General features: G+C 40.1%; 2 protein-coding genes across 2 annotated transcripts; one reads left to right on the forward strand and one right to left on the reverse strand.

Moving 5' to 3' along the window:
* Nucleotides 1–513: 513 nt before the first annotated feature.
* On the forward strand, nucleotides 514–49,547 carry LOC139443436 (uncharacterized). Its single transcript, XM_071224426.1, has 4 exons — nucleotides 514–923; nucleotides 37,397–38,037; nucleotides 44,568–44,610; nucleotides 45,040–49,547. Exons 1-4 carry the CDS (start codon nucleotides 813–815, stop codon nucleotides 45,250–45,252), a joined length of 1,008 nt encoding a protein of 335 aa, XP_071080527.1. The 5' UTR covers nucleotides 514–812; the 3' UTR covers nucleotides 45,253–49,547.
* Nucleotides 49,548–56,446: 6,899 nt separating this feature from the next.
* LOC139442055 (solute carrier organic anion transporter family member 3A1-like) lies at nucleotides 56,447–65,375 on the reverse strand. The gene is made up of 9 exons (XM_071222840.1): nucleotides 64,649–65,375; nucleotides 64,047–64,133; nucleotides 63,239–63,415; nucleotides 62,305–62,469; nucleotides 61,562–61,748; nucleotides 61,047–61,173; nucleotides 60,028–60,182; nucleotides 57,146–57,210; nucleotides 56,447–56,781 (listed from the first exon to the last, which is right to left on the reverse strand). The coding sequence occupies exons 1-9, from the start codon at nucleotides 65,373–65,375 to the stop codon at nucleotides 56,447–56,449; spliced, it is 2,025 nt and encodes a 674-aa protein (XP_071078941.1).
* Nucleotides 65,376–144,179: the final 78,804 nt, after the last annotated feature.

Genomic DNA, 144,179 nt, shown 5'->3' on the forward strand with positions numbered 1-144,179 from the left:
ATGCACCATATTAGCAACGAAAGTAGCCGCTCCGAGAGAGCTAAGGACTAAATGGACTATCGTGACAGTCGGATGCGGTACTCCTCTCTACTGATTAGGAGTAGAACTCCAACGTCGGGTCGCAGGAACTTTGTCTTGCCTCTTAAATCTCCTTCAATCGTTCTATTTTGGCGACACATAAAAACTTCTTTATCACACCCATGCCGAGGAAGATCTAACCTCAAGTCACGTGCTCTAAAAAGCCAATTAATTACAGCATACAGACAGACCTAAGCTCACCTTTAATTTCAATCGTTCTCCACTCTGGGTGGAAGCGGCTTCAAATAGCGCCAGTGATTTTCCGAACATTTAAACATTCTCAATAATCGCTCGCGCGCCTAACGGAAACTTGACACTGGGTTCAGTGAAATAATTAGGTCTGTGCACCAAGAACATCCTCTGATCATATTTAAAGGGATATGTAATTACGTTAACATCCGCGTAGGTCGCGTGGACAGGCCGTCGCGAGGCAATATTGAGCTTCTTATTTCTGAAACACTAACTGTTCCAGTTGGGCAGAGACAGCATCGAAGTAGCAAGGGATTGTGCGAGTGCATTAGTATTTCATGATGCACTAAAGCATACAAACGTCTTGAATAATTTCCAGAGACACACAAAGAGAGGAGGAGATTCTAAAAATAGTTCCTGCTTTTTTTCTCACCCAAGCGCAATGCCGGGATGAAGTGAAGTTCATAGCCTGGAACAGATGTTGGCTGTTCGCCTTGCTGCATGAAGCAAGGATGTGAGACTGGATAAACTATACTAGCCCCATCATGGTCAGTTTGCTCTATGACCAGTCGGCTTTACCATTAATACTGTCACTCCTGGTTGTGGGCCAGGCATATGAACACTTCGTATGTAACGACGAGTGCTACAACATACAGGTGAGTGGTGTCAATTGGATTTTTACCTGTGACAATGTTGATGTGTAGTGATTGATAACAGTATTAACTAAAAAAAGACATGTGAAGGTACGTGCTTGTTATGTTGATGTAACCTATAGTACCAAATACGACAGACTCGCTCTATTATTCGAAGCTATTATTTCCCCATAATGACCATAATCACTTAATTGACATGATGTGGAACGGTAATCGCTTTGTCAATGTCAATCTATCAAACACAACACACGCACATTAACGGCGTGATGGTGTGATGGTAATTGTTTATAGAGTGTTGCTCTTGGTTATGAATGAGGGGAATACACGGTTGATACGTGCAAATATACCGCCAATACTGGCTATCGCCGAGTATATAAGTGACATTACCATTTAGAAATGAAACCCATCCCTTTATCTGTGAATCAGTTTGTTCTGCGATAGGCATACCGAGACATACATACCTATATACGTTTGACATGGTCCGATGCAATACCGGACTAATTTTCTACTTATCATTTAACTGTAAATCTAGCCCTATTTCCGTTAGCGCCACTGACAAGTTATCAGAGAGAATATCACATTTCGATACCATGTGGTTCTTGCTGTGAAACTCAACTCTAACCTTTGACCCCGGTAGGTCACAGAAACGAGGTGTACCCTATATCACATCCAGCTAATAAATTATGTGGATATCGCTTATCAGTGACATGCATAGGTACAGATATTACAGAAAGAAAACCATATTAAAATTGTGAATTGAATACTTCATATTAATATCCTTGATATGATTCTGTTTAAAGAAGACATCATTTATAGTGAGTGTCTATTGCTATTTATGTGTAGTATGCTAATATTCGAGTCTGGGCAGACAATTAATTGATTGATATTTTTTGTGATATATATATATAAGAAACCAATCCCATTAAAATCAGCTTTGTTTAGCGGTAGCGAGAACTAAGATCTGATTGATATGAAACAAAAATATGACCAAGGGACATAATGTTAGGTTAGTGTTTATTATTTAGCACTGCAGTCAGCAATATTCCAGCCACATCACAGCAGCGGGCTAATATTCGAGTCTGGACCAGACAGTCCATTGAAGACAGGTAATCAACCAAGTCACAGAGCCTGTCCACTCGATCCATCTTACGTGCCTCTTACAACAAGCACAGGTCACTGGGGACCATTTCTATCTCTCAATCCAAAAGGGGCCCAAAGACATAAAATAACTATTTATTATAACCATAATAGCTACAACCGTCATATCAATATTGTTTATTGTCATGATTTATTCATAGATTATATGAAAACTTCCATCCACCTTCATTACCATTTAGAATACGGAAACTTGGACAGCCCCTAACCCTTGGTGAACGTAACATGCTCTGACACTAGACATAACACTTCTCGGTGAAGAAGCAACACGCCTCAACACCTAGTGAACATGTCGAGCACTCGGGATCCCAAGTTGTTCAATGATTACCCAAGAGTCACGGCGTGCAGTAGCGGGTTATAAATATAAGCATCACAGCATGTTTATTGGTTTGTGTTTGTATATATTGGAGTTATGCTCGAAACGCCTGTATGTTTTCCAGGCGATAATTACCAAACGAGTGAAAGCATAGTTTACATACATACACTGTATTGTTAAAGTGATCAAATTCTTATAATTGTGAGTTTAGCATATGTAGAATGCGTTGTTGAAACTATTTAGACTGCATCCTTAATGTATCAATTGTTTCCAGAAATTGTTTTAACATTTTCAAACAGGGATGTGAGTTTTAGCCAAAAGGTGTATGAGCCTAGTGGAATGTCTTATACTATTCATACATGTGTGAACATGTTAAAAAACACCATGTTATGTTAAAGAAGCCATAAATCAATTTAATTAATATCAACATTCAACAATATAAATATTTTCTGATTGAACATGTACAATTCCAGAAAAAGGTTTGCCAGAATGTCGATTTGAACAGAGTATGATACCAATCTGAAAGTACTTCATTATGTCTGTTACTAACAGCCACAAGCTCGTTCTATTTTGTGGCAGCACGTCATATGATGCTGAAGCAGATTCATAAACACTAATTCATCAGCAACACCAACCATCCCACACCAGGCAGCATGTCTACAGGCGTGATGCACGTCTTTTATAGTAAACACACGGATCCACTGATTACTTGCATAATGTTAGACGTGCGCTTATTTACTGAAGGATATGAGATTTTATGCGTAACTATAGAAATGCGATATTGCTTATCTTGAACAGACAGGACTGTTTCAAATTACATCGGCCCCTTCACTCAGAGTTATGAGGGTTTGTTTATCAGAGATAATCCGTCGAGGTGTATTCCTGGTACCAGCATATGGTGGCAGATCATGATCCAGGCGTGCTGCAAGGTGCACGCTCTGACCCCTTCTCTTGGGACAACTGTTCACACAAGCCTGTAAATTATGTAGTTTGGCTCGACTGTTTTGTAGTAAGTATTGCCATGCGATATCCGATGATGCATGGTCAATGTAAACACCCGCACCAGTGTATACATATAGCTGATGTTGCTGTAAGGGTATGTGAGATCCCGGTATTCATTTCCTTCAACAAATAAAGGTCGATGTACTTAAAGAGAATAGCTTTAACTATCAGATTCTCCACCGTCTGTACATTTGAATGTCGGACGTTTTAATCAGTTGTTCTGCTGGTATTTGGAATCAATATCTTCTATATAATCTAATCTGATCGGTCGTGATATGTGTCAAATTAGTTTTATGAATAACTAAAATGTTAACCTGTAGATTTGCAGTTAACCCGCCATAATAATACTGTGTGAACCCCATGGGGATTCAGGGTAAGAATAATGGTCCCTAGGAACTTACGCTGGTCGTAAAGGCTAACTCAGTGGTCCGAGTGGTTAGACTTGGTGACTTGCTTGATTGTATGTCATAGTACCCCGACAGCATGGATCGTTGTTCATAATATCAATCACTGGATTGTCGGATCCTGACGCAAATTGTTACAGGCCGCCGTATAACAGCTGGAATATTGGTTAAGTGCTGCGTTAAACCAGAAATTAAACACACAAATGATACTGTGTATATAATATTAGTTTTATTAAAGCGCTAATCATTCAGCTAGGCCTGTACAACGTTACGTTTGTATCTGTATATGCCCAATGGTATTTTTGATATGCGTACTCATTAAATATATATTAACAGTGAAATAAATGTCAGCTGTTTCGAAACATTAAATGTATAACATATACATAAAAATAAATACATGATCATGAAACTTGCAATAACCATTACTATTTTATTGTCTTAAAATTATGATTCCGTCTGTGTATATTACAAAACGACCTTTTAGATCAATTACCACAGTAGCAGTCATACATCAGAAGCAGGGTATTGCCTTGTCCAAATATTGACAAGTGTGACATATAACTGAAATATAATATTTTCTCATAAGTTAAATGTAACATCAAACTGACGTTAATTGAAAACGGGAACTCTTTTTATGGCTATGACAGGCAGTAATTTGTACGAATGATACTGAGCATAACACAGTTGACATCCATTTCCAACACCTGTGATGTGAACGTCACATGTCATTATATTATTGCAACGATCAATAACATCAAACGAATCATGCTGTCAGCGAAGTATGGTATTTGTATCGTCACCACGAGGTTATGAACATGTCATGTTTGTGTAAAGCATAACCCAAACACAATAAAACGTCTTGATTACTTTATGCATGAAATTTAGAAAGGGTCAATATGTGGCTGATGCAAGATTTTATAACTATAATGAAAAACATAAATTGATTTCAATTTAAGATCTTTTCCATATATATCAATTTGCTGTCGCTTGTCAGAAAACGTTTAATGAAAATACAAGGTGTTCAATATGATTGAATGGGCATGTGTCATCTGCATGCCCACACAGAAAGGTCCCTGTGACACAGATATGTTGTGGGCGGTCGGGTAGCCTAGTGGTTAAAGCGTTCGCTCGTCACGCCGAAGACCCGGGTTCGATTCCCGACATGGGTACAATGTGTGAAGCCCATTTCTGGCGTCTGGCGTCCCCCGCCGTGATATTGCTGGAATATTGCTAAAAGCGGCGTAAAACCATACTCACTCACTCACTCACAGATATGTTGTAATACATTAAAATGAGTATTGAATGGACACAATGGCTGTTGATTACAGAATGTATATGTGACATCATACTCGACGTCGAGTATCCACACTATCAGCCACTGGTTTACCGAATCAAACCTGACAGTCGTTGTGGTACAGCTGTATCAACGATGAAGTAATGTCGCTCACCTTGTCGCATACCGAATACCAACCACTTCTAACAATGCTACAAAACACGAATGCACCAGTAAATAAACTAGTACGAATCACAACAAAATAGTAATTTAACGTGCACAATAGATATATCGTATCACATTCTCAAGATGGTAGATCCTAGAAACATATGTCAACCCCTGAAGATCCGGGGTAGAATAGGTCTCCAACAACCCATGTTTGTCGTAATAGGCGACTATGCTTGTGGCAAGAGGTGAATAACGGGATCGGGGGGTCAGGCGCGCTAACTTGGTTGATGCGTGTCGTCGTATTACCAATTGCGTGGATCGATGCTCATGATACCAATCACTGGTCTATACTGGATTATTTATAGACCGCCGTCATATAGCTGGAATATTGCTGAGTGCGGCGTTAAAATACGAAGAAACGAACAAACTTTCATGTGTCGTGGCTGAACTTGTAACAACATCATCAACCAGTACATGTATCTCAGGGATATAGCATAATCTTATAATGTCATTCGAGCATTAACTCTACAGGTATTTTGGGCATTCGATGAATGTGAAACATTTTGATGAACGCTACCATTTCAAATTAACCGTTTATGCTTTCAACTCTGAGCTTAAACGATGTATATTTACAACTTTTACTTTCACATCCAATTAAGACCTAGAGTGAGTGAGTGAGTTGGGTTTAAATCTGCATTGAACAATATTGCAGTTATATCACGGCTTGATGCGGGACGAAAGCTCGAAGTGATGCAGGTCTCCGGCGCGTATCACTTTGGTGAAACCAACAGGAACGGGTATAGTGCCTTACAAACCAAGAAACATAACCGGTATTTGAATGCACAACCACAGCTTTCTGTCGTGAACAATGGAGGCAGCGAATTGCGGCGCCTTAGACGACTAGGCCACCTAGACGTTTTATGAGCTTGGTTAACTCTTTATGGTTCGTATGGTACGGCATACACTTAGCGCAGAATATTCAACGAGTCCCGAGAAACATTCAGCTACAGACATCTACAAGGCAAATGTATATCGATATATTCAGCTGAACAAGCATTTCGAATAAACGAGGATAGTGAATTAAAATGAGACCAAAAGATGACAATTAGGATGACATTTATCATTTGGAAATTATTTTGGTATTGATTAGCTATCTTGTCATTGAAAACCTTCTCGTGCCTTGTAAGGCAGCTTGGACTGTATTATCTCCATGAATCAAAGGATGAAATTCTAATGCACTGATTCTTTGACCATTAGCATTCGCTTGATGAATTGATTGGCCCATCATCATCATCATCATCATCATCATCATCATCATCATCATTCCTCCTCAGTATCCTCATTATCATCATCATTTAATCTATTTTTTACCCTTTCTCATTATCACAATGAGTTTTAAGTAGACATAGTGAAATGCTTAAACTCGATATTGGAGTTAAAGGGTTAACTCTATGTATCTTGAACACACATTAGTCATTAGGAAACTGTAATGTGTATCCGTATGATTTTTTTTTATCTTGATCAATGAAAATGAGGTTTTCAGTTTATAATAAGGGAAGACAGATTTCTCTGTGGAATATATGGATCGAAATGAGATCTCGCGATGTATAGTCTCCCGTTGTGGTAGGATTTCATATTTGGTATTTAGAAGCAATGATAATCAGTAGGATGCCAGCTTGTCGTCACATCTTATTAAAATAATTAATAGTAAATGAATTACATTTCAAACTTCTCCTTTAACGTGTTTCTGTGGGAACAATTTAGAGTCAGTCAAACGAAAAGCGTCATGAAGGCTGCCCCAACTAATAATTTGTAAAGCTTAAATGTTTATCTTAGAGTAAATCAATGTTCCACATTCATGTTTGGCTCAACAAACTCAATGTTCGTAAATTTCGTTCATCATTTATACTGTTCTTGATGGAGCACATCAGAACAAGCGTTCTCAAGCTTCAACTGTAAAGAGGGAACTACTGTATAGTTTGCTTTGAAAGAATATCACCTCTTAATTCATAGCTTCAATATGTGTAAGAAGCTTGAAGGATGCGATGGTTAGTTAGGTTTAACGTCTTCGCCGCGCCTCAAACCATTATTTTAGTGTCTGTTTATGTGAGAAATGTTCCATCAACCATGTACTATGACATTTAACTAATCTGTGCTATCACTATACAATTGTCTACATTACATGTTACGTCTTCCAACAAATAAAACATGAACAATTTGTGACGAAATTATTTGTTTTCAAGAGTAATGGTCTTGAAAAGAATTCTTTCAAAACGACCGAAATAACTACTGCGAAGAAAGTCAATGGGTTTCTGTTATGTGTAAATGCAACGTATGATAGTTGTAAGATTAAGAAAGTGATCCTTGATTTCAAGATCTTCCGCGTCTCAATGCAATGTGTGACAGTTGTAAGATTAATTACGTAACCCTCGATTACAAGCTTTCATGCTTCGATGGGTTCATATTGGTTCGTTTTGAAGGGGGCATGGGTGAGATTGTTGTCATAGAGCTCCATAGATCGTCGTGCAGAATTGCATCCCTCAGATTCAGGATCCCATCAGGATGCAATGATGCTAGAGTCACCCCATCCATTACCACCGGTCAGTCATGGAATATCCATGCTGGTTTGTTTATAAAAAAAGATGTAAACGTCTTTGCGATATAATCTCTACTACATAAAACTCTACTACATTATTTTGTCGAGTCTTTATTTCTGTGTTCCTCATTTAAAGACAAATAAACAAGCGTTGTAAATTCATATTTTCATTTCAGAGACTCAATATTTGTCTAGTTAAGATCAAAACTTGATTTAGTTTGTCGTTTAGTGGTCTGAGGCTTGTTACCTTGAATCAGTGCCTTTGCATGTGTTTGTGACAGGTGCCACCGGTGGGGCAGTATACACGCACCTTTTCGCGAACACCTGTATCACATCACTATTTGATGATGATTCATAAACAAATGCTCATGAAACAGGAATAGTACAATCAACTCTGCTTTTAGCACAGATTTCTTGTGGCTATGGGAAAAAGGGGTTTGTCGCTTTTATTTTCTTCACAAGCTGTTGTGTGGAATCGCGTCTCTTAAATGTCAGGATCCAATGATCCTGGAATCTCCCTTTGTTCGTTAGCGTTTTTGTCGACAAAATCATAAACGTCGTCAATCTGTGTCAATACGGGTTATTGATATGGTAATACGTGTTGTGTTTGACATATTGCTTTTATATAAACCTTTGATGCAGTAATAACATGATTATTAATCCACAACTTGTCATGGTTATGGCCGAAACAATGTCGAAACGACGTTAAAGTTTAACTCACTCATTCAAAATGGTATTTCCTCCAAAATCTTATGACATAACATGCATAATTAACGGAAATTTGGCCTAACTCACAAACTCAACATTTTACGTGACAGGTTACGAGTCTTATATTGCAAATGGAAACGTTTCAAGAACTCTCTAAATATATTACTGTATAAACAACCCAAGAAAGCGTTTGGCAAAATCTGCAGTTTCTGCTCATCAGAGCATGGGGAATTATTATGCCATGCGCTTTAACAATACAGCTAAATGGAGAACCACATTTCGGAGATGAAAGAAAACATATTCCTGGAACATTTGAAGATGAAGCATTCAACCACAGGAACGTATAATCGTTTTTACATTACGTAATTGTTGTAATGGCATTAACGCCCGGGGATTCGTCCTCAGACGCTAGTTTACCTTTGTTTCCGTTACAGTGTGTTTATCTCAAGAGAATGTCTCAGTTTGGTACGTGCCCTCAGCTATACCGCCATGTCACATACAAGGCCTCACAGCATGAAAAGACAGGTTTCCGTTTTCGGGAAATTTTCCGGACGCCTTCCTTTGGCAACCAGAAGGTTTCACTAGTAGCGGGATACCAACTTACAGTTTTCGGGAAACTTTCCAGACGCCTTCCTTTGGCAACCAGAAGGTTTCACTGGTAGCGGGATACCAACTTACAGTTTTCGGGAAACTTTCCGGACGCCTTTCCTTTGGCAACGAGAAGATTTCACTGGTAGCGGGATACCAACTTACAGTTTTCGGGAAACTTTCCGGACGCCTTTCCTTTGGCAACCAGAAGGTTTCACTGGTAGCGGGATACCAACTTACATCTCTTGCAACTTCTTACACTTTTTTACATTGGTCCAATGATGTCATGGCATGAGGTACATGGACGGCTAATTTTTTGTCTCCACCATGTCATCTGAAGAAGGGGGAACCATTCTGCCCCATAACATACATATCATACATCAGTATTCTAAATACGGTCATATCATAATGAACATACATGTATGCATGCATCCATTCATACCAGTACGTACATGAACACGCATACACATACACACACACGTTCACGCACATACACGCACGTTCGCACACACGCTCAGTAATCATCATGAAATTTCTGGACTAACGGTCTCCCAGTTAACGAGGGTTTACTATTTACAGATTGAAACTCGTATTAGCCATACGCTTCCAATTTAGATTTATCTAAGAAATATTAAATTCAGTTAAAACATAACGATGTTGATATCATGCCAGACGTTCAAATATTTTGAACATTGATTTACTCTATTTCTCTTCAGGAAATCTTTTACAAATAACACATGGCTTCTTCTCTCGGAACAAAAACATTTTACTCTTTCTGACAGCAGTCACAATTGTTTACCTCAAAATCATTTGTTCCTTAAGAATTCAAACTCTTTAGCCACAACTATCTCCATAATTTGATTAAAATGCCCTGCCTTTCAATCATGTTGCTCCAATTGTGTTTACTTTACTTTGTCCGTATATTCTAGGAATGCTCGGGTTGTAAATAACATTACATATTGACACGACGTCTCCATGGACACGATGTGTGCACTGTCAGAGTGTGATTAATTTGTGCTTTTTAGAAGTCAATACTTAACGGAATCGCAATTGTATACTTTTCCTTGCAATGTGTTCACTCTTTCAAGCATCCAATACAGTGACGCTGTTCATGAAATACATATCTGTGTTACACTTCACAGGTTCAAGATAGCGACCACAACATAATGTAACCAAATTAGGCTTTTAATGTAGAAAACCTGCTTAATGTCTTGTGGTAGCCGTGTTTACGACTGGCTGAGCTTCGGGTTAGTAGCTTCGGAGCGCCAGACTTTCGATTTCTTGTGCGTTAAATGTCCAATCCAATTTCACTAGTTTGACAAGTTTGTTTCAAGTTAAAATATATATTCTATCCACGCTGGCGTTCTGGACATAATTCTTCAACTATCTCCTTTTCCGTACTTCCAAACGATGTAATTTCATTAGAGATAATAACTTAATTATCACTTCAGCTGGAGCGGAAAAGTAAGTCAGTATTAGATTGGATATTAAGAAACTCTAGAGATTTCCTGAAGACGTTTTCGACCAGATTTCATCTTCCACAAACCCCCCAAAGTAACATGTTTCGCCTACACTCAATAAAAACACACACGTTCGGCAGCGAAAATGTAATTGCCACAATATCTGACTTCTGGTATTAAGAATTTTTCATTCCATGTTTCTCGATTGTCATTTTTTTAAATCCCCAATCACGTTATGTTGTAAAAACGTGTTTCAGTTTAACAAATAACAGACTAAAGAAATCCATTGGAGTCACATTCAGCAAAAAATGATAATCATAAAAAGATAAGTTTTACTGGGAAATATATTTGATTATTTCTACAACCCACACACGTGTCATACGATACTGAAATGACAATAATAAACTAGATTTCTCAAAACATGTTTAGAAAGGCGCTGGAGTATCAAGTAGTACACGTACAGCTAATTATATATGCTGTAATCACTACCAGGATGACAACTAATCATCTACATTTGCAATAATAATTGTATTAATTACAGGATAATCAATGTTCTATTCGACGTTTGTAATAAAAAATGATGTTCGCGAAGTACTTGCAATTATTGGGAATTATCATTCTCTTCAGTTAAAATGCCACCACAGAACATCAGCCATGACATGACATGACATGACATGACATGACATGACAGTGTAATACTCGGAGGTGTTCCTCTAGCGAATTATGGAACTATTATTGAAGGTGTTATTCGAGATAATAGGTCCCCAGAACTCCTACTTGAAAGGGCTGACTGAAATGACCAAGTGGTTATGATGTGTGAGCCTCATGATATCAACCACTGGTTTGTTTGATGCAAACACAATGTTTGTGTTACAACCTTGATATAACTGTAGTATTGGTGACTACAGCATGCAAATGAGATGATGAGTTTTTTAGGATTTAGAAGTGAGTATGGGTTTATGTAACATTTAGCAATATTACTTAAAACAATACATCACGTCGGAGGATATCACAAACGGGCTTTACAGGTTGCATCCATTTGGGGAATCGAACCCGGGTCTTCGGCGTGACGAGCCAACGCTTTAACCACTAAGCTACCCCAAGGCCCCTCCGGGTTAGAATAGGTCCCCAACAACATTTGCTGGTCGTAAGTGACGAGTGGGCGCTTTGGTCAGAACGCTTTGATCAGAACAAGCGACCCAGTTGGGATTTACATCACTGTTAACATTAATCTAGCTATATTATCGTCAGTTATCTGGGTCTTCTGCGTGACAAACCAACCACTAGTCATCTAATATATTCCGCACGTCTGACAACACATATTTTGTTAGCCTGTTGATTTACGCCTTAGTCAACAATATCAAGGGCGGACCTATTCAAGGAAAACAAAATCCTCTCTCAGTCAATTTTACTGCCTACAACATTCTACATTTGGTTTTCAAAAAGAAAAGGGAAACCCCCTCCCTCTGACCCGCCTGTGAATATACGAGGCACATATGGCCAAGCTATGTCATGGCAGTCTGTAAATAAGGTGTCTGTACCAGTGATTGATATTGTGAACAACGTCCCTTCCATTTAGGGTCCGATGGCATCTGCCATCCAAGCCTAGCCATCCGATCCAATTTAGTCGCCTTTTACTACCAGCATATATGGTTCGCTTGAGAACTATTTTGACTCAGAAACCTATGGAACACATACTCCAGGGTTTACAATAATTGCCATTTTATGGAATCCAAAGCAATAATAGGCTTTTCAAGTCAATCCAGATAAGGAAATAGTACATTTAAAGTAGTTCCATTATCGTAATGTTGGTATTTGTGGTTTCTCAACACGTGGAATTGGTTCCTCTGAGCATGACAGACCAGGGAGCAAAATGGCAAATGGCAGCAAAAGAATGATAAAGATTTCTGTACATGCAGGACAGAAGCTGGGTACCCCTTGTCTTCCTTCCGGATACTTGCTTCCAATTCCACGCTTATTATGATACGTGAGAGCGCATAAACAGTTTCTTCAGCAATGTGCGATAAGAAATACATTTATGCACGATCACGTAAATCAATATGACGCTTTGTTAATTTTAACTTATTTTATTGCTTTGATTGCACATATTGAATATACAAAAAAGAAAGTTATATCCTTGATGTTGTTTATTCGGGCGCCATGGTGAATATTACTTTATAAAAAACATATTAAAGTTTGATTGATAAATGGGTAAAATACCATCAAACCTTAAAACAGAAAACAAGAACACATTGATCTTGTCGTTCAAGCTCGCCAATTTGGATGTTTTTGCATTCCTTATGTAAATATGATCACATTGGAGTGGTATAGACATTGTTATAAGGGAATCTTCTGTGATAATATTCCCAATTGTTTCCGATTGCATACATACACATAATCCCCATCTGTGTGATAATTACCAAGTGAATTATTCATACATTTTATTCACGGAATTACAGTCAGATAATTAAGGCAAATCATCAGCTTAAGATGGACGCATATCATCATCTCCATCATGTCTGTATAATGTACACCTAACTATACCTAAATGGCAGACTACTTGTCTTGAATATGCAGTGACCACTCCTTGTTACCGTCAACGTACAGATGGATGCAGCCTATAGAATGATGGCATGAATCTCGTATAGGGCATTCATCATATTTACTCGTTGTTCTCGTAAACAAATTAATGCACATATATTGTGCGTCATCTGTCTCAGGCGTTTCGCAGCCTTATCACGATGGATGTCACCAAGAGTATAAATTGTACTCGTTGGGGAATCGAACCTAGGCCTTATACGAGATGAGCGAGTGCGCTGCAGCTGCTCCAAAGGTCATCTAATTACTCTTCTGTTAAGATCTTACTAAGACGACAGTAGAGTACTCTCTGAACATATATAGTTTTTATAGAAACAAATAACTCCATTTAAATTCAAAAGGAGCCCCAGTGAGATGGATGATTCAGGCATGGGAAGTATCTAGACTTGCTTTCTTTAGGGCTATGTCATTGCAGTAAGGGCTGGGCGAAATGGAAATAATAGGGTTCAAGGAATCTGAGACAGACCAAGACGATAGATACACGTATGTGAATTGATCCATGTAGATCCATTGATTTGTATACTATCGACACTTGTATCAGCCACATGATTGCTAATTCCCACCTAGTGTAGCTCATCTAGTGTCTTATTCACATTAAATATGTATACAGCAATCGTCTCGGGAATGGACACAGGAATAGGTTATAATGAACCCCATACGCTTGAATCAGCTGCTGATAGCCACTGCAGGATTAATATCCTGATTGAAACAAATGGGTGATTAATTTAGTTAATTTAAAATCAAAGAAGAGCAATATTCCCAAAGCGTTTCACAACAGGTTCAGATCCATAGATGACCTCCTCATGTGTTTTCAACAATGCCGAGGTATATAAGTATATCCACATCATCACATCCACCACAGTTGTAAATCAAAGAACCAGCTGAGAAACCGCATTCAGTGTCCTATCTGGATGTACACATGTATGCATAAAAGTCAAAATGATGGCAGCCTTTGTTCCAAGCTGTATGACAAACTGTAAAATTTCGATTTTCCCATCGTGAATTTTCCTTTTATGTCGAGCAATATGCCATCCGTTTCATGGCATCTACATTTCCCATTTGCTTCGGCACTTAAGAACATGTACATAGTATTCAAATTTCATGGAAAGATACATTTTACTTACAGCTAAGCTATTAAACCAAGGTTTTACCATAAAAAAACCCTGGGCACGTCATTCCTGGCATGCTATTGAATACATTCAGTGGAATGTTCTAAATATGACACATTGCGTGGCAACATGATGTGCGATGCTAGCCAATATTTATGACCCTTACAGTGAGTTTTCACACCGCTATGCTGTCTGTCACTTACTTTATGCTTCGTGACTTGGTTGGAAGCATAGCGTTGTAGTTGCTTTGTTCGTTTGTTGTTTTACGCCGCACTCAGTAATATTCCAGCTATATGACGGTGGTCTGTAAATAATCAAGTCTGGACCGGACAATCCAGTGATGAACATCAATCCACGCAATTGGGATCGATGTCATGCTTCAACCAAGTCAGCGAGCCTGACCACCCGATCCCGTTATTCGCCTCTTTCGACAAGCATTCTCGCCTTTTACGGCAAGCATGGGTTGCTAAAGACCTATTCTACCCCGTCTCTTCACGGGTCGCATGACGTTGTACCACAACGACTTTGATCATTATTCGTTGTACTTATCACTGGATTGCCTGGTCCAGATTCGATTGGTTTTTTTTTGCCGCCGTCTTATAATTGCTGGATGTGTCGTTTGGCAACAATTTCTTACAAACCCACACACTCTTTTTAAGGAAAATGATGGGTGCTACCGGTAGAGCAAGACTCGCTTGCCTTGGTGTCATCACTGACTATTTTGCCTTTAACACACAGTGTTTATTTGTTTGTTTGTTGTACATGTAGAGTTAATGCTCGAATGACATTGTAAGATTATGCTTTATCCCAGAGATACAGTCTGAACCAGCCTGGACCAAGCAATCGATTGATTTACATCATAAGCATCGATCTACGCAATTGGTATATAATGACATGCATCTAGCAAATCAGTGAGCCTGAAAACCCGAACCAATTAGTCGCCTCTTACGACAAGCAAGGGTTGCAGAAGACCAAATCTAACCCGGATCTTGGGGTGGTGGGGGTGGTGGGGGTGGTGGTCTGTTTTAGGCAGTTAATCGAGGTTACGTTGACGTTATCAATTAAACGCAGCCTTCTGGTGATATTGCGCGAACACCGGGTGTCATCACTTATTTTCAGTGGCCCTTTCCTATAATTTCCACAGCTGTCTGCCCTTAACGCAAAGTGGAATCTGTTTCGGCAGAAAATCTTGGCTGGTTATTCTTTTCCATTGACAAATGAATTATTATTTACCAATTACAAATTAAACCACTTGACGTTATGAGTACAAGCAGTGTCGGGCTAGGTCACAGAATCAATTAAATGCAGAAGTTCCTGGACGCAGAATATCGGGACTGGGAAGCAGAATTTCTTCTGTCAAGTCAACCATTGTATCGTTTTTGACTCATATAAGATATAGCGAAAAGGCAATTTAAGGCAGAGACATAATAAAACAAGTTGTCAAATGATGCATACACATACAACTTTGTAGTTATATAAAAAAGTTCATGAGATAAATCAGATTGAAAATAACAAACAATTAACAGATGAAAGCATTAAAAGTGCATATTGTACATACATGTACACGTATACTGGACCACTGAAGATCCGAGGTAGAATAGGTCTTCAGTGAGTGAGTGAGTGAGTATGGTTTTACGCCGCTTTTAGCAATATTCCAGCAATATCACGGCGGGAGACCAGAAATGGGCTCCACACATTGTACCCATGTTGGGAATCAAACCCGGGTCTTCGGCCTGACGAGCGATCGCTTTAACCACTAGGCTACGCGACCGCCCCAAATAGGTTTTCAGCAACTCATGCTTGTCGTAAGAGGCGACTAACGGGATCGGTTGCTCATGATGTCAAACACTGGAATGTCTGGTCCAGACTTGATTATTTACAGACCGCCGTCCATATAGCTAGAATATTGCCGAGTGCGGCGTTAAAGAAACAAACAAACAAACAAACACGTAATCTGTCTTTTTGGGGCTATGCATGATCGTGTTTCAGGGCCACGTTCATCACGAGATGACGCGTACCGCAATGACGTTTAGCATAGACCTTACCATGTTACCTTGGTGCAATGGCGGTTAACATGTGTTTCTAGAATCATTTTATTTTCGAATGATCTATAGGTTCGTATTCTATTTAAGTTAGGTTTTCCATTGTCATTCTATAGACATTCGTACCACGTGGAAGTGTCAGTTTACGTGCAAATAAAATGATGTCGGAAACAGTTGAACACAGAAGTCATTCTGAGTTGAAAACGGACGCAGCATTCAACACGAGTACTATAACTTGACGTGATTTGTTGCTTGAACGAAGGAGCAGTCCTGACAAGTTGCTGTTTTGTTACTCACACCCGATGATGTTTATAATATACATTGAATATTCATACCGGTCATTTATTAAATATGTACCGATGATGTTGTTGGATGTATGCACCTGTGATAAAATGTGCACCGGTATTATATAAAAATACACGGGTGACGTCATGTAATTTGATGTTATATAAAATGTGCACAGATGAGATTATGCATCGGTGATGTTAGACAAACAGCGTCTCGTATTTGCACGATATGCCCGACTTTCATTTGAAAAAACCCTTTGTTGATGAATAACGATATTATCGGATATTCCAAGTCGGAATTGAAATCTTCTGATGCCAAAGGGGCGCTGAGTACGTACCGAGTAACGCTTTGTGCATCAATCCTTGGTCACGCAAATCATCCGTACAGGTTGCAGGTTGGCGGTCATTAAATGAGAATAAAGGCTTGAAAGACTATAAATGAAAACCAAATTCCGGTCCTTCTCAATACAGACATAATAGCTGCTTGAGCGTCTAGATATAGTCATCAAAAGCTGTCCATGAAAGGCGTGCCCTCTTCTTGACAATACCATAATCGCACACTGTGCCTGGTCGGTATATTACATTACTGAACGACACGGCACAGCTGTTGGCTCTCCTCGGGAATGTAATATTGTTATCGGTCTGGTTCATCTTTATCTCACCTGAGCTCAAGCTTTTCCTCTTTGATTTATGCTGCTTTTAAGTTCTCCGACTTGCGTTTATAGTCAGACGCCAGCTGCACTTTATGACGTTTGGCCTGCCCCATCGAGAAATAATGTGAAAATTGTTTTTCAGGGAACAGTTGGCTAGAGATATGGTCAGATTGTATTTGCAGGGTTCTTAGGATGGTATTTTAGCTGTTGAGAGTGACAGTATTGCTTGTTGCATGTCTCGGATAGGTTATTGAGTGGGTTTAGGAATGTGATGCTTCTGTTTGGTTCCTTGTATCACTTAACGTGGTTACGGGGATGAATACGACATTAATACATTGACGTTTGACATATGCAACTATACATCTGTAGCTTAAAGAATGGAACGTGTGATTCTTGCAACTATGAAGGCTTCTATAATGTAAATTGTGAGAGACTGAAGATGACAATATGGAATATAGAAAACCGTTTCGGTTAAGTCAACATTTCCTTGTGCATTGGTTTACTGACTGTTTAATGATTTAAGACACTTTCAAGTTATCCCTTTCCTGTGGGTTGCCAGTCAGTCTTCCATGAGTTAATCTGGTTTCCATTCAATTTCCTGTGGTTCAGTATTTCCAAACCTGAAACGTAATAAAAACCTTCAACCAGAAACGGGAAACCATCACCGAATTTTTCCGGTTTTAATGGGAGCTGGAAACCAGTCTATTTCGCTGTGACAAATGCCAATGCATACCTGCACCGTATGGCCAAATCAAGCGAGGGAGACAAAAAGCTCTTGCCCAAGTTTTAACAAACCGAACCACTTCGTCAGGGTAATATATTACACAAGTCAGCCAGACTTCGGCCAGAAACCTTCCAATTTCAAACACTAGCGCTTCAGCCGTTTCGATAATTCCATCTTTTCTTCAAACACGCGATTTGGTAAATCTCATAATCTGTGGAACTTCACATGAATAAAAGCGTCAAAACGATTCCAATTATCATGAAAAATGAATCCATGAAGCAGAATCCAATGTAGGATTCCGATTATATAGAATAGGCTATAACAGCGAATTGATGTTATCACAGTCAGTGTATTACGGCTTCTCCGCTATATATGCCATACGTGCAAATTTGATTAAGGCAACATGCAGATGTCGATAGCCTCCTCCAAACGGAATTATTCATGAATAAAACAAAATAAAACCATAAATTAACACCTGAAAGATACCAGAAGATACGGATAGGGTGTTAGTTTTGTTTCTTTTAAAAACACTCACATTGAATTCAGCTCGTATTAGAAACCTCGATTCCTTTGGGGCTAGATTAGTATGATTCATTTCACGTTTGTTCTGTGTAATTCATTGATGTTTTTGTAGAAACAGAAAGCTACATATTTTTTACCACGGAATCAATAGTAGCAGGTCACATGGGGTGCGAAAGACGTTGCCAAATGGGTTTTAATCAGCACACACCGAAGACACACTTAAACCTCGGAGGAAACGGATACGCGAGTTTCACGGGTCGGAAGTTAAAAATCTCACAAGTAATGGGGAGGCTACAAAAGTCGATCTTAAGCATACTAGAGATGAAAAGATTTACAAATTGTGTTACAGACTTATTGCTTAGGCCCCGCTGACAACCCAAATCCCTTAAAGATCCCAACGACAAAAAAATCAATGAAATTCGACTCGTGCGTGAGAACAGTTTATCGTCGTACATGGATGTGAGGTTGTGTGTTTTGAACAGCAAATGAGATAATAATATTTTTTTCTTTTTATAATGATGCAAATACGTACGATTATATTGATGATAACAATTTGAAAATGCAATTATGTAAAAGAAGAGAAGACCTCACAGCAAATGCGACGCGTTTGTTTCGACATCAAGGACCGTTTTGTAAGTGGAAAAGGAATAGGGAAGGCAAAGATGATTGGAAGAAATAAATGAAAAAATCATATGAACCTCTTGGTGTTAAAGTTCGGACAGTCGGTGAGTCAGGACACCTTGCGTGTGTATATTATATGTTGGTAGGAACACAGTAGGACCCCGTTGAACGTATAATTGGTCGGGGATGATTAACTGTGTTGCCCCAACAAGATAATGAATTGTAATCACAGATTTAATATCTGCAAACACACCTGTCGGAGAGAATAAACAAAATAGAAATATGTTCGTCATATGATTTGAAACGCCTAGAGATTAAAATGGGAAATGCACGTAATGATTAGTGTCTGACGTGCATGCAAGTATATCGTTATCGACCGACCACGGTCTAACTTTCCAGCATCTGTATCAAGCTGATGCTATCAGTTGTATCAAGAGGCAGGAGGCCCTTTGTTTATATGTTTCTGTCAGCCCTGACAACTTACTGTGGACATACAGTCATAATTCAACTCAAGATACGAGTCCACGGACATTCCGTTCAGTTCCTTATTAGCAACTATCGCTGTTCATCTGAACAGTTATTAAATGCATTAACACAATGGATTTAGTGATTATTATTATTGACTTTGCTATTACTGTTTCTTTATCATTCCTGTCGGATAGTTTATTCATGCAATTCTTTAAATGTCCAACATTCTCCATATTGATTAAAGGATTAAAGTATATATATCTAAAGTATATATATAGTATATATATATATATATATGATCCAATCGCAGAGGAGAGATCAATACAAAGTAGAGCATTAACACTCACAGACACACACACAGACACACACACACACACACAACAATATTCTGACACGTCACCTTAAAATGTCTCAAGGTGGGAGCATATGTACAATGATTTGTGTATATCTAAAAACACTTAAATGTCAGAAGCAGAAACATAACATTTTTGCTTCATACCATCTTACCATATTATTTGTACATGATATCAAGTAAAAGAAATTGTTTAATGCTTTTTCAAAGTGTGTATGAGTAAGTTAGGTTTTACGCACGTTTTGCAGTAATATTCCAGCCCTATCTTAGCGGTGGATCAAGTTTTGGCTTCACATATGGTGTCAATCAGTTTTGTATTGGGTCAATCATTGTGCCCGTCACTTCGCGCCAATCGCGTGAAGGCTTTATCCACCAGCCTGTGTTTTCAAAGCGTTAGGAAGTCAACATCAAATTATGTTTAACATTCGAACATTTCTAGTGGAAGCATGGGAATGTATCTTATGATGTCATTTAACCCCACGGAACTCTGGGGTATAGGTACATGTAACCAATGACAGCGGACTTAGTGGTCTGGCTCCGGGACTTGGTTGATCGCGTTTCATCGTACCCCATGGGATGTTGCTGGCTTGACTCGATTATTTCACTCACTGATATCAATTTAGTGTCGGCATAAGATATGGAGACTACAGATCTAAACTGCTGATCTGATGCTGTATTATATACATATATGACTGTTACCAATTTCGTAAGTATAGACACGAATTCACTGTTTTGTGTGTGGTATACAGGCATTAACTATGCTCTGTAGAAAAAAAGAACTCTTTTAAACAAAATACACATTAATAACGGTAAATAACTGCACAAATTCACCAAAGTGAAAAAGCAATCATACGATCGTTTTTTCACATCAATTTTATATAAATTTAGTTTAAACCTGACACATGCTTGTCAGAAGAAAAAGAATTTTTTTATGGTACAAAACATGATTGATGTTGTGACTCACTACATGTCTCTACGCCACAGTGCATATTTGATATAGTTGTCTCTTCCTTCTTGTCGATGTGATATACCTGCAATGGATAACACTGAAAAGGGTATTATCTGACTGCCAAACTCAATATTCTTTATTATGGCTGTCTAACCCTGCTTCTCATGCAATGCACGTGATCTGTACAGCAAGGAACAGCATTACTGTACTGTATAATGGTGTAACATCCTCTTAGGGGCCTTCATTTCAATGTGGGGCGGTCGGGTAGCCTTGTGGTTAAAGCGTTCGCTCGTCACGCCGCAGACCCGCGTTCGATTCCCGACATGGGTACAATGTGTGAAGCCCATTTCTGGTGTCCCCCGCCGTGATATTGCTTGAATATTGCTAAAAGCGGCGTTAAACCATACTCACTCACTCATCTCAATGTAATAACGCACGTGCAATGTATACCGTGATAAAGGAGTATATTCTAACTGCCTGACTGATATACTTACGCAATAATACATTATTGTGAATAGTCGCTACCAGTGCTTCATCTCGATGTCGTGTACATGCCAATAAAAAACTCAAAGAAAAAAGCGGTAAAAAGTATTTGAATGGATCACTGAAAATTAGTGATGACACAAGGTGTACCCCGTGAGACAAGCACTCGCCGACTCCAGACTAACTAAATGCTTTGAAGATTGACTTGGCTGTATACGCCTTCATTTCAGAATAATGTAGGTGCAATATACAACGTGAAAGAAGGTATTCTCGTATATTCTGCCTGCTAGAATCACCATCTGTGTCACGTCGCTGTCTGTGCAGTTTATCTCTCGTGTAATGTGCATGCAAGGTACAAGATGAGACATGGTACACGCATATACCAACAACATACCACAGTGTCCTCTTCAGTGTCAGACACTCTTCGCCTCAATGTAATGTACATGCAAGTAACATGGGGAGACAATTGTACACACACTGCCGACTGACTATAGGGTTTTAGCATTATTAACATGGCTGTCTGTACCTTCAGCTCAGTGTAATGTACATGCAAGTAACATGGGGAGACACACACTGCCGACTGACTATAGGGTTTTAGCATTATTAACATGGCTGTCTGTACCTTCAGCTCAGTGTAATGTACATGCAAGTAAGATGGGGAGACACACACTGCCGACTGACTATAGGGTTTTAGCATTATTAACATGGCTGTCTGTACCTTCAGCTCAGTGTAATGTACATGCAAGTAACATGGGGAGGCAATTGTACACAAACTGCCGACTGACTATAGGGTTTAAGCATTATTAACATGGCTGTCTGTACCTTCAGCTCAGTGTAAAGTACACGCAAGTAACATGGGGAGACAATTGTACACAAACTGCCGACTGACTATAGGGTTTTAGCATTATAAACATGGCTGTCTGTACCTTCAGCTCAGTGTAATGTACATGCAAGTAACATGGGGAGACACACACTGCCGACTGACTATAGGGTTTAGCATTATTAACATGGCTGTCTGCACCTTCAGCTCAGTGTAATGTACATGCAAGTAACATGGGGAGACACACACTGCCGACTGACTATAGGGTTTTAGCATTATTAACATGGCTGTCTGTACCTTCAGCTCAGTGTAATGTACATGCAAGTAACATGGAGAGACAATTGTACACAAACTGCCGACTGACTATAGGGTTTTAGCATTATAAACATGGCTGTCTGTACCTTCAGCTCAGTGTAATGTACATGCAAGTAACATGGGGAGACACACACTGCCGACTGACTATAGGGTTTAGCATTATTAACATGGCTGTCTGCACCTTCAGCTCAGTGTAATGTACATGCAAGTAAGATGGGGAGACACACACTGCCGACTGACTATAGGGTTTTAGCATTATTAACATGGCTGTCTGTACCTTCAGCTCAGTGTAATGCACATGCAAGTAACGTGGAGAGATAATTGTACACAAACTGCCGACTGACTATAGGGTTTTAGCATTATTAACATGGCTGTCTGTACCTTCAGCTCAGTGTAATGTACATGAAATGTACAAGATGAGACAAGGTGTTGACACAATCCAATATGGCAGCGGGGGGCGTGATTTCACATCTTATGGTCTGAAATACCTGCCCAGCAGACTAGACGCTACAGATCATGACAGACAGCTGGTCCGCCGAAGCAGCATGATACTTACACATCAGAAGCTATAACATCTCCAATATCAGTTCTGAATCTGAGAGAAATTCCTACATTAAGCTGGAAATGGCATTGTGATCTTAATGATATCGAACGTAATCGAGTGCGTCATTCATCATTAGGCTATCATCACACAGCTACATTAATAGTGATACATTGACACATACCTTATGCAGACAGTCAGACAGGTTTATTTGCATTAAAGGCCACGTGTCCTAAAGTACAAAACCTTTTATATCATAATTTGAGTCACCCCATGAAGATATACAGACTCAAATAAACAAAAGTACTTATTTGGAGGAACCGTCCTTCAAAGATGTATTAAGAACTTGGTAAATGTCAACAATACATTAATATCTGACGAAGTACATAGGTTTTTAAGTGAATAATACTGCATACCTTATGCATTGCTTTGCCAATTTGCCATGGCGAGCCAATCATAAGGAAGAATGGCTTTGTGGGGAAGTCAATTGATAATGAGACGGGAAAAGAAGAAATATGAGCCGAAGAAATATGAAGGAATGCAAGAGAAGAGGGTTTGAGAGCGCGAGAGAGATGACGAGCGGATACAGCGCTTTGGAAAAGGAAGGGTGCGGTGTTTTTATTCCAAGTTGACATACAAGTGCTGGTTGAATGCAAACAAGCCGTGGAACAGTAGTTTGTGAACTGGTTACAGTTTTGTCATACATTTACATGTAGTAGCCCGATCACATGTAAGACCTCCTAATTGATAACTACTCAGTAAATGACAAATCCGGACACTTGGACCCGCGTATGATGGGAGGGGAAGTGTTGCTATTAGGGGGTAGGAATAGAGCTAATGCATATATATTATTCATGTTGCCTGTGGGTGGTAGAATGAGAGGAGAAGATTAAATGGTGGTATAGGTAGTAGGGGAGGGGCGAGGTCATGGTAGAAAGGACAGTGGGTATGCGAGTGACGAAAACACACACTTGGACCCCCAGGTCAAATACGTCCCCCACACTGTTATCGTCGGAGATTTCATTTGAGTTTTTCACCGTCAGGGTTTGTTGACAAATCAATCAACAAGGCTACTCCGAGCAACCACCCGATCCACAATTTAGTCGACTCCAACGACTACCGCCTCGAAACTCCACAGGAGCCGTGGAGAGAAAGAAAGATAGATCAAAACAAAACAAATATGAAACAAGTAATCAGGTAGAAACAAGAGTGCGTGTTTGTGTTGGGGTGGGGTGGGGCAGTGGTAAAGTACAAGGGTTAAATAAGGAACGCAAGGTTGTGGATTGGAGTAGAAAGTGAAGGACACGAGAGAAGGTCTCAGGGATAATGTGTTGAAATATGTAGAAATGCAGCAATTACATGTAGAAATTTCCTCCTAAATCATCTTATTGGTGTCGTAAAAGAGATGTGTTGAGGGATGATTTCAGATTTAAGGAGGTACTTCCCGTCTCTCCACTGGTCACATCGCACTTTATACTCTTAAGCTAATGTTCAGATCCGTTACACAAACACTAACGATCAGCATAAAGTCCCTTCACAGCGTATCACTGGAGCCAATAACTACAACGGCTGTACGTGTGCAGTTCTGCTACAATAACAGGCCTGTTACACTGGGCCCATGAAAGACGCTGCTGTCTAGCTTTGATAACACCGGTCACCGAATAGCTATCTTCATTTTGACTTTACCAAGGTTTAATTAATCCCACGGGGACTATCTCAACCAGACGAACACAGGACCCAGAGACACCGGTACAGATGCACACTTCAGACGTAAACATTTTTTTGTTCGCCTTCACACAAGAACGTGTTTAGCTGCCTTGATAGATCTCTTGTGTGGTGAAGAACATCGGCCTGTGATCTTAATTAACGAACCATTTTCCCGAGTTATGAAGGTGAAAGAGGGGAAGCAAGAAATGTCTTTGTACGTTGAGGTATTTCTCTTTTTAATCCCGAACAATCTTTTATAACGGGATCACAGATGATGGAATAGCTTTTTGCTTTTAGTTCTCATAATATAATGTTGAAGTATAGGACCGACAGATGTATATTTGGACCCACTTTGTCGTAGGGTTGAAGTGTTATTCGTAGCATAATGAAATAGATAGGTTTCCTCTTGTAATTACGCTTTTATGTTGTATGTGGACAGAAATATTTGTGTTATGCTTTCCAATCAAAGATATCAGAATCTTTCAATCGGGGATTCAAAGACATCAAACATGTCTAGTTAAAAGATGTTTTATTCATTCTGCTTATTGATGGAACTTGCTTTCCTGTTGGTGTCCCCATGGTGATTCTAGACCGGAACACACCCTCAGTACCACTCGGATCCGCTCGGCTTATTCCGTTATCTGCACACTTCCTCGGGCAGGAATAGTGTAATGATATGAATTCACTCTAAACCGGACAACGCCAGATCACGCCATATGTAGCATTGGGAATTGGTTTTGTTCGTCATTACTTACTCTCGATGATCCATTCATATAATTTTCTTGCCTTTTACGTCCATTGGAATCTATTGGGATAATCGAGACTGGTTGTTCTCTGGCGTTGACGATTTATATCAATTTTTAAATACTGCATCGGATCGGATCATGACAAAAGTGAGTGAGTGAGTGAGTTTGGTTTTACGCCGCTTTTAGCAATATTCCAGCAATATCGCGGCGGTGGACACCAGAAATGGGCTTCACACATTGTACCCATGTCCGGAATCGAACCCGGGTCTTCAGCGTGACGAGCGAACACTTTAACCACTAGGCTACCCGACCGCCCCTCATGACAAAAGGTCGATCATAGTCACTTTAACACCCAACAGTATAGCAAGTTACTTTAATATGAGGTTTGTTGTTGTATGTTAAAATTAACAGGAGCATGGGAACAAAGTGCCCACGGAATGGCGTTTGTAACATTCTAGCCAACTTTTCATTGAAAACGCTACCTTAATGTTTGTCTTGTTCCACACTCGACTGCCCTCCAGTCTGTATGATCAAGGTGCTGTGTGCTTCTTGACCCTTCATTCTGATAACGTATCATGTGCTGAACCCATTTCTGGTAATCCCCTGCCATGATACTGGAAGAATATTACAAAATGCAGCATTCAAGCATATTGTGACTCGTTTTCTTATCGCGTGGTTAAATTCTTTACAAACACCATTGGGTGGTTGGTTGATATAAAATGAAGTTTACAAATCGTGTTTTTCAATGATTTTAGGAATAATTGTCCTTCCGGTGAAATATGTTTACCTTTTTGTAAAAAAGTGTTTTTCTGAATGAAAAGCCATAGCGTTAATTCTCTTCCTATAGCTTTAAACCCTTTTGACATTAAAAAAGCATACAAACAGATTCTGCAACATTCTTTTATTTGGGTCGGCGTAACCGTAAACCTAATAATTAAAAAGAAGCCCACCGTCGAAGTAGACACTTCACAATTCATGTTTTGCAAAGTGATACTACGAGGAGTTTGTCTGTTTCAATTTTCGAAGAGTCGTAATTTTCTATATCTATGAGATTTAACCGTACCTTACGTTGTTGTGTGTATCAACGTTGTAGTGACGTCAATGATATCCGTCGTTTTACGAAATATAAAGAACAGTCAATCCATTACATGACGTTGTACGTATACCTAATTTTAAAAAAATCCATTTTATAATGAAGCAAAAAACAACATCAGTCTCACTGGCACTGTTAAAACCCATTACGATGTTTTGTAGCAGTTATGTATACGATCTAGGTAAAATATTATCACGCTGAGGAATGAGACTCCAATTCTCGTTTAACGTCAACGCCAATAACGTGTACCAGCGTCACATGGGGAACAGTTGTAAGTCTCGCTATTCCCAGCTAAAACCGTCTTCTCAGCATACCAGGGAAAATTAGGTACCTGATTCTCATCACATTAATACTATGTTCATGGATGTTGAACTAATGAGGTTTTAACCGCCATGGCGTACATTAGTCTGTTTACGACACACTGCCGGAACGTGGGGTCTGCCAACGTTGATGATCATTTAACAGCCGAAGGGTCCCGGAATTCAGGCCCTATTATCGGAACTCATCGGGTACCTCGCGATGGTAATATGCATTTGATGGTTCGAGTCGTCGTCTTGATGATTTTCAGACGCGGATGTTGGAGAAGATAATAGGATGGCGTTTTTATTCAAATGTACGTTTATTCAAGGAGGAATACGCTTGAAATGTGTTACATGGCGTTTTGGTTCATATTTCACATGATATGTGTTTATCACACAACTGGGATATGGCATAGCTCGTTGTTCGGCATCACATAAACCTTATTAAAAAAAAAATGCAGATGAGAAAATTTGAGACCTCGTTATTGCGAACTTTCGATAAAGGGCATATCGCAATAGATACATTCGTTAAAACAAAAATTAATTAATCCGATTGATTAAATTTAAAACTCTGGATCAACGAGAATTCATATACATATCATTGAATTAATTGAAACAATATATCCTAACCATTATAACCATAAGTCGGCTCTTACGACAAGCATAGTCGCTTTTTATGGCCAACATGCGTTGCTGAAGACCTATTGTTCCCCGGACCACCATCACCACCACCACCACTACTACACTCAGTTTCAAACATACACAGCTCAGCTTGCTGCAAATATATTTGCCCAACTAATAAAATATCTTTAATACTGTAGGAATTGTATTTTGTTACAAAACTATGATCACATTAATTCCTCAGCTATCTTTAGAAAGTACCTTCAGTGTTCTGATGAAATTGCATTGGATTAGGCGAGGAACACAAATCGTTTTTAGATATGACGATAGCTATATTTTTATATATTAGAAATGATGATGAAAATGATAGAACTAATCTCCGCTTACATTATTAGTATCGATTCCAATGACGTATGACTCCCCAGCGTGCAATATGCTTTGTTCTGAAAGATGATTAGACAGCACTTATTACCATATCAAAGGAAGTATGATGGCTTGAACAAACTAGACTACGGCTTGGATAGGATTACCAATAGTTCTATCTCTTCTTTTGAAAATTAATCGAACAACGACTTTATCTGGAAGGCGTAATGTTCATCCTTTCCATCGTCTTGCCAGACCGGTATGTTCGCCGACAGAAAAATTGGAGTCGGAAAACAAGTTTACAGTAAAGTTACTGTAAAATGGAGCTAACTATGGATTGATGTAATTATAGAAGTTGAATTTGGATGAAGGGTGTATATTTACAGCACCAGTTACAGACCTCCTATGCACACACACTGGACAGTCTTCAGAGGTTTCCTTTGTATGAATTGCAATGGAGTTCAGAATCAAAGTTGATTGCCATGTCAAGAAAGAATTTAATCATTTTGTCTCATACCGACTGACACTTCTTTTCAACCCTTGGCTAACATGACGCCATTATTAGTGTGATGCAGAATTATATCTGAGTTTCGGTGGCTCTTCTTCTGTTACAAAATCCCATTACCAAACAGGTCTTTGTAATTGTACTCGGTGCTTCCAGAGAGCCCCGGTGCAAGAATGCTTATGTTTTCAGGTTATCTGTAATGAGTCATAAAGGAGAGGTTTGAGAGTGAAAATACTTGGTGCATTTGTTATCGAGTATCGCAAAACGTATAATTAGTGATGTAGTTCCTCTGAATAATCCAATTGATATCCAACATGGTACATCCGATGTTGGATAATAGACACTGGCATCCAAACTTCGAGTGCACGGAAATGTTCTTCCAGATGAATCAGTACAGAAATCTTTCAGATGCTCCACAGCTGAGAATGTCTTAATTGAGTATACTTGAATTGAGTAGAAGCATAATAAGTATCTTTTGCTTGAATCCCCTTTAACACAGATGTAGCTTTAGATGGTAGGGTCAAAACTGATAATGATCTCTGCTTTGATTTTATTGTGATGAGCTTATGAAAGGAGTGTGATATAAGGTGTTTGCGTCCCTTGGTCGCATCAGGAAACGTTATTCGTTATTTTGAATTTCGAATTTGTGCCAATCAATACCCATGGTATCCCAGCATGTCCGTGCTCATGAGTGTCACCAAAACGATGTAATGTCACCGACAGATGTAACTTAATTATCGCCTTCGACTTCAAAACAAACTCCCTTGAAACATTGAATGTATCAAAATTAAATATATATATTTCAGCAGTGAATATATAAATGGAATTTACACGGTTTTAGCCCCGTTACTGTAAGTGAGTGAGTGAGTTGGATTTAACGCCGCTTTTAACAGTATTCCAGTTATATCGCGGCATGTCAGCTTAATATGGGAGGAAAGCCCGAAGTGATGCAGGTCTCAGAGGTTTGCCATTTCGGTGAAATCCACAAACACGGGTATGGTGCTGACAAATCTAGAACCCGCAATCATAGGTTTCTAGCGTGCCCAAGGGATGCACCTCTGCACAGCGAATCGTGACGCCTTAGACGACTGGGCCACCCGTGCCCCCAGTTACTGTGATATCAGAGCTGCATCGTGATACATAGAGCTATGGAGCTGTAACAACAGCATCAAGTACCACCTGCATCTTTCATGACGGCTTGGAACGTCACCTCGCTAGTGTTGTATCCTCGATTCAACAGTGTTGGCAAAGCTCCACTTATGGACAGGGACCTCATGATGCCCTGATTTCCTATCTACGGATGACATCGACCTACTGTTGCCCCGATTCCCTATCTGTCGATGACATCAACCTACTGTTGCCCCGATTCCCAATCTGTCAATGACATCGAGTAGATATTGCCCTGATTCCCTATCTGCAAATGACAGGGACCTACTGTTGCCCGGGTTCCCTGTCTACAGATGACGGGGACCTCATGTTGCCCTGATTCCCTATCTACAGATGACAGGGATCTACCTTTGCCCCGATTCCCTATCTACAGCTGTCAAGGGTCTACTCTTGCCCGGGTTCCTTACTACAGATGACAGGGATCTACTGTTGCCCTGATTCCCTATCTACAGATGACAGGGATCTACCGTTGCCCTGATTACCTATCTACAGCTGTCAAGGGTCTACTCTTGCCCGGGTTCCTTACTACAGATGACAGGGATCTACTGTTGCCCTGATTCCCTATCTACAGATAACAGGGATATCCTTTTGCCCTGATTCCCTAGCTACAAATGACAGGAACCTACTGTTGCCCGGGTTTCCTATCTACAGATGCCAGGGACCCCATGTTGCCCGGGTTCCCTATCTACAGATGACAAGGATCTACTGTTGCCCTGATTCCCTATCTACAGATGACAGGGACCTACTATTGCCCTGATTCCCTAGCTACAAATGACAGGAACCTACTGTTGCCCGGGTTTCCTATCTACAGATGCCAGGGACCCCATGTTGCCCGGGTTCCCTATCTACAGATGACAGGGATCTACTGTTGCCCTGATTCCCTATCTACAGATGACAGGGACCTACTATTGCCCGGGTTCCCTTTCTACAGATGACAGGGAACTCCTGTTGACCTGATTCCCTATCTACAGATGCCAGAGACCTCATGTTGCCCGGGTTCCCTATCTACAGATGACAGGGATCTACTGTTGCCCGGGTTCCCTATCTACAGATGACAGGGACCTCATGTTGTCCGGGTTCCCTATCTACAGATGCCAGGGACCTCATGTTACCCTGATTACCTATCTACAGATGACAGGGATCTACTGTTGCCCTGATTCCCTATCTACAGCTGTCAAGGACCTACTATTGCCCGGGTTCCCTATCTACAGATGACAGGGAACTCCTGTTGACATGATTCCCTATCTACAGATGACAGGGACCTCATGTTGCCCTGATTCCCTATCTACAGATGCCAGGGACCTCATGTTGCCCTGATTCCCTATCTACAGCTGTCAAGGACCTACTATTGCCCGGGTTCCCTATCTACAGATGACAGGGAACTCCTGTTGACATGATTCCCTATCTACAGATGCCAGGGACCTCATGTTGACCTGATTCCCTATCTACAGATGCCAGGGACCTCATGTTGCCCTGATTCCCTATCTACAGATGACAGGGAACTCCTGTTGACATGATTCCCTATCTACAGATGCCAGGGACCTCATGTTGACCTGATTCCCTATCTACAGATGCCAGGGACCTCATGTTGCCCTGATTCCCTATCTACAGCTGTCAAGGATCTACTCTTGCCCGGGTTCCTTATCAACAGATGACAGGGACCTCCTGTTGCCCGGGTTCCCTATCTACAGATGCCAGGGACCTCATGTTGCCCTGATTCCCTATCTACAGATGACAGGGGTCTCATGTTGCCCTGATTCCCTATCTACAGATGGCAGGGATCTACTGTTGCCCTGATTCCCATTACACAAGCTGAACTGATAATAGCGGAAAACGGTTTAACTGTTGAACGTACACATTCCATATATGTCAGGACTTGGAACTTGAACTTGGAAACCAATGCACTTACACTGATCATTGAACCATTGGACTATAGAAAAACATATAAAAAATGAGCCGAAACTCCAACTTTTTTCATTTTTCTGTCGAGAGACAAACAACATGTTCCATGCTCATCATTGACCTTTATGTGGTATGTGTTCAAACAAAAACTGCATCTGTACAACTTCCCCATCCAGACAAGATCCTAAATGACATCCCGGTGGACTGACTCCATTTTCAGCCTGAGAGACTCAGACACCGTCCATGACCAAAAGAAACCCTCCTAAATTGGCTAAATGGCTCCTGTTTGTGCCACATGGTTCAATCCGTTCCGTCAAATCAGTTTCTTTCATTGGTTTTCTCCTCTGTGCCATCATCAGAATGTTCTTACGAATGAGACGAGAGGCGCCATCTAATCGCTTGGAATGTTAAGACTGCCTGACTTGATACTGTCATGTTAGCCAACGAGCATCGAGAATCACGTACCGTGGATTCTAAGATCAAACTGGAGATGAGATCACTTGACTATCCGTGATGTTCGTGCATGTTATCGCTACACGTTTGATGACTATTGATAACGGATACCGTCGAGAGTATGGGGTCTTTTACATTCATTATTAAATCTAAATGGATTTCATGCTTATCTTACAATGTTGATTGCTTCGTTGATTTAGTTGCCAATGTATCTGTCTATCTGTTTATTTATAGACCATCTGTCTGTTTGTGCGAACGCATGTGCGTCTATTTCTCCCACTACTCGAAGTAACATTCTTTTCACTCAATACAAACTAAATTCCGACTATATCATAAGCTTGTGTTTATGAATCACAATCAAATACTGATGATTACCCTAGGTGTTCGCGTAAAAGGTGAGCGTACCCTGTCTCATCGGTGGCATCCGTCACAAACACCTGCAAAGGCAAGTCAATTGTTCACCTAAAAACACATGAACAACAAGACCAAGTCAAAGTAAGAAATTCATGGGACATTAGTGAGTGATTGTTGTTTTATGCCCCCGTCAGCAATATTCCAGCTAAATCACGACAATCACTCCTTGATCAACGTTCGACGTCGTCGTGGTACTATGACACAGAATCAACCAGGTTCCATAATATAAGCACCCGCTCCTCATTCGTCGGCTCCATGCGGATCCAGAACCAGAATATATACTACTCAAAAGAAGTTAAAGAGTAATTTAGTAATATGAAAGAAACGGATTTTTTTGTCTGATCGAACAATAAAACATCTTTTTTTCAGGTGGTATCATATTTTTGCAGTAGCAAATGCAAAATGTGTTCAGCCACCCAAAGGTCCTACAGGTTGTGGTAACAATATGTAGTGCATGTGACATTACTCAACAGGGCTCCTTTCCCCTCGTTCATTTCAGAAATGTTTTTTTTATGATCGCGGGAGTCTAATGTCTGACATACAGTTCTACCTGCCATTTCATGATACATTTACTCGAATGTATAGAAAAGAGAACCACAATTATTTAACTGACGTAAACTCGGTTGGTGTTTGTCAGAACCGTTTACAGTAATAGCAGGAACGCGGGTTAAAAACGTTGGCAAAATAATGAAGTAGGAAAGCTTGTAATTGATCCACAAGAAACCTTTGAAAAGAAAGTTGTTTTGTTAATAATGGCAACATGACCCGTGAGGCATCGCCTAAAAAATAATTACATGCATTAACAGTTAATCAATCAGAAACGAAAGTGTGAAATTCGGATTTACTCTTGAAAATTATTTCACTTCAATTAACTTTTTCATGCCTTGCGTTTTAAAAAGTCTCTAAGACATAAACGAATGTTCGTTGTTTTATGCAAGCGATCGCTAAGGAATGCAATTTCTATGCAGAAATTTAAAAGTTGCGAAGACCCTCATTATGCTTTTCTTTGCGACTTTGCGATTCCATTCTGGCCTAATTCATATAATCTAGACCTAATGCTTCAAATAATGACTCAATCAATTTCTCATATTAATTTTCTGCTCCGACTTAGGTTTTGAAACATAAATATTGCTAACTTTTTTATGTTCGAGACGGTGGCTTGCCAACAAGATCCGTATATCCTCAGGAGAGACTGGGATAACAAAATATTTTTGGAAGTAGGGTCGTATCGGAAGAACCCAGATGAATCCCTTGAAAAAGGTCAAATTATTCCGTTCAATTGCAAGTATGCAGCCACAGAAGCAATGCCCAAGGTATCTCAAAAAGGTATTTGGAACTTTGGGAAACGCTCATCGGTCAGATTAAATGTACCCCCATGGGAAGCGAGGGACAGATGACCCATAACTGAAAATGTGAGTAGGGTTTCTTCTTCAGAATCTTGAACACTTACGTGACTATCAAATACTGATATTCGTGGATTGATACTGCATCACTTTGATTCCATTTTTTATCAAACAATACGAAAATGGATACAACTCCGATACACACTCACATACGGTAACGCCACAGGCAACAGTCTTCCTGCTATATCGAGGCGACTTGTGAATAATCGGATCTGGTTCAGACAAACCAGTGATGGAAAGAATGAGCAAAGATCCTAGCCATGGGCCGGGGGTACAGTGTCGCAATCAGTCACACAGCCTGACCACCCAATGTAGTTATGTCACCTCTCACAAGCAGCAGTAGGATGCCGGGAACCATGCTTGCTGGGGAGTCTATTCTCCTTTTACTGCAACGCAAAAGTTTGTTATCGTGTTCTGCAATAAAAAATCGAATAATCCGCGTATATTCCGCGGATAAGTTGCAAATACTTCTCGAATAATCCGCGGATATCTGCGAAAACTATTATATTGCTTTATGGCACCAATTAGGAGTTTTATCGGACTATCACGTCGTCAACGCGTGTCGGGTCATGGCAATAGTCTCTATAAATTACAATGTATACCATGATGCTGCACTGTGAATGTGTTGCAGGTACATGTAATGTTTGATAAATGCATGTTAACATCAGTTTGTAAAATATTCCTGCTATAATATTGCTGTCATTAAATATTTTTATAGACATGACTATTTGATGTATGACACTTGCATTGTGTCCCTTAGTCTTGTACAAATGTACATGTATACATTTATGTACTAGCACATACTATGTACTATGTAATATCCACAAGCAATGTTCAGGCATAGAAATAATCGTAACGTTGATATAGCACGTGTTACATGTGCACACGGACAGTTGATAGAGCTGTGTTACATGTACACGGACAGTTGATAGAGCTGTGTTACATGTGCACACGGACAGTTGATAGAGCTGTGTTACATGTGCACACGGACAGTTGATAGAGCTGTGTTACATGTGCACACGGACAGTTGATAGAGCTGTGTTACATGTGCACACGGACAGTTGATATAGCACGTGTTACATGTGCACACGGACAGTGGATAGAGCACGTGTTACATGTGCACACGGACAGTTGATAGAGCTGTGTTACAGGTGCACACGGACAGTTGATAGAGCTGTGTTACATGTGCACACGGACAGTTGATAGAGCTGTGTTACATGTGCACACGGACAGTTGATAGAGCTGTGTTACAGGTGCACACGGACAGTTGATATAGCACGTGTTACAGGTGCACACGGACAGTTGATAGAGCTGTGTTACATGTGGACACGGACAGTTGATAGAGCTGTTACATGTGCACACAGACAGTTGATAGAACTGTGTTACATGTACACACAGACATTTGATAGAGCTGTGTTACATGTGCACACGGACATTTGATAGAGCTGTGTTACATGTGCACACGGACAGTTGATAGAGCTGTGTTACATGTGGACACGGACAGTTGATAGAGCTGTGTTACATGTGCACACGGACAGTTGATAGAGCTGTGTTACATGTGCACACAGACATTTGATAGTGCTGTGTTACATGTGCACACGGACAGTTGATATAGCACGTGTTACATGTGCACACGGACAGTTGATAGAGCTGTGTTACATGTGCACACGGACAGTTGATATAGCACGTGTTACATGTGCACACGGACAGTGGATAGAGCACGTGTTACATGTGCACACGGACAGTTGATATAGCACGTGTTACATGTGCACACGGACAGTTGATAGAGCTCTGTTACATGTGCACACGGACAGTTGATAGAGCTGTGTTACAGGTGCACACGGACAGTTGATAGAGCACGTGTTACATGTGCACACGGATAGTTGATAGAGCTGTGTTACATGTGCACACGGACAGTTGATAGAGCTGTGTTACATGTGCTCACGGACAGTTGACAAAGCACGTGTCACATGTGCACACGGACAGTTGATAGAGCTGTGTTACAAGTGCACACGGACAGTTGATATAGCACGGATTACAAATGCACACGGACAGTTGATATAGCACGTGTTACAGGTGCACACGGACATTTGATAGAGCTGTGTTAAATGTGCACACGGACAGTTGATAGATCTGAATTATCATTGATTCACGCGTACATTCTTCAATTCTGTTGGCGAGGAACGTTCAAAGTGCCTCCCGCAGAGCTGGTGCCATACTTGTCACGTTTTATCTGTGTAATCCATAGTCTTAACAAAGTAGATTGCCTTTGTGTTTGTTTGATGGGATTTAATGTCTTTCACTTGTCTTAAGTCCATTAACAGAATACTGTTTATCGCCCGTGGAATGAACAGCGTACATGCGCCACGGGCACTAACAGTAAGAATGTAAAATACATACTAAGTATTTCATTGCTCAACGTGAAGACTACTAAACGAGAATACCTCAAGAAAATTAGTTCAATATCAGACATCAAGACAGCGTCTCTGTGTTCCACACAGTACTATTACATTTTATAGCGGCGGTAGGTTAGAGACCCAACATTATATATTTGATAATTGTTGAACCGCCCCTGCTCTCCAGGATATCAAAAATCGTGTCTAGGCGATACAAACAAGTGGTCGATAGTCGGAGCAACGTTCCACGCCATAGTTGTATATTTCCGGGGAAACACACTTTGTGAAGTCATAACTAGCCATTGGTCTTCCCTGGTGCTCACCTATTCCAGTATATGCTCGTCGACCATTGTGAGCATCGGATCCCCGTTACAATCAACTTGTTTGTCGAAGTCTAAATGAAAATAACAGAGTGGCATTTATGACTAGAATCTTGCTGTTAAGTTTGGAACGAGTGTACTTTCGCGGCGAACAGTTGTTCGAGTTTAACATATTCGTATTTTTCTTCATATTGATCTCATAATGATAACATGACAAATGTGTAAGTTCGAAAAATTAGTGTGTGGGTACTGTTCATTTTTAAATATCCAACATATATTAATGTCTATCAGTATTATATGGGAGAAACCCCAAAGGCCTGGGCCCTAGTCGTTTACCACAATGATAAAACCCATGAGCACAGACATGGGGTTGACAGGCCAAGGATCATAATCCGGCAAAATTGGGAATCGAACCAATGACCAGAGGATACCTGCTGTGCTATTAATCAGTCAGTCCAAAGTCATCAGATCCCCTACAAAGTAGACGGATGTTAATATCGGTCTATGCTTTGCAAACAAGTGGTTGATAACGTGAACAATGATCCAGCCCATTTAGGCACGATGAGAAATAACCAGCCGGGTCACACACCATAGCCATCCGAACCTTATTTGACTTAACTGAATTGGGTGATATGAGGTACTTTTCTTCCCCTGAATATAAATACATGATATATTGTTTAGACTGACTGACTGAGTATGGTTTTACGCCGCTTTTAGCAATATTCCAGCAATATCATGGCGAGGGACACCAGAAATGGGCTTCACACATTGTACCCATGTCGGGAATCGAACCAGTGTCTTCGGCGTGACGAGCGAACGCTTTAACCACTAGGCTACCCGACCGCCCCTATATTGTTTAGACTGTTAGTGAAACACTTATAGAATGTATTATTGATCTTATGCAAACTGATATCAGTTGTCCTTTACTTTCAGTTTTCCGACGAAGACGTCGATACGCCAGACGACGTCAACTCAACGTCAAATGACGACAGAAGAAAATCCAATATGGCGGAATTCCTCTACACCGCGCCCTGCCCTCCTATCTGGAACTTTACTCTAGCGTGCAACTATTTTTCCAGAAAGACGATTAGTTGTGAGGAGAGTACATCTATTCTAAAGCGATGCCTTCAGCATTATGATTCCTACATTCCATGTAACACAACACTTGACGTCATAGAACGATGTATGGAGGAAAACGCCACCCAGTGTGAAAGTCTGTTTGATTTATATAACAATTACTGCTACAATACGTGTAGAACTTACTGTGATGAGACCAAGGAGAAACATTTTAGTGAAAATGATACAGAATCAGGGCTAATATTGATACCAAGGGGAGGTAACTCCAATCGTTCAAACAAGAAGGGAAAGAACTCCTCCGATACTTTTGTTAAATATAATGGAATATTTTTCAATATGTCTGACGCTAATAACACCCATATCAAAATCATCAGTGTGAGAGGCGTACGAGTGCCGGACAGCTGGACGTGTGGCGTCTTGTGCATCATCCTCTTGATTGGTGGGGCGTTTGTTTTAATCGGAATACTTGGACTCATAGCTTTCTGCACAGTGAAAAGGTAAAGTAACATTTAAAATTCATTTCTTTTATGTTCAAACCTCATTATCAATAGTCATTACTAGTGGGGGGTTAACGGGATTAAATCGATCCTTCTGACCTTTATGACCAGGTTCATCTCGCTGATGAAACAGGACACTGTCCAAGCGTAGTCATCAGGTGTGTGTCTATCGGGTCATTAAGTTTGATTAGAATTGTGCCCTTGCTTCTAATCGACAGAAGGACAATACTGACCTAGACACTGGACTAACCAAAATAGCGTGCTTTGTTAACAATGAAGGTAAAGGATAAGGCATGGTTAGGGCCATTTTGGGCCATATGATCTGCATAATTCAATAAATGAAGAAAACTTTTAGAAATCGTTATCAGATGTATTCAACGGAGGAGAACTATACAAGTACTTAGTTCATTTCAGTTGTTGCATGTACTGACTTATAACAACACTAATTGTATAGCAATATCAATATCAATATCAGTAATGTCCATATTTGACATTTCCACTGGGCCTAAAATGTCCATTATCCTATCTTGTTCATTCAATTTTTTACACTTTGTTACATTTGTAATTCAACGTCAATCCAAGTCTTGTTGAGGAGTTAAAATAGCAATGTCATAGCGACAGCAGTGAATACATGGATTTGTACAAATAACTCAATTTGTTCCGTCATATGGCATCAGTTACACTGTGACTGTGGCTTCACAATGCCACATCTCTAAGAAAGGGGTTAAAACCGAAGTATATCTGAAACCCAACCTGTACACTTATCGTGTGTACTCTTGTATACACAGTTTGTGAATGATATAAATTTAGTAGGCTTATGCTTGCGGCACCTCTCCTTCAGATTGTGTAACGTTCACGTAGTCCGGCATGCATACATGTAGCTATATCTCAGACCAGCCTCGGTCCCCCGAGATAACCGAAATCTAATACTTGTATACAACACATTCTGAATGAGATTATCGGTGTGGGATAACGCCTTTTAACAGTTTTAGAGAAATTTGACAGACACATTGAACGAGGACTTATGGATTATCTCTCCCGAGTGAATCAATGGCGCAAGCTCCGAGTTTTACTTAATATGTTCATTTACGAGTGACATAATCTGTAATTTCGTTTATAGTGGGTTATTCTATACATTACCCAGTGTCATTTTAAGAATGAAAGTTAAGAAAAACTTTGTAAATGTTATCCCTACACAAAAACATCACTGACGTCAACCTATTGCTTAGATGACGAAATTTTATCAAATTCTGACGTCATGAGCAATAGACACCGTATTTCTTACGTAAAACTGACCAATAAGGATTTCTTCATGGCGTGTCAGCTTAACGTGGGAGAAAAACACACACGTCCGTACGGCGAATAGCGACGCCTTTGACCACTGGGTCATAAAGTTTTTATTGTGATATGCTTATATGTGAGATTTGAGTTTGAGACATTGTATTATCAAGGAGGAGCCAAAATGTCCGGTCCACGTATGTCTGGAACACCCATACTAATTTCATCCAAATGCCACGATATATCTAATGTCCCCAAACTTCAAGATAAAAAGCCACAAGACACGAGTCAAAAGTAAGTTTTTCAATGTCTGTCAAAGTGCCTTTCCCTCGTGTTATTTTTCATCAAAATAAACGCGCATGCCCATTTCGGTCCCAGACAGACTGATGTATAAAAGACACTTGAGTGTCACTAAAACCCCCATGAGGGCTTTGGCAGACACATAATTAGTGCTTGAAAGAGCATAGTCTAACTAATCTAAAACTTTTGACAGTCCTCAATTCAAAACTTTTTAAAACGTTTTCCCAGACTGATCCAGAGGTCGAACCAACCGCATAAAGATAAGGACCCAATTTATCTTCAGTAGAGAAACCATTCCCCATTTACCGACGTTCAAAGTACCACGAAGCTAATCGTTGATATAGGTTCCTTAATTATTAATAAATCATGATTGAACATCCTACGCAATTTTACCTGAGGTGGTGGGTCGGCTGTAGCTTACTTGTCTGCCTGTCTGGGTTTGGACACCAATGATAATTGACAAGAAATGAAGTAATTGTCTGTCGCTGTTAACCTGAGCACATCCTCACAAGACAAACAGAAACATTAAAATTTCATGCCGGACTGTGATTCTTAATGAAGGTGTGTTTCAAGGCTCGTTTTGCAAATGAGCGATATGAACCATTCCTGAGAAACAGGAGACAATTGAGGCCTTAGTTAGATTTTCTTGGTTTACGGATTCGCCGACGTTCAAAATCGAAATTTCAGAGAGAGGAAAAGGAAATCTGATTGACAAGGTCTGTTTTATTCCGCTGACGGTAAAAATCGCTTTGACAATGAAACTGGTAATGAAAGGCCGCTGCCAGATTTTTGATTAATAATATTTATAAGCACCCAAACTACGCCAAGACTTTCCATTTTTTTTATCACCTCCAGGTCCAAAAAAATCTTTAAGATGATGAATTTTTTTTACAAATGGATAGAAATGACCCACGGTTTATAGTTCTATATGCCTTGCCTTGAATGCTCATCCGCTTTGCAAAACGACGAAAATGAAGTTTGTTTGCTGTAGCAAGGATGAATGCTTTAATGAAGATAAGTGGCCTTACATCAAGCTACAATAACTCAAAATAGCCCATAGCAGAGTTTGTGTAAATAATTCATCAGTTTTTAAAAGCATAACCATTTCTCCCATTGTATCACGCCTTGAACACCTAACATCAATCAATGTATGCCGTTATTTAGCGTTCAAGTAATGAGCAGGTTTGAATGGTTCTACAAAGTCTACATCGCAACCGCGGCCTTTATTTGATCTAATTACTATTCTGAAATAACGTGTCTACCGCAGTGTGTAATATGATGGGGAAGGATCATGAAACATTCAAGGGGTTATCAGTCTAATCACGCGTCAGGTCCTGCAGGGCGCTGAACACGACACACGTTGAGCACCGTCCAGAAAGCTAGTCCATACAGCAGGCAAGGCGCGCATGCTTAGTCATATGACTTCGATGTCGGACCCCTTGGTGTTTGGCCCTTTACTTTCAACAGCTTCAGGTATAGCTAATAGGCTAGTTTATATTTGTGTGATGTTGACGTGTTATCCTGTGTAGGGACGCCCCGAAGAACTCATTTATGACTCTGTGATGTTAAGGGATTGAGAACTTCAGAGGCTCCTTTGTCTTAGATCAGAAAGAAGAGTTGCCCGGCGTGCTGCGACAGAAATAGGGTTTTAGTTTCTTTCTGTTTAGTCAGTGGTAAAGCGGTCTCACCGAAAAGCTGTAATATGTTATGAGTCATTTTGAAGCCGAGGTCAATATAATTCCAGGTGCAAAATAATCTGGGCCAAACACACATGTGGTTGACAGCATGAGCAACGGCTCCGATGACTACGACAACACACAATCACCGAACCTGATACTCCTTCCTTTACACCGGTGGCCCGTGAAGATCCGGGGTAGAATTGGTCTTCAGCAACCCATGCTTGCCGTCAGAGGCGACTACGCTTGTCGTAAGATGCGACTAACGGGATCGGGTGGTCAGGCCCGATGACTTGGTTGATGCATGTCATCGATCCCAAATGCGTGGATCAATGCTCATGTTGTCAATCACTGGATTGTCTGGTCCAGACTCGATCTCTTACAGACCGCCTTCAGATAGCTTGAATATTGCTAAGTGCGGCGTTCAACGACAAAAAAAAAGAAAAAAAGAGACTTTCTTTTCAATTCTAACCCGAACGGGCGATGGGTATTTGGGATGTGGGGTGTCATTGTGTTTTATAGTGTGAGAATGTGGACGCTGTCATTTGTGCTGTACAATTATTCACAGTCGCTCTGCATATAAACTTTGTCTGTTACGTGAAAAAATCCTGTGTTGTAGGATTAGGTGAACTACTTATACTTGTCTTTTCGAAAGTGTTAAATCTCATCCAGTAGCTATAGATGAAACATTAGCATTTGATTATGAGAAAGCAATATGATCAACAGAAATCTCAGAACATCTAGAAATAGTTAACAATCGATTTTAGGAATAAGGCACCAGACGCTGTAATTACGAATACGATCACGGTCACAAACACATTTTGACTTTGTGCAATATAGAAAGACGTAATAGCTCAACTTTGTCATTATCGTGCGTCAAGGAATAGGGTAATTTTAAAATTCTTTGCAATAGGCCCATATACAGCTTCAGACGTATCCAATAATCTGGTAGGTCAGTGGCACAGGATGTCGTAAGTTATGGTACAAGTCATCCTTTAGCTATCCTGATCCGTTTGTCGTGGGCCGCGAATATGACCGTTGATCTGTCAGCACTCGTGCTCGTAGGTTTCACTGGAGTAGAGAACGTAAACAATCTGCAACACTTTAGTCCTTCTAAAAATTACTCCGACTCGCCATGATATAACTGGGACACTGTCAGATCGGCTTCATCCAATGTTTTCAATTCTACACTGTGATCAAGCACTCGAAATGTCCCAAATGAAGAGTGAGTGTTGTACTTGAACAATTTCAATACATCTATACACATAAGTTCTAGGCTCATCAAGAGGGGAGTATGGTTTGAAGTGACCGCTGTGTATACGGTCACGTTCACACGGTGGGTACGTCAAGGCATATCCGAGGCATAGGTAAGCCTACAACGAAAAAAAAAAAAAAATGAGACTCAAAGAGTTTGTCGCCATATTGCTAGGTGAGCTCTATTCAACAACGAGTCTATGTTTAGGCTCTGTGCATCGCACCTTACGTCAGTGTTAATGTACATTACGCGACGCAGTGTTTGCTGTGGGGATCTTGAATTGCAGAGATCGGCAAAATGTCGAAGTATGGAGTATATTTTTCCCCTTTTGCAGACTACTGTAGCATTGTGTGTGGGAATGGAGCAAAACGCCAATGACATCTAAGATCCAAGTATTGTACATATAAGGTCAAGTGAAGCCTCATTATGTAACAACCGCCTCCGTAGTGTAGTGGTAGAGCGTTCGCCCGGAGAGCGGAAGGTCCGGGGTTCGACCCCCGGCCGCGTCATACCAAAAGACGTTAAAAGATGGTACTTGTTGTTACTCTGTCTGGCGCTCGGCATTAAGGGGCTAAAACAAGGACTGGTCGGCTCGGAGTCAGTATACTGTGTTTGAATTGGGTATTCATGTTGAACTGCGGCGTGGTATTTCAGTGTGCTAGCACTACAAATTGGCATCAGTCCGGACTAGTACAAGCAGCCACACACACACACACACACGTGCATGCACGTTGCTATATAAGTGCAATAATCTTGGACGCGACGATAAACCCAGTTTCACCTCACCACCTCATGATGTAACTGATCATGATATGGCTGATAAAGTCTCAATATGATCATTGCTCACTGGTCCATGTTCGGTTATTTGCCGGCCGCAATCATACAGATGGAATATTTCCGAACGTTAAACGTATGGCGCTAGACAAACAAAAAATAACAAAACAATACATTACAAAAGGCCATAGATGCAGTTCATCAAAGTTCCCTTATCCAAGTTTGCGATGTGCAGCGGTTGAAGCTGATTAATATCAGATCTTTTATTATCAGTACCTCTCTGTGTGAAATCTGGGGACACCTCAACAAAAGGTCGAGTCAGAGGAAACCTGAACGCACTTTCACAGACCAATCAAAAATATGTTTCGAAGGGTTCTTGAGCCAATCAGCTGCCAGCTTCATCGTTTTTACAACTTTGATTTGGAAGTTTCGATTTTCACAAAAATGAAAACGTAGACAGACCACAAGTATTCTTTCTTTTGGACTCCCTGTTGGGTGTAGATGCCACGGCGCACAGATGGCATGAAGCACACACAACAAAATAATGGCGCCGCTCTACTTTCTTCTTTCGGAACTTGTCGTTTTAGTTCGTTTTAAACAAACAGAATTGTCGTATGTATGCTCCGTTCACTCCTACCGAGAATTTAGAAGCCTCGGCGACGATTGGTTGATTGGAATGTTCACGTGACGCGACCTCCAACGGCGATGTCCTCAGACCGTAACGCAGAGTGGATTCGTACTGGAATAAAAGATCTGATTTCAATGATATTGTGGAGCAGTTCACTCAGTGACATCAAAGTGACCAGGGTCCAATGGGGACTGCAGTGACATAGCAATATGCATAGAGTAGTTACAAACAAGCGAGCGCGCAAGGGACAGTTAAATCAGCATGTGTGGGTAATAGTAAAAGAAAGCAGTATATATTCAGTTCCACCTAACGTTATACACAAGCGATTACTGAGGCACAGTCTTTATTTTATAAATTTTCAGTTACTTTAGTATATTTCTGAAGTATGTTTAAATCAACAGATTTTACTATGGGTGTTTTGAAAAAAAACCCATCGTATATAATTCGTTTCGTTATACTTGGTTCTCATTTTTAAGAAACCGAAAGGGCGTTCAACATTTAGCAAACCACATTACTTCCCCGCTTTCAATGATGGATGGAATAATGATACGAGGAACTGAAACATGCCACATTTTATCTTTCCAGAGGAACTGAAACATGCCACATTTTATCTTTCCAGATATCGCCAAGAGGAAAACTCATACAAAATCCACAGCCAAGACGTAAGATTTTTGCCTTTTTGAATTCCAGCCAATCCGAAATAATCACCCCGGAGACCATGTACCGACACATTTAAAAGTCAAACTCTCGCAATACCATCTTCCGTAAAACAAGTGTCCAGGCGGGAACATGAACCTGTCTTACGTAAGATGGATGAATAGAAACCATTAATGTTAATTACAAGAGTAAAGATTTTTCACTAGAATAATCAACAATCACTTTAAGAGCTAAGGGTTTGCCAGGTCACCGAGCGCGCTTTTCTTAGAAACATTAACAAGATGCACTTGATCGCGGAAATACATTTTAGCACGAGGAAACAGGATTTGGAAATGGGAAATGGCAATATTAGAATTGGGCTAGTTTTTACATCATTCATTCTCGAGTTCAGATTGTGCGAATCGGTGCATTCAAATTTCATGTTTTTATTTCAGAAATGTGTCGGGCCTGACGAATGTGGTGCAATGTCAGACAGCGCGTTGTTGCCCACAATGGGGTTGAAAGCGAAGCAGCATCACATTCATGGAAGATACAGACACCAAGCGGTGCGAGACACGTCGTTTACCCAAGTACATTTTCCGAATGGATCCTCCAGACTGTTAGGAGAAATATTACCTGTGGAGGAGATGGAGAATACCCAGCTTTGAGGGTTGGGATTCACTGGGTGTGTCTGGATGCACCAGTTGATGGGTGTATCATTGCGCATGTGTGGCTGAGGGGATAATGATGGGACATATTATCATATATTTTATTCCATATGGCTTGCGATGGTGGGCGGGGAAAATGATGATAAAAATTATCATTAATGATCATGGCGTTGCACAATGTCAGTAGTCACACCCCAAATATCGGCGTTTTGAGTAGTCATATCCAAATGTCAATTTTATTGTAAAACGAAATCATAGGGGTTAAATATGTATAATTCATAATTCATGGAGTCTAGGTGGCGTAAACTAATCACTGTAATGGAAATTCACTTTTTTAAAGAACTATGAAGAGCAAACCGCAGAAAACAACTCAATAGAAATCACATTCGTTCTACCTCGATTTCTTCCGACTGTGTACGAGACGGGCTCGTCTTTTAACCAAAGTGTGCTAAAGAACAGTGATGTCTGAGTGAATGAGATGCTGACCCAGCCAATATGGCTCACGATGTATCACTAAACTCAAAGAATGACTGGGAGGTCGGAATGGACGTCATGTATAAAGGAAGTGGACACAACGAAGCATTTATGATCAAAACAGAATGATCCATTCTTGGGTATTGTTTAGTAATAATGTGTTATTATTTGTAACATACCATATCATAGCATCAGTACCATGTTTTTTTATGAAAGCGGGTGTTTTATTACTTGCTTGGAGGACCTTCCGTCCGAAATGACCCAAATGTGGAAGAAAGTTATTATTTTAAGAGTAATTTTTCTTTCACAACAGTATCTGTAAAAAGATATTTCAAGGTAGAATTCTAGGGAGAAATGACTATCGAAACTGCAACACTCCAAGTGTTTCCAATGTAAGATTTTTTCTCTCAAAAATTCACATTATTGATGACCACATATATAAGAGATCAGTTTTTAAAATATATTTGTGAGGCATTCTTTTTTCATTTCGCGATCGACCGACCACCCTACGGTTTTGAAAACCCATTCATAAGCTAAGAAATAAAAAGAAACTAATAATTGCAAGCCTTAAACAAAATATCCGATATACGACTGCAATTAATAAAATGGTACACCTTACACGATGAAACACTCTCCCACGCTCGCACACACATGCACGGCCAGCACCAGCATACATATGTATCGTGCGGTATTTCAATGAAAACAATAATTATTATTATTAATCTCGTATGACTTTGACTTTGCAACCGTCACTTCACACATACTCCATACCTCCTATATACAAATATCCTTGTCAATGTCCATGAAATGATAACGTCACATAACTATTACACGAATACTTTCAGAGGTGTGTTTATATATAGAGGGGTGTTTAATAATACAAATATCAGGAGTGTCAGAAAGGATGCAGAGAACTTAAGGAGAGCAGCGACAGTACCTTCAAAGGTGTGTTTATATATAGAGGGGTGTTTAATAATACAAATTTCAGTAGTGACAGAAAGGATGCAGAAAACTTAAGGAGAGCAGCGACAGAACCTTCAAAGGTGTGTTTATATATAGAGGGGTGTTTAATAATACAAATTTCAGGAGTGTCAGGAAGGATGCAGAGAACTTAAGGAGAGCAGCGACAGTACCTTCAAAGGTGTGTTTATATATAGAGGGGTGTTTAATAATACAAATTTCAGTAGTGACAGAAAGGATGCAGAAAACTTAAGGAGAGCAGCGACAGTACCTTCAAAGGTGTGTTTATATATAGAGGGGTGTTTATTAATACAAATTTCAGTAGTGTCAGAAAGGATGCAGAAAACTTAAGGAGAGCAGCAACAGTACCTTCAAAGGTGTGTTTATATATAGAGGGGTGTTTAATAATACAAATTTCAGGAGTGTCAGAAAGGATGCAGAGAACTTAAGGAGAGCAGCGACGTCGACAGAACCTTCAAAGGTGTGTTTATATATAGAGGGGTGTTTAATAATACAAATTTCAGTAGTGACAGAAAGGATGCAGAAAACTTAAGGAGAGCAGCGACAGTACCTTCAAAGGTGTGTTTATATATAGAGGGGTGTTTATTAATACAAATTTCAGTAGTGTCAGAAAGGATGCAGAAAACTTAAGGAGAGCAGCGACAGTACCTTCAAAGGTGTGTTTATATATAGAGGGGTGTTTAATAATACAAATTTCAGGAGTGTCAGAAAGGATGCAGAGAACTTAAGGAGAGCAGCGACAGTACCTTCAAAGGTGTGTTTATATATAGAGGGGTGTTTAATAATACAAATTTCAGTAGTGACAGAAAGCATGCAGAGAACTGAAGGAGAGCAGAGACAGTTCCTCTGTGCATACCGTATCTGCAAAGATAATTAAAGTGCAACGATGTCTGGCGCAAAATTGCAGTCGTATCACTCAACACAATCTCACTGTAAAATACGCTTGTTTCAGTAGTAAATCTACACTGATGTGTTTTCAAAAGAACATCACATGTGACAAAACGACGAAAGAGAGATTTTACCAGGAAATACAACCCGCCAGCAACTGATCCCTCAACAGATTTATCTGTTGTGAGAACTCGAGTTTCCGAAGACAACCGATCGCGAACCACTTTTTCTTGTCCACATCCTGAAATTGATACCCAACTAGAAACGATAGCTCTCGAAGTAATTTACTTTTATTTACTTTTTGCTTAGACATAAGAAATCAAATCATTGTCATCATCATTATTATTCACATTATTCTGATATTTACGTCCATGAAACATTAAACATAAGACGCTAAACGACATCAGTTGTGCTTAAATGTAAATCTTGTTTCACTAATGAACAAAACCATGCATACTCTCATTCAGCACTATAATTAAACATCATTGCGAAATATCACCAATTCGGTTTATAAACATCAAAAGCTTAGGCTTATAACTGGACTAGTGACTGGCGTTAAACAACAAACAAACAGACAAACATTGCCGTTTGACATCATGTCACACAAGCCTATTTGCCCCATTGTTTGTAAGCGGAAACTATATCAGTACGCACTCAAAGGTCGACATCATCAAGCATATTAAGTTTTTCAAGATTTTTGTATTTTTGTACAATCTCATTACGTATAATGTTGTATTTTAATAATATATAAAATTTAATTATATGAAAGTCGTTGCTACTTGCCCAAAGACTATGTACGACTTGACCTTGGAATACGACCTACTGGTAGTAATAGGTGATGAGTTCACTTTCTGAAAATGTGTTCAGATTTTGCACGAAGCCCCGGCGGAAACGAGAGTTCAATCTAAACGATTTTCTTGGTTATCAACCTCAATCCAACTTCCATCCATTTCAAGTTGTCGCTACAATGGCCACAATTTACGATTGTCGCTAACGAAGCAATAGGGACCTGTATGATTGGAATAATGAGGAAGTTGCTCACAACCAATTGGGACACGTCTCTTACATGTCAGCTCTTTCAAACTAGATATTCTTGCGAGATATCATGTTACGGTTTATTGAACGATTCGGGTGTTGAGTTCCCAAATGGGGTCGTATTAACTGTACGCCGCGGGACTGATGTAGATTTTGTGTAGTTCGTTATGTGGTTTATGGACGAGTATTTTGGTCGTGTGGCTATCTCTATTTCAGGATTGAGATATGCAAAGAGGAAGTGAGAATAGAGACATGACACCGATCTGTAAATTCTATGTTTGGAATTGAATATCACGTAATGTGAATGAAAACGTTGGATTTGGCAGCAATTTATGGAGATTTTATTTAAAGATTAAGAAACTGGGAAATGAGGACTGAGAATTTGGCTTGAGATGGGGACCTGGGTGGGAATGAGGATGTGGAAGAGGATCGAGGAGCGGGTCAAGGATGGAGAAATGGTAATTATTCATTTGGAATTGGAATACAAACTCGGACTGGGGTTGGACTTTTAATTTGATATTGAAAATGGACCCGGAAAACCGATATTCCGCATTTGCGATAAAAATAGCTTTTCAATCATTTATTATTCAGAGATGACATTGCTTTCATAGTTTTGGTAAAGTAGAACCCATAATTGTGTTGTTGATTATTGGATGTGTTTTAACACGTCTACCATATGAATAATTATCATCTTTAATTTGGGCTTTAAATGCTTATTATGCATCACATTACTGTCACCTGTCCTTCACCGCTCATTATGTATTTATGTTTGTTTATCTTTATCTGTTAAGTAAATGAAATGACATTTACTTGTCACCACTGGCATATGGAGAGGAGTGCCACATTTTTGTAATAATTTGTTATTGACATGAATGTCTAGTATAATAAATATATTGATATTTTTACTAACTGCGTATCTGGTGTCGTCACTCGAGGTGATTAAATACATTTATAGCATTGTTGGCGTGATTGATGCTGGCCGGCGTGAAATATACGATGATCAGGATTTCTCGTTAAGACATGAGGAATACGGGTTCTTGCTGATGGATTTGAAAGATTTCTGCTCAAAAGCACAGCTTCACTATCCCTAAGAAGCAATTCCATTATCCTTAGGCAGCAACTGGACTATAGTTAGGAAGAAACCATTTGATTTTGAGAGGGAGGGAGATGTTTCTTAAAACATAAACAAGTCTATGTTTTATTGATTTGTTTAAGAAGTTCATTTACAAAGATATATTTGAGTACCTGTTAATGGCAAAACGTAACTATTGAACTCATCAACATTGAAAGGACATTCTGACCAAAATCCTCCCGCCTCCCACAAAAGTCAAATTGTTGCTTCCTTAGACATTCCATGTTTTTAAAATATTGTTTTGATACATGTTCTTGTTTTGGAATATGGTGTTTGACGACCACATGAAGAACGAAACGTTTTCAGCAGAGAAGCTGCATCTAAAAATGTAACATTTCTTGACAAATGTGAGTGAATGAATGTTGTTTTATGCCGTGGTTAGCAATGTTACAGCTTCGCAATCACGGAAGCCTGCAAATAATCAAAATCTAGGAATGGTAAACCAGCGGTTGACAGCAACCCAGTAGATTACTCCAGGGTATGAAGACGCACAGGGGGGACAGCCTCATGGGCATTCCGGAGGGTCAAGCTCCCTAGCTAGCTATGCTGGTCGTAAGAGGTAACTTCCAGGAGTCGGGTGGTCAAGCTCGGTGACGGCGTGTGTCGTTGCCAATAATGTCACTGCCTTGTCTGATTATTTACAGGCGGTGGTCGTCATATAGCTATAATACCTGAATGCGGCGTTAAACGCATACATACTGGACCTATTCTTCAACAGAATTCAAACGGTGGTATATTAAAAAGACGTATTTTTTGTTTGCTTTTGTTTTGTTTGTTGTTTAACGCCGCACTCAGCAATATTCCAGACGTCGGTCTGTAAATAATCGAGTCTGGACCAGACAATCCATTGATTGACATCATGAGCATCGATCCACGCAATTGGGATACGATGACATACATCAACCATGTCAGAGAGCCTGACCACCCGATCCCGTTAGTCGCCTCTTACGACAAGCATAGTCGCCTTTAACGACAAACATTGGTTGCTGAAGACCTATTCTAACCAAGATCTTTATGGGTTGACATGTTATTACTCAATTGGTTGTACTTGGTAAGCCACTCATTATTTGTTTGTTGTTTAATGCCGCACCAAGCAATGTTCCAAACGGCTTGTAAATAATCGAGTCTGGACCAAACAATTCAGTGATTGATGTTGCGAACAACGATCCAGGCAGACGGGCTATGGGCGACCCGCTATCAACCAAATCACCAAGCCCGACCACCCTATGTATTGCGTCGCATCTTACAACAAGCATAGGTTCTTGGAAATCCATTCCATCCTGACATTCCCATTTCCCATGGGGGGTTGGGGGGAGGTATCTTTAATTATTGCATAAAGCATGATACTATTTGGAGGTTTCCAAGTATACATCATGAGAATCGAACGTTGTCTGGGTGATTGATGAAGAAATAGGCAGAGATGGGGGAGAGAGATGGGGGTCGATGATCCCTTACCCTAGGCTTACCGGCAGCGGATGTCTGCTGATTAAATCCAGATTTGCTGGTCATAGTTGATCAAGACATTTAACCTATTGCAAAAACGAATTCATCATTTATGTAAACAACTATCAGAGAAAGACTATGTTTATTGAAAATATCACTCATGAAACACATTTGTCGTTTTTTATAGAACAAAAGGAGCGCAATTGTGTCTGAGGGCCGAAAGCCCAGCCACACTTTTAACCCTGTAAAGAGTGTTGAGGAAAATTCTATTTTGTTATTGATTACAACCATAACAAAATGTCTGAACAAAGTAATAGACCGACACCGTAACTCCGTAGGTCTTGCAAAAATTGCGTTTAGTAAACAACAGATTAAAAACCAGAAATAAAACCTTTAGGGGTGTTTTTTGTTTCCTGTTTTTGGCGCTGAGCAATACATAAACTGTGAAATTGCGACGTCCATGATCCTTGAGACGTTATGTGCACGTAACCTTTGCGATATATATATGATGCTTGTGTGTATCTCATATGTTTTGCTTAACGATATGGATTAAAACATCAAGCAAACACCAGTTCGTTTCGGAAAAAAAACTTTTACCCATTTTATAAAAAAAGCAGGAGATCAAACAAAAGAATTGTTATTTGAAAGCAATACTTTTAATCTTGATTATTCAATGTTTTATCAGAGACATTTTTTATCAGATTGTCTCATCGTTGCCCGAAGCAGTCACATATTCTAATAGAGCTCGTTGGATTGAACCATAAAGCATGGCACCCAGTACTCCAGTGAGGGAGAATCTTTTAATAGCTCCTGCCAAATGTTGGCATAACGAGGGTTTTCGACAAAATAATACTGATAATGTGACACACGAATCTGTTGTATCACGACGTGACAGCTTAATGTGGGAGGAAAGCCCGAAGTGATGCAGGTCTTGGACGTTTACCACAACGGTGAAAACCACGAGCACGGGTATGATGCTGACAAACATAAACATAATCGGTGCGAACCGGGATTCGAACCCACAATCATAGGTTTCTGGCGTGCCCAAGGGACGCAACTCTGCACAGCGAATCGCAGCGCCTTAGACGACTGGGCCACCCGTGCCCCCTCCGTCTGGTTCGAACGCCAACAACCTGCGCCATTTTGACAGTCCTTCCTCTCATCACGTTAACACACATTGATATAAAACAATATTCACAGTTAGGCTCAACTCAAGCTCATTTGGCCTCCAACGCTTCCTTATAACAATGTGTTATATCGAGGGAGTGAGCAGGCGCCAGGATGATAAAGCAATTTACGGCTGAGCTAAGATGCCGTTTTTAGTCTGAATTACATAGCACCACAATAATTCCGTTACGATGCACCCATTACAAACATTCCTCAGATTTTAGAAATTTGCATAACGAAATTGGAAAATGAACACAACTTTGGTGTTTTTTCGAAAGCTGAAACTGTTGACAAATTGCTTATTATTTAGCTGAAGTGTAGTTTATTACCCCAATTAAAGCATCCACTCTCTCTCAGATTCAGTGCTCTCTGTTCCTATCGGAGTAATTTCTTGAGTTTAAAACGGAAATACATGAAAACCATGCCCTCTCCTTGGATGGACCGTTTCAGGCGATATGCAGACATTGTTATTTTACTGGCGCTTCCTATGAATGTTCTCATGTCGGTCTTCAGCAACCCATTGCCGTGAAAGGCGACTGTGCTTGTAAGAGGCGACTGACGGGATCGGGTGGCCAGATGTACCGACTTGGTTAATGCAGTCATCGTATCCCAATTGCGCGGATCGATGTTCATGATATCAATCACTGGATTGTCTGGTCCAGACTTGATTATTTACAGACCGCCGTCATATAGCTGGAATATTGCTGAGTGCGGCGTTAAACAACAAACAGACAAACAGAATGTAATGCAAGAGAAGATTGTTAAGTACACAAATATAAATGGAAAACATTTTCGTTACTTCAGCTTGTGAAATGTAATGTTACGTCATGGTATTGTTTGAGGGTGACGTTGCCAGTTGAATACCCATTTCCGTCCCTTCAGCTTGTGAAAGCAAACCGCCAAGACCCCCCCCCCCCCCCCACCCACACCTTTTTTTTTTTGCAAACTGATGTCACGAATGAGAGTTCGGTTTATTTCAGTGTTATCACGGGGCCTCAGGGAAGGTGAAATTGGGTTTAACGTCGCGTCCAAGATTTATCGCACATGCACGTGTGTATGTGTGTGTGTGTGTGTGTGTGTGTGTGTGTGTGGGGCTGCTTGTACTACTCCGGACTGATGCCCATTTATAGTGCCATGCCGCAGTTTAACATGAATACCCCATTCAGACACAGTAAAGCCGACCAATCCTTTAGTCCCTTAATGTCTAGCGCCAGACGGGGTGACAACAAGTGCCATCTTTTAACTTCTTTGGTATCGAACCCCGGACCTTCCGCTCTCCGGGCGGACACCCCTCCACTAGACCACGCGTACGGAGGTGGTCCCCTCAGTGAAGGATTTTTTAAACGCTCAACACTTTGGTAAAACCAACATGTATGAGCAATCATATTATAAGTAAATAATCAAGCCGCCTCTTACGGCAAGCAAAGGTTACTGGGGACCTATTCTAACCCGGAGGACGATGGGGCAGCCTAGTGGTTAAAGCTTTGGCTTGTTACGCCTAAGACCCGGGTTCGATTCCCCACATGGGTACGATGTGTGAAGCCCATTTTCCGGTGTTCCGCTGGAATACTGCTGAAAGCGACGTAAAATCATACTCACTCGATCTAACCCGGACTCCCTTCGGGGACTACTGGTACTATTCCTCCTACTCCTACAACTACTTTCAACACAAGGCAATACATGAAGGGTTCAGTCCACAGAGGGACACGATGAAAGCGTATGAACAGTGTCGATCAGTATGAATTCAAATCACATTCTCAGCTTCCTGGGGAGTAAGCCCATCTCGGTCATCCATCCATGTACTATCCGCCGCCATTAATACTAAACTCCTGATGTGTGACCTAATGTCGCGACAGTTGCTGAATCAAGACTTATGGATTCTAACATGATAGGGAGTGGTTATTAGTAGAGCACTGTGTAGGACCTGTGTTCTCGCGATGCTCATTGTATCAGTCACTGTTATTTCTGTCTCAGAATCGATTTTTACAGACCGCAGTCACGCAGCAGGACTATTGCCAAGTGCGGCGTTAAACAAACAGCTACTGTAGCAGATAAACACTTACTGCATGAGAGGTATAGAGGTATTAAACGTATATTTCTGAATACATGTTAGTAAGCAAATGAAAATTTGAATATTTCATGCGGCCTTGATAAGAATTTGAGTGGGTGAGTGAGTGAGTTGGGTTTAACGCCGCTTTTAACACTATTCCAGTTATATCACGGCATGTCAGCTTAATGTGGGAGGAAATGCCGAAGTGATGCAGGTCTCAGACGTTTACCACTTCGGTGAAACCCATGAGCACGGGTATGGTGCTGACAAAACTAGAAACATAATCGGGGCGAACCGGGATTTGAACCCACAATCATAGGTTTCTGGCGAGCCTAAGGGACGCAACTCTGCACAGCGAATCGCGGTGCCTTAGACGACTGGGCCACCAGTGCAAGAGGTGCGACCCACGACCACGAAAATTGTGTACTAAGAAACACTATATATCGACCACGTCACAGATCGATCCATCCGATCCTCGTCCTCAGCTTGTACGACAGACATGGGGCGCTGGGTGACGTTGTACAAAACAACCTTAGCGCTACGACTGTCGTAAGTCCGTGTTAAGGTATGGGAGTGACGATCACCTAAGCGCTAAGAACGCTTTATACAACGGCAGCATGTGTTATAATATCCGATGGAATTTATATAATGTCCTGGGTATTTTATTTAGATTGTAACATGTAATGAAATGTAAAATCAAATGACTAATGTTTTCTTTATATTCCCCAGGATCAAACAAGCCACCTTCATATCTGTAGCCCAGGGAGTGTACCACAAGGCTACAGAGGCACTGATAAATCATGATGTTTTTAGGATGTCCTTTTCAAGTACGCCAGCAACAGATATTTTACGCCCGTTTCCTAATGTTCATGGAAAGCATGTTCGAAACATAAAAATGTTGATAAATGTTGTTTTAAGTTTCTTTTTTCAGTTCATAAGTTAGATAAAACACTTCCCCTCGGGTTGTTAGTGATATTTAAAACCCTTTCCCTCGGAAAATCCCTCGGGATGCGGGTTTTAAATATCATAACAACCATCGGACGTGTTTTATCCTATACATAACTATGACTAACTTTACCCGCCTTTTCAAACCTATTTTAACATGATCTCAATTGTTTAAAAAAAAAATATTCCTTAAATTTTGAAGCATACACCGACCCTTAAATTATAAAAAACGACTATCATTATTTTATTGAGCGTATAACATGTCAATTTGTGTTCCAACACCAACTCACCTAAGAAGGTTCTCATGTACTGACCCGATCTTTCTTGTGTTTCAACTCGTGTTGCCTATAGCTACGACGAATGTGCCGTTCAGTCTGAGGGTAACAGTACAATCTGATTATCTCCCCTGACAAGCTCTGAAAAATATACCCCCGCGCTGAGAGTGAGTGAGTGAGTTTAATTGTGGGTTGTATTTCAGTAAACAACAACACTGATGATATAATATACGAACCTATAATGGGTAGTGATATCAGTGAATAAAGCTTTTACACATTACCTTACGAAGGAACAAACGTACTTGTGGTGTGAGTAGATGAAATAACGCGGTTATTCTGTCGACATACATTGTGAAATATTTCAAGTATAACCAATAGATAAACATTTGTTTATCGAGCGTCTGAAGCAACATGAAACACGAAGTCATGCCGTGCATATTGTGGGGGCTAGGGCTGACCACGTATCAATCCTCACATGTAAACAATAACACTAATATTATTGTATAATGCAAAAACCATCGACACCACGTAGTGAGCTCGAGATGACAATGTTGAATGAAAACGTACATTACCATAAAAACAATCTGTAAGAGTGTATTGATCGAGCACGGCCTTGGTGTGACGAGATAACGCATTAACCACTACAGGCTACCCAACCAGGAAACAATGAGTTCAATATCGTGACATTTCTTTTTTTAATTTTTCAATTTATCCGTTTCAAATTCGACTTAAGCATTACACATGTGCCCATGTTCATAGCAGTGCCCACCACATTGCTTAACAACATTGGCAACAAAGGTATTTCTAATGTTTATCATATTCCCCTGATGTCCCACTGGTGCTGTTTCCAATGGACTTTTCTCCGTCATGTTGAGATATCTTTTTTGTGAGAACGACATTATTGTGTGCTTGACCCTTGCTCTCGTTCTTCCTGTCCTCCCAGCGACACACAATGAAGGATATGACCAGCAGAATGAAGGCTACGACTTTGATTGACACTTCTAGACCAAACACCTTGTACCTGAGATCGACAATGTCATACAGCGAGCAGGCGCCGTTGCCTTGAGATGAACCGCCACGCAGGACTTTACAGGCGCTGTCAATGACCTTGCCGTACACTATGGGGGCTGGTAACCAACCTTGAAGATAAGATTATGTTTTAATTTTTCTAAATTCACCCGAAATGCAGGTTCAAATGATTAAGCTGCTTTTGTTTCTGATACGATTAAAGAATTGATTTCGTGTATATTCTTCTTAGTATTCGAGTTGGATTTAACGTCGCTGTTAATAGTATTTCAGTTAAATCATGGCGTGTCATACGTTTATGACTGACTACCCACAAGCAAGGGTATGGTGCTGACAATCCATGTTTATGGTGCTAAAAATGAATCAGGTCGAATCTTTAAGAATTTTAAAAAAAATTGAAGACAAACATAATTTTAGCACTTTTACATTTCCTGATAAATACATGTTTATTTTCAGATAAGTCATTATTACACATACCAAGTAATGTTGCGAGAAAGTTGGTAATACCAATCGACATAGCCTTGTCTCGTTCTTCAACGCTCCTGGAAGAAAGAATGCAGAGTAAATAAAAGTTTAATGTGACGTTCACACGTTATGCGGTTTTGCTATTGGACGAGAGGACGATCACCTGACCACAAAAGCTTTTTCATGACGAGACTATTCTCGAACTTGTGTTCACACTGACAAACTGTCTTCACATTTCTTGGAACACAGTGTAGCTTCCTTTGCTGAATATATGCAAAATAATTGATCACGAAGACAATGTTAATCTTGAACTAGCTTTTGGCATACTCTGCTTTTGGAATGCATGTCCGTGATCTGATATATTCGCTCGAGCCATTAGGAGGACAAAACGATTGGTTGGTTTGTTGTTAAACGCCGCACTCAGCAATAGTCCAGCTATATGACGGCGGTCTGTAAATAATCGAGTCTGGACCAGACAAAATCCAGTGATTAATATCATGAGCATCGATCCACGCAATTGGGATCGATGACATGCATCAACCAAGTCAGAGAGCCTGACCACCCGATCTCGTTAGTCGCCTTTTACGACAAGCATAGTCACCTTTTACGGCAAGTATGGGTGCTTAAGGCCTATTCTAACCCGTATCTTCACGGGAAACATAAGAACTGACACATTGCGAGAGTGGTAAGCTCCGGTGTTCAAGCAGTTTTACATACTACATGAAGGTTCATACTGCAGTCTGGTATCTCGTAGGATTTGCTTTCATGCTGCATATGTACATGTACAGGGAGAGGCATATAACGATATTACAATTGGCTGTTAAATGCCTCCCCGCGTACACATATTCAGAATGAAAGCAATTCCTATGGTTTGTTGTTTAACGCCGCACTCAGCAATGTTCCAGCTATATGACAGTGGTCTGTAATAAATCGAGTCTGGACCAAACAATCCAGTGATTAATATCATGAGCATCGATCCACGTAATTGGGATCGATGACATGTATCAAACAAGTCAGAGAACCTGACCACCCGATCTCGTTAGTCGCCTTTTACGACAAGCATAGTCACCTTTTACGGCAAGCATGGGTGCTTAAGACCTATTCTAACCCGTATCTTCACGGGAAACATAAGAACTGACACATTGCGAGAGTGGTAAGCTCCGGTGTTCAAGCAGTTTTACATACTACATGAAGGTTCATACTGCAGTCTGGTATCTCGTAGGATTTGCTTTCATGCTGCATATGTACATGTACAGGGAGAGGCATATAACGATATTACAATTGGCTGTTAAATGCCTCCCCGCGTACACATATTCAGAATGAAAGCAATTCCTATGGTTTGTTGTTTAACGCCGCACTCAGCAATGTTCAAGCTATATGACAGTGGTCTGTAATAAATCGAGTCTGGAGCAGACAATCCAGTGATAAATATCATGAGCATCGATCCACGCAATTGGGAATAATGACATGCATCAACCAAGTCAGCGAGCCTTCCACTCTCGCCATGTGAAAATCAGTTCTTATTTATTGTAGAGGTTGTGTTATACATAGTCTGTCATGCATATCCTGAAACAAATATATCCAATACAGCCCATGCAAGTCCATAATGTTTGACAAATCTAGATCACTGCTGTGTCAGGAAAATGAAGAATGTCTCTGGGCTCCTTTTTATTATATTTTATAACTACAATGTATAATCTAACATCTGTTTTTTCTGTAAAATATGTTCATTTCAGATACTAGTTGTTAGTTTTGTAATACACTGCTCTTGTGTGTGATTATCATGGATGTGTTGTACTGAGACTCGTTGTTGAGGAAACTGATAAAGGTACTCATTTGTTAATGTAATCCAGGTAAACAGACATTAACGAGAGCAAACCAAAATCACCCATCCACACTGAATTAACGGTCAGTTTCAGGCCGATATGTCTTATACACTGGTAAGTACATAGTCACAGGACAACAGTAACAAGGCTAAGGTGTTTGAATTCTTGAATAACGTATGTCACAAGGCAAAACAACGTGATAGTGTAGATCATACTTCAACAATACAGTATACAGATATGAGAGGGATTGCGGTGGCGTTAAGCCTGTATGTTGGGCAGGGGTGACACACTTCCGTCAGAATTATTACATCACTACAGCGCGGGGAGAAACAGGTTACTGTAAAAGTATGCCACAGTAAATGCAGTACGTATTTCAGCTACAGTTGGCTTGCTGTTGATCGAGTCCGGGACAGGCAAACCAAGGGCCTATTTTAGTGAGTGAGTGAGTGAGTGAGTGAGTGAGTGAGTGAGTGAGTGAGTGAGTGAGTGAGTTAAAGGTTAACGTGGCATCGGCATCATTTTAGCCATATAACGACGAGACCAAATTGATACGTACCCAGTTTGTTCATTTATACAGAGTTATATTTAAAAACAATTTATGAGACATATTTGAGTATACTATATTTAAAAACAATTTATGAAACATATTGTGCATAACAATATCATGTACACAGTTTTAAAACACGGGCTATAGGCTACCAGTAACCAAAGATAGGTAACCTCGCTGGGGATGCCTTTTTTTAGAATTCTGGACCCAATGTGAGTAGTTTTGAAAGAACTTGAATATATGATTGAGTAAATGATGCTTAACGCCGAAGGAAACAATATTCCATTTTCATCACAATCGACACAGTCGAAGTCATAGTAAATCACTGTTAGTGGCGTTATTATGTTACGAAACCGAAGAAAACTGAAGAATCCTTAGACAATGATTTAATATTTTTAATTTCAGTTTTAAGAGATTCTTATTTTTAGAATTAATTCAATAGGTTCTGTCCAGTGTTTGGCGCAGATTCAAACTCTCTTTAAACTTAGATAGTTTTATTTCGAAACTTTTAAACGGGTTACCTCAAGTACACCATGTAGTGTGGTATTATTGCCACTGTGCCAACCATGGACATCAACACCGACGTCACAATGTAGGGGATGAGGTTGTTACAGCCGTTGTCGCAAATACCTGGTGTCACAGTCATCCCTTCGACACGAGTGCAGCTACCGTATACCTGCCAATGTTGTAAGTGAGTGAGTGAGACAGCTGAGACAGAGTGACCGGCAACCTGGCGGCTCTCACCCATGGTCTGCGGTGAGTGAGCAATCTATCAAACACATTGGGACCACAACGTTGCAAGGACATGTTTTGTTTATTTGTTGTTTAATGCCAAACTTAGCTATAGGTTAATAATCGATCTGGAACAGACAATACAGGGATTGACGTCATGGGCATCGATCTACGCAAATGAGATACGGTGACTTGCATCAACCAAGTCAGTGTGCCTGACCAACGAATTTCGTTTGTCGCCTCTACAAACATAGGTTGCTGAAAACCAATTCTAACCCGGATCTTCGGGGCAGGGGCAATGTGTGAGTGAGTTGGGTTTAACGCAACTTTGAATATTATTTCAGTTATGTCACAATGAGGAAGGTAGTCGATCAGCAGGTCAGACGTTTTACACGTCCAAGTGACGCAACTCTGTATTGCAAATTGCGGCGTGCCCGAATAAATCGGCATCAGTCCGGATTAGTACAAGCAGCCACACACACACGTGCATGCACGTTGCTATATAAAAGCAATAATCTTGGACGCGACGTTAAACCCTATTTCACCTCACCACCTCATGTTTATTGCCACCCAACTAACAAGCGTACGGCCACCAAGTTCACATGTGGAGGTCATCAAATATGAACTACTGAGCAGTTATTTCGACATGATTTCCAGTCGCAGTTTTGAAAATAATATTTTACTTAAAATCGGGTACGAAATTTGAAATAAATATATCGATAAAAGGTGTTACAAAAAGTACTGAAATGAATATAACCTGTTACATATAGAGAAGCAAAGTGAGAACAACATAAAGTCCTTGACCTACGTCTCCCGTATGGTTCCAGCATCCTGCTTGACAGGGGTTAGAGTAGGTCACGTGATCAGCTCCACATACGGGCAGAAATAGCGTCCCACTACAGAAGCATGCCCGGCCAGTTTCGTTGTCATTGCGGCTGTTGTGAGAAAGTAACTTTGTCACTCGTCTGTAATTTACATGAACATGTCAAAATGGCGTAAAGCCCAACTCACTTATTAGTGATTCAGTGAGCCAATGCTTTTTAACGCCGTTTGAACACTGTTTCTGTTACATCACTGCGTGTCAGCTTGACGTTGGGGAAAAGTGAGGAGTGTCTCAGATTCCTCCAAAGTTGATGGAATCCACTTGCAGAGTTATGATATAAAAATAATATTTAAAAAAAATATCAGGCGAATCTGGGATTCGAACTCTCGGTTACAGGAACACAGCACACCACTAAAATTTGCGCAAAGTGAAATGACACGTGACTGGGTTTCGATTCTTTTTCAGTAATAACATTTTTTTGCTGTGGATATTAAACTCACAAGAAGTCGACTCCTTCTATGGGCGTATTGTCACAGCCAAGTATGAAGCCACAACAGTTGAGACCAAACGATACTGCATGCACCACCATCATCAGTTTTAGACATCCCTGCCGAGAGAGGTTGAGTCTGCCGGTGAGGACACCGCCCATGAACGTCCCCGCCGCTGACGTTACCAGGGTAGATATACCTGCAATCATAATTCCCTTCCTGATATAAGCGACGATTTACATGTTCTTGAACGTATACACACAGTGCATACACACAGAGACGAACACTTAGTAAATGAAAACATGCCTTTAAAATATTTCCTCTTCTTCTGTTTTCAATGAAGCAAACTAGACTTGGTTAGTTTAATCTAGCGTTATCTAGGCTTTCAGTGAAAAAATGTACCTAAAAATATAAATTAGAGTCATGGTGCAGGACTAACAAGTTATGTAAACAAAGTGTTTTTATGAGCAGCTAATAACTAAACAATCACTGTTTGCTGTTCACATTATATAATCACGTCTGTGAGTATCATGCTACCAACAAACACACAAACATTCAAATTGTGTGCCGTGCATTATCATGTAAACCAACCTAAATACCAACCTAGAATACGACTGGTCTTCCATGCCGGTATATTGAACTGGTACTCTATGTACTTCGGTCCAACCTAAATACCAACCTAGAATACGACTGGTCTTCCATGCCGGTGTATTGAACTGGTACTCTATGTACTTCGGTCCAACCTAAATACCAACCTAGAATAAGACTGGTCTTCCACGCCGGTATATTGAACTGGTACTCTATGTACTTCGGTCCAAACGAGACAAGGCCGCTGATGGCGAAGCCGTACAGACAGCTGTTGATGATGGAGATTGTGTACACTGGTCTGGAGAGAGCTCGCAGCACAGACAGAGGCATATCTAGAACACGGAAACTTACGCTAAGAAATATTTCTTTGTTTGTTGTTTAACGCCGCACTCAGCAATATTCCAGCTCTATGACGGCGGTCTGTAAATAATCAAGTCTGAACCAGACAATACAGTGATTAACATCATAAGCATTGATCTACGCAACTGGGATACGATGACAGGCATCAAGCAAGCCAGCGAGTCTGACCATCCTCAGGCCAGGGTCCCGTTTCACAAAGCGATCGTAGTGCAATGGTGATCGTCCCATACTTTAACAGACTAACGACAGTCGGGGATCTACGAACGCTTTGTGGAACGGGTCCCCAACACCTGCATCACTTCTGGCTTTCTCTCCATCCCAAGCTGATATGCCGTGATATAATCGCAATATTTGTAAAAGTGGCGTAAACGAGCCTCACTAATATCACCCAAAGTGAAACGCTTTTATGTCATAACTAAGAGATAGTCCCTTGTTTTCAGTATCAATACAGAACACTACTTAACGTGAATTACGAAAAAGGGAAGGAAAATATTATCCTTTACAGAAAGACTTCTCTCAACGAAATTACTCATTAATTATTCTATTTTCAGTCTAGACATAGCAGTTAGTACACCGTTATAAACTGAGGCACTGCCTCTATGTAATTAGGGCTATCATCTGATAGACTGATGTACATTATACATTGTGGGGTAGCAGGCTAAAAAAATGGTGTTTGCGGGACTTGAATTAACTTTGCTGCGATTGCCAATTTGTTTAGCCTAATCCCTTTTCTAAATATACCTTTGATCTTTCCAAGAGCTGTTTCCGTATCTGGAATCTCGTATTTAGGGGCCCCTGCAATTCTCCGTGGGAAAAAGAAAACAGGAATAGACACAAGCAGCCCAATTCCCCCGAAGATAATGAAGCCCATCCACCACGCACCAATCCAGCGAGGGTCACTTGGCGTCAGGTATGTGTCTGTTAAAAGAAATATAGGTTTTTTTGTTTGTTGTTTAACGCCACACTCAGCAATATTCCAGCTATAAGACGGCTGTCTGTAAATAATGTCTGGACCAGACAATCCAGTGATAGACATAATGAGCATCGATCTACGCAATTTGGGATCTACGCAACGATGACATGCATCAACCAAGTCAGCGAGCCTGACCAACCGATCCCGTTAGTTGCCTCTTGCGACAAGCATAGTCACCTTTTACGGCAAACATGGGTTGAGGAAGAGCTATTCCAACCCGGACCTTCATTGGTATGAGAAATATAGGTAATCCTGAAAAAAGAACTGAAAAAGGACAGAAAACGAAATTCGTGTTTTCGATACTTTTTAAAACTGTATTTTCGATTTCGATTTTTCAACCACTCCAATTTAAATTCACAAGTGTACAATATGAAACCTAAGAACGTACAATGGAAAATATTTCTGGGCATGCGGAACCGGAAGCGAATTTGGCATTTAAAGTAATTATACAATTTTTAGGGTAGAGCAACTCACTTTTTTTACCCCGATGTTGATAAACATGATTTCTTGTGACGTTTGTGTGTGTAGAAATTTCAACAATGATGCATATATTTATCTAGATGACATTGTAAATACCTTGAAGATCAACTGGAATCTTGGCCAGGGCACTTCCAACCACGAGGGCAATAGAAGGTCCGAACAAAATGGATGTCATCATCGCTCCTGAAACCGTAAAGAGGATTATCATATGCTTATTACCCAAACAGGGTATTGTGATAATCCATGAAGCTATCGTCGTTTTTATAATAATGTGTTTATTTCTTACAGTTCAATGTGAATATCATAATATCAATATTGCCACTTCTGTAATATTCATCACGTCACTACACATTTTGACTTAGAGGAAGCTTGGATGTTAATTTTACATTAACTATAACCTCCGATATTACGTGGGTGAGTATAGTTGTATAAAGTGAAACCTCGTTAGTCAGGACCCCATTAAATCAGAAACTCCACCTTGTTTAATACTGGAACAGGTGACATTCCTCCGTAACCACGATTCATGAGGTCACATTTCCATCTGGACGACTGAAGAGCCAAATAATCGTCCGGATTAACGGCGTCTCACTTTATAAAACACCCGATTCCAGAAAGACACTGTAGTTAGTAGACTGTATGAAATAAATAATGTCTCTTAATACTAATGATCATTAGCTTCAAAATGTTGCTACGTTTACCTAAATAAATAGAGGTATGTGCCCTGTTCACCACGTTGTTATCAATGTAGAAACTAGCTAGAGGGATGCGAGTGGTTTTGGCAACACCTTGCAATGCCATACCAATCCCAATAACCCACAACGCCAAGGTCGATCGGCCCGATTCGTACGTAGCCTGTTCATGAGCAGCTGAACTGCTAATTGTCATATTACTCTCCCTACACACAAACTGGGTCTCGTAATCATTGGTCGCATTCAGTACCTCTTCCGGAAGATGGGCGGGATGGATGAAATTTGCCAAGCATGTAAACATTCCGGCAAAGCCAAACAACATCCCCGTTGCGCCAAGGACCCTTGGTATGTGGCCATGTTTGCCAAAATGGCTGAAAAATAGGACTGCAGTGAGGTAACCGATGTCGTTACTGCTTAGGAGCATCCCGCTGATGGTGCTGCTGAAGTTGAATTGTTTCTCCAGAGTCGTGATCTGTGACGACAGAAATGTCGTGAGCGTCTGCAGAAGGATGCCTACGAAACTGTAGGTACAGGTGAATGCTATGAGGTTCCCACAAGGTCGACAAGCCTGGGGTTTACAGGAGCCGATGCCACACTGAGTTTCTTCTTCATCCTCATCCCCTGGGCTGTTCTTCTCGTCGCTTGCCTTGTCTTCGAAAACTGAACGAGAGCGCATGAAGAACTTGTAAATGTTTGTCTTCGGGATGCCGACGACCGGATCCTGTGCGCTGTTCATCTTTCTGTCTGTAAAAGAGGTATTTTTAGTACAGGCGATACCCTCAGAAAATTATATTTGTTGGAGTTGTCAGGTTGAAGCGTTTATGTGAAATCAGTTATATTATGAATGCATATACCCAGTGTTGATGCCTGGTCAGAATTAGTCCCCAGTAACCTATTCTGGCCTCAGAGGCAACTAAATGGCGATTTAGGTAATCGTATCCCGATGGCGAGCATCGTTGCTCACAACAGCAATTAATGGTTTGTAATGTCAAACCGCCTTGATACAGCTGGAACATTGTTAAGTGCGGGGCTACACAACCCACCAACATATGCAGCATACATGTATATCCATCTGTTACACAGTGGGAGACGACGATAACGTGTCTGCCCTCTGTACTAACTCCACATATATAAATAATGGGGAACTAAACGTGACTCTTGTGGGCGAGTGAATATGGTTTTACGTCGTTTTTGCATTATTCCAGCAATATCACGACGGGGGACACCAGGTATGGGCTTCACATATTGTACCAATGTGTAGGATCGAACCCGGGTCTTCGGCGTGACGAGCGAACGCTTTAACCACTAGACTGCCCCACCACCCCGCCTCTCTTGTGAAATAGATGGGGTTTCTCTTTATGATAATCATTTAACTAGTCGCGATACATAACGACTACGAAAATGGAAAGTACATAGTTTACATTTATAAAGTCCACAAATAGTGTTCTAGGACAACGAAAGGTAAAGTGTGACTTGCTCCAACGAACTAAAATCCTACACTGCATTTGAAATCCAGTTTCCCCAAAGCATGTGGCGTTAATACGAATTACACATAAACAGAAACAATGTGTTTTTATTACCTCCCCGCAACACCATCATTAATCACTATTACACTGAAACCTCGTTAGTCCGGAGACCCCGTACTCTGGGTGCTAGTGACAGAGAACATCTAGAAATATTCAAAGGTGCAGTTCTCCCTAACAATGATTCGTTTATCCATAAAGCCGTTAATCGGGACGGCGCACTGGGGACGGTACCGTCCGTATTAACGCGGTGTATGCTGTGTATGCTGAAAAAAATTGTATTCAGGGATAAAGTGAGCGAGTTTGGTTGAAATGTATCAGGCTGTATAAACTGCCTGGCAAACGAAAGTACACGTGGGATGTGATGACATGCACCAACCAAGTCAGCGAGCCTGACCACCCGATCCCGTTATATAGTCGCCTCTTATTCTACGCCAGGTCTTCACGGGTGGTTTAGGCGAATGTTTTCAGCCGAGTAACGTTTTGATATCCTTTGTAATTTGGGGGTCAAATCCAATTTTCAAGTTATTGCAGTATATGAAGTACTCTAATGATGATGTGTTTGTATTCAGTGAGTGAGAGAGTTTGGTTTAACGTCGATTATATGAAGGTCTCAGACATTAATTGCATATCCGCAGGGGTGAGCTTATATTTGTATTGAGGTGTGTCGGTTAACAAAAGCCCTAGGCACGATTTCATATGGCCACAATGCAAAAAAGCCTATTTCTGATGCCTCTAGCGTTATAATGATGGAATATTGCAAAATGGATAAAACTATTTCTCTCGCATTCAATTTCATTCAGGTTACTGGCGCGGTCGGGTAGCCTTGTGGTGAAAGTGTTCGCTCGTCACGCGGAAGACCCGGGTTTGATTCCCGACATGGGTATAATGTGTGAAGCCCATTCTGGTGTCCCCGCCGTGATATTGCTGGAATATTGCTAAAAGCGGCGTAGAACCAAACTCACTCATTCATTCAGGTTACTGTTCGCTGATGGGTTTCGAGTTAATGATTCATCAACTGTAGTGCAAACATTCGACATGAATTCTCTACCTCGAAAACATCGCAAAACATTGGTACAAGAATAAATTCATAAAACAGTAAAATGGTATCTGCACGTAAATTATGATGCAGTTGGCATTTCCTTTCAGGATACATGTCTCACATTAATTCTAAAATTCTTTTCAAGAACTCCTGTTGAAAAACTTAACATACTACAATTTATACTTTAGTTACAATTTATGCATATTTCAGCATTTGTAATTATTGCATTGCAAGAAGTTACCTTAAGCAGTCAGTTCCTCGCCACAGAGATGATGTGCCCAGTGTACAGACTGAGTCTTGTCTTTCTTATACAAGAAGATCGGCGGCACTGGTAACCTCTAGCTATCTGTAGCTGTGTCGTAGCACCGGTGGTATGAAACCAGTCTGATCAAACAGACTATTCTTGATAAGGGAGCCGTTCAAAAGTTCAATGTCCTTAGACATCTTACTTAGGTTTGTTTGGACTTAACACTTTAGTTAAGATTTCAGGGGTTAACAGTTCAAGCAATCAATAACATCTCTAATTTTCGTTGAACATGACGTCATTTCCATTGTAAGTGGATAAACGAGTTGATTGCAAAAGTTTTCAACTAGACATAATCAAAATCTTAACCTTTCCACCACCGTCTTTATAAATCATTGCTGACTACGATTCGCTTGACAAAAGAATTTCTTGAAAATGTACATGTTCATAATTCTAAATCGTACGTATTTGGGGTATGTAAAGTATATCTCATTTCATTAGTTTTTTTTATCCTTCATGGAAAGTTTGAACTGCTCCCCAACACAGCAGGAACAATGATGATTACTGATCTGCAGACCTGGTCACAGAGGTCTGAGAAGTCGGTTAGATAGTTATATAACCATTTACCGTAACTACTGTAAAAATCGGATCGTTGTACTTCAGTTCAAAGTTAGAAAACAAATGATCGTGATTTGTTTTTATAAGAATACGGGTAAATATATTTTTAATGTACCGTATTCGGCGTAATAAGCGCCCATGGCGCTCTCAAAATTTGAAATAGGGGGCTCTTATTAGAATATTATTTTAATGAAAAAAACAGAGTTGAAAGAAGAATTTCGTGGTTTATGTTGACAGCCTGAAATGTTTATGTACGACAGATATATGTTTCCAGAATTTAATTGCCAATGATAAAGGGTACATATAACACACGAGTGCGTATTATATGCGAATAGGGGTCGGAAGGGGTGCTAATTGGGATTGTTCACTAGCCAATATATCAGCAAATCTCGCCGTGGGCGCTTATTAGAGCGGGGCGCTTATTCCGTCGAAAACGGTATGTACATTTCATCATCATCCTTAAAGAGGCTGTACAAAATGTTGATATCTCTTACAAGAAATAAACGACTCGTGGTCGTTGTTTATCGTACGATAAAATACTGCAGGGAGAATAAACCATGGGAGCTGCTAACTCACACTCGTCGTTTATTTCGTAAGTACATATGTACCGTTAGAGGTCGTGATAGCCATGCACACTGTCATCCTCATGTAAAGTATGCCTGATCTCATTTAATTTAAGTCTTTGGCTTACGACCTTCCGCTCTTTTGGCAGACGCCCTTCCACTACACCACGTAGACGGTCATTAAAAAATCAAAAGTAAATCATAATGTACATACTGTTTGTAAATGCCATTGTAAAGCCGCCTATCTTCAGGGCCCACATGCACAAAGCAAACTTAACGTTAAGTCTGTAAGATAGTCACAGTGCTAAGATCGCTTCGCGGAATGTCTTGGTCTCGGGCAACAGCGTATACCGAGAAGCGATCGTCCAATAAACTCTTTCTGTAAGAAAATAAACATACTAACGCTTGGCAGGTCATCGACAATTGAAAATAGTGTTTACGGTGATAGATATCATGAGCATCGATCCACACATTTAGGATACGATGACATGCATCAACCAAGCCTGACCACCCGATCCCGTTAGTCGCCTCTAATGACAAGCATAATCGTCTCTCACCCCAAGCAGGGATTGTTGAATATTTTTTCTACCCCGGATTTTCACGGGTCTTTTTTAGAGGTAATATCTTCAGAACAGGATTGCTTATTATCGATCTATAACTATCACTGCTTTAAATTTATTCTATTCGAGGACGCATGACTGGCATATACTGGGAATGGTACCGTCCGAACTAACGATAGTCAGAAGATGTTTCGATAGAGATCCTGTTGACAACACTTCATCACAGGTATAACGATTCTGATGCTTGAAGATGATACAGCCATCAAAAAGCGATCGTCCAATAAACTACTTTCTCTAAGAAAATAAACATACTGGCGCTTGGCAGGTCACCTACAATTGAAAATAGTGTTTACCCAGGGTAATTAATTCTTGCGAGTCAAGAGCATCAACAATCGCGGATGGCAGGGTAGGTATGTGAAATGACAATGCAGATTAACATTTACATCGTACGATCGCGTGGTGTTCATATCAAGTGAAGGTCGGTTAGGCCTCTATTACCCCAGGTATCAAGTATAGTTATGATATTATTTATCTTGTACTTATAGCAATTTAGGCCAAGTTGGGGACTTCATTTTGAAATGTCACAAGTATAGTTAACGTTGTTATATACTGTGTCGTACATGTGGCATCGTGATGTACGTAGTGGTAAACGTCTGAGACCTGTCTCACTTTGGGCTGTCCTCCCATATTAAGATGACACGCCGTGCTAATACTGGAATACCGTTCAAATAAGTATTTAACATCACTCACTCGCGGCAGGAGACACCAATAGCGGGCTTTAAATATCGGGAATTAACCTGTCCCTTTGGCGTCAGGTACATTTACTTCACAAAGTTACTTATAGGGTTTGAAAGATTTGTCGTTGAATACAATATTATGGTCTCTACGGGGGTTCATAGATATAACTTAAAATATTACATGAAATAGACAGTGACGCGGGATTTTACAGGCGCTGTCAATGACGTTGCAGCACACAGTGGAAGTTGGTAACAAACCTTGCAAATAACATTAGGTTTTATTTTAGATCTATAACATGTTTTTTTACATTTCGTTGGAACTGTAAGATAATTTCGATGCATTTGCTGTTTAGAGGTTTGCTTGTTTGTTTTCTTGTTTAACGCCACACTCAGCAATATTCCAGCTATATGACGGCGGTCTGTAAATAATCGAGTCTGGACCAGACAATCCAGTGATTGATATCATGAGCATCGAGCCAGGCATTTAGGATACGATGATATGCATCAACCAAGTCAGCGAGCCTGACCACCCGATCCCGTTAGCCGCCTCTTATGACAAGCATAGTCGTCTCTCACGGCAAGCAAGGGTTGTTGAAGACTTTCCGGATCTTCACGGGTCTTTATTAGAGGCAGTATGTTCAGAACAGGATTGCTTATTATCGATCTATAACTATCACTGATTTAAATTTATTCTATTCGAGGACGCATGGCTGGCATATAGTGGGAATGGTACCGTCGATAGAGATCCTGATGACAACACTTCATCACAGGTATAACGATTCTGATGCGTGAAGATGATGCCTTGATTTATATTCAAATAAAGGTGTGAGGGAGTGATGCACATGTAGGTGTTTGGCATTTACAACTAATGCATGAGTGTGGTTTGGGCGAATCGCAACCTTTTAAGCCACTTGGTCACCAATACCTCTCATAATTCTAAAGACCGCCTCCATAGCCTAGTGGTGAGTGAGTGAGTTTGGTTTTACGCCGGTTTTAGGAATATTCCAGCAATATGACGGCGGGGGACACCAGAAATAGGCTTCACACATTGTACCCATGTGGCGAATCGAACCTGGGTCTTCGGCGTGACGTGGAACGCCTTAAACACTAGGCTACCCGACTGCCCCGGCAGGGTGGAAGAGTGTGCACCCGGAATGGGGAAGGTCGATGGTTCACCCTGAGGGTACTCACAATTACGTCCGAACGATGCTTTTGTAAGGTTAAATTATCAATGGTGTTGTACAAAGGAATGCGTGTCTTATCAAGTCTAGCAAATATTTAAGGATGCCAAATATTGACTTGAGTCTATTGACATTTGAAGTCAAGAGGTCACGTCGCTTTACAAGGGCAATACTTTTGTATGCGACGCTTAACCCCATTTCAAAACTTCAAAAGTATACGTAAAACGTATATTTCTATTGAACAATAAAAATTGTTTCCTGTTATACCCGCAAGAGGTGTGGTGGCATAACAACTAAATCGGTCGCTTGTTCGGTCGAAGACCCAGGTTCGATTCTCCACATGAATACAATTTGTGACACCAAGTAATTGACGGGACTAATGTTGAAAGTGGCGTACGACATATTTCGCTCATTCACTCACTTATATGCATGATTCTGGCTACATCGAGAACCCGGCGTGTATATTCTAGTTAAAAACAGCCCACTTAAAAGTGAGATGGCATTTGGCAAGAAAGGGACACAACTCTTGTCAATCATTGTCAAATCGCCTGACCTCATCCAACTTATCGGTAGAGTTAATGTTCGTAGAATTTTTCACACACTTGAGAATTTGCTCCCTAGCTGATGTGAAGTACGGTACGGTGTATAAATATTGAGTGATGAAGTATCGCGGAGAAAAGATACATATATAATACCTCACTCAGTACTCATGATGATGAATCCAACTTTAATATCTGCTGCACTTATTAATCCTTATACGTTCGCTTCAAACACACGAAAGTGCACTCCAAAGTTTTCTCGGAACTATCCTAGTTGTTGTTGTTGTTTTATTGTTGTTGTTTCCTCCGATTCCTTCATTCCAGCATCCCTCCTGTAAACAATCACGCATGGGCAAGACAAACCAGTTAATGATATACCAATAATAATCGGTTACGATGACCCTCGGTCAATCAAGTCACCTCTCACGGGGTCAGTCTTGGATGTCCGCGAGGCGACAGTCAGCTGCACATTCTGTCGAACAGTAAGCTGTTCCGGTCAACGAGACCAAGCTAGCTACGTCCTAGGACTTCAAACACCAAGGAAGTAATGTACTCTAATGGGACCTTAGTCCTTGTCGCCAGCAATCAATGTTTCAGTAGAACACTGTCATTCAGAAAGCTTGTTACTTCCTTGTAGGTGTCTGAACATTGTCCCTGTCGGCGTATCAATACGTTTACATTGCTTAATAGAGGTGTCGGTGTTATGTGATTTCTACCATCCATTTTCATTTGTGTCCCTTTATTCACACATATTTTCATGATGGAGAAAAAAACCCACTTGTACACACCGATTACATGGTAAGCATGACATTTTACTTACACACCTTGGGTATATTGTAGTATCGTTAACGATTCTGACACGGTTTAGAATCTTCGAATCCCTTTATGAGCACACACAATAAAAAAAACAACTTTATGGATCTTTCCGTGATAACACATTATGGGGCCCCTCACCTGTACACATTAGAAAGCCCTCCTTCAGTATACATTATAAAGCCCTTCATGAGTGCACATTATAGAGCCATTCTTGAGTGCACATTATAGAGCCATTCTTGAGTACACATTATGGAGCCATTCTTGAGTACACATTATGGAGTCCTTCTTGACTATATTTAAGGAAGCCCTTTTTGAGTATACATTAGGAAGCCCTTCTTGAGTATACATTAGGAAGCCCATCTTTAATACACATGATGGAGTTCTTCATGTAGCAGTCTGGTATATATGTTTCAGGAAGTAGCGTGTTTACTCCGTTTAGGGCAGAATATGAGCTTTGTACATAGTTTGTCCTTTTGGTTGTCATAGTTACAGCATATTTTTATTTGAACAATGCAGTTTGGAAGCAGCTGTAGAGCATGAAGAACATCAATGTCGGACCAAAACAGATGCGCCAGGATTACAATGATGTTGGCCATTTTCACCAGAAAGGTTAAATGCAATACTGAAATATATTTGAAAAGGTAAAATTTGTATTTGTTTATAACTTAAGGTAGCCGAACCTATTATATTTAGATGCACCGCAATGTAAAAATGAGGCAATTTTGCAGTGATCACCCGGCCTAACATACGATTGTTTCTGATTTTAGTTTTATATTACATAGATACGTTCGTCATTACTCGCCTCTTTCTGTGATCGGCATGATGGAATTACATAAGTGTTCACAAATGACACAGGTAAGGACGGGTACGAAAGAGGAATAAAGAAACCAATATCGCATTGCCAAACTGTTATTGAGGCTTAATTTGTTTTGACAGTCGAAGTCTACTATACTCTTGTGAATATTGTTTCTAAGGTTAGGCTTTTCCTGTTCAGAACATCGATTCTGTGGTGTTCAGAAACGTCAAAAAATAATCAGTCATCAAGCTTCGCCAAACTCGTTTCCCGCCTCATGTCAACCAACCCCGACAGTCCAAAATTATCTTTACCAATTTGAACATGTCATGATGCATATTACGAAGGCTAGAGAATCACTGCAATGGGTGCGAAAGTTGAAGTAGTCATGAGTGAGTGAGTGAATGAGTGAATATGGTTTTACGCCACATTTAGAAATATTCCAGCAATATCAAGTCGGGGGACACCAGAAAGGGGCTTCACACATTGTACCCATGTCGAAAATCGAACCTGGGTCTTCGGCGTCAGGAGCGAACGCTTTAACCACCAGGCTTCCCGATCGCCCCTAGACAACGCCTTTGGAAGGATTGCAGTCACGTCACGTTCTTAACGTTGGAGAAACGTTAACGTTTGTTGACGTTTTGCATCTGAAATTAAAAAGCGTTATCCTTGCTGTTGGACTTCCAAACTTTAACTATGCATTACATATTAATTTCAAATGTTTACGTTGCCATATACAACGCAGCCGACATTAAGCCTGGGTCCAAAGCGTGAAGCCCAACATATCGTCAACACCCTGCTTCAACTGAGATGAAAACTTTAAAATCATTGTGGACGCTATCAAAGCATGTCAAAGTAGATAATGAGATGAACTTGTTGCTTCTAGCGAAGATTTCTTATGATTGGGTTTTGTCGCTTTTATTTTGCAAAACGAGGAAACAGAATTCATTCGTCAGAAACACATTTTGTACAAACTAGCTCTCATCCAATGTCTGGCCGTATTACACGAAAAGTCTGTAGTTGTTCCCACTAAAAAGGCCTCAAATACAAAAAGCATAATTTGCAAGCATCACTACATTATCTTTTTTATCAAAGAACTTGGTATGTCACATAATGCCACATATGAAGCCAATATGTAAACTGGGGATAAATCTGTTGAAACCATGAGTCAGTGTTATCAACTTTTGACATGACTCCAAAATCTGAAGACAAGTCATGTCCATTCATCTTTTGTACTGATTTCCAAAGCTCCTTAAAAATCCATACAACGAGAGATATAGTTCAGGGTTTAGCAAATGTACCTCCCGAGTAATGCAAGCAACCAAGGGAGGCCTATATACACAGAGAGTATTTGAGATAAGCGGAATTAATATCAGTGGATTCTCATAAACTTGCTTGTGTTCTGCAATCTGAGAAAATAGACAAATTCAGTCCTGTCAAAGCATTTGATGTTTCATATATGTACACCACTATCTCCACATCACTACTTCAGGAACTTCTTTTCTTGATTCATGGGGTATTTGTCACAAAAACGGGAAACATCCCCATCTTCAAACGTTCGGGAACATCTGTCTGCAATGAAAGCAAATGTCACCTGAAGTTTAGTGAGAAAACAAAATGAGAAATGCTGAACTTTCTCACAGATAAATATCTGTGTGAAACTTGAGGTTAGGACAAGGTGAGAAGTCATATCCATGGGCAGCAATTGAACTTCCCTCCTTATTGATCATTAAAAAGTTTTCTTTATGCATATGAATTTATGCTCGGATTGGCAAAATCAAAACTCATGAGTTTGTCTAAGACATTTAACTTTAAATTTCAGGTATATCGATGGTCTTATACGTTTAATGATGTTTGAATAACCAATTCCTTTTCACTGATTTACTACAGAAGAGACCAGTGAAACTGCTTCATCAGTTTCATACCTAGATCTATGCATAAAGATTAAATGTAACAAGGCTGTATGACAAGAGAAAAGAATTAAACTTTTCAATGGTCAACTTTCAATTCATGTCATACAATATTTCAGTAGCCCAAACATGTGGAAGACATTTTCAAAATTCCAAATCAGTGACCTAAATAATGTCCGATGCAATTCCCTCTTCTGACTTGCACCATATAATATATTTCCGTGTTGGCTCAGATGGACATTTGACTTGCGTGTACATATGTTGGCGACGGGCGCCACCCGTGGGTAGGATTACGTTCATCTTTTCGCGAACACCTGTAATCATTACTGTTTAATAGTAATTTATAAACACATGTCTGTTACATAGTTGCAAATATAATTTACTTCGGTGGACTTCCTTTGGATGATAATGGAAATCCTTCTGTCGCTTTTGTGTTGGATAGTCATACGAAATTTGTTTGATAGTATTTAACCAATATTTTGTATTTGAGATTAGATGGAATACAGTCATTTTTAAATATTTGATTGTTTAAGTATGTATGGAAAGTGTTTCTAATTCAAAATGCCGTAATGCAAAATTGTATTTTACATAATGGATTGACCGACGTTAACACTACAACCTTCTTCTTTACAAATAGGTTATACCTGGTGCAGAATATTGAATTATGAAATCATCATGTAGCATAACGGTACTTTGGCACAGATCCTCTTCGATGGTAGCTTACCGTCCCTATGCTACCTATGGTCACCCCGGCCACCTGTGACGATGTCGCTGTATACATATGTCCCGGACAAACTATAGCAGTACCTCGGAGAGTGCAGACCAGAGTCAGTTCACCTATTTCTCTATCCTAATGTACCCGTGAAGATCCGGGGTAGAATAGGTCTTCAGCAAACCATACTTACCGCAAAATGCGACTATGTTTGTCGTAGGAGGCGACTAATGGGATCGGGTGGTCAGGATCGCTAACTTGGTTGATGCATGTCATCGTATCTCAATTGCGTGGATCGATCCTCATGATGTCAGTCACTGGTTGACTGGTCCAGACTCGAATATTTCCAGACCGCAGTCATGCAGCTGGAATATTGCTGAGTGCGGCGTTCAACAACAAACAAAGAAACAAACAAACAAACAATCCTAGTCTCCACCTCATCTATTTTTATTTATGAGTTGTAACGGTATATATTCACGGGGGAAGATTTTGATACATGATCAAACATATTTCGTGACACGGGCACTGCTTACTATTACACCGATATGATTATTTATGCATATTTGACGCCTCTTAATAGATCATGACAGAGAGGGAGTCTGGTTGAGTTGTATGCATGGTTATATGAAGTATGTAGATTTTAACGTCGGAGCGTATATCACATAGATTGTACACAATTCGTGTCATAATTCAAGTTTATTCCATCGCTCATGTAGCCATTTTTGACACCGGTTTCTTCAAATCAATACTCCAGGCTATGTAATGATTTGTATATCCAATATATGAGTTCTCATAATAGAGTTTTGCAAAGCCGTACATGGAGACAAACATATCCGTCGCGACAGCTTGGCGCTTCTTGTCTTAAAATATCTTGACTTTGCAAGATCTCTGACATCAAACTTATGACTTCACAGTTTATGGCGTCATAATAAATAGAGATTGATCTGCACATGTCACATTTGGCACACCAACCGTTTCTTTGAAACTATCACGATCACGATAAAGAGCCACTAGTTCACCAATTCTGTATCCGCTGAAGTATGGTTTTATTGACGTAACATACTAAACGCTGTTTTAACCAGAGACCTTTTTGCCAATTAGAATTTCCCTAACAGATAGTAAAATAGACCTAGTAATAAGTAACTATGTGAAGAACCCAATTGCATCAGTTAAATTAAATTGAAATATCCTTATGAACAAACGATTCTATTTGGAAAGGTGTTGCGTTTTTTTTAACATTGTTTAAAAGAAAGACCTGAACTGACAGTCTTAAAGCGACCGGACTTTTGTGATTGGTCAAAACGATTTAAGTACATGTATATCTATTCTACATAATTATATGTAGAATTCCAGTGTCTAATTCACACAGTTGTCCTCCATTGGTGAGATGACCCCCTCCCCCCCCGCCGAAATACTGTTTTGTATCAAGTGCCGTTTTACCCAACTCACTCACTCTTGACCCATGAAGATCCGGGGTAGAATAGATCTTCAGCAACCCATGCTTGCCGTTAAAGGCGACTATGTTCGTCGTAAGAGGCGACCTACGGGATCGGGTGGTCAGGCTCGCTGACTTGGTTGATGCATGTCATCGTATCTCAATTGCGAGGAACGATGCTCATGATATCAATCACTGGATTGTTTGGTCCAGACTCGACTATTTACAGACCGCCGTTATATAGCTGGAATATTGCCGAGTGCAGCGTTAAACAACAAACAAACAAAACAAACACTCACTCTGAATATGAGATGTCATGCAAACATACATGCGAACACATATTCTATTGACTCTTATCCATGAGAACACGGCGTCAGTGATACAATTACATCCTTCCACTCTTTGTGCAAGCGAGATCTCGTGTTGTGGGAGTCTATGAAATGTGTCTGTGAAGTCTCATTTTAAGGATATTCTTAAACAGACCGTTATAATAACGTGTCTAAAACATGCAAATCCATTTTCCTTAAGTACCTCCTACAGTACAAATATTCGATTTATGGCTTTTCCAGACGGGATTTATTTACGCTTAACAACGCCAACAAAATAGGCCCATAAACTACGGTATAAGCCAACATCGATAAGTCATATATTCTCTTTCCAGAGATGATTTGAACAGTTTTTTGTGGGTCCTCATCAGCCGAATCCAATGATTCCCCTTTCACCGTGGAAGATGCTTATCTTTTAACGTAAAATAACAAATTGGATCCAGAATAAGCAGGGTCGTGGTGTTTACGTCGCTTGGCTTGCTTGATAATATTATCAAATGATGTTTCAAACGCTATAAGGCATGCATGACGCATTCCTCACGACCAGTCGGTCTCATTCGCGTGATTATCCCAGCCAACGATCATGCAATGCAAACCAATTCAAAGGCTTGGTCATCTCAGCGATCAAGATAACCACATGTCTCCATGCCCCCACACAGGCATATAGACACTTTACATCTCACTGTACATTCATTAACCACAAAGAGATCAAATGCACACAACATCACAGACCGTCCAAAGCCCTGGCGAGTTCCAAGTCAAACAGAAGGCCATTTCATGATGGGAATATTCTTTAATTGCAAATTTGCTTGTCCCTTCTTCAATGGTGAGACAACGGAAATTGCCTGCTGGAAATGAAGCTTTCAGGCGGATTTCCATCCTAGGTCAGAAACAAATTTCCTGCAGTGTGGCACCAAGGGTTAAACTGTCACGATCTGTGACGTCATTGACATTCAAGGTCTTCATTCCCGATCTCCTTGGATCCCAATTGTAAAGAAATGGCCCTTGTTGGGATCACACAGACATGTTCCTGGAAAAAAGATCGTGGTTTTAAAGTTCAATTGGGCAGCTCGACCTTTTCGAAAATGACGAACTTATGAATAGTTTTGCATCGTTGTTGAGTAGTTGTGAACCAAGACATGCCATTTTTCGATAACACGAAACTAGTTGATACCCTACTATTTGTGATAAGTTGTGGTTATGATAAAATAAGATATATGAGGATGTCCATGCATAAAGATATTTAAACGTTGCGCTAAATATATCATGATACCTATTAGAACACTCGTAGAGTCGTTTCTCTGTATTTCGTCTCGCGTGGTTTGGAAGAAAATGTTCAAGAATAGGACTATGAGGATATTTTCATGACGTCAGCAATAAATACATGTGCATTGGGGCGTCCATGATGATGACTCATGGTGGGCGATTGAGTGATTGGGGTTTAACGCCGCTTCGTACAATATTTTAGTTACACTACGGCTGTTCAGCTTAGGGTACAGATCTTAGACATGTACAGCTTTGGTGAAACGCTTGAGCATGGGTATTGTGCTGACCAATGAATCCACCCACTATCACCGAATTCTGACACCCCTAAAGTAATGCAAATCACGGCCCCCAAGATGAATGGGTCCCCATGCTTCTTTTTGTTTGTTTGTTTGTTTGATTTTAGCGCCGCACTCAGCAACATGCCAGTTATATGACGGCGGTCTGGCAATAATCAAGTCTAGACCAGACAATACATTGACTGACATCACGATCTACAGATGGGATACAAGACATGCATCGACCAAGACAGCGAGTCTGACCATCCGATTCCGTGAGTCGCCTGGTACGACAAGCATGGGTTACTGAAGACCAATTCTAACCCGGATCTTCACGGGTGCCCGGGCCTCAGACCACGATTATGTCAATAATAACGTCTAAGATGTTACGAGGGGAGGCCAACTATTAAAGGCTGTATTGATGGAGTTAATCATTTTCAACATTATTTTATGTCAACAATACCATTGGCGTGTAGAAGGTTTCCACTTGGTAGAGTAAAAAGTCCTCAACAGCAGATATACATGTGAACATGTATTTGGTTCACATGCAGTCTCTAAACATGGAAAGTATTGTATTTAAGGCAGTTTTTCTATACACCTTTTGTAGTTGGCTCAGAACTTTTTAACCATCGCTCGTTGGGGATTTTATCACGATGATATGAAAAAAGTCATCAGCGTCTACGACAGTGCCCATGACATATACGTTGAAGACATAGAGGATATTTTGTAGGTGTCTACAGGATAATTAAATTATTTTATTACAAATGTAAAACGTTGAAACGTATATATTCTCCCTACCGAGCACACAGGGACGATTCACCATCCCTTGCATTTTCGACTTCAAATGTATTTCCTTGTTTGCACAATCTTAAGCAATATAAACAAAATTATGAAAACATCTTTAAGGTCACGAAAATTCTTTATCATACATTTAGATATGATTATATACAAAATCAAGTTTAACAAAAAATATTCTTGAAAACTAGAAGACGTACCGCTGTAATGGCGCTTTGCGAAACGAACTGTCTCGATTGACGATTAAAATGAGAAATTTACAGTTTATAACGAACATTTTTCGAGAGAATAAATAACGTCAAGACGTGATATGAACTCCTTCAATGACCATCTGTCATTATTTTGCCTTGCGAATGTGGACCTTATGTGAACTAAACGTCAACAGTGTGTGTACGGGCTTGACATCTACGATAAAGGGAGACAATTTAAGGGGAGGTAATTCTTGTATGACAAAAGTTCCGTGAGTGGTATGTTCACTGCAGTGAAATATCAAGTGTTATTTTCACTGCAGACACAAGGCACAAAGCACTTTCAAGAAAGACAAGATGCATTTTCCGTAAAGACAAAATGCATGTTCTGTGTAGACAAGATGCATTTACCGCACAGACAAGATGCATACACAATGACACGCTATACATTAACCACAGACATCAGATGCATATAACGCTTGCACCATTTAACGATTACGGGGAGAAAACAATATGGTACCTCATCCAAGCTGTAAATAAATTATGAATCATGAATATTACGCCTGTACAGTATATGTATATATATATACATACATACATATATATATATATATACTTGTAAAATGGTTCGTCATCATTCGGGCAATTTAAGCCAACTTTGAATTTCTTTATTTGCGAAAATATTACAACCGAATATTTTCAAATTGAATGGCCTTTTAATTGGGCATGAGGGACCGGAAGTCAATCAATATAGCCAGTATTATCTTTCCAACATTTGTTCTATCACCAAGTCTTCAACAATTTGGCCTTTTCTCATGCAAAGGAATGTATTTCTAGTTTGATAAAAAAATACCCCTAAAACCTTGATCGTAATTGTGTAAACTTTGTCTGGTCCTCAATTACGAACCTAACACCTTCAAAATCCCCAAACCCCTTAAAATCAATGACATTCTTGATTCGGCTTCCGAACTAATTATTTTGCAAGCTTCAAACGAATGACTACCTTTGTTCCATGTCTTAAATGAAATACTCTTCAATCCTTATCAAAATAGTCGACCTGCTAGCATATTTATCAAAGGGATAAAACCGTGCATGTGCATAAGAAGGGTCTAATCAACGTGATCACAAAATGCTCCAAATTTGTGAAGATGCATGCAAGCCCTCGATTTTCGTACGGACGCGTAAGTCTACGCGTGAAGTTTGAAGAATCTATGGACTCCGTTGGTGTCAGGTTTGGGATATTGCCAAAAAAGCAAATCCGGTTCAAGGTCAGAACGATTTTAAAGAGTTCATTTCGTTTTAAAGACTGGTGGAAGGAATCAATTGAGGTTCAACGGTTATTTGAAGACCGTTATTTAAGTCGACAATGTGATGATATGACGTGTAAAAAATGAAAAAAAATCAATACCTGTTGCTATTGCTAGTAATAGTTTTGCTCACAGTTTCTATGGAAAATGGGCTGATTAACCGAGGTTTCCTCCAGAATAATTCACGATTTGCACGGGAATCTATCAACACGATCCTTCTACTAGAGTCAGTACCAACATTATCGTTCACTTCATCATGTAAGGGTGGTCGGGTAGCCTTGTGTTTAAAGCGTTCGCTCGTCACGCCGAAGACCCGGTTCGATTCCCGACATGGGTACATTGTGTGAAGCCCCTTTCTGGTGTCCCCCGCCGTGATATTGCTGGAATATTGATAAAAGCGGCGTAAAACCTTACTCACTCACTCATCATGGTAACACCGACTATATATTCAATGTTGAACATTGAGTCTAGACATCAATGGACTTCAGTTGCTTACAACACGTGACCTGGCTTAATTGTGTGTCATCGCACCCCGACAGCGTGGGTCGTTGTTCATGTCATCAACCACTGGTTTGCCTGTCCTGGACTCGTCTTTAAAGACTTACGTGATGTAGCTGGAATAATGTTGATTTTTGCACCGACACATTCATGCATTCCCATTATATTTGTAGAATCGTGATTCGCGATTCTTCAGACCCATAAGCCAAGACCTCTATCACACCAAGACTCGGCTCTATCACCAAGAGCTTTGAAGAAAGAAATAAAGCCGGACAAGTATTTCCCGTATGACGTTTTCATTGCGCAATTTTATATGTCACAGCAGACTAAGAAACACATGACGTATTTTGAAATAACTGTTTTCCACCACTTTTTCCTTCAATTGATTATTCCTTCGACATAGCATCATCTGTTTGACCAGACAGATGTACTTTTTAACGTCGGGAAATCAAAATATACGACTGAGATAATAAAAACGAAAATCAGTTCCGACCAAATATTTATTGATAATTCATAAAAGTCGAAGAGCGGTATAAAGCTTAATTGAGCCCAAAGCCGGAACAGCTAAAGTAATGCATTGGGCCAACGGAGCCGCGGAAATCTATAGCTATGAATGCGATTTCTGCTGTTTTAGCCCCTTGAATTAAATCTGAAAAACTATGCAGCAAATCTAATTAGTCTCTCCTGTTTTTTCCATGGTTTACTTGTTTCAGTTATTTTTCTGTATTGTTTTGGCGCCGGGCACATTATTGTCCATTGCATTGAAATCCGCACAATGTGAAATAGACTAGATTGTGGATTACAGAACAATAATGCAGCACGCACCGGTCCTTAAATATTTTATTTACAATTTGATGAGAAAGGTTTAGATGTTGATTGTCGGTACGAAAAAGTTGATTTGAGAATCTAAATTGCTACATTAAAGTAAACCCGAATTTATTCTTGTATGGAATGGAATTTATACAGGTTTAATGTAATTATCTGTGTACACATCAAAGGAGACAGGTGTTGAATTAACAAGCGACTGTGATTGTAGTCGTGGACTAATTGCAATACGTGCGTGAGAAAGCTTATATACTGTTGGGGAATCAAGTGTACGTATGACACAGATGGTACTAAGTATGAAGACTCACGACATTCCATCGTGAGAGAGAGAGAGAGAGAGAGAGAGAGAGAGAGAGAGAGAGAGAGAGAGAGAGAGAGAGAGAGAAAGGGAAATATAACATTTAAAAATATTTTATGTTTGAAAAGTCAGGCCAAAGCCGTCGCTTCCAGATAAAACTTTCTGGGAGTCCAGTTCTCAATAATACACTAAAATATGAAAACACTTAATTTATATCTCTTACCTTCACTGTATAGGTATAGTATTTACCATAAGGGGAGGCTGTGATTGCATCTGCTAACCGTGTGCCTTTCCTTGTCAAGGACAAGTATTTTGTTTGCGTGTGAGTAAATGACTGAAGGGTTATCACACCAGGTTTATAGGTTAAACCCTACAATATCGTAGCTGTACATGAGATTGGGATGTGCGGAGTTACGTTCATTAGCTGTCAGGATCCATTAGAAGTTTCATAAGATTACCATACTGATGTTAACTGTAATTGCCCGGTAATTGGTAATTGCCCGGAGTCAACAAGTGATAGGACAGAACGTTTTTATCGGCAACACTTCATGGTATTTCGTCTTCTGATTATGTAAACATTCGTAAACTAACATGTCGGTCTACTGATTTTCACGGCTGAACATTTCCAGAGTGTTTTACAAACTTGACACACAGCTCGAAAAGTGTTCTATTTGACCGCGCCATCTACAGGCAGACAGTCTTAAATATATCCAAAGAGCTTTTGCTGTTATCATTTACGCTGGACATAATATCGTGTGATATGGGCTATTTTTATCCCAGGCAATTCAGAAAATTGTGTTGAACATTAGATGTGGGTGTATGGAGGGCAATGGCACACGAAACTGTATATAAATGTAGATTTGTATCAATAAATGTATCAGAGGGTATTATGCAGTGCATTAGTGACAGAAACAATCACTCGTGATGCGGTAAGTGTGATTAAGGAACAATATCTAATGTAGCCTTGGGTGCTTCTTAGTGCACGGATGGGGATATCAACGAAAACAGATAAGATGATATTTACTGATAGAAACATAAAAAAATCAGTTTTATCCCCCAACTGGACACTCATTATATTCCTATGAAATGTTAAGTAGTACAAATAATTACTTTTGACGAGGTCAATATGCGAAAACAAGGACTCGAGGACCCGACCCAAGAGGTGGCCTGACCGGACCGAGGCGGCAGGTCCGGTCAGGCCATCTCTTTGGTCGGGTCCTTGTCTGGTGAGGCCACCTCTTGAGTCGGGTCTTCGGGTCCTTGTCCGGTCAGACCACCTCTTGGGTCGGGTCTTCGAGTCCTTGTCCGGTCAGACCATCTCTTGGGTCGGGTCCTCGGGTCCCTGTCCGGTCAGACCACTTCTTGGGTCGGGTCTTCGAGTCCTTGTCCGGTCAGACCATCTCTTGGGTCGGGTCCTCGGGTCCTTGTCCGGTCAGACCACCTCTTGGGTCGGGTCTTCGAGTCCTTGTCCGGTCAGACCACCTCTTGGGTCGGGTCCTCGGGTCTTTGTCTGGTGAGGCCACCTCTTGAGTCGGGTCTTCGGGTCCTTGTCCGGTCAGACCACCTCTTGGGTCGGGTCCTTGTCTGGTGAGGCCACCTCTTGAGTCGGGTCCTCGGGTCCCTGTCCGGTCAGACCACCTCTTGGGTCGGGTCCTCGGGTCCTTGTCTGGTCAGGCCACCTCATGGGTCGGGTCCTTGGGTCCTTGTCCGGTCAAACCACCTCTCGGGTCGAGTCCTCGGGTCCCTGTCCGGTCAGACCACTTCTTGTTTCGGGTCCTCGGGTCCTTGTCTGGTCAGGCCACCTCATGGGTCGAGTCCTCGGGTCCTTGTCCGGTCAGGTCACCTCTTCGGTCGGGTCCTCGGGTTCTTGTCTTGTCAGGCCACCTCTTGGGTCGGGTCCTCGGGTCCTTGTCCGGTCAAACCACCTCTTGGGTCGGGTCCTCGGGTCCTTGTCCTGTCAGACCACCTCTTGGGTCGGGTCCTCGGGTCTTTGTTTTCGCATACTCACCTCGTCAAGAGTAATCACTCGTTTTGTTATACCGAAATTAACTTTTACGTTTAAGAAGTCTTTAAACTGTCCTCTGTTTCGTTTCAGTAACTTAGTTGCGAAACGTTCGTAGCAGACGACATCTTGTTTTCTTCCAGACGAGTCAATATTCATCACGTGATAGGCCAATACTGATGATGTGTCAGTCACACGATTTCTGGGTCGACATTGAAATGTATTGTTTCGTCACATGGTATGGATTAACCAATGGAATTGCAAGATTCTTGGTATTACAGTACATTATGTTTACCCTGTCCAGTGGGAACAAGACATCACAAGGCAGCAAGTGCTATGTGTTGTGGTTCATAACCTGGATATGAGGCTTCAGGACAGGCTACTCTACCCCGTCTACATTTTCAAGTAATACATTAATTTCAGAACAACGTGCATAGGATTCATGGACATCACGAAATTATCTCGTCCTAACGCACAAGTTGATGTTTGGTATGAATTGGCTATTACTCACAGGAGCAAAAAAGCGTGATTGAAAACAGACGAAGCCAGTTCAAATTACGTTTCATGAAATATATTTCGCAGCACGTCCCCGGAGTATTGAGTAGCCTAACAAGTTATGACAGTAGGTTGTTGATTCCAAAATATATCCTTACGTTCGCTGGCACCTTCAATACACCACCGTGACGTTATTTGACGTACTTTTCCTGTCTTTCTCAACTTGGAAATGAGGTATGAAATTTAGAATCAGTAATTCACTGTAAGTCATCCCGGTTGTCAGTTGGGTGCAGAATTCGTTAGAGTATTACCATACATTGTTGGTTTTTAATATCAAGACGTGAAAGCATTTGCCTTTTTTGTCACGATTGGTGATCAATGTATTTGGGTTGTGATACAGAGATCGATGTTTTCTATATAATTTTCTCCCAAGAGGGTAACAGTGTGTCTTCATAATCAGTCTCAATTCACAGCCTCCATGTTGTCTGTTTGTGAACGACGCCATTACTAAGCGCTATTTTCTACAGATAAGAATCAGAAGAGGAAGTAATTCAAGCGGAGGGATACACAGTTCGTGATTAGGCTTCTCGATAAGGGGAGATAATGCGCATTTAACTAGATGATTAGCATACATGATTAAATTGCAGTTTTATCGGCATTCGTTATCGATTTGAAATGAAATGTTATCTTGGGAGAGAGTCATTATCGACTTATTCAGGCCGTTTGCAGACTTAAGTGTGATCGTAATAGCGAAAACATTTAATTTGTGCGGCAATTTTTATGCTATAAAATGGCGTCATTAACTACTAGAGCAAACTGGTTTTGAAATGGAACAAGGGTTGTTTCTGGAATAACCAAACATGGAACTCTTCGACAAATGGGTCATGCAGGTTCGAAGCTGAAAAGCTATTAAAGCTATATTTTTTCTCGTTAGAAATTCACTCAGTCGCAATACCGGGCACAGGTCAACTTCTATACGTTAATACCCGAGATTTAAATAACAGTGAATCAGATTAACAAAAAATATATATAATGTGAGAATATTCTTTCAACGAGTGAGTGAGTGAGTGAGTGAGTGAGTGGGTGATTGGATGATGGTTTAACAATACTCAAGCGAGAAACACTAAGAACAGGTCTCACACATTACTTGTTTAGCTTGTTGTTTATCGCTGCACGCAGCAATATTCCAGCTATATGGCTAAATATCTGGACCAAACAATCCAGTGATTGACATCATGGACATCTCAATTGGGATACGATGACATGCCTCAACTAAGTCAGCGAGCTCAAACATCCGATCCCGTCAGTCGCCTCTTAAGTCAAGGATGGGTTGGTGATCTTTACAGGATACGTTACTCATATATTGTTAATAAAACCAGGGATATTCTTCCTTTTGCCCGGTGGTTTAGTTTGTGAACCTTTGGATAGAACATTGAGGCAAGAAGTAGTCATCCCCATAGGCACCGGTTGTGCTTGTGTCCTTGCTGATCTGTTCCTTTGTGACTATAAAATGGCCCAAAACAATGGAACATGACCATGAAGTTTAACTTCAGCTTCGGGTGTATCGATGATCTGATATCGTTCAATAAAAACCAAACAGATAACTCCCTTCCACTGATGTACGAGTAGGCGCCTCAACCAGAAACAAAATAAACCACTAAAACCAGTTAAACCGTTTCATATTTAGATCTATGACAGGAGGAATGACTTCATCTTTCCCATTATGTCAAGCAATATTCCAGCAACATTTCAATGTTTCACAACATTTGAGGAACAATCGAGCATGCTCTTTCTCCGATGATTTCAAAGAGCATTTAAAGACCTTATTAAAATTTCCGAAACATTTTATGGTACACAGGTGTGGAACATTTTCAGTTCGAGGCAAATTGATGTCCGATGCAAATCCTTATTTTGACTGGTACATGTTGCCGTGTTTGTTCAGGTGAACACTTGACTTACCTTGGCATGTGTTTGTGACGGGTGCCACTGGCAGAGGAGGATACCCTCACCTTTTGGCGAACAGCTGTGTCATCACTATTTCATTGTGATTCATTCATAAGCACATGTTATAGTCGAAATCGTAAATAATATTTTCCTGAATATGGATACTATGTTTGTCGCTTATATTTACCTCATGTGATTTTGGTTTGGTTTGTTGTTTAACGCCGCACTCAACAATATTCCAGCTATATGATGGCGGTCTGTAAATAATCGAGTCTAGACCAGACAATCCAGTGTTTGACAACATGAGCATCGATCCACGCAGTTGGGACCGATGACATGAATCAACCAAATCAGCGAGCCTGACCAACCGATCCCGTTAGTCGCCTATTACGACAAGCGTAGTCGCCTTTTACGGCAAGCATGGGTTGCTGAAGACCTATTCTACCCCGGATCTTCACGGGTCTGCTACATACAAACCTTTTGTTCGTCTGTCCATTTATTACAAGCCGCTTATTTACAGACTGGTTTTGTGTCATCGTGCCCCGATGGCCTGGGCCAACAACGACTTCGGTGGTTTCAGATTCGTTTATTTTACACACCTCCATGGTAGTGCTGAAATATTGCTTACTGGCGCAAAAACAACCTCCCACGCACTCACTCTAAGGATGGAGATTCATCAAATTACGCTAGAATCGTTGGTACTTCCATATGCGCTCAGAGCATATAATACCGCCTCCGTGGTCTAGTGGTAGAGCGTCCGCCCGGAGAACGGAAGGTCCGGGGTTCGATCCCCGACCGCGTCATACCAAAAGAAGTTTAACTTGTTGTTACCTTGCCTGGTGCTCGGCATTAGGAGGTCAGTATACTGTGTCTGAGTGGGGTAAAATCTCGATTTTACTTTACAATATCATTTATGGACTCGAAAACTTCCTGTCTACTTCAGAATATTTTAAGTGGTGAATGAAAATAAGAGCCTCACATCTAACCCATTGGACAGACCATCCTCGTTTTACACTCTTAAATTGTTCACCGGGTATGCTTAATGTTATCAAAAACTATTACGAAAGAAATCTAGCAGTGACCGAAAAAATATAATCCCAATTCCCAGCCCCCACCATACCAACCCTCCACTCCCATCCTCAAACCCCACATCCTTAATCTTCTCACAATTAAAAAAGGTCGGCCAAAAACAAACTTCCCAGCTGCTTTCAATGAACTAAAATGAATGCAGGTTTAAAACATTAGCAATGTTCTACGAGGAAGATCCCTGTATGTCGGTCCCTATTTTAAAAAGGATTTAGAGATAAACGTCAAATATTTTTTGGGACGAAAACAGTACAAAAAGAATTTAATAACCCAACCTAATAACATACAAAAACTACATAACTTGATCCAAGTTACCCACAGAATACTCAGACCATTTCCAACATCAATAGCATCGCCAGAGAGAAAATAGTTATTTGTAGGAAATTGTGCAGGGACATAGGATATTGGAGGTAGGCGGGTTTGTAATAGCAAACGCCGTTCCTTCCTACACTTCATGTTATTAAAACCAATATAGACCCAGGACCATGGACAAACACTCCGTGGCAGATTCCAAGGTTTCTGTCACGATCACCAGCAATATCAGTCCACTATCAGATTCCTGAAAACCAATAAAGGCTTGTTAGACTGGAACCCGGAAGTGTTATTGCCTCTGTAATGTGTATTTGTTTTCAGAAGTAAATGGAGGGACGATTATCTTCTATAAACACATAGAACATGCTGGGTCAATATACATGGCAGGATTGGTACGCGCTGGAATATGCATCACGTGTTTTGAAGAGAGTTGTCTCCCTTGCGCGTAGGAATCGATTCATACTCGACCGGCGCACGAAGTTATCACAATGCGGGAAACTCGAGGAAGTTAGTTTGGGATTTGCTTGAGGAAGCTTCATGTTTATGTTTATTGTGTTTATCGAATTTGAGTTTTAAGAGCTGATTACCACACCCCGAGTTGATAACACGCTTTTTGGCGTAAGATATGTACAAAAGTAATAAGAATTACATCCGGGACATCCCTGCTGTATGCAATATCTGTGGTATCAGCAAACTTTTATAAAAATCAACATCGTTTAATAAAAACTAGATTGTGCAATTTGTGTTATCGGAAGTCCTTGATGTATCTAATAGTATTTAAATATTATCTCCGGGTATCATGATGATGTAAAACAAGAGCAGATTTCTACAATGATAACTGTCGACATGTCATTCAACGTATCAAGTCTTGGGACTACTTGCACTTAGCGACCTGAGCACTACACTATTCCTCCAATAACCTTAGCGATAGGACTCCCCACGTGAGTACAATGTATGAACCCCGATCTTCTTGTCGCCCATGGTGACAATCCAGTGATTGATATCGAGCAATCGTCTACGCAATTGAGATACGATGGCAGGCATCAAACGCTTTAACCACTAGGCTACCCGACCGCCCCATCACTATTTGAAGCACATGTACGTACATACACTCTCAATCTCGCCTTTAACATCTAATCACAAGACAATGAGGCAATCGTTTCATTTGTATGTTGACATTATAAAGTATGTTTGCTTGAAGTTGTATTACAAGATGTTGAATATTCTCAAATACTCGACCCACGACTAATAAAATAACCCTTTTTATCAATGACCTGTAAGCACAATATAATTATCACTAACAACCTGCATTACCTTGTGGTATCTTCCCAAATCAAGCTCCAAAAAAACTTTCAAACGCATGAAACATGTATGTGTTCCACGTGTACAATGTTTTCCTAGCATCAAGCACATATAGACTCGTTTCTTTTAATTATATTTCTAAACCGCCTCCGTGGTCTAGTGGTAGAGCGTCCGCCTAGGGAGCGGAAGATCCGGGGTTCGATCCCCGGCCGCGTCATACCAAAAGACGTTAAAAGATGGTACATGTTGTTACCCTGTCTGGCGCTCGGCATTAAGGGGCTAAAACAAGGACTGGTCGGCTCGGAGTCAGTATACTGTGTCTGAGTGGGGTATTCATGTTAAACTGCGGCATGGTATCGCAGTGAGCTAGCACTATAAATCGACAACAGTCCGGACTAGTACAAGCAGCCACACAAACACACACACGTACATGCACGTCGCTATATAAGTGCAATAATCTGGGACACGACGTTAAACCCCATTTCACCTCACCTCACCTAATTATATTTATAAACCGCCTCCGTGGTCTAGTGGAGTATTCATGTTAAACTGCGGCAATCCGGACTAGTACAAGCAGCCACACACACACACGTGCATGCACGTCGCTACATAAGTGCAATAATCTTGGACGCGACGTTAAACCCAATTTCACCTCACCTAATTATATTTATAAATATCACTCTGTACTAATCACAAGCAGTGCTATAAGTTATAGTGTCCTCTACATTAAAAACAGTGTCGAGGAAATTACAGTATCAACATGACGTCAATAATGATGACGTACTTGATATTACGCATGACGTCAGCAGTGGTGTCTACATGTCGTCAACAATATTGAATGAGTGAAATCAGTAACGGGTGTACTTCAAATGGGCTGAAACATTATTACTAATTGCGTCAATATTACAACAACAATAATGTCAGCCTGAAGACAACAATAATGTCAGTCTTACTCAAATAAAAAAATATCTGCGTTACGTCAACAATGTTCCAGAGTGCGTGAAATCTTTGCATATCATTGCTTCGCATGGATTTTTAATTCGATTTTAGAATCAAATGGATAATACAAAGACGCCAGGCGCTGTGGCCTTAAGCTACCCATTAAACTAAGATCGCATTTGACACTCCAAAGAGTAGCGTGTCAAGGTTCATTGATAAGGTAGTATTTGACCGTTAGATCATTACGATACTCGTGCATCACAAGTGTTACAAGACACAAAAAATAGCTGAAAGTTCATCTACGTAACCACGGTAATTGAGAACCAAAGTAACAGTGGGACGACGCCTCCGCGCCAAATCACAGCCCTTTGACTCCAAGGAATGGTCACCCGTCTGTGAATGATTCCTGAAAGCGAGGCACCGGTGTCACGCGTCACATCAAACAAACATCTTCCGGTGTGAACGGCGCCATCGAACGTGTGAGAAGCTCTACAATGGAAGGTCCGGTACTGAGACAGAGATAATTAAACACTATCAATCTCAAAGTCAATTGAATTTTTAACCAGTGGTCCGTCCCCTGGCCATTGTCAGCCAGGAGATTATCCCAGAATTGAATTATGGTGGGCTTCAAAAATAGACATCTTCTTTAATTTGTGAGAGTATCGCGTGATAGACTTGTTTGCAAGGTCTTTGTTGATAGTTCGTTGTTGGTAGCGCCATCACTCCTGTTTTTTCTTGCTAATGGTATTACGGGTAATAGGAATAGGAAGATATAAAAGTTAGAAGCATGGTTCGATTTTGAATTAATCCTTGCAGTAGCACATGCTATACGATACATGTATGCTGCCTCTGATATTACGAGACATGATTTATTGATTTTTACCATTATTAATCTATTTCCTTTTTAAATATGTATTTGTAAGATAAAACTCAGAATCATTTTCCTACTCACAACTATTAATAAATTATGAAATGGATTTAATCTGTCGGGGTTTCTCCTAGGCGTTTAATGAATTAATAACTATGTCGGAGCTGACATCATAGTTCTTAATATTCAGATAAAAGAACAATTACAAAAACGCAAGTTGATTAACGAAAGTACTTTCTATGCATTTCACGCTGTTAAAAGTGCTTTAATAATTAGGAAGTGAGTAAATCAGAGTTAAAATACATAATATATTTCCATATTATATTAAAATAAAGAACAATTAAATATGTTTTCCTTGACATACGAAACGGACCTGGATAATAAAAAACACTTTTTAATTTTTAAACTGAAAGGATTTTAGAACCCTGTACAAAGGTAATCAACACGACCAGTTACAGCATGGGGGCATATATTACACCAGACAGCTCTATCTGTGAAGACGGCTTCATATAAACTGTAACTTAGTCTCTGAACACATGTGTTCAAACTGCCAAAGACGTTTGTCGCCAGGAGGTCTTACATAACTTCAAAGCATCAAAGGATTGATATTTTTATGCAATACATAACGGAAAAAATATATAGTCGTTTCTTTAACATACTCAGTGAAACCTTTGGTGTCTGTGAAAAATCCAGACAACAAAGCCACCACGACGATGTGTTTCGGGAAATGACGGGGATGTACAAACATGCTCAGTGCCTTCGGCGTTGTGCCTATCGCGCAAGGCAAATGAATGCGCTGTTAAGAGTTGCGTCCCTTTGAATACAAGGATCAAATGATAACGGGTTTTAATAAAAAAATCGCAAGATTTCTAATCCCTAATCTTTCAGCACCATACCCTTGGTATACGTGGCAGACGTATAACACCTGCTATTAAGGGCTTCCTACATAAATCTCAAACTTTATGTTATTTCAATACATCAAACCAAAATCCCCACCCAGTGCCTACATATTCAACAGGGGTAAAGCTACTCTAGGATCGAGCCATCCAGCTACTCCTGTACTATAGAATATAAATTGACAATGCAAGAGAATAACCAGCCTAGATTTTCTATAGAAACAGGTTCCACTTGGCATAAAGGCCAAATAGCTGTGGAAATTATATACATTTACCACTGAAATTCAGTGATGACACAAGGTGTTTGCGAAAAGGGTACTCATGTCCTGCTCTACCGGCAGCACCCCCCATTCATACATTTTGCATAAAAAGGAAGTATTTATTGCCTGACGCAGAACAGCAGTACTGCCATGCGACGTCACCCTGTAAACAAACCAGATAATCAAGTGATCGATGGATTAGAAAATCCAGTGACACTAGAGTACCATTACCGATTTTATTGAAACTAATAAAACAGGTATGTTAATTTTGAATTACGTCTGCTATGTACAAGTACAGATATTTTGCTGCTTATAAGGAAAAAAGTTCAGAAATATTTTCGTTTTGCAACACAGTGTGGCGTAGTTTTAAACCATGGTATCAGTAACAACTCTTGGCATCGTGATACGATGACCAATATTAGTTAGACCACAGTTAGTCCTGCAGGAAGTGTCCACTCTCAGCGCGCAGTGCGACCACACAATCCTTTTCTTACTTATAAACTCCTGACAAGCATGAAGGACCGGACTTCATTCAAAATAAACTTCAAAACTACGTTATAATTAATTACCGGCATTGTAGTTGCCAGTGTGTTATGTTCCAAGTCTGAGTGACAAGGTACACGACTCATTGTCCCGAAAAGAACATCTTCGTTTGCAATGTGACTGGACTGTGCTAACTAGTGGTCATTGTCCATGAACAATCATTCCTGACAATCGTTTTCCAGGATAAGATTTCAATTTCCTATTTATGTCTGGGTCTATGTTAGTGCTTGATGTCCAACATTCCTGAACTCAATGTCCGTTTTAAAAGAGCACAATGCGCTTTACAGTGTCTCTCACAAACGTCTAGATATTCGACTAATAATATACGTATGTATGACTGTACGCGCGTGTGTATGTGCGCATGCTTGTTAAGTACAATAAATGCATTTCTGAAAACAAAAACAAAACAATAACACCTTGTTAATAACTCTGACACACACTCTGCTTTGGTGATATTTATAGTTCTTTGTTTCGTTTGGGGAGTGGGACCTTTTGGTTTTCCATTCACCCGTTGACTAAGTAACAGTTTTTCGTGATTTTAATCACAATATCCACAAGAATAGATATAGAAAGATAGTTAAAATGTAGTTTTGTTTAAGGCCTCTGAAAATAGTCATTTGTTCGATAAAAGAAATTACATACTTGCTTCTTTCCACAAAAGAGAATGTAAGTGCTTTGTAATTCTTTGTAGATTTGAGATAGAAACATGGGATGGTTATATTGGTATGTTGTTTCTGCTCTGTATCCAATGTACATAACACCGCATCATTTTGTCCACTATACGAATAATATGTGAAATGATCTATGTTTACCTTAACGATAAATATTCAATATCAGGCCTCCATCTGGTGCAGTCGACAGTATACAGTGAAAACTCAATACATAGATTTATACATTACTAGATAATGATAATCAATGTATTCATAATGTAAAAAAGACGTAGTACAATATTGGCATACCTGGGGAATAATACAAATTCTAATTTCAACTTGAGAGTATTTCAGGCTACTGTCGATCGTGGCACTGGGTGTCATCCGTTATCGGTGTACAAGCATGTGGCTGTCAAGATACAAGCAACAAAACCATGGTTATGTAAGAATTATCTGCTAAAAGCAGAATCCATGTACGATTCCGACAATATCATGAACATGTGTTTATGAATCACTATAAAAAGTGATAATACCAGGTGTTCGCGAGAAGGTAAGGATATCTTGCCATAAGGGTGGAACCCGTCACAAACACATGCAAAGGCAAGTCGATTGTTTACCTGACAAAACAAGGGAACGTTATATTATAGTTCAAGTCAAAATAGGCAATTTTGGTCACTGTTGCGTCAAATTTGAAAATGTCCTCCACGTGTCTACGGAAAAGATTTTATTTTTGAAAGCTTCCCAAGCTGAGGCCGTGAATGGTGTTACCCTGATCTTTTGAGACTTATAACGCTCTTTGAAATCTTCGTAGAAATAGCATGCTTAATTGTACCTCAACAGTTGGATCTGCTGGAATATTGCATGGCATGAAGGGTTGTTTGGAGTTTGATGTTATCCCTCTACTCATACACTTTTGTGGATACTGTTTTGACATATGCATAGAGATCACCTTTGCGCATTTCAGTAGCGATGATGATATGCGATGATAAGAAGAAGCGATGTGAAATAACATCGCATATTCAGCCATCATGCATCCAGAACATACTTGTACATATTTTGACAATCCTGTTATTTGTGCAAGCAATGCAACATACGGTAAGTCCTTCCGGTACACCATGAACTTGCATATACATGTAAGTTATATAATATGAAAAATAATTTCTAATGATGGTAAAGACTTTAAAATGGAATATCGATTGTACTGCAAAAATCTTAACATTTCACAGAAACAAAAATGGGGTAACATGCTTTGAGGAATCAGCCATTTCTGTATGGTTGTAACGTTGAAATAAGTGTCATGTTTGTTCAAATATATGTCAGAAGTAAACAATGTCTAACGCAGTTTGTTCGAAGACAAAGTCCAGATCGATGCTGTTTTGTTGCCGGATGTTCTCTGTAGTTATGAACGAAAGTCTTTGTCAGTTTAGAGAAATTTATCTTTGTTTGTGTCGTGAAAGAAGCTTTCCTTCGTCATGGACAGAGACATTAATGCGCTTCGACCAGCGCGAGCACAGAAGAAAGATATTTGCAAACGCTAATGAAACAAGAATGACGACAAGAGAGTGCACGCGTACTACACATTTGTTCTGCATCGTGACGGATAAGTACATTGTTATGTGTGAGTGAGTGAGTGAGTGAGTGAGTGGGTGGGTTAGGTGGGAGGGTGGGCGTTTGGGTGAGTAGGACGACAGTTCACAGGTACATTTCATATGTTTTTTTGTTCAACGCCGCACTCATCAATATTCCATCTACGTGGCGGCAAGGGTAGAACACATTTCATATGAGAGTGAGTGAGTGAGTTTGACGACAAGACAGTGCACACTTACTTTTGAAATGTTCTGCCCCTGCATCGCCACGCAAAAGTGCATTCATTTGTTATAATAGGTGAGTGTGTGAGTAAGTTGCTCATTCATAGTATATGAGTTAGTTGGTTTTTACGCTGTTTTGTAATTCTTTAGCTATGACATGATCATTCATCTTTCTGTACGCTAACATTCCCAAAGCATTTGATGTCTCAGAAGTCGTCAACACTCATCCCATTGTAACCTCTAGCCGTCTATACTCATCCCATTCTCACCTCTAGTCATCTATACTCATTCCATTCTCACCTCCCGCATCCAATTCTCACCTCAAGCCATCTATACCCATCCAATTCTCACCTCAAGCCATCTATACCCATCCCATCTTCACCTCTCTATCTATACTCATCCCAATCTCTACTTTAGCCGTCAAAACTCATCCCATTCTCGCCTCTAGCCGTCTATATTCATACCATTCTTACCTCTAACCGTTTATATTCATCCCATTCTCTCCTCCCGCCGTCTATACTCATCCCATTCTCACCTCTAGCCGTCTATATTCTTACCATTCTTACCTCTAACCGTTTATATTCATCCCATTCTCTCCTCCCGCCATCTATACCCATCCAATTCTCACCTCAAGCCATCTATACCCATCCAATCTTCACCTCTAGCAATCTATACTCATCCCATTCTCTACTCTGGCCGTTTATATTCATCATATTCTCTCATCCCGCCCTCTATACTCATCCTGTTCTCATCTCTAGTCTCCTACACACACCCCATTCTCACCTCTAGCCGCCTATACTCATCCCATTCTCCCCTCCCATCGTCTATACTCATTCCATTCTCACCTCAAGCCGTCCATATTCATCCCATTCTCACCTCTAGCAACCTATACTCATTCCATTCTCACCTCCCGCATCCAATTCTCACCTCAAGCCATCTATACCCATCCCATCTTCACCTCTAGCAATCTATACTCATCCCAATCTCTACTCTAGCCGTCTATACTCCTCCCATTCTCACCTCCCACCGTCTATACTCAACCCATTCTCACCTCTAGCCATCTATACCATCCCATTCTCACCTCTAGCCATCTATATTCATCCCACTCTCCCCTCTCGCCGTCTATATTCATCCCATTCTCACCTCTAGCCATCTATACCATCCCATTCACAGCTTTAGCCGTTTATACTCATCACATTCTCACCTCTAACAATCTATACGCATCCTTATCTCACGGGGCGGTCGGGTAGCCTAGTGGTTAAAGCGTACGCTCGACACGCCGAAGACCCGGGTTCGATTCCCGACATGGGTACAATGTGTGAAGCTTATTTCTGGTGTCCCCCGCCGTGATATTGCTGGAATATTGCTAAAAGCGGCTTAAAACCACACTCACTCACTCACGCACTCCTTATCTCACCTCTCACATAACAGAGGACCAATTTCCGCATGTTTAAAGGACATGACCAGTCTACATCTAGACGTTGTAAATAGTGTAAAACTGAGATGTTATTATGTAATTAGGGTCATCATGCTAGATTAATATGCATCACGAAATTAGGAGACGAAAAAAGTGGTGTTTGAATGACTTGACTCAAACTTGCAAAGGGCTGCTAATTACCACGAGGCTAAACGTAATTTCATCACGTCATATATGCACACTTTAATGACTTTAATGATACACTGAAACTTCCATTAATGTAATGACCGGCAACCGTAATTATAGATGGTATCAAGAGTATGTAACCAAATGTAATACATATCAATTCTAGACCTGCATTCAGAGTATGACCAAATTTAGAATATTTTATCTTACTGTCCAATTCCCAAAAGGTTGTAAGCACTAAAGTCACATTATAGCCATATTTGGAAATCACTCACAGTGCGAACAAGTTTGGCATTAAAGTAAAGCTAATAGCATATACCTTAAACTGAGCACATATGGATAAAGCTTATGTATATACTAAATATACTGTTTTTCTCTACATTAGTGTGATTACAACGTGGATAAGACGGTACGTATCTACGTTTTTTTTATTGAATTTCGTATCCTTTAAAAATCTACTGACGTTTTGACATTACGATATTTCTTATGATCATTGTCGCTTTTATTACATTGTTTTCGCAGTGTAAAGTAGTCACTCGCCAGAGTCACTTAACTTGACTGAGAGAGAGAGAGAGAGAGAGAGAGAGAGAGAGAGAGAGAGAGAGAGAGAGATATGTGCACTTTCCGTCATTTTAAGTTAACGAAGTTATGATGGTTAGGCGAAAGTTATAATTACAGAAACATAACAACATCATAGATGGTTTCCTCTTCCGTGGTGTCATAGTTTAAGGGAGACGTGGGCCAACAGAAGTCCTATTGTTGCCCATCTTCACGTACCACGTCAAGATTGCTAGAGCAGCTAAGGGGATCAGTTACACAATGTGACGGGCTAATTTGTGTGTCATCGTACCCCCAGTGGCTTCGTCCACCAGTCCTCCTGTCTCAGATTCGTCTATATACGTACCGCCTTGATATAACTGAAATATTGCTGACTGCAGCATAACGCATACTTCATTAACGCCGCTTAGGTTTACGCGTACGGTATAAACTTTGTCATTCACGCAACTGTAAATAAATAGATAACTTGTACAAGAAAGCTTTGATCGGTCAATTGTAAAACATCTTACAATATATCACAGACCACAATTTCAAAGCTCTACTGTTACAGCTTTCTTGGTATTTCAGTTCATTTTTGAAATTGATAACACTTTGAGCAGTAGATATTCGTGAAAAATATTACTATACGTGATATCATGTTACCCAATATCATTTGAATACATCGGAAGAAATATTGAAATATTTGGTTGTGTATTTCCCATATAGAAAATGTCAGATCAGTCATAAGAGAACGACAGACTGTCTGGCATGAAGTCCCCAGCGTCTCTGTCCACAGCAGAAAGAGGATAGACGTCGTCTAATGATATTTCTGGCGTACGCTACGAAACGCCAAACCTGAATGTCTTCAGCTGCAGTCATAGCGTTTCTCTAGTAAATCTCACAACGCCATGTGTTCGCCTTCTCTTTTGTATTCAGACTCTAAGAATGAGGCTAATTGAGGAAAGATGGCCGTGGCAATTCAATTCAATCGCTGGGAGAAAGAGCATCATTACAAGTAAACGGAATATCAAAATGGCACGCGACGTGACGTCACGTAGGACAAAGACGCTTGGCGTTGGTTTCTGAACATTTCTTTGAGAAGGCAACAAAAAGTTGAAAAAATCAATCAAACTCAACTTTGGGTAATTAGAACTTTCAGAAAGTTGTCCCTTAATTGGTGTATGGTACGACGGGGGTGCGGAGATGGTGAGGCACATGAGATGCTCTGCACAATGCGGGTCAGGAATTAACGGAAGAGGGATGTTAGGAGATTATTACCACACACAACGAGATACTGGCCATCAGAATACAATAATGCATCTTTAATGAAGATTGGATGCATGATCAGTAATTACAATACAATTAGTGACATGGCGTTGAGGACGGTCCATATTTGTTAGGAACATGCATGGTTACATGAAGACAAACAGATACACAAAACGTCGGTAACATGTTATAGATATCGACATGCTATGGTATAACGACCCATATAGAAATGGCAAACGTGTAACATATTATAAGTCACTTATCTTGGTGGATATTGCAATAAACATGCTACATATTGAAACGTTTAACAGTGAGTGAGTGAGTTGGGTTTAATGCCGCTTTTAAAAGTATTCCAGTTATATCGCGGCGTGTCAGCTTAATTTTGGGGAAAGCCCGAAGTGATGCAGGTCACAGACGTTTACCACTTCGGTGAAACCCACGAGCACGGGTATGGTGCTGACAAACCTAGAAACATCATCGTAGCGAACCGGGATTCGAGCCCACAATCATAGATTTCTGGCGTGCCCAAGGGACGCAACTCTGCACAGCGTATGGTGTTGCCTCAGACGACTGGGCCACCCGTGCCCCCGAAACGTGTAACATATTACATGCCACTTATCTTGGTGGATTATGAATTATCATGCTTTCTATAACGTGTGAAATATCACATAACACAGATCTGTTGATATTGCAATAAACATGCTATATATTGAAACATGTTAAATATTCTACACGACACAAATCTTGTTTAATATTGCAATAAACACGATATGCACTGAACTGTGTCACAAGACACATGGCATCAACTCGTTCTAATAATAATTATAATCATCGCCATAATTAACGACCTCGTTCATGCCTTAATTTGGACAGGTCGTAGTTCAATAACACTCCGAACGCGTTTTACCGTTTAGCCTTTCCACGCTTTTTAAAGTAATTTTGTTTGAAATGTAAGCATGCTAATGGTTTCCTACAATTACTACATACGTCGTAGTTTACTGAATAGTTAGCATTGCGCTGAACCGTGTAAAGGCTTCTAATGCAATCATCGTGTGCGCATATATCCTTTTGTCAGCTTCACTTTCGATCAGCCTACATGTTTGGAATAGATGTGTTTCTGTGGAGGTCTTCCTTTGCAGCTCTATACCCCAGACAGACGGATGTAGAAGAACCGGCATATCTAGTTTCAGCTTGACTACCGATTGCTTGTTCGCACGAAGACAGATATCTGACACTTCCAACTGCAGTTGTTAAAAAAACGTACGTTGAAAGTAAGCGTCTCATGAAATTTATTTTTTTGGCTTTTTTGCGACAAAGCTATTCTCTCTCGAACCTGTAAACAAGAATTAGGCAAGTATTTCAACTTCTGATAGGGTTTAGTTTTTACTCCCTTTCTTCCTTATCCGGATCGTAAAAATAATGCTACCAAAATTTTAATGGTTAAAATCGACCGAGCCAATTCCAATACCACTAAAGCACGATTTATCGGTGATGATCCTGGGAGTCATGTGTAGTATAGATTCCCTCTCAGCTCGCTCCTCACTATTAAATCAGACGTGGACCATGCTAGCAGGAGAACATTGATTGTGCCACTCAGACAAGAGCGGAGTTGTTTCCCCGTTTGTCTCACAGCCAAATCCTTCTCCTGATACTGAAATCGCGGATCTAATACTGATAAAATCAATGATTTAGGCGCAATATTATGCCTGGATAGGTTTCAGTTTCTCCTGCTATTAGCCTATAAAATTTCTGATCAATATCCTTGACGAGATGAGCACGGTGGCAGTGAAAGGAAGCTCGAGTCAAGTTATAGGCAAATATTGATATGGAGGACCACAAGAGATCATTGATCATTGGACAGCCATCGGTTGAGGATGACAACAGGATCGTCCTTTGACAAACAACCACTAGGTATATTCACGGCGTTGGTAATTATATGGGGATTTTGGATCACTGTCATTGACGTATTGATCATTTTTTTATTGTCGTATCAATAGTCTCAAAATATACTCAGGACACCTTACGTGACCAGTGTGTCTCAGTGAGGTTTTTTATATTGGTTAAATCTTTCATGGTGTTGTACAATTTAGAATTTGAAGAATTATGCCACGCTTGCAGGGGTACTTGTGGACGTCCTTTATGTGACCTTACCAGATACAACAATACCAGGATGCCTTAATACATCCAGGAGGCAATGATCTTCTTAATAACAATTCTGCCTTATAAAAGCTATGATAATTTAGTCGATATAAGCACAACTACATGGATAACATGTATTGTCTTATAGCAGTTTTAAAGAAAGGTGACAGTGATTCATGAACACATGCTGTTGATATGGTCAGAATCGTACAATCGACTCTGGTTTTGGCAGAGATGTCTTGTGAATAGGGAAGGGTTTTTTGACGTTTTTTATGTACATCCTTACATGAACCCATTGTTTCTTAATGGTGAGTCAATGCTGTTTTACACCACAGTCAGCAATACTCCATCTTTATCAAGGCGGCCTGTTCATAACTGAATCTGGGCCAGATGACCAGTGGTTGAGAGAATAAACCACGTCATCGGTGCAACAAGATACACACCGAACGAGGTCACGCATTATAACCGCCAAAACCCCATAAATCGGCTCTGGAGACAAACATGAGTAACTAAGGTTTAGTTCGCACCTGTATTTCCCTATGGCACTTAGAAGTAGTCATATGTAATGATAGCTACAGATAAAATGCATACTTATATATTACGTGTAACAAAACAAGGACGCTTAACTGACAGTTTCCTCTTTTTGTCAATATAACAGCATATAAGAAAAGTCATATGGCATACAATGTAGATCTGCACCAGTTGTGTGCAGCTAGAAACCTTATATTTTGTCGTTGTTGTAAAAATATTAGGGAAGATTAGTATGCCGAACGTATTTTTTTTAAGACACGTGTTTTCCCAACACTAACTTAAAAAACTGACATTGGAACCTTGTCATCATGTGCCAAATACATTAAAGATACCCTATCTGTACGTTCTTCATCTTTATAATTCTAATTTGTACTTTAACTGCACTCTGTGCCTCTTGGTATTGTACCAGCACTTTGTATATAATGCATGTATCAAAACCTGTGGCCTTTATACTGACATAAATTTAATAAAAACCTGTCACCAGTTGTTACAGCTTGAATCAGTCAGGACATTACAGTTAGGGGAAGTATATGTATGAAGAGTGAAACAAGATGTAAATGAAATCTTTCTCTCCACTTGAAACGTGTACAAGTACGGACATTTCCACGTCAGCCTGAAATTGAAATTTCTAATAAATCGACAATTTGATTCATGCGATACCGACACTTGAACAGCCGAGAACTGCAATAATTCCCCTCAATCGATGGTTCACAAAACCCGCGTACTCAGAAGAGAGTAGTTGTACAACCCACAAAACAACCTGGAACCACCAAAAGGAAACCACACTGAAGCAGATCTGGCTTGTCGTGTACTTATCCCCTGTACTCAATGGTGTCTGCGATGCGTAAGACATATTGAAAAGAACATCCCGAAGCCATATGAGTTTTTCTCTCCACATCTTGAAGGAATACAATCAACAAGCAATGAATCAGTGAAGCCAACACGATGTAGCCGTGAGCGCTGCAACATCAAATCAATACAAATCACGTCTAACAAACACATTTAACATTGGTAATTGTTCTTGGTGTTATTCTCGACACGTCGGGTCCATGATCCGCAGAAGCCTGATAATGCCGGACATATGGAACAAAGTGTACTGCAGACAGTCAGGCGGGGGAGACGGAATGTTGAGGAAAGGTTGCCAGTCGAAAGGATTCATTGAAACCATTACTTGATTGAAAACTTGCTGTGGCACCCGACGGTATCAATGCTGATTGTCGCAGTTGAACCTGATTCAACGTTACTGAGGCCGAGATAGCTGTGGTGGAGATTGTCGCCGTGTGTTTGTGTAATGCTGTTGTCGCCTCGTGTTTATGTAATGCTGTTAGTATGTATGACCCTCAGTTGTACTCGTAGGTGTTACAGGCGGATTGGCGCTTGCGGTGTTTCCATTTCATGGGGCTAAACATGCTAGTTAATAATGCATGGCGCTTGTCGATAGCTATGAAGAACATGAACTTATGTTATACCTGGTGACAGAAAACTGGTGTTTAACTGATAAGGTTTCCTTTACCAAATAATAATAATAATAATAATAATAATAATAAGTGCATTTATAATGCGCCAGATTCCATTCACCAAGCGGATGCTCATAGCGCTACACTATTATTACCCCGGTCAATGAATCAGTGAACACTCGATTTTCATTCTCAGGTCCCTGGGGAATATACAGCCCAAGCTGCCTGTGAGAATGTACTGGTCGTCAGTAGGCATAGTGTAACGCCAATTGCACACTGTATGAACGTGGCATTTCGCTGGACACTTAATGGGTGATATGCTTTGCTAGTAGGTCTAATAGTATTAATTACATGGTGGTTGTTACTCACCATTGCTGACATGTATATATAAACATTATCTCGATTGCTGACACGGATCCACGCTGCATGTAAATGCATAATGATTACTCATGATGATTAACGTGGATGCTACATGTTAATGCATTTTGATTACTCACGATTGTTGACTTGGGGCTACATGTGAATGCACGATTACTTACAATTACTGACATGGAGCTGCAAGTATATGCAGGATGATAATGTACATGTACTATGGATTTCCATTGATGAATTCATTGTGATTACTGACAATTGCTTACATAGAAATTTCCATAAATGAAGACAAATTGTGATTGCTGACAAGAATAACACGTACGGGCACATTGATTACTGACACGATTGCTGATATGGAATTATATGTAAAGTAAGTGCTGATTACTCATGACAACTGCAACACAGCTACACATATATACGAGCTAATTAGTTCCGACTGATCTGAAGGAACTAAATGAAAATGTATAACAATTACTTATGATTGCTGACGTGATTCACGTGAATGCACAATGCGTAATCCCGTTGTAATCCCGTTGAGGTACATGAATAATGATTGCTTGCGCTTGCAGACACAGTGCTACATATAAAATGTGATGCATTTAATGCATAATTCATGATTGTTGAGATTGACCTTCGTGTACAGGTGTAATCATTGCTTCATCACTGCCTAAGGTATCTTCACAATTTGATAGCGATTCACAAGAAAAATGCTTATTATATAGTCGAAATCGTACAAGGGACTCTGCTCCCAGTAGAAATATCTTACGATTATGGAAATGGCTTTGTCGCTTATATTTACGATCGTTGACATGGCTACAGTGAAACTTCCTTAACTTAGAATAACCATCGATAATGCATCGAATTAGTTCGAGACAAGCAGAGTATCGAATTAGACCTCACAGTGACAACAATGTCGCCTTTCACGGCATATCGAGTAAAATCAGTTCGAGTTAACGAGGTTTCATCGTCTCTATACACCTGTCATGGACGTCACTCCTCTTTCGAATACAATTTTAAAGAACAAGTGAAGGAACATCCTATTTTCCTTCATTTGAAAATGTGCAATACTCTGGTTCTATGTTTGACTGATTCACATCTACTTGGTTCTGAAGCATTTAACCTAGTTACGATATGTCATAAAGAATCTCCCTCAGCCCATGTTACAAGTGGTTCTAAATTTCCCCCAAGCTGCGATCAATTATCTCCTTCATGTACTCGAGGCCCAGTTAACAAGATACATGTAAAGGCCTATTCCGCAATTCTGGTGTCGTCATACAAATCTACACACAAGCTTTAAGGCACTCAATCAAATTAGTTTCGACCCAGTTGTGTATGAGTGATTTAGTAAGAAATCCTTGACGTACGACCCAACCTTCCATCGCACAGCTGGTATTTATAGTAGTCATATATTGACATACTTAAGTCACCTCTTCAAGAGAGGGATCAAATAGCAACACTGCAATCTTCTGTTCAAACAGATCTGATCCTTGAGGTCATAACTATCTAGGATATGTTTGGCGTATTGGTAATACCAGTTTGATTATTACAGTAGAAAGTTAGAGAATTGGGTCAGCAGTACCATACATGGGTAAGACGTAGGGCAGGAACAGTCTTGCACAAAGCGTTATTTTATACTTCAATTTGAACATAAGTTGTCGGGAAAATATAAATTGTCAGTGCATGATAATAAATAACCTAGATTATCCACCGAAACAGATCCCATTTGGCGTAAAGGGCAAAATAGATGTGAAAGGTATATGAATGGACCGAAGTGGATGACACTAGGAGTTCGCGACAAGGGTAAGCATGCCCTGCCCTCAGGGTAGCACCCTCCATTCGCTCAAATAACAGTGTATTCACTTGAAAATTGAATTTTACCAAAACATTACATTTTTTTAAACGTTAGCAGGCTGAAAACTGCCGCCGAAATAATACAAACGTAACGTTCAAAACACAACTATGAAATCTGTATCAAATACATCACCATCGAAAATCCATTTCTTGTTTGTTTCATTTTCAGCCACCATTAAACTTGCGTGTATACTTTCATTTGCCCGGCAGTTTAGAGAAGCTGTAAGAGTAGGCATATTGTAGGGATGCCTGGTCAGAGTTAACTCCCTGCACCCCCATGCTCGTCGTAAAGTCGACATCTGGGGATCGCATGGCTACAACGTTAGACTTGGATGACTGTTCATCAACGAACCTCAACGGTGTGGGCTCATTGCTCTTACACTAGACTTCTAGTTTGCCTGGCTCAGACAAAAGTTCCTGTGACACCAATATTTTAGCGTATTTTTTCAAAGAAGTAAAGGTTGGTTTTCAATATTGTAATACATGTATGGAATCAAGTAACAAAAACGCAACTGCTACAGAAGAGCGTGCATTCCATGCAAAAGTTGACTTTTATGCAAGCCTCTATGCATTTCACAACCCTAGAATGGGTATAAAAACATGTGCGTTAACGGGATCCATATGCAATTTTTTGCATCGTACTGACAACAGCCACTCAGAAAAACAACAAAATTACGCAATTATTCATCATTACGAAATGCCACGCCTGTCCCAAAATGAGCGGCTGCGAGCCATTGGTATGCTTGAAGCAAGGATCGAGACAACGTGATGTTGCAAGACAACCATTTTATCTGTTGCAAACCGAAATTGTGTCAGATTTGGTAAAAAACATAACTTTGCATTAAATTTGATTCAATGTCACAGGAATTTTGTTTTTGTTCAGTATATATCATCCGCCATGGCATCACTTGGCTATTGCTGACTGTGGCGTAAACAAAACCATTGACACACACCAGAGGGGAATGATGACCCGCATGCCACATATTTACATCCACAAACCCTACACAACAGTTGTATGGACCTTTTGATCATTATCGCACGTTGCGATTATTCTGGTTTAAGAAAGGCGAACAAGTGCTTGACGGATGGAGCAGCGATCCGGGTTATAAGGCCTTTTAGTTTTTATTAGTTGGTTTAGTTTAAAATTCATTGTAGGTGGTCCACCAAACAGTGGTGATTAAATCTCGTATTTCTTCTATTCTCTTTGATTGCCACAAACAGTTTCGACTTGTCAAAAGAAATTTCTTTCCCTTTAATTTGTGTAATTCGTAGAACTACTTAAAAGCTAAAAGGTCCTTGGGCACAATGACACACAGATTACCAGGTCACACATTGTAACAAGCGGATTCAGAAAATGTGTCATTTGACATTTAGTAAAACCGTGAGTTAGTTCACCATGCTCAACCACAACCCAGTAATGCAAATAGTTAAATACTACGTTAAACTATCATATGGTGATTTCGGGTAAATTAGGTCTCCAGAATCATATGCTTGTGGTTAGAGGCGACAAATGGATCGGGCGGTCAGGCTCGGTGACTTGGTTTATTGCGTGCCATCGTACCCCGACGACGTGGATTGTTGCTCATAATATTAACCACTCGATAATTTGGTCCAGACTCGATTATTTACAGGCAACATTTTTCAACTGTGAACCAGCAATACCTACAAGAAATATTAAGTATAACTATGAAGTTGTGCAACATTCTCAACTGTGAGCCAGCAATACCTACATGTACAAGCAATATTAAGTGTAACTATGAAGCGGTGCACCATTCTCAACTGTGAACCAGCAATACCTACAAGAAATATTAAGTGTAACTATGAAGTGGTGCACCATTCTCAACTGTGAGCCAGCAATACCTACATGTACAAGCAATATTAAGTGTAACTATGAAGTGGTGCAACATTCTCAACTATGAACCAGCAATACCTACAAGAAATATTAAGTATAACTATGAAGTGGTGCAACATTCTCAACTGTGAGCCAGCAATACCTACATGTACAAGCAATATTAAGTGTAACTATGAAGTGGTGCAACATTCCCAACTGTGAAACAGCAATACCTACAATAAGTGTTTAGTGTAACTATGAAGTGGTGCAACATTCTCAACTGTGAACCAGCAATGCCTACAATAAGTACTAAGTTCAATTGTAAAGTCGTGCAACATTCCCAACTGTGAACCAGCAATACCTACAAGAAATAGTCAGTGTAACTGTGAACTAGTGCCATATAGTCAACTATTAACCAGCAACATTTTCAATACACACTAAGTTTAGATGTTAAGTAGTGCAACATACTCACCCACAATTTAAATAGAATTAGTACAATACAATAAATAAATATGTTCAGTATAACTTTCTTCAAAGGAAGTGAGCCTTCTTGCCTATCTGCTTTTCTTCACAGCTAAACAGTATATGAACACACAGATTCAGCTTGCACCCTCACGTTTACTGACATTTCGTTGACAGTATTTGGATTATCTCATAGCATTTAGCGTTTCAGTACTTTTCGTCTTCAGTAAAACTCTATGGTAGCAATTATATATATGTACTTCGATTATTTTTCTTCTGCTAATTTGATAGTGATACATAAATGAATACCTATTAATCGTTTTGCATTTTTAGCCTTTAGCTGTTCTTTTGACAAATGAATATAAAGATGCAACTTTTCCTACATCTTCCTGTGAATTCGGTGATCGCTTTGCCTTCCATATCCTGTAGCTGTGAATCCTGACGGTACTGTTCCAAGTAAATCGTCCGAGTTGACTAATGTCCGTATCATAGGTACGTAGTCATGCACCTTTAAGTATAAATAAATCCGCGAAGATCCGGGTTGGAACTGACGGGATCGGGTGGTCAGGCTCGCTGACTTGGTTGATGCATGTCATCCTATCCCAAATGCGTAGATCGATGCTTATGATATCTATCCCTTGATTGTCTGGTCCAGACTCGATTATTTACAGACCGCATTCATGTATGTGGAATGTTGCTGAGTGCGGCGTTAAACAACAAACAAACAATCAAAAGAAATGTATAATTAGTCCTGAACAAGGTTGTCGAGAAGGTGTTTATTTTTTCGGATTAACAGCGAACGGACTAACGAAGATTTCAATGTTCATGATCTTTTTGCTTGGCTACACAAAATGCACATCGAAGTTAACTTCGCCAGTGTACATGTACTGCAAGTACATATGTATGTGTATGAAATAACAGCACAAACGTATCTGTATCATACCGTAACGTATTATTTATGTGTTTCACAAACCGGGTTCCAGTTTAGGGGAAAAAGTGCTGAGTAATGTATCTTCAGGTGAACATTTATACAGTCAACATATGGAAATAGATATATTTTAATTCACAGTATAAATCCTTTTTTGTCCATTCATAACTGCTAAATCCTTTACAAGAAACATTTAAATATGTTTTGAAAACATTGGTTTATACTACTCGGAGTACTGGCTGAGCGGAGACAGAAAGGTTTACCAGGTCTATTACATTCATATGATGTTTGTTAAGGAAGTCACAGAGTGCAATGCCCATCGTCCTACTAGACTCTGTGGCACCATTAAATAGAAACATTTGAGACTCTTAAAACTTGCACTGAATTGAATGTAGTTAAAAACGGCATTCCATATTTACATGACGCTTTAAAGAGGTGGGATGCTGCATTGTAGGACGCCATCGGGAAATAAGTAAAGACGATGAACACATAAAAGATACAATTACTATACAAATGAGAATGGAATGTTCAAGTACAAATTGATGTTTTCAAAACGGCATAGCCCTAAGGGTATTGTATGGACAGTATTAATGTTTCTTGTATAGAAGAAAACATTCAATTTGGAAGTTGTGTCTTGGTGTACACAAACTTAACCACCTGAACAAGAAATAAAGGAGACCAATGAGACCGCCTCATCCGTTATATATATAGTTTAATGATGCTTAATGATTCAGATGGGGGCACGGGTGGCCCAGTCGCCCAGTCGCTGTGCAGAGTTGCGTCCCTTGGGCACGCCAGAAACCTACGATTGTGGGTTAGAATCCCGGTTCGCCCCGATTATGTTTCTAGGTTTGTCAGCACCATAAACGTGCTCGTGGGTTTCACCGAAGTGGTAAACGTCTGAGACCTGCATCAGTCGGGCCTTCCTCCCACATTAAGCTGACACGCTGTGATATAACTGGAATAATGTTAAAAGCGGAGTTAAAACCAACTCACTCACTCCCTAATGATTCAGATTGCCAAGACACTCTCAACAAGACTGGATGACAAGAGGGATGACTTCAACTTCCGAAAAGTCAACTTTACCTTTATGTAGAATAATTTTCACGCAGCTCCAGTCATTGGTGTTTACATTTCACAATTTAAGGTACAATCGAGCATGCGCTTTCTACCAAGATTTAAAGAGCGTCAAAAGACTCTTGCTCAGCAGTTGTTTGATCAAGGTTACAACATTCAAAGCATAAGTAAAGCTTACATGGTAGACATGTGGAAGACATGTCCAAATTTGACGCATCAGTAGCAAAAATGATGTCAGATGCAATTCCCTATTTTCAATTTACCATATAGTCCTGTGATGTGAACGACTGACTTGTCTTTGCATGTGTTTGTGACGAGTGCCACCAGTGGTTCAGGATACACTCACCTTTTCGCGAACATTTGGTATCACCACTATTCCATAGTGATTCATAAACACGTGTTCATGATATTTTCAGAATCGTACTATCGATATCTTCTTAATATGGAAAAGGACTTTGACACTTTCATTTATGTGTTGGGTTAAACATATTTAATTACCAAATGTGAATGGGATTGGTTACAAGTTTTCCAACTTAGGACACCTTCTCCCATCCCATTTACACAATTGTTTTACATTTTTGTACTACACATGAACAGTACAGAAGGAAAGAAAAGAAGAGGAAAGGTAAGTGAATTATAAGCACAGTATAGTTCACACAAATCTTCGAATTACAGATATAACTGTACAAAATCAATTTTTGTAAATCTCCATTTCTATTGAATATTAAAGTGCATCTTTCTTCGTTTAACAAGTCATATTCAAAGAAGTAATTACATGTTTATGCTTTTAAACATTTACCTGCTGTGTCTCTACTTCTTAGTCTACATACATAGGATTAAAGTTAACTGACTAACCTTATGTATTAACTTAGTATGCTTAATATTATGTGTTTTATTCCAAGAGAGAAGGGCCTTGGGATGATTTAGATGTATGCATGTTTTAAAATGTTGTGTTGAACCAAAATTCTTTCAGTTAATGTATGTCGTTTCACAGATTGAAAGAAGATGGGAAAAGAAGAATCATTTGAAGGTTTTAGTCTCGAGCGGGTAATTGTGATATTTTCAAAATTTATAAGGGTATATATATTTTCTGAAGCAGTCAACTTCGTAAAATATCTTTTAAGAAAGTAGGAGCTATATTGTGATATGTGTGCTATAATAGACTAAGTTTTCGTTTCGTTCTTGCAAAGGTTCCCGATATAATATTATAATGATATTTCGGTTGCACAGTAATGATTCTGGCTGCCTCCAACTGCAATATGTCTAGTCACCCTGATCTAATGTACATCCATCACAAAGCTCACATGCGTATCCAAAATGGGGCCCAATAAAATTCTTACAAATTGTATCAAAGGCGAAAAAGCGAGTCATAGTTACTAAAAAAAACATATAATTAAACAGATAAATGACCCGTCATACGGTATAAAAAATCTAATTGTTTTTGTTATCTATGACATATTTCTTTTGAAAGACATTTTGAACTCTACGTGTACAGAGTTATAGCTATATACCTTCTGACAATGAAAACGGTTGAATCTCAGTACTTTTTCTTGAAAGAACGTTGCAAAGGGGCAACTTGTACATGGACCGTCATAATGACAACAAACAACAAACCAACAAACAATATTTAGAATGAAAGTCCGAATTGATGCATGTGTTAGACGTTTGCCACTTTGGTGCTGAGAATTAAGAAACATAATCATAACTAATCTGAAATTCTTGCACGATCATTGGTTCCTGGCACGCCTAAGGTCCGTAACTCTTCCTGGCGGGCGAATTGCGGCTACTGTGTCACCCAAGCCCCACCATGCATAATACATATAACTGCAGTACTACCGTTAGGGTATCCGCACGATTCTGGTCAGACGTCTCAAACATAACCAGTCGTAACGACAGTAACGACAAAGAACCTGAAATATTTGGAAAAAGATAAGACTGTACCTGAGAATTGTAGGCTTATCTGCTTTAAACATATATCTCGAACCAGCAATTCAAGTTAAGCCAAGATTAGAAACGGAATTACGAGTAAGAAGAGTGTCATTGATAGCTGTAGAAGGCATTTCTCAAAAGAAGTTGAACTCTTGATAGTTCCGCCATATGTTGCAAATACATGTATGCATTCGAAGCGAAGACAGATAGACATTTTGGACTAAAAACGTCGACGTGCAACTTCAAGACACGTCAATGTTATATGTCGAGAAGGAACCACTTTCATTGACGTGGATAATGTTGATTATGGTGTTCGTCCTTATCCTTGATGAAACGTGATGTAATTCAGTATGAACCTTCACAGAGAAAAGGCCAAACGTCAGTGCAAACACATTACAATTGGGCCAGACATTCCTTTTCTTGGATTACGAATACACCGACTCAAATAAATTGAAAAAATGAATAGAAATTGATAAAACAATTTCACCAAACAGGCATAAGCAAACATGTTTAAAAAAACACTCATTTACTGTCATTATCAATAAAATACATTGTTTAAAATATTATAATTAAAACCTGTTTGAAAATGTAAGTAACTTTCCCTTCATGTCGAGCAATATTGCATCAGCTCAAGCCTTTCGTGTCTACAAAATGATGTGTGATAATTCCCTTTTTTACTTGTACCATATGTTACCGTGTTTGGTCAGATGAACAATTGACTGGCCTTTGCATGTGCTTGTGACGAGTACATGTAGCATCGGTGGGGCACAATACGCTCATCGTTTTCCCAACACCTTATTCATAAACACATTATTATGATAGAGTCGGAATCGTTTACCAGACTGATTGTTTTATTCTTATGATTATTGAAATGGTTTTTTAACGTTTACATGATGTCAAAATGGCTATCACGATTTTCAAAAGTGCTGTCCCTGGACTTATGGCGATTAGCTCTTGGTCATCATTGTTGAACTGCCGATCATATAAAGGTTCTTATACAATAATGGTCATGGCAAGTAGTAGTAATGTTGGTGGACGTAGACGTGGAAGCAGTAGTAGTAGTGGTAGCAGTAGAGTAGTAGTACTAATAGTAGTTGTGGTAGTTGAAGCAGTAGTCTAAGTACTGGAAGTAGTAGTAGTAGTAGTAGTAGTAGTAGTAGTAGTAGTAGTAGTAGTATTAGCGGTAGAAGTGTAACTAGTGTTAGTGTTGGTAGAAGCAGTAGACTAATAGTTATAGTGGTAGTAGAAGTAAAAGTGGAAGTAGTGGAAATGCTGGTAATAGTAGTAGTAGCAGCCACAACAGTAGCATTGTAGAGTAGTATTTCTATCAGTAACAGTGGTAATTCACTCATACTTTAAAAGGCGGTAAGGTCAAAAGTTTGTTAGAACAGGGTTTTGCAAAGGCTCGGTTTACCCAAAACGAACAAACAAAACAACGAAAAAAACACAGATTACAGATACTTGGACTTTTTATTTTAGTTACGGATGAAAGTGGAGGCTACATTTTTAGTTGTTTTCTGGAATCGTTGTTAGAAGATTTAAACCGGATCAAGTCTTGACAAAAGCTAAATGTCTTTTGATAGGCTGGTGAAGGAAGAACACATGTATGGTGAATACATCATCTTAAACTTACTCATAGTTCACCCCTTTCTACCCATCTTAGTCCTACATCTGTACCTAAGAATGACATAAGTATAAAACGTGCATGTGAAAGAAGCAAAATACAGTGGGCGAAAACAGGCCTTTTTCATACTTGGACATGTGAAGACCACAGAAAACCAACAGGTTGTTCAGGCTCTGTGACTTGTCCGAATACGTGTCATTAATTCCCAAACGTTAATTATTCTTTCAGTCACCATTTCTTTGCTAATCCGTTCCTGGTTATTTTCAAGCCGACGTGATATGACTGGTATATTTCTGACTGCGACACTTAACACATTCACTCAGGCTCACCCTCTTCAGACGATAAATGCGCGTAACAGTAGCAGGATGTATAACATTGATATTTCATTACACCATTTAGTTTTCTGCTCCTGAATATTCTCTCTATTATAGGTGTAAAACCAGCATACGGATGTGATTATCGACGAATTAGTTCCACGATTGCATATGAAATCAGGCAGACTAACCATTTCTTCGGTTCGTGTTGGTACGTCTCTGAGTTCCATTTAGGATACTCTAATACTAAATAGCTACATGGGACCGGTGTCTAATCTCACCCAACAGGCTGACTACATCGACCGTGCGTGCACTAAGACGTGCCATTCTCTTATGAAATGAATCTGAATAAGACTTTGAACTCGTAACATGAAGTTTGGGGAGAGATGAACAAACTTGCTCTGTAACAAAAGGGTTCTGAACGCTAATCCCTCGGTTCCGCTACTGAGAATGGTCAAACCAACAATTTAATTGCACCTTGTCCAACTAATTCTTTATAACAACCCCAACTCCAATTAATGCTACATTTAGAATGCAAATGAAAAGAGCAAAGCATGCCTTATCATTAGAATGCATTTCACATTACTCAGAACGCGTGGAACCTTTGTAACATGCACGTGCTTCGTTGAACGTCCATCTCGGATATGTCATCTACTGCAACCAATGCCGCGGCTAAAACATCCTTCGATTCCCAGGAAGCAGCCGCATCTCTCATCTCATTAAGAAACCTTTTGACATTAGTGAGAAAGCCTTAGGGTGGTCCTTTTGTTTTGCACATGTCCGACCGTTCCTCGACATCCAGGCAATTGGATTACGAGGCTGTGCGCAACAAAACCAAGTTGAGTAACATTCTCAACCAGTTTCTAAACATCGGATCGAAGGCTCCACGATTCGTTAGATGATCAATCGGAGATACAATTGCCGGCTTCTTGACTCGGGGAAATGAATCTAAAAGTCAACTGCAGTTTGCCTTGGGGCAGTAAGCTTTAGCCTGCGTCTTTGAAGAGTTCTTATTGCAGGAAAACTTCTTCAGGAACGCTACAAGAACTCAACCCGTTAAGCCCACAGGGCCAAGATTGTATGGTTTGCGTCCAGAAAAGCATCCGAGATAGGAACATGGTAATTTAATTATTGTGTGTATTGTATGAAATTACCAGGCTCGGATTTTTAATATTCTTCAATATTTTACCACAGCATTTTCTACCACACTACTGAATATATGCCAACGTTCTCCAAGTGAAATTTAACTTTTGGTGAATGATGATGACAAAGTATAAACATTTTGTGTCAACATGTGTTAACGGTGTCCTGGGGGTGTATGCAAATAATATTTACAGCAATATTTTTATGTTACCTATGAGGTGGTAAGGAGAAATGGGGTTCAAAGTCACGTTCACGTTCATGTGTGTGTGTGTGTGTGTGTGTGTGTGTGTGTGTGCGTGTGCGTGTGCTTGTACTAGTCCGTACTTATGCCGGTTTTATAGTGCTAGCCAACCGAGTAACCACGCCGCAGGTTTTAACATTGATATCCCACAGTCACAGTATACGAACTGCGCCCCGACTAGCCTTTGTTTTGTCCTCTTAATACCGAGTACCATCTTTTAACTTTTTTTGGTATGATGCTACCTTCCACTCTCTGAGCAGACACTCTACCAACAGGCCAGGGAGGCGGTCTACCTACTATGAACGGATGAAGTTTATTTTGTTCCATCATCATACATACGATCACTCATTGAACATTTCCTGATATATGGAACAAAGGGTTAGTTTTTCCCCGGTTCAGATTATTTTTTTGCACGACGTAACATAAACCACACATTCCCAAATCAAATAAAATGTTCAAAGACATTGCAAAGACATGATTATTTATGTCGATAAATGTCAGACAGGTTTTACCATCTCACTCTTGAAACTCATCTGCGCCACTTGTGCCACACCCAAAGCCAATAACAAACACTTCAGCAAATAGGTCTCGCGGTTACACTCTCACAAGGTCGTCACGAGCAGACCACTTACAATGTAAGTTACCAGTCTACCTGGAGTTAAGACGGTGCTGCTTATGTTAATATCTAAGGATGTCACGAGTGGCTAAGTTAATGAGACGTCCAAATTCGCTGTGCTCAGTTGCACATCCTTGCAGTAGCAGGATCCGCTTGTTGTGGTCTCGGTTCCATTGTGATCCTTGGGATGTCAGTGACATATCAGTTCTCCGTGGGTTTCACTACTACCTGTGTCACATTTTGCTTTCCTGCAAACATAAAGCTGACCTAACGTCATACACCTGACTCGTTGTTACCTATCGTGTAGTTGTCCGCTTTAACATGCACGTAAATCCGACGTATTCATATGCAACCAACCATATGGGATTAAGAGGACTTGACTTTATCCTGAAAGCTCTAGACTCAACTCAATCACTAAGTTCAATCCGGAATCAACTGAAAATATCAGTTTTTCAAACCCTCAATCTTTTTTTACCAAAACAGAGCGACCTGTTTTTCCATCATGTGAAGAAAGAAGTCTCTTGAGTAATGGAGAAAGAAAATGCGATTTCATCTTAGTTACCTTGTTACCGTAGAATCCATATCCATCGGCCTATTCCCATATTTTTAAAGGAAAGATGACATCGCATTTGAAGAGCTCATCAGCACGCTTGACAACGACCCCGTCATCAACGTAACATCCTCAAGGATGTCGCCTAGCAATTTTGTAGCTGATACTGAGTATTGCCTACTGTAACAGTGCGGTAATTTGGATAAAAACAGGATCTCCCTACATAAAACGTACGCGTATATATCGCATTACGAAAGGAGAAGGTCGCGAACCATGTTCGCACGACAATAATGACGGAGGATAGTTTACAGTGGCATCACGTGTATACATTGTTATCTTCAGGTACTGTAGGTAATTCGACGTGAAGATCATGTAGGTAGACTGTTGTGAGCAATAAGACCCTCTGGTAGTACCAGGAACCTTTTAAAGAGCGTGGATGTAGACGTGGTCTCAGTCGGAATGGCCAGCGTGTTAAATTCGGATTGTCTACACCAGAAAGTGCTAGTATAAAACTCAGATTACATCGATACAAGCAAAAAGGCACCTGGCGTAATGAGGATACCAATGTCATGTAGAATTCTACTTAAAATCGTCTGTTTTCGTTGCATCCTTTTGGTTTTTCAGCATCGAGATAAAGGAAGTCATTTTTACGTTAACTACCCGGATTGTTACAGTATTTTTTTAAACAGCTTCATCACCAGGTTTATAGTGATCAGGGCAATTATGATCGCAACTCATACTTGTCTCCCCTTGTCATGCTTGACATTCATCTCCTGTTTCCCTTGACAGTCCCCCGTGAACATTCTGGGACATAAAAGATCCAGATTGTATTCTCCGTCGGGCATCATGCTTGTCTCCCACGTGGACACTCAATGTCAAAATAGGTCCCAAGTACCCAATGTAGCTCACCCATGGGCATTGTGGCGAAGAATGGATCCCCGGTACCCAATGCATGTCTTCCTTGTGTCATGCCACGGCACAATATGTCCCCAGTACCCAGTGATTGTCTCCCCTTGGACATTCCAGAGCAAAATGTGTCGCTAATATCCCATGCTTGACTCTCCCATCGGCCCTCCAGGAAAGAATAGCTCCCAATATCCTGTACTTGTCTCCCCGAAGCCAATATAGATTACATTTTGTTGCGTCGCTGGTATTCCACTATAAAAGCACACACAAGACTCAATGATACACGACTGGAATAGTGCTGATCGCTAAACTATCCGACACATTTTCATCTGGTGCAGTCACGGGATACCTCTGATTTAAGGTACGGTTGTTCACATGAAACTTTATCCCATTAGTTTCGTAAAAAACCGTTCTAAACCTTATTTTCTATGACGTTACGACAATAAAACTTAATCCTAACCTTTTTCGACGTTTTCAACTCTGAAGAAAATATTAAGTTACCAGTATTGATTAATTGAATTTCTGACCCCTTTGTTGTTTTCATCTGGAGAGAAGCTGGTGAGCGCCGCCACACTCTCACAGCAACTCCAATACAGGGTAAGGGCGTCTGCAAATAGATGGCCCTACACGATCTCGGACATCGGCGTCAATCACAACTCCATGTCTGAATGGCCGACGTCTACGACGACCCTCTTGTATCTATCACGAGTTAATCATTTGGGTTCTAAGACGACATTTCCAGAGACACGAGGATGGTAATAAACTTCTCCAGATAGTTTCCGAGCAATTACTTTTCTCCAAGTACACGAAACTGGGCCTCAAAAGAGGTCAATTTGGTTACACAGACTCGTCAAAAGAGGGTCTCATTATAGTTAATGGTTCAGTATTTTCCTAACGACCATCATTTAATAAAATTCCCTCTTCTTTACATATGTGTTTATATCGGAGCGGTAGAACGGTAAAACGCAATTTCATGCCAATCTAAATACGTGCATTCGAAAGGAAGACTTCTGTCTGATTGTGACGTCTTGTTCGGAAATTTCCCAAAGTTAAGCATAAACCTCTTGAAAGTGACAAACATCAGCCTGATTGATTTCGTATGGTGTTTCCCCCCTTGTCCACTACCTTCTGATTCTTTGGCTTGTTTATTGCTGTATTTTCAATGGAAATCTTACGAATCCTGTGGAAATAAAGTAGTCTAGACTAGCTAAGCGTTTCAATCAGTACTGATGTGCTGGTTTTAGCTGCCTACTTGGGAAATGTATTTGTAATCATTTGGCTACATCGTGAATTATACATGTGATTTCTGGCGTAAGTATATCGAGCTTTCTGAAATATTGCCAGTCGAAGCGTTTATGTTAGATGCAGGGCTGATTGTAGGGAATGCACAGTGATATGCACTTCTTGTGCTTACTTTGATGTAACTACAAGGGATTTGCAGGAAATCAAGCGGTTTTGCACGTATGCACACAGGGATCTATTTTCCTTCCTGTAATTGTACGTATTGTGTATCAGGAGCGCGAAGCTGATGAGTCCATGCTTTCAATTCATTATTCAGATAATTTACATACAGGTTCCAGTGGGTTGAGAGCGTTAATTGTCGAGGGTGAATTTCATTGTATGGAGCAGTCAGTGGAGTATTATTGGTGAATAATGTCCCACTGAATCACGGATATCGAGGGAAATGTTTTCAGAAAGTCGCAGTGAAGATTATACAAGTACTTGTGCTTCATACCAGTTCATGTATATTGTTTGAGAAAGGGTAATTCTGACATTGACCGAACTGAAAGTTTTCGACATTAATTGCTGAAGACAGCATATACTATGGGTAATATTAAGAATCGATTTTTTGGCGTTAGGGAGGTAATAGGCGTAAAAACCCGTATCCATACTGTCGAATTCACGACAAGTGTGAACACCGGTTTTTTACATTTGTAACTCCATCAAGTCAAACACACATTGAAGTCAATTCTAATATAATAGATACATTAAGAATACTAACTTCTCAGACTGCTTATATAATCATTGACACAACAATCTGCAGTCATCGGTGACACCCTGACACGATAGTCCGTCAGTCGGCGTGTTTTGTCATGGAAACATAAACGAAAAGCAATTGCTTCATTGGCCAATTAATTAATTTATTTATTTATTACGTACTAACCAACACGAAATAACCATGTCCTAATTGCATGGAAACCAGGTTCTAGATTACTCAGATTATGCGTAATTCCTCGTAGCCAGAAGGTGTTTTTTTAAATAAGCCCTTTCCATAGTCATAAGAAATATCTGCTTAAAGAGTCGATTGTACGATTCCGGCGATATCATGAGCATGGGTTTTTTGAATCACTGTCAATTAGTGATGATTGTAGGTATTCGCGAAAAGGGTAGCGCATCATACCCAAACTAGGAACGTTATGTTCAGTGAAAATGAACTCAGTGAGGGTGAGTGAGTGAGTTGGTTTTAACGCCGCTTTTAAAGTCATGCAGGTCTCAGACGTTTACCGCTTCGGTAAAACCCACGAGCACGGGTATGGTGCTGACGAACCTAGAAACATAATCGGGGTGAACCGGGATTCGAACCCACAATCATAGGTTTCTGGCGTGCCCAAGGGACGCAACTCTGCACAGCGAGTCTCGAAGCCTTGGACGACTGGGCCACCTGTGCCCCCAGTGAAGATAGGACTATTCAAACAACAAAATACCCCTTTAACTCATCACCCTGCTCAAGATCATTATTTTATTTCAGGGCTGGAGTACATGTGGGATACGATAATTAGTAATTATGGAGCGATAAATGAGTTATGTGTACCGTTTACTATTTCATTGTACATGGACAGGGAACAAGCACCGTTGATTTCTTATAACAGCTGATAAAGCTGTGTTTATACTACAGGCATCGGCGTATGTTTGGTTTAGTTCGAATTCGTTGGCAGAATTACCTGTTAATTTCTTCAGCCCTTAAGGACACCTGGTGCTGTGCCTCCGCGTTATTGCGTTCGCTCGTTACGCCGAAAACAATAACCCCGATTACCCACATATGCTAAAAGCCTATTCCTGGTGGCCAGCGCCGTGATAGTGCAGCGAAAAATCTACGCATTCACTCGCTTATATTGTAAATAAATAATATCAAACTCTTTCCATATTCACAAGTTATCTCAGTCGATAATATGATACCGACTGTATCATGAGCATGTGTATATGAATCACTATCAAATAGTGATGGCACCAGGTGTTCGCGAAAAGGTGAGCGTATCCAGCCCCACCGCTGGCGCCCGTCACAAACACATGAAAAGGCAAGTCAATTTTTCACCTGAAAAACAAACACGGGAACATTATGGTATAAGTCATAAAAGTGAATTTCATCGGACATCACTGATGCGTCAAATTTCGAAATGTCTTCCATATGTCCACCATAAAACTATTTGAAAGCTTTACTTGGGGCTTTGAATGTTGTAATACTGATCCAACAACTATTGAACAAGACTCGTATCACGCTCTTTAAAGTATTGTACAAAGAACAGATTTAGGGGCGGTGGGATAGTGGTTAAAGGTTCAGTCGTGGCCGGGTGGCCCAGTCGTCTAAGGCGCCGCGATTCGCTGTGCAGAGTTGCGTCCCTTGGACACGCCAGAAACCTATGATTGTGGGTTCGAATCCCGGTTCGCCCCGATTATGTTTCTAGGTTCGTCAGCACCATACCCATGCTCGTGAGTTTCACCGAAGTGGTAAACGTCTAAGACCTGAATCACTTCTGGCTTTCCTCCCACATTAAGCCGACACGCCGCGATATAACTGGAATACTGTTTAAAGCGGCGTTAAACCCAACTCACTCACTCACTCACTAGGCACGCCGAAGACCCGGGTTCGTTCCCCACATGGGTACAATGTGTGAAGCCCATTTCTGGTTTCCTCGCCGTGATATTGCTGGAATATTGCAGCGTCATCCCATACTCTTCGTTGTTGCTATTAGACACGCATTAGATCAGGTTATTGATTTGTCATCCAGTGGCACCATAATTAGTATCCACTGTTGTTCAAACTCATGTTGATACATGCTCTCACACAGTATGGCACATTCTGCCGTAATATCTTACGTAAATGTTCACAATTTAGTTGTTTTTACTATTTGGGTAAAGATTAGTTATATACATTCACCCTAAAACGTTACCAAGCAACACAGTATTTTCCTGATGTCTTCCTTGTGCTTCAATATGGTATGTAGTTATTTTTCACTATCCACTCTCATGGATCATCCTCAACTACCTAGTTTACTGTAACCTTTTTCTAATGACAAATATCCTCGATCCATTCGCTACCTAACTTTCGAAGAAGTTTCAGAAGTGAGGTCACCATCTCAGGCAATCTAATCGCTTATAACACATTATTTTCTCGCTCATAAATATGAGTTGATTGGACGGTTATTCTAAACGTCGTGTAATTTGAATCAGGATCAAATAGAAGCTATTACTGCGAAAGGGTCCAGGATATTTATCACTATAGAATGGTGATATAAACCCTGTATAAACGATGATGATCATGAATGTCAAGAAAATACAATGAAATACATAAAAGTATCGATTTCAAGAATATACATTTCAATATAATACGTTAATTGAATCGTGTTTTTTCAAACATGCGTGTTTTACCACTTACGTTGTTCATCATCTGTTCAAGCGTATCAAACTTCAGAAAGGATTATGTGCTCATCGGCGGGAGACATTAAGCAAATCTGAAGCAGCGAGGACATCTGACTAAAGCCTTCAGAAAAAAAAGATCCTTTAAAATTGATGTTTAAATCTCTTGTAGAATGACAGCCAGTGGCGGGATCAAACTCATAATCTCTACTCCCTACGTCAAATTACCTCACTTGATAGAAAAACAAGACCAACAAAACAGCGGCCATGCAATCAACACGGGTTCATTTGCCTCTTTAACTGTCACAGGCATTACGTCTTTGCTGGCTTATTTCACTAGAAAAACCGTATGGAAATTGACACGAGGAAATGTACGAGTGACAGGAACAGTTGGAAAGTGTTGTTCCTGGACGAAAAACAATCTGAATATGGCCTGCGGCTATTTTCCTAGCTTCTGTGGTGGTGTTCTTGCTTCTTGACTTTCTCTAAAGTGGGAAGATATTGGCTTGCAGTTTTTGAGTAGCGGGATGGATCCTCGCAGACATATGGAATGTTTTGGTTGGAGCGGCTCCGTGCTCCTCGACACAATTGCTTCTGGTAATGGCAAAGTTTACATGAACCATTCTAGTCTCACTTCAATTCATATGGCTTGGGAAAGTTTTCTGCACAGCCTAAAAATGTTCCACGGCACTGACCAATTGGTTGGAGTGGGTTTGATGCTTTGAGCAATGTTCCAGCAATATAAATATATACACGGGTGATACCAAGAATGGGAATTACACGATGTACCATTGTGGAAAAATGAGCCCCGCATGAGGAGTTTAAACGTTTTAATCAATTGACAGATCCAAAGTCCCTAAGTCATTAAAACCTGTGACTTCATGGAAATAGTAAATAGTGGAGCGTGTACACGTCGTTCTGGGAATTGTTTATTGCGTCAAAGGCCACAAATCGTTCTTTTTCCCCAGTAAAACGGAACCCGTAGGGATTCCGGGCTAGAATATGTCCCCAGTAACGGAGGCTTGTTGTACGAGGCGACCACATCGATGGAGCCTGCAGGTGACCTGGTTGAGTGGGTGTCATCGTACCCAACGGCATGGGACGTTGCTCATAATATCAGTGACTGGTTTGTCTGGATGCCGTCATGTAGATGGATTAGTGCGGCGTTAAACAAAGAACAAACACAACAAATTTAGTAGTAAGACGAGTTCTATGGATGAACAACTTCTTTATTACAATTAGTGCGACGTCTCGGTGTAGATCCTAACACCTTTACCAAGCAAGTGATCATCACTTGCTTGATAAAGGTGTTAGGATCTACACAGAAACGTCGCACTAATTGTAATAAAGAAGTTGTTCATCCATAGAACTCGTCTTACTTCATCACTCCAACTTCTAAATGCCACTCAAAGAAACAAATTTAGTAGTTCACGATTGTTTCTTAGATTTAATGTTTGAATAAATAATCTTTGACCATCAACGGGCAAATTGATTCTCCAAATGGAACAATGTCATAGTGTCAAGCCTGCTCTTGGTGTTTCCAGCCGTGGCGATGCCGCAATAGTGATAAAAGAAGACGTAACTAGAAGTAACTCTCTCTTTTTTCTGTGTGACACAACAGGTGCATGTGGCACAGGAACGATTCCTTATATCCAATAACACAATGACTAATATTTAGTGATCGTTCTGGTTAATCAAGACGTCTATCGTTGGTTCAGCTCTGAGACTGGGACTTAATCCTTCAGAGACTAAACGAATCCATTACAAATCATTTAAAACTACATTAGAGGCAATATGCTTAACACAGTACGTGATGAATCATACAGACACGATTAAAGAATTAAAAAGTAATTAACCATCCTCGTCTTAATCACAACCTTAACTATGAAGATCCCCACTGATTTAGTCATGTCATCAATAATGTATTATGCCCCGCACCATTGTCTCTGAGGTTCTAGAGCGTATCTGATAAAAGGTCTTCCCATGGTTGTATCTTCCAAAGGGCGACAGATGCAGATATCAAATCAATCTGATTAAAGCCTGCTCTAGACCAAAGTTACAAAATAGAGGGCATTTTCCAATTAAACCCACCTGGCTTGGGAAACGGCTTGGGAATTGAGTCGCTCAACCAACCAATAAAAAAAGTGCCAAGCAACGCCGATTTCAAACCGGTCACAAGTTATTTCAAGTTAGAATAATTACTTCTATCAAAAACTGACAAACCCATTTCACTCTGTGAGAGCATCCTCTCTGATGTGTCGGCTTTCCTGGGTTCCGGCACATTGACAGAATGACTTCAGTCACTGGCAGACTGGGTGGTGGGGAAAAAAGCATGGTGAAAATGAATTTGATCAGATTAGTATTACGGAGGTGTAAATGAAAATACGGCACCATGTCTGATTGCGGTGAATTGCCGGTCACCACGCCCTGAGTAGCACCAGGATGATCAAGATGTCTTAATCACATTCTTTCCATCGCAATTGTGCTGAAGCTCATTAGCATTTAAGGACACGTTTCGTCTTAATCTTCTAATTGGTAATGGACAATACTGGATTATCTCCAACACAAAGGCTTTGAAATTAGTTACGGGTTACGCGTCACTTCGTTGTAATTATTAACTGCTTTTGGAACTTCTAATTACGAAATTGAAGAAATTAAAATAAAATCTTTCAAGGGGGTTTCGTCACAAACAATAGGAACTTTTGAAAGTTGTCCAAATATATTGTATGTTTATGGGAAGACTCTTCGGTGCTGATTGAAACGTTTTAAAGCAGCCCAAACACACTATAACTCAAAAGGGTGATTCTTCTTATATCGTAAACCAGTACTTAATGGAAGTTTTGAAGCAGTTTAAACATGGCATGTGTTCATATTGAAAACAGATTACCAGGAGCGTCATATGATTCTTGCTCATAAGTTGTTTGATCAGGGTTACAACACTTATGTAAAAGACGTTTCCAAAAAATATGCTGCTCTTTACAGAAATCTTAGTTGTTTACATCACATTTTCGTAGTAAGAAATACAAACTTTGCTGAAGTGTTTACTATAATATATGTTTTCTGCCTTCTTCTATCATTGATCTGTGATTAGAACATCTAAACTTTGTCAAGGTTATTCTATTAATAGGAATTGTTTCAGTTGATAAATATTCTTCAAAGATTAAGTAACTTTATAATGCCCGATACATATCAAGCTTCGAGTAAAGTGCTATTTCTGCAAACCATATTTGATTATCTTTTGCAATGCATCGTTCTTTAAAAGCAGCCATAATACATCGAACATCCTGGTTTTGCCATACATACCCCAATCCATATTCATACAGTAAACACTTTACATTGTTGGCCCAACATCGTCTGCAAAGCTCTGCTAACCTATATTGAAAACAAAATACTTGAGATAAAATACTATTTTCTTGCTGGTATAATAATCTAACCTGATATTTAATTATCTTCATGTTTTGTTTTAAAAGAGTAACGTCTAAGTTCTCCCCGAGCTACAATTTTGAGTGAATTTCTACTAGGATTTTAATTTTTTTATATTATAAACACGAACTGCATCGGGTGATGGGTAAAAAAAATAAAAATTTCAGAGCCATATGAAAGAACTGGAAATAATTTACATACAAAATATGCAACAAAATTGACAATGACAGTGATTTAAAATTAGAAAGCTTGGAGCGTAATATGTTTAATACTTTCAAAGTCTGTAATGACATTGTTTTTGTGCTTATGCTTATGATATGTAGTTGGAATCGTACATCGGAGGTTTCTCAAATAATGGAAAGGGGTTCTGTTGTTTAAAAGTACATATATTTGTTTTCTCAGAACTTCTAACGCAGCCTAAACATATTGTCAAAAGGGTGATTCGTCTTCATTAATCCGTTTTGTTTTTTATTATTTCTGCTAAATAACAATTCTTCTTTATCATACTTGTGTGTTTAAACACGTTATGGAACCCCGTTTGTTTGACCATGGCATATATAATAACAATTCTAAAAAACAATAGGTAAGGATTATGCATTTTCTTCAATCTGAGAAGTTTCAAAGATGCAGGGCGGTCGCGTAGCCTAGTGGTTAAAGCGTTCGCTCGTCACGCCGAAGACCCGGGCTCGATTCCCGACATGGGTACAATGTGTGAAGCCCATTTGTGGTGTCCCCCGCCGTGATATTGCTGGAATATTGCTAAAAGCGGCGTAAAACCATACTCACTCACTCAAAGATGCACTAACCTCCGCAGATTAGACTAGTACCTAGTGAGTTATATTACCAAAATTCCTATAACTTTAATCCCCGTATACCCTCTTGATAAAAAATTATTCATACACAGTAAATGTCCAGAATTCCCGGATCCTTTGCAGTTTAGCACCAGACTGCAGCACGCACCATTCATTTTACAATCTTCTATAATTAGTCTCACAGACGGGGCCGTACAGTGAACAATGAAAGCGACAGGTAGATTCAATGCACATCATATGAAACATTAAGGTCCTGCAGCAATAATGTAAGAATACAGACAGAATCACCGATACTAGATGTACGCTCTCTGGGATCAAGCCACAATAAGGTCATTGTCTGATTCCGGAAGCTTATTTCATTGGTTGACATCCGGTCACTGGCAGACCACCAACTGATTGGTTTATTTTTATTATATCAACAATGTAGATAATGTTGTTGGCCTGCCCTGTCAGCGACGGAAGCTGACCAGTGTCAGCCCCTGGATATAAACAACATAATTTGCAGCTATTGAGAGAACAGGATGACCACTGGTCAATGGTCTCATTAGAATGGCTTTAGGCTTCAGATGAAGCCGTGAAGGCGGAAGAGTGGCATTAATGAACTCCCCACGTATCCGATAGACATTTTAGAGCCAGGGGCGCTCATAAACAAACACTGATAGAAAGGGGAAACGTGAGATATTGTGATAATGAAATAGTGAGAGGTGTTATCTTTCTGTTTGACATCCCATAAAGGTCGTTCAATCAAGACGTCCATAATAACACATGGATGACTGTTAATATCAGATCATCAAATGAATTTGGGATTCCATACAACATATTTATAAGTCGTAAACACTCTGACCAGGCCGAACATTATCAAGTTTGATACGTTGTGATGGTTAATGTTACAACTACAGTTTTCAGTACGCTGAGTATGTGTAACGTTCCACAAGGGTAGCAACGATCGCTTGTAAAATACGTTGTACAATGCACTACACTGCCAATTACGGTCAGTGCAGTGATGGTGTTACGTACATCTACATGTAAGTTAACACTGATTATTTGAAATGTATACTCTTTTTGTAAGTTACATGTAAGTTAACACTGATTATTTGAAACGTATACTCCTTTTGTAAGTTACATGTAAGTTAACACTGATTATTTGAAACAGATACTCATTTTGTAGTACGCCTTTCTTATTCTACCTTGAACTGCAGTGATGGAGTAATGTTTTACGAACTCCTGGCATCATCCCTATATGATAGTGATTCGTATACACATCCTCGTTATATAGTTGGAATCATACAATCGCCTTTATTTTTGGCAGATATATCTCATGAATGTGGAAAGGGTGTTGTCGCTTTTATTTGCATCATTTAGGGTAACTCTGATACCCCCAGGGTAACATATATTACTCGAAACATGTTGAAACGTGTTCTACATTGAACTGCATAACTTTTTCCATACTTTCAGTGTAATCGTTCTGTGTTTCGTCCCTCAAGGGTAACACTGATTTCTTCAAACGTGTTCTATATTAAACTGCCTGAAGTTTTCCATGCCTTCAGAGTAATCTTTCTGTGTTTCGTCCCTCAAGGGTAACATTGATTACGTGAAACGTTTTCTACATTGTACTGCCTGAGGTTTTGCATGCCTTCAGTGTTATCGTTCTGTGTTTCGTCCGTCAAGGGTAACACTGATTTCTTGAAACGTGTTCTGCATTGAACTGCATTGACCTGTTACGTCCCCATTGGTTAACATATATTACTTGAAACATGTCCTATGTTGTACATTATAATGTGATTAGACCCAACATTGACGTTTTGTGTCATTCTAGGGTGGCACTGGTTACTTGAAACATGTTCTACATTGAACTGCATTGACGTTTTGTCTCACTCTAGGGTGGCAGTGATAACTTGAAACATGTTCTACATTGAACCTGGTTGTTCCACACCTTCAATTTCACTGTTGATGTGTTACGTTTATTATATTGCTTGGGGCGGTCGGGTAGCCTAGTAGTTCAAGCGTTCGCTCGTCACGCCGAAGACCCGGGTTCGATTCCCGACATGGGTACAATGTGTGAAGCACATTTGTGGTGTCCCCCGCCGGGATATTGCTGGAATATTGCTAAAAGCGGCGTAAAACCATACTCACTCACTCACTATTATATTGCTTACTTGATCAGAGGTTTATAATGGCAGGGGTTTGAACGACACAGTAAAGCAACAGTAAACAAAACAAGCGGATATAAATCTGTCATGTTTTACTTACCTGGACAAGAACTGATAACTAACACAACCTATACTCGTCTGACACAGATTTCTTGTCCATGTTATTGCCCAAGCTTTAAAAGGGGAACAATGCTTCGTGAACTGGTGTTCATTTGCGGTCTAGACATTGTAATTAACGTTCAATTAGGACTATGTCTGGGTAATTAGGAGATGAGGTGAGGTGAAATGGGCTTTAATGTCGCGTTCAAGATTTTTGCACTTATATCGACGTGCATGCTCTGTGTGGGGATGCTTGTACTCTTCCGGAGTAATGCCGGTATTATAGTGCTCGTCTTTTGAGATGCCATTTCCAGGTTTACAATGACAACTCAGACTTCTATCCGACCAGTACTTGCTTTGTTCCCTTAATGCTGAGGGCCAGTCGGGGTAACAACACGTACCTCAGTTTAACGTCTTTTGGTATGACTCGGCCTGGAATCGACCCAACGAACTTCCGCTATCTGGGGAGACACTTGACAACGGAGTCGATCTGTAATTAGGATAATAATCAACTACCATATTAATATATATACTAAATTTTCATTTTACACCCCCATAAGGTGATTTTCATTGAAGTGAATCAGATTCTCTCGGGCTGCCACTGAGCCAGAACCTTGTTTCCCTTTAAATTGTATGCAACATGACTCTTTGTAGAGTTACAAATTGACCTGGCAGAACAATACTTGGCTCTAGGACTCTCAGACTGAATCTTTGAAAGTAATTTGGAAAAGGTGCATGCAGAACACATGTTTATGGATGCCTTCCTTTCATTTGTGGGATGATACAGAAAGATTCGGAGTGTGTTAAATAATGTAAGAAAACGGGTGTGACGTACACTAATTGAAAAACTCTCACAAGTAAGTTGGCAAAAACAATAGAGTAAAGCTATTTAGTGATTTAGTTAGAAGTTAACGTCACAGAGGGAATTTTTCAGCCATATCGTGATACGAACACGTTATGCATCAATAATAAATGCATTTCTACTTATAAAATCTGTCGTCGATGGATAGTACAATAACGAAACTAAAACAAGAAAAAAATGTAACTATTTTTGGAACATTTAAATGAATAATACTTAGTCTATCATTCAACAAAACATAAAAACTGGCTATTGATCGTTAGCACCTAAAGTTAGACCAACCTACCACCGACCGTGGGTACTTGCACGGTTCTCCAGCAGGATTGATAGCATCCCTTCCGCTGTTGGCGATTGAACGCAATTTTAGCCATCAAGACCATCACATGGTAGAGAATTGTATGATTATTTGGTAATTATATTTAGGCCGATTCCAAGTGGGATTTCCAGGTATCAAAATACATACTCAAACATACAAATCTAAAACACTTGTTTATCACCATACTAATTATTTGAGTTTTTAGTAATTTTCTGTGGCGCTGCGAGACAGGTGTCATTCTGCTGTCATTCTGAAATGATATGACGTCTTAATGCAATGGCTGACGTCATACGTTTCCATGGCAACTGAGCCCGCTTGGTTAAAAGAATGCGCATATCAGTGAACTAAACAGAAGTTGTTTTGGGTGAAAAGCGTCAAGGTCGTAGCTGCAATACCTTAACATGGACAACGAATGCGATATCCATTTAGCCGAATGGACGTTGTTCAAATTTGGGATTGAGACATAATTGTATTCAGTGTTCGTAGGCAGGGGAAAGGTTACAAACCCGCTCGTGTTACAACTGCAACATATTTGACTGTCTCTCAAAGAAATGATAAAAAGCTATCTTGGAGGTTAAAAACAAGATCGTTCTGCTTATTCGCAGTTCCAATACTTCGTTTATAACTGTCAGGTTTTTCTTGTTTATTTTATTTATTCCTAAATAGAAATCTTCCAACCGACTCCATCCACGTTTATTTGCGCACAGCATCGAAACTCTTCCTGTTTATGTATAACATGCAGCTTGCATATTTACGGTGCACGAACGTATGCATTCATAATGTGCTGCAGTAGATCAATTAAACCCACATGGCTCTGTACTCTAAGTGTATGCTGGAGTGTTGATGAGTAAGCAACAACAGATCACTCTAATAATACTTTATGAGTCCTCCTTAAAAGTTCCGACCAATAAGTGGTTATCCTCAGGCTTATTAAATAGAAACGCGTGTTTCAAATTTCTCACAGGGCACTCATGAAAATGTCTAGACCAGGGCTAGATGTAGGCCCAAGACAATGACAGACAATTTTGTCTACCTTAATGGATTGAATAAAAGCTCTTTATTTAGGCATCTCTGAGTTACTGTAATGCGGGGGCAAAAAACGTTGCATTCTTCAACGTTACACATGAACATTATCTTGAATATTTATAACAAAAATACGTTTATGGTGTAAATAAAGCGACAAAACAGTTTCTATAATTATAAGACATCTATGCCAAAATCAGAGTCGATTGTACAATTCAGACTATATCATACGCATGTGTTTATGAATTACTATCGAATAGTGATGATGCCAGGTGTTCGCGAAAAGGTGAGCGTATCCTGTCCCACCGTTGGCACCCCTTATAAACACATGCAAAGGCATGTCAAATGTTCGTCTGAAAAACACAGGAACATGTGGTACAAGTCAAAATAGGGAATTGTATCGGACATCATATTGGCCACTGATGCGTCAAATTTGAAAATGTCCTCCACATGTCTACCATAAAACGTTTTGAAACTAACTCGTCGTGAATGCTCTAACTCTAATCTAACAACGTTCGAACAAGAATTGTATGGCCCTCTTTGAAATCTTCTTGGAAAGACCATGGTCGAGCGTTGATAAAACCTGAATCAGGCACATGATAATTTTCATTAAATATTTGAAACAGCATGTCCATTATTTAAATACGAAACATGTGATATGCACCTGATATGGAGTATTTAGTAGGAGAGTCCTTTGTTATGAGTATATAAGAAAAAAATAACCATATTATCAAAACCACGGACATGATATACAGTATGGTGGCATGGGCATCCACAGTATTGCACATGGCGCTAAGTAGGGGGAACAATTTATCCTATATTTTTCTGTTTGACAAGCATTTTTGTCCTGATCGGGTAAACAGACAAGTGCAATCTTCATATCAGAATCTGTCAGGATTGGCACGTGACCACTGAGCATTAATACCATTGTTATGTTTGAGTGGCGTGGCGTCCTTGACATCACATCAACTGATATGGAGATATCTGACAGCTGATCAGGTGATAGACTTGTGAGGCTTCCTTGACAAGATCCCAGGACGTGTCGTTGTTCCTATCTCAGGGAATCAATTCACTAGGCAGCGTTGTATTCTGTCTGCCGAACCGGCTGTCATTAGATGCCTTATCATCGTTCTAGGTATCTGGTTCAGACGAGCTAATGCAGACATGAGTACACTATCAAGACGGCCTATCGCAGTGCATATTGAAGCGTGTTGCGCTGGACTCACACACGTTATTGTGTACGAAATTTCATGTGATGCGTCACAAAAAACGCATGTCATGTTTTTTCTACAAAGGTTAAACACACTGCAACCGAATTTTGCATGCGTTTCGATCCGAAGGGTTGTTAATAGATGTTGCAACAATTTCAGACGCAGTGCAGATGTAATCGCAGGGGAATTACATTCATGGCGTCATATTTTGCAGATATGGTTTTCCAACAATGGCATGTATGTAGCTTTTAACTATTATATTTTATATATATAATTTTATATTTTTATCAATATGATTCATGTGTACCCTTGCTGCTGGAAGAAGCGACTCTCGGGATCGGGTGGTCGGGTTTGCTGTCTTGGTTGATGCATGTCATCGCATCCCAATTGCATGGATCGATGTTCATCTTATCAATCACTGGATTGACGGGTCCAGGCTCGATTATTTACCGACCACCGTCATATAGCTGAAATATTGCCGAGTGCGGCGTTAAACAACAAACAAAAGACAAACATATATGTTTCACTCATACTCATTATCGTTACATCAAAATTATTTTTACTTCTTTAGAATTATTTTTTTAATTAAGATACAACTATTGCATTTGTTTCTGTCTTTTCTAATGCCACCTTTAAGCATGAGTTTAAATCACAGTTCATCACGCATTGTATAAAAAAAGTCTGGAAGGTAATTTAAGGTACCGACGTTTACTACAATAACTGAAAAACTATCGGACCTACTCCAGTCAAAGTTGGTATGAGATTAATAAACAGTCATACATACCTGGATATTACATTTAAAGACAATCGGTGTATGAATAAAAAATCTGTCTATTATCCGACCAGATTGCATTGGGCGTAGGAGGCAAAATAGCGGTGAAACTTATATGAATGGATCACTGAAAATCAGTGCTGACACCAGGTGTTCATGTTCGTCTAATTTCATTTAACAACGATTTGATTCGAGTCTGGTTTAAACCTGTGCCAGTGGATTACACCGACGTAGTTAGGCTCCACGACTTTGCTCGCTCATCAAACAGACACACTGTGATGTAACTAAAATACAACGAGGCCGCCTCCGTGGTCTAGTGGTAGAACGTCCACCCGGAGAGCGGGAGGTCCAGGGTTCGATCCCCGGCCGCGTCCTACCAAAAGATGGCACTTGTTGTTACCCTGCCTGGCATTAAGGGTTAAAAACAAGGACTGCTCGGCTCGGAGTCAGCATACTGTGTCTCATTTGGGTATTCATGTTAAACTGCGGCGTGGTATCTCAGTGGGCTAGCAGTATAAAATCGGCATCAGTACGGACTAGTACAAGCAGACACACACACACACACGTGCAGGCACGTCGCTATGTAAGTCCAATAAACCCCACTCAACTCACCTGAAATACAAAACGGCGTTAAACCTAACTTTACCCACCAATGTTGCTGTCGTGACGTATTTCCCTACGTGTGGTGTGAGTGAGCATGTGGTGCTAGTCCAGGGTATCAACTGTCATCATTCATTATAATTATTCTGGATAGAGGTGTCTTTCTGTTTATCTATGTGGCTAGAATCAATGTTTGCCGACTCAAACAACTCATTCCCGTTCCCCTCCTTGGGGATTTCGGGTTATGATAGGTCCTCGGCAACCTATGCTTGTCGTAAAGCTACTTACTGGATCGATGGTCAGACTCGGTAACTTGGTTGATTGCATGTCATCGTACCCCGGCGGGACTTTGCTCAAAATATGAGTTACTGGTCTGTCTTGTCAACAGTTATTTATTTACAGGCCGACTCAGTGCTGGACGAGTGCTCAGTTCGGTACTATACAACAAACAAACTTTTTCCTTGCCTTTTAAGAGTCCCTGTTTACAAAAGTTCTTGTCTAGTAGTGCCTAGCATGATCTCTTACAGTCATTATTTTTAGATGCACCGTGCATTGTACTACTAAAACATTCATGTACCCCGTGGGGATTCGGAGATCGAATAGTCCCAAGAAACCGATGCTTGTGAGAGTCTACTCAGTGGATCAGTTGGTGACTTGGAGAGTTACCCCGAAGACGTGGGGGTGCTCATAACATCAATCACCGGATTGTCTGGCCAAGACTGGATTAGTTATACAAACCCGTTGTATAAGTTGAATATTTGCTTGGGGTGGCGTTAAACAACAGACAAAACTAATACTTGAAAGTCCCGAATGTTACGTGATTGAGGGAATGAGCGAAAAGTGAGCGTATGGCTTTACGCCGCTTTTAGCAATATTCCGGCAATATCACGGCGGGGGACACTAGAATTGGACTTCACACATTGTACCCTCGTCGGGAATCAAACAAGGGTCTTCGGCGTGACGAGCGAACGCTTTAACCACTAGGCTACCCGACCGCCCCGAATGAGCGGAAATAGCTCCTTGCCACGATATCATGACAAAGTTAACTTACCATTGTCATTTCAAGCCATATGGTTTGAGAAAGTTCGTCTGCAAATGTTCCATGTTTTGGTAGGGGCTTTGAGAATGACACATGGCACACATGTTGTCTACACGGGGTGTCTGCGTGATGAGCAAACTCCTGCTAAGTTACCCTACAGCCCCAGAGGTAGATTTAGTCTGTGACATCTTGTATTACACAATACATTTCCTCCTCTCATTATTTTTCGGATGCTGATTTCATTTGGAATAGAGCTATCTAAACTTGCTTTTTTATAATCCAGATTTGTTTTGCTTTCATAAAAATACATACATGTATATTCCACAGTCACAGTGCAGGATGTCGCAGTATAAAATATCCCATCCATATCACGTGATTCTAAAATTACCTAGGACAAAAAAATCCTTGACAAAGTTCCACATCGAAAATCCCTCCTTCATCTTGGGACAAGGGTGGTCTAAACCGGCGTAATGAGTTGAATCCCTTAGGTATGTCTTGATCCATCGATCACTGGTCGAACCCCGGAAATGTTTCGGCAATTTTTGATGTTTCGTACCCGTAAAAAATTTACGTCAACTCCAAATGTTTTCGTCGTAGAAAGGTTGAATTTGTGGAAATGTCCTCCACATGTCTACTATAAAACAATTTAAAAGCCCGAGACCTGCATCTCTTCGGACTTTCCTCCCACATCAAGTTGACACCCCATGATAGAACTGGAATACTGTTTAAAGCTGCCTTAAACCCAACTCTCTCACTCACTTTTTGAAAGCTCTACTAAGGGCTTAAATGTTGTAACCCTGATCAAACATTTCTTGAGCAAGAGTTGTATAAAATGTTTGCAGAATGAGCATGCTCGATTTTATCTCAAAAGTTGTGAACTGTAAGCATGCTCGATCTTATCTCAAAAGATGTGAAATGTAAGCATGCTCGATTTTATCTCAAAAGATGTGAAATGAAGACACCTAAGGCTGGAGTTCTTGTATTTCTGTCAAAACTATCGTTGTTAAGTCAATGGAACCTGTCCCGCCTGAATCCTTTTCGTTCTTATATTGATATTGTCTCGAGCTGCGGACAACTCGACATGTATTACCTGACACTCAGGACATAACGAGGTTTCCTTGTATAAAAAGGGCGGCGGGGTGACCTGGTAGTTAAAGCGCCGGAGGCCTGGATTCGATTCCCGCACGGGTACAATGTGTGAAGCCAATTCTGGTGTCCCCGCGTTGGTATTGTGTACTAAAAGTGGCGTACTCACTGTATATAAACATGTTGTAACATGTCATCTATTGACTTTTATGGTACTTTCAGGTTGAAGGTTCAATTATTTACAATCAATATATTTCTGTGTTAAAAAGATACCAAGCAGACAAAACCTTCCCACAATCCGCAGAATTCTGCCTTTGTCTATTTGGGATGAATTTGAATAAATCAAATGCAATGACAAACCTTGTAGGAATAGCTGCACGCGTAGACCGGCCTTTCCTTATAAAACAAAGCATTCAAAACATCCACATCGATCACTGCTTTCTTTTTCAAGAAGCAAACAAACTAGGCAGAGACATCACGAAACAACATAACCTCAAAGCCCATGGGAATAGTGTCTTTAGCGTCCGTATGTCTGCGAAAGCTTAAGGACATGTTTGTTTTGCTTGACAGTTACATAACCAAATTACAATTCTCGGAGGATTTAGTAATTTCCTCACATTAAGTTGCTATTAGAAACCAAAACGTCCCCATGTGCGTTGCAGAACAGACAGGAAATGACCAGACCTTAATACAACTCTCGGGAGTGAAATATCCTAGTTTTGACGGACCATGAATAATTTATGGACAGAATGTCTCCCATGGTTCAATTACTCCGCCTATAAGAGAATCGCCTATTTTTTACGACTGGGTCACGGTTAGGAAGCAATCGCGACATTAAATAGTTCTCCCCACAGAGACATGGAATGTTGATGCCAGTCCTGCTAATTATCAAGACAAAGGCTTAGAAAAGAGAGTTTGCTGCATCACTTACTTAAGAGCAGCTAAAAATTGAAATTTCTTGTTCGGAATTTTATGCTGCTTGCGTGTTTAGGTTTGGTACAAGATAAAGGTGTTTATAATTGACACTTGAGCCGACTGTGGCATCCAGCGTGATATTTGTGCACGGCACTTAGTGATTAATGCATGCAAAACACATTACGTTGCACGTACGTTGGGTAGATGTTTTTCAATCGATATCAACTAAATCATTTATTCGTACATAGCTATACTTTGTGTATTAAAGGTCAAAGTATTGCATTGAATTGTTAACAAGATACCCGTGAAGATCCAGGCTAAAATAGGGCTTCAGCAACCCATGCTTTTCGTAAGATGCGACTACCGGATTCGGGTGATCAGGCTCGCTGACTTGGTTGATGCATGGATGTCATCGTATCCCAACTGGGTGGATCCATGCTCTTGATATCAATCACTGTATTGTCTCGTCCAGAACACAGTCATATTGCTGAGTGCGGCGTTATACAAATGTTATGAAGAGCTATGGAAGATGCACATAACGATGTAAACATTGTCAATTCAGGCCCTTGATTTAAAAACACCACCACCCCTCAAAATGTAGCCTCAAGTAAGTCTAGCTTTTTCGATCCCTTGTCTTCAGACAATAAAAGGAATTTACTACAGCAAGACTTAAGATACTCTCATTAATGTTAACTAAAAACATAAATTTCATAATATAGATAACATAAATAGATATAGAGTAAATCACCGCAAGCGCGGGTATTGTGCTGACAGGCCACAGTGCGTGTGATCAGCGGATCCATGGTTCGCAACTCGAATTGCGGCGCCTTAGACCAATGGAAAACCTGTACTTAAGTGTACACTTTTAGAACATGTTTTAAGATAAATCATTTTGATAAGTTGCTGTGACCATCCACAACGTCAATGTCAACTGTATTAAAAGTCGAGGAACGAGAAAAAGATGAAAATTAACGATTTATCAAAGGAGTGCGAAATCGGTTTGTTTGTTTGCTGTTTAACGCCGCACTGGCTATATGCTTGCGTTCTGTAAATAATCGAGTCTAGACCATCATGGGCATCGATAATCGTAATTGGAATACGGTGACATGCAATCAACGAAATCACCGACGCAAGGTTAAGCATGATACTCAAATGTCTAGATGCACTAACGTATTGTAAAAAAACTTGACAAAGTATTTTATGACCATCAACTGCATACTAAAATAACCTCCTTAGAATAGGTTAGCTACATGTTCAACTGCACATGTCTACACAATTCTGGTTCAGTAACATTACATGCTGATTGAGCCATAAAAGTTTGCTCTTGGAACAGCAATAAGCACGTTGCAGTACACAGACAACAATAAAACCGTCATAAATATGTTACGCAAACATATTTATTCCCCCGAAATCATCCAATTTAGAGTGTACCTAGACCTCGGACTTGAACCAAAGTAGGTTTATATGTTACTAATGCATTATTCCTTGTGATCTACAGTAACTCTTATAGTCGTTGGCGTGACAAAATCGTATCTTGCCTGAGGCTAAGCATTTCATTGTTACACTGTACAGGTTTTATGCGGCCTGTCAAGACAGCGAAGGAGCAGAGACTACAAACACACACTAAAGGGAACTGAATTCCAAGTATAACTGAATTAAAGCAGTAAGCGTTGTGGTAATTAAATCAGAAATGACACCATAGGGAAGCGTGATGCTGAAGATGTCGGTAGTTAAGACGTGAATGCTTCTTCTATTGATCTGTAGATGATGACGGAACAGAGACTGTGTAGACTTGACAATTGGTAGAGGGACTGATAAGTCTTGTGTTAGACACTGATGGTTCGAGAAATGTCAGCGGGTACAGGAACCGGTGTTTTGTGTTAGAAACTGCTGTTTCTGGGAACTAGATCATGGGTACGGGGGACGGATATCTGAATGCCCTTTGTCAGCTACTGCTGCTTCTAAGGACACGATCAGAGGTATGGGTACTAGTGTCTATATGTCCTTTGTCAGCCACTGCTGCTTCTAGGAGCACGAGCAGATGTTTGGGTCCTAGTGTATATGTGTCCTTTGTCAGCCACTGGTGCTTCTAAGAACACGATCAGAGGTATGGGTACTAGTGTCTATATGTCCTTTGATAGCCACTACTGCTTCTAGGAACACGAGCAGATGTTTGAGTCCTAGTATCTATATGTCCTTTGTCAGCCACTGGTGCTTCTAAGAACACGATAAGAGGTATGGGTACTAGTTTCTATGTCCTTTGTCAGCCACTGGTGCTTCTAAGTACACGATAAGAGGTATGGGTAATAGTGTATATATGTCCTTTGTCAGCCACTGGTGCTTCTAAGAACACGATAAGAGGTATGGGTACTAGTGTCTATATGTCCTTTGTCAGCCACTACTGCTTTTAAGAACACGAGCAGGTGTTTGGATCCTAGTATCTATATATCCATTGTCAGCCACTGGTGCTTCTAGGAACTAGATCAGAAGTAGGGGAACCGGTTCTAATATCTATATGTCCTTTGTTAGGCATTGCTGCTTCTAGGAACTAATATCTATGTGTCCTTTGTCATCCACTGCTGCGTAAAGAGTAGAGGGAGAATGACCTTGAGTGAATGACCTTTAAATGGTTTCAATGCCATGGGACGACACGACTGTCAGAAACGTACTTTTAAGCCATAGGTGTGGCGGTGGTTTTTGTAATAAAATAAATAAAACCAGTTACTCATGCATCCATTATCCTGACTATTATCAAACCTCAACATGAATTTGTGTTTCGTGACGACAGCTGGAAAAGTTGGTGATAAAAGAGTATAAGTTCAGTGAAATGTTCGTGCTTGTGTGTACATCATCAATGTTCTTTTAACCATAAAGCTGTCAAACCTTGTAAGCAGATACAACGAATGTTTTGTTTGTTTGTTTGTATATGTTTCGTAAATAGTTTTTGCATCAACTGGCTATCCTGTTGTTAAACACCTGACAGTAAACGTCACCACCTCCCCCTCCTCTCATTGTAAGACTTGTGTTTTAACTCATATGAGAATGCAGTAGGAACTATGACGGCTGCGTATATTTGAGTTTTAACTCACACAAACTCTCATAGGCTGTGTTCTGTTCTGGAAGTGATCATAAATACATTTCGTGTCAATTGTAGGGGCGTTCGGGTAGCCTAATGGTTAAAGCGTTCGCTCATCAACTGGGTTCGATTCCCGACATGGGTTACAAAGTGTGAAGCCTATTTCTGGTGTCCCCCGCCGTGATATTGCTGGAATATTGCTAAATTGCTCACTCACTCGTGTCAGTTGTCGAATACCGACAGTGTCAAGACAAAACATAGATTTCTTTATATCCAAACACAAAACAATATTCATGATAAGTAAATACCTACACTAGCCAACCCATCTCACATGAGTGACTGAATCTGGTTTCACGCCGCTTTCAAGAGTATTTCACTTACATCACTGCGTTCCAGTTCAAAGTGGGAGGAAAGCCTGAGTTTATGCAGATGTAGGTAGTGGCTTCCCACTTTGATGTAATCCATGAGCACGTTTGCGGTGCCATGTTCCCGAGACAAGAGCGTCCTCTAGCCTTTTCATCAATGTCTTGTTTCCACCCTTGCCACATCAAGTCCACTTTCCTGTGCTAAATATGATTGGACTATCGCACATATCGATAGTCCAATCGGAGAACGTTTCACAAAATCAACATCCACGACTGGTACACCTTCGTATGAAAGTGATTTACTGCCGCCTGTCTTTGTTGACACGTCTTTTTCATCTTTTAACCCCCTCTGTTTTTGTATCAGGGATGAAATCGTATCATTGGACAGGGATGAATTTGTATCGGGGATGTTTTCATTATCTGATCGACTAGGTCGTCGCCTATGGTAGTCGCCATCTTTGTGAAGCAATACGAGATAAAAACAGCTATCTGATTGGATAACGCGTTTTCATTACAAGCGGCATAACTCGTGATCTACGAGCAAGAAAAGTGTCATTGATGTGGCAAGGGAAGAAACTAGGCTTTGATGTCGGCTAGATGACACGCTTGCCTCGGGAAGATGGTGCTGTGCCGAAACAAGCAAAGTCTGGAAATCCATCCCACTATCGTGGCACAGCCAAGTGACGCAACTACGCAGAGACAAGTGCGGTCCCCAGAACACAGGCATCCATGCCCCTTTCATACTGTAACATCAATATCTATCCAAAAAGTCTTCAAATGTCGCCTAAATAGTTTTACAGTCATGTCAATATAGACATGACCATGTCGACGTGTGTAATCCCAATGTACACTAAGTATTTCAATCCTGTTCAATCATGAATGTAGTGGAAAATTGATAAAGTGTAAATAATAATCCCTTACATAGAATATTTCGAAGCGCAAGTAGGAGTAGCAGTATTTAATCGATTTTTTGAGTGACAAACTCGTTAAAAAAACGTTGTTGGCCACGAACGATTTAAATCTCAATATAATTCCAGCTGGAATTAAAATGAAAGTGTGTTCAGTGGTCCAGAAATCCAATTGGAAGCTTCCCATACTGAGGCGGTCACTGTATTATCTTTACGCCACCTGCCCCCATAGTAACTTGACAAAAACATTGATTGATCTAAGAATTGGGGGAAAATAGCCGCAGACGCTATTGTGATTTGCAAGTTGATTCCAGACAGGATTTTTTATCAAGCGATCTAAGCCGTGTTTTGAATTTTTCTAAGGCCTTTTATCTGTATAGGAATTGGAACTTACTTGCAGCGCTTTCCACACACCCTCTAGCCACAGCTGTTAATGGTTTTGAATAAAAGAGTTTTAAAGTTTTTTCGCTTAGCTATGGTTTTGATATTTATTTATAGGCTGACGGTTCCGTTGTGCTGTGTAAAAAGAGTACACAGTTAAATCGGGGCGTAAAGACATGCTAGTATGAACACATTTTAAGTGGTATTCGAATTCTAGAGATTCACATTGACACCTTTTTTCAAATTGTGAATAAGTCCTTCAAATCGATTATTTCTTTACGAGACTTGGAACCATTTTCGGATACCTTTATCAATCGGGCTTCTCTGAAATATGAACAAGCTTCACGTCTCGTTGATGATGAGAGCTAAATGCAACGATATCCCGATATCTTACTGGTGTAGATTCAGAGTTGAAGGTGGTACATAATATGATATACTAGTTTTCGCTGCATATCAATTAAGTTGATGTATATGAGACAAATACATTTCTCGTTAAGATGAAATAGGTCTATTTTTAGGGGTACCTGTGTTGGGAATGCGATTTCGATCCCTGACGTATCTTATCAAATTTTAAAGTACGATGAATATAATATTGGATATAATATATTAAAGACTCCGTGAGTTAAAAGATATCCAAGGCCCACTTACACAAAACGATCTTAGCGCTGAGACTATTGTAAGCCTATATTAATGTATGGGAGTTAAGATCATCTTAGCGCTAAGATCGCTTTTTGCAAATGGGCCCAGCACTGTAAGGACGTAATATTTAAAATATCATGCGGTTACCACAGAGCACACGCTTATACGTCAGTGATTCTGATGTTGTTCTTTTCCGCCCTTAAGGCGGGGAAGTATACGGGAGAGGTTAATTTTATAGCATGTATGTCGACAGGTTGGTTTCTTTGAAATTTCAAGCCACACAGTTACCGAAACGAAACATACAAATCATGTGAGTGAAATGTTGATGCTTATCTTTTCCGGCAATAAGAGATACTTCAAAATCGTCTTGCTATTCTGAGACTTAGTCACATTTCGTAATGCAGATAACCCATGAAATTTGTTCATTTTGTTTTTAATAGAGCTAAAAATGTTTAAGGGAAATATATATCTCATTTCGCTAAAGTTAACGGGTCTATATTTTGAAAGCATAAACTATTGCGCATTGAGCGATTATCTCCTTTAGCTATAGGCGTAGTATAGAGCTTTATCACGCACTGACCTTGCAATGCTGTACATCGTATCTTTTTCAAGCTGTATCACTGAGAGTGAGTGATTATCTCCCTTACCCGAACAGCTCTATTGCGCACAACTTTTGCAATGTATCGTATGTTATTCAGGCAGCCATCGAGAAAGGTTCCAGGGAGGAATTTCGGTCAAGCCTGTCACGCGCACTCAATCTTTCAACTTCACATTGCTATTGCAACAAATTGTTCAACACGATTAAATACCAGACTTCTATATTGTATGACTTTGTTCAATAAACAACACATGTAAAACAACGGGTTTGATATGAGAAATTGTATTGCGGTACATTCCATGAAGAAACAGTGGCAATATTACACTAACACAAACTACAAAAGACATGCACAATAAACGACAATTAAAAACCCAGGAACATTCAACATACTAAGGAGGTACATTATAACAATTTTATTTCAAAACAAGTGTATTATAATGATGTGGAAACAATGTGAGAATTGAGCAAAACTATGGTAATGTTGTACATACAAGGAATTTGTTTGTAATTGTTGATATGGCAACGGATCTTAGAAGTTGTTTCTGGATAACTGTTGGTAAAATTATTAAGAACTGGTCCTTTTAACTGAGTGTACCAACTTCTTTATCATGATTAAGGATTTTTTGTGATTCTCTTTCTTGGTTGTATCATGTAAGACAGTGCGTAATGTTGTTAATCTTCTGAGACATCACATGTTTCACAGAGACGTTGTTCCAATGGGGTTGGTGTTTTTGTATATCATATGTAAGATAATTCTCAATATTTATAGATGACTTGACCCAGCTGTATGTTCTTAACTTGCTGCTAAATAAATGGGAATCCATTAATGAATGCGTTAATGACTGTAAACAGTCCTATGATAGTGATTGAATTGATTTGATGTCACACGTTAAACATGTTGTCACTTCTACCTCGATGTCTCTGCTTAATGTGAGAGGACAGCAAAACGCGCAGCAGTAGGTTTGTGAGTAGTTTGGTTTAATGCCGCTTTGAACAGTATTTCAGTAGTATCGTGGCGAGTCAGCTTGATGTGAGAGAAAGGCCCGATGTGAAGCAGGTTTATACTTTTGTCGCTTTGGTGAGTGAGTGAGTGAGTGAGTATGGTTTTAAGCCGCTAGTAGCAATATTCCAGCAATATCACGGCGGGGGACATCAGAAATGGGCTTCACACATTGTACCCATGTCGGGAATCGAACCCGGGTCTTCGGCGTGACGAGCGAACGCTTTAACCACTAGGCTACCCGACCGCCCCTGTCGCTTTGGTGAAACCAGCGAGAACGGGTATGGTGCTGACAAACAAAGATACACAATTGGGACGAATCTGACCTCAGGTCCTAAAACTGAATGAATACGGATATTTTATACCTAAAATCAGACAGCATGGTGACAACATACAAAGGGCTATAATCAGGTCGAATCTGGGATTCAAACCAAACCAGCAAACTTTAGCAGCTAGTAGACGCAGCCCTGCACAGCGACAGGTGATGTCTTAGACAGCTCAGTTACCGTGAACTCCTGAGAACAAATATCACATGTCCAACTTCGACAAACGACTATAAAGGCAACGGTTGCCGAAACTCCCATAGATCGACGTCGACATACACTAGTTGGGATCGGGGATCCATTCCACGAAGCGATTTTACTGATACGACTAACTCCTAACCCCAGTACCCTACGGTATATACCTGTAAAATTCTGTT

This window comes from Haliotis cracherodii, unplaced genomic scaffold (assembly GCF_022045235.1).
Source record: "Haliotis cracherodii isolate W230 unplaced genomic scaffold, xgHalCrac1.p SCAF_5, whole genome shotgun sequence".
Lineage (NCBI taxonomy): Eukaryota > Metazoa > Mollusca > Gastropoda > Lepetellida > Haliotidae > Haliotis > Haliotis cracherodii.

Excerpts from the sequence above, each read along its gene's own strand:
- LOC139443436 (XM_071224426.1), top strand. The coding sequence starts at position 813 with ATGGTCAGTTTGCTCTATGACCAGTCGGCTTTACCATTAATACTGTCA. Across the intron at positions 38,038-44,567 it reads GCTTTCTGCACAGTGAAAAG|ATATCGCCAAGAGGAAAACT; the intron begins GTAAAGTAACAT and ends TTATCTTTCCAG. Across the intron at positions 44,611-45,039 it reads ACAAAATCCACAGCCAAGAC|AAATGTGTCGGGCCTGACGA; the intron begins GTAAGATTTTTG and ends TTTTTATTTCAG.
- LOC139442055 (XM_071222840.1), bottom strand. The coding sequence starts at position 65,375 with ATGAACAGCGCACAGGATCCGGTCGTCGGCATCCCGAAGACAAACATT. Across the intron at positions 63,416-64,046 it reads GATTCCAGTTGATCTTCAAG|ACACATACCTGACGCCAAGT; the intron begins GTATTTACAATG and ends TTCTTTTAACAG. Across the intron at positions 62,470-63,238 it reads AGCTCTTGGAAAGATCAAAG|ATATGCCTCTGTCTGTGCTG; the intron begins GTATATTTAGAA and ends TCCGTGTTCTAG.